Source organism: Antennarius striatus, chromosome 21 (genome assembly GCF_040054535.1).
Source record: "Antennarius striatus isolate MH-2024 chromosome 21, ASM4005453v1, whole genome shotgun sequence".
NCBI classification, from domain to species: Eukaryota; Metazoa; Chordata; class Actinopteri; order Lophiiformes; family Antennariidae; genus Antennarius; species Antennarius striatus.
The window spans coordinates 10,061,615-10,205,793 of NC_090796.1; the positions used below are offsets into that span (position 1 = coordinate 10,061,615).

The window sequence follows — 144,179 nt, forward strand, 5'->3', positions numbered from 1 at the left end:
CTATTTAGCAGAATCTAATACCTAAGAGTTATTTTTCCACGATTCAAATTTAAATTTAACATTAACAAATAAGCAACTTACCAAAACAGGCTGCAACAAGCCACAGGACAAAGAGGAGCTTGAAGTATAGAGCCATTTGATAAGACTTTACTGACAAACCTTCACGAGAAAGCACATCAAACAGGAGTATTTGTGTATGAGGCTTTAGTGCGCTGAATACCTAGATAATGAAGGCTCAGGTGTCATCAACTGACTATTTTCATAAGCCACTCCTCCAAAGCCTGCAGTGTCATCACGCAGCCTACATTTCCCACTCAGTAAAGTCAACTCCAGGGCCCATTTTCCATGTTTTCATGTGATCTGTTAATAACCCATATATTTGTTTTGTAGCTTGTTTTTTTGTTGATGTCCAGAAATCTGTGAGAACGGATCAGTCCCAGCAATTTCAGAGACGACTGTAATGGGAAACGAGCTCACCAGTCACATAGTGAATAATCAAACTGCTCTGAAATTGTCATAACATTGTACTGCTTTGGAAAACCTTACATGCAGGACGCTTTTTTATTTTTTTTTACCTTACTATTATTTCTAATACCAGTGTCTGAAGTCAAACTTAACAGGTTTCATGGTCATTGTCAGCCCCTAACAGAAACACAACATGCTACTTAATGAACACAGTAGAATGTCGCTTTTGTCACATTCAATACAATAGGTGAAATTTAACAGTCAAAGCAAGAGTCACGTTACATTCCTCCAATACCAACACTGAAAGATCATTTTAAAAATCACAAATACCTGCAATTTAAAATTACCAGTATATTTCGTTGACATATGGATAAATAAATAAAGCACATTTAAACTTTCTGGTAATAGAATAGAGAACATACAGTAGTCTAAGGTGACAAATTATTTGCTTTCCATTTATGCATTTGGAGTTAACTGAACCTATTATCCTGAAATTGTTTATATCTGTTTCCACACTAAAATCACACTGAGGAGAATTGCAAAATTGGAGCTTGTCAGGAGTTAATTATTACCAATAAATGATTAGATGTCTTATATTAAACATTAGTAATGTACCTTGGTGATACCATATGCACAGCAAACAACATGGCAACATATATTCTATTATATTTACATAGGCGGATGTAATAAATCAGAGGGGTGTACTGACTGATATTATTATCAGGATGCAAAATGAGATAAACAACTCCGGTAAGTGACGTCAGGTTTTTTATAATGCCATACTGTAGCTGTAAAAATATAAAACAGAACTGCCTAGGTATCATTTTCAGAGGCCAACTTAAACTATGACTAAAGTTTCGTCGAGGATGTCATTGCTTTACACAGCAATTCAGAGTGCTTACATCAATGTTAATGGTCCTGTGGCAAATAGAACTGGGTGGGACAGGATAATCGTATGACCTTTGGTTTAAAGACATCATAAAATAGGAGATAAAAATAGAAAAAGAAAAACAAGGAAAAAAAGAGAAGTGGCTGAAAAGACCTGACAAGACGGTGTGCTATAAACTCTGAGCCATCATGCCACCACCACCTGTAGAGTACATCTTATCTCAGTTGAATATAAATCAATGAAAAATTGTTTTTTTGCCAGCAAAGCATCAACATGGGTATCTGTTGAAATGGCCTGAAGATAAAAACTGGTACTAATTTTGAAGTTGCTCAAGTGTGCTTTTGACATTTGATATAACCTTTTTCATGTGACGTTCTCATCTAAATTTGCTTCAGAGTATAAAACGTTGTTTTTAAAAAAAACATTTTTACAAGTAGGATTTATGGATGCATTGCCTCTAGGAGTGCCAACGTGGACCGTCAGTCCTTTGTTGACCGTCAGTCCAAAGTCACACAGTTATGGCCATCCTCAACCCTACCCAGCTGTCTCAATATAGAAAGTTCATGAGGGTGATGAGGAAGAAATGACAGCTAATAAAACAAATGTCTGTGCAAGTCATTCACCTGACTTCTCCAAAGCTTTATGTAGAAGGGGAACAAACCAAACAGGGTTGGAAACAAAGGAACTAAATTTGCTTGGTTCTTGCATCTAAAAGTACCAAAAAACTAGTAATAATTAAAACAAAACATGAACTGAATAGGATTTGTTTTGTCCTTTACTCAGTAGTTGTACTGCAGAGTGGCTGATTTCAGAATCAATATTACATCTTTATCAACTTTTTATATTTACTATTGGTGAATCTGAGGCTAAATTCAAGTACGGTACAATAAGAATCACAACAACTGAATAATTAATTCATTTTTTAAATTCTTTATGTGCTCCCTTTTATGTGCGATTCTATTGTATAATCCCTCTTGGCATACATCAGGATGGAATTCTTTTAATTTTCCTGAACAGGAAGAAACAGGATATTTTTCATCATTTCAATCTTAAACCACTCATGGATTTTGATTTAAACTCAGAGGGATAGTGGAAGAATTTACTTTAATCTAACGTATATTCATATTGCATATTTATTCCATACAAAGAATGAAGATTGAGTTCAACTTCAACAGCACAGCACCAACAGTTAGTGTAACAACTCCACCCTCTGGCAGCAGGGTCTCATTTTATCTTTGGTGTCTGCAGCACACGCTGTAAGGTGATGACTGACCGAGCTCCTGCCACCCCAGTGCATCCAGTTGTAGTGAAATATCAGTCAGGAAAATCCAACACCGTCTGTCTCTTGGGATGAAAATAGTATTTATTTTGTCATACTGTGTAACAGGATGACCCAATCAGTCATATGTCAGCTTAATATCAGAGTATATAAAATTTACTCTGCTAACTTTTGAGGTAATTCACTTGAGCATTTCTATTTAATGGTACTACATAATTCCTCTTGAATACATTTCAGACGTAAATGTAGGATTCACTATTTCAGTTGCATCTGTTAATTAGTTTGTAGTTGGCAGATTTTTATTGAATATTTTAATGCAGTGGTCTGCGGTGCACTGGCGTCATGCCCAGAGTGTACCCTGCCTCACGGCCCCAGTCGGCTGGGATGGGCTCCAGGGACCCCGCGCCATTGGGAGAGGCAGGTATAAAAAATGAATAAATGACGGAATAATACAGAGGTTACCGAATAGGTTATAAAGCTATTTAAGAACGTTATTATGCTTCGTCTGGCCTGTAGCCTATTTCAAAAGAAATATTTATATGTACTTTAACTCTCAACAAACAAATGTCATGACAAAAATGTGATCTTCTTAAATTCATAAATGCTGCAACTAAATAAGATGGTAGATTGAAACATCATGTTGATGTTTCTAGAGATCCAGTTGAAGTGCTGCGATGATTCTATAAACACAAAGAAATATGCTTGCATAAGGCTAATTTTTGTGAGTCCTTTTCCCACAATGAGTCAAACCCAGCCTTTATACCAGTTTGGGCTTAAATAAGATCCAGATGGGCAATTTGTCCTCACGCATTGTGGCATGTATCAGGGAGGGTGATGGGGGGGGGGGGTACAGGGCATTGGTGGCTGACTCCGTGGAGTGGTGCCAGAAGAACCAGCTCCAGCTCAACATCTCCAAGACCAAGGAGATGGTGCTGGATTTCCGGCGGGCACCTCCCTCTCCGCAACCAGTGAACATCGAGGGCAGTGAGGTGGAGGTGGTAGGAAACTATAAGTACCTGGGACTGCAGCTAGACAGCAGACTGGACTGGTCACTCAACTTGGACTGTGTGTACAAGAAGGGGCAGAGCAGGATGTACTTCCTGATGAGGCTGGCCTCCTTCAACATCTGTCCTAAGCTCCTTCTCATGTTCTATCAGTCCGTAGTCTCCAGTGTGCTGTCATACGCCATTGTGTGTTGGGGTGGTGGGGCCAGGAAAAGAGATATGGACCGTCTGAACAGACTCATTCGCAGAGTGGGCTCAGTGGTCGGGCTGAGCCTGGACTCTGTGGAGACAGTTCTGGAGAGCAGGACCATGTCTAAATTCAGGGCCATCATGAACAACACCAGGCACCCCCTGCACACCACCTTCTCCCAGCAGAGGAGCACCTTCAGCGACAGACTGCTGTCACACAGCGCCTCCACAGAGAGGCTGAGGCCCTCCTTTGTGCCCCGTGCCATCAGGGGGTACAATGACTCTCTCAGGAGGAGCGGGGGGGTGGGGGGTGGCGAGGTCAGCAAACGGTTAAATGGATTTAATTTAATTTTATACTGTTTATATATATATATATTTTTAGTATATGTACTGTTAATGCTACATGTGTCTGTTAGTGTAGCGTATGTCTTGTAGTATGTTCTGTTTTGTTTTTTCCTGATGTTTGGCTGAGCAGTGGATATGTGCAATGTCCTCCGGGATTATTAAAGTATCTATCTATCTACGCAGTTTCATGTGCACCAACAGCCCTCAAAAGATTCAATAGTTAATAAAACTGCTTATTTAAATAGAGCCGCTCACCCAACAATACATGAGCCACAATCCATGAGCCATAAGCAATGTACACTTAGCACTTACTGTAATATGAAGAATATCCGTTGTACTGTAGCTCAGCAAATTAGTCTGAATGGATTTTATTGTACTGCAACAGAGATAGATTTTTTAATGTCAATCTCTGCAGGGTTTGTTGCTCCTGTCAGAGACAGTGAGAGAGACAATTAAGAGAGGTGACTTACCTGGCATTATATTTACATTTGATATCAGATAATCTGATTTTAACTTCTGTTATTGAGATAAAAATCCCATACGACGCACGTTTTTTGTAACAAAAATGTTTTATTGGCTTCTCTAATCCATTCATCATCTCAATAACAGGTACAGCCTGGGAAATCATATCACAAGGAGTCTAGAACGAATAAGACAAAGGAAATGGGTAGGCTTTTGCTACAAAATTTGGTATTGAGGTGACCATCAAGGAAAAAAAGCCATACAAAAATGTCTTTAACATGCATACTGGAGAAAAAAAATTGACACATTTTTAGTGTTTTTGTACATTTTTGTAAACAATATCCTTCTAGAGATCATATCAAACACATTATGGCAAGTAACAAAAATAAGGGATATAACATGAGAAACATGAATGTTCTGAGGCATCTAGAATGCAACACTGCTTGATGTGGATGTTTTTACAGAAAACAAAAAATACAATACATTTGCATTTTGACGAGTCACTTGTTCTATAATTGTAAACACAGGCAGTGTCAAATGATTATACAATGTCAAACCTATACTACAAATATTTCCACTACATACATGAAACGCATGTCCCTGCTTTCTTATGCTTTAGTGATATGAGGTATATTTAGGTCAATCTTAATGTCTTTTATTCTTTCTCTCCGTCTCTCGTCTACTTTTCGACTTAAAAGCATAGTGTGTGTTTGGAGTGAGGTGGCTGGTCAGTCTTTTTTCCCTGTGATCTGAGCAGCATCAAAGTCTCTTAGCTGTGGCACTCACAGACATAGGAAAAGGAAAAGGGGAAAAAGGGGGGGGGGGGTACGGCTCACAGGAAATCAACTAAATTAAATATCAACCCTGGCTGCCGGGATAGAAGACAAAGAAGGCCATTGTTTGTTCTTGTGAGTGCACGGCTGCATTTTGGGGAGAGGTTGTAAGTTTAACTTTTCACTTTCTAAACAGTATTATGGAAGCATTTTCTTGCAAATACTAATAACAGTAAGATTTAAAACACCTTAAAATAGTGGTAGAGGTGTGAATTATGGATCTGGTAATCACTAGCAGAAAACTGTGTTACTGACTTGCGTTGCAGTTAGTGGAGAATAAATAAAAGGATTTGGGTATGCATCCAAAAAAGCCTGGGGTCTAAATATATAAGGGTTCCAGCATGTCAGCCCATCTCTTGAAACACTTAAATACAAAGAGGTACTCTAAAATATTGTTTAACAAAATTATGGCAAATCGTCTTTTTACATCACCCGACGAAACGTAAGAAAGAACTCCCCACCTCCCCCTCTAACCCCCCCCCATCAAAAAACCCCCAAACAAACACATTTAGATGCCCATGGTCATGCCAAACAAATCCCATTTAATAATCCAGCCTTTCACTTCGTTCCTCTCTAACCCTAACCCCAAACCCTCCCCCCATCCACCCACCAAATCCCCATTCACAGTTTTCTCCTCTTAAAATATGAATAACCATTAGCATAATAACCACTTATCACATATGTAAAATTGAATGGGTTGTTGTCATTTCCAATGATGATTTGTTTTGTTTTTTTAAAAAAGTGCTTGTTTGATTCCACTAACACAACAGGACAGCAAGGAGTGGCACATATAAAAGTGGTGACTTCTTTAAAAAGACATCATTCCGTCAACAGTTGATGAAGCATGCAGAATGATGTCATTTTGATACAGCATTGTCCGAATTGTGTTTTTTCGACTGGCGAAAGTGTGAGGGGCTAGACCAGCTTCATCGACCGACAACTTTGAGAGGACAAACAGGTCTGTTCGAACATCTCCTTCATTTCAGAACAAGTTGTCTGTGCGCTGCGGCCTGAGCTCCACTATAATGTATACTACCTTGTGTACACATGGCTGTCAAAATAATGTGGATGTCTTCACATTGACATAACAGTACCATAATCTCAACAAAGCTACACACAGTAGAAACCAAACATGATCATGTATTGTAATTTGTTGATCTGACAAGTTAAAAACACAACACGAAAACAAAATCAAAGCTCTGTAGTCTCAAAGTACACCTGTAAAAACTGCGCTAATTGCATCTCATAATACAAAGTCTTATCACACAATTTTGCCTATTTTCCTGAGTTAATAAGTTTCTTGTAACAGACAATATATATTTTTTGCCATTTGAATTCTGGGCCTTTCCCTGCCACAAATGTTATTATTGAAATTATTAACATTATACATTATTACTTTACAATGGTATGATGATTGGTAACACACAGAGTCCAGAAAAAAGAGCAAAAAAAAAAAAAAAATCAAGCAAGTTTATAGCTACCCTCTAAATGTTTTAAATTACATTTAAATCTACGGTACGTTCATATCAAAATCACTACTCATGAAATAAAAAAAAAGAGCGACTATATAATAAAAATGAAAATATTTTTAAAAAATTGCATTTCAGGCCATGTAAGACCCTCCCTGGTCATTTTGTGTCAATATTTAATGGCAGTGTTAAAAAAATGCTACAAGAACAAAATCAGGATGGTATAGGGACCATATGGACAGCAACACAACAACCGCTTCCAGAATTCACCTCGTTTGACCCTTATCTGAAACTTTGGCTTGTTGGGGTTTTTGATCCTGTGCTCACTGGCTCACTGACGTCAGCTAACAAACTGGTATACCCTGAGAATTCTGACACTGGAGTCCGTATTCGGTGGTCAACCTCTGATCCAGGATCGTTGCCGTAGCTCAGAGGGGTCCGCCGCCCTGACTTGAACTGGGAGCCAAAGGCCTGAGCGAAGTTCTCGATCTGATAGGTGGTTTCTTTCGGGGGATTCAGTGGGGACAGGTCTGGGTAGCTTGAGCCGTTGGTGGGGGCGGTGTTCCCTCCCACCTTGGGCTGCGGCCCTTTGGAGCCCTCTGTGGAGGCAGTCAGCTCCTGGGGAGGTAGGTTGAAGGCGCCGGGGGAGTGCTGTTTCTCTAACTGCTCTGTCAGCTCCTGAGATGGAGTCAGCTGCTGGTGGGTTGTAGATTCTAAGCTGAGGTGGTAGCCTGCCTGGGAGGGGGAGCCGACGAGCATACCGTAGTGAGACTTAGAGGAGGATGAGGAGGAGGTTGATGAAGGAGCGACGATGGAAAGCGGGGAGGAAACCGTAGGGGGGTAGCCGCAGTCCAGTGGGGATGAAGAATACACGTGCTTGTCGGAGAACATGGGACCCGTAGGACTGGAACTGCTGGACAGAAGTGGGAATGGACCTGTGGGGCCAAGGCTGGGAAAGGGTCCACTATGGCTCGTGCGCTCCAGCGCCTGCAGCAGGAACTTTGAGTACTCGCTCATCACTGCTGTCTTGTCACCGCCATTGGGTGAGTCATCCTCAAGCTCCGGCGTAACGGGGGCTGCCGGCTGTAGGTCTACGTGATGCGGATGGTCTGACAGGTCAAAAGTCACATCATGGTGATGTGTCCCCTCTGGCTTATGGCTATAATGGTCCAGCAGGCTTTGTAATACCTCATCTGGAATGCCCGACTTGTCGTGCTTTAGCTCCAGAGGTGAGGTGTCCAGCATGGCCAGAGTGGGTTCTGGCCCGAGGGAGCCCTGGATTACACTCCCGCCCTGGGATGCCATGTGCAGTGAGCCGGCTCCGTAGTCGTTGTTAACTGCATGGAGGTAGCGCCGCTTTTTCACAAACTGCATTGCATCGTCGTAGTTGCTGGTGGTCGGCCCCTGCTTGTTGTTTCCGGTATTCTGGAGTAGACCCATGCTATCAAGACCAGAACTCTCCACATGATCCATGGAGTCAGGTTTCTGGCCCAAACCTTTTTGTCCATTCACACTATCCTCCAGAGAGAGTAGGCCCTTGTCCTGGCCCTTACGACCAGCTTTTTTAAAGACCAATTTGGGAGTACGCCCCTGCATGGTGGGGTCAGAACCTGTGGGGTGCTCCATGCTGTAGTCCTGGAGGCCCAGATCACGGACCATTTCTCCAGAGGATGAGGCTGTGGCCAGTGTTGCAGAAGCATTTTTCTTTCTCTTGCGTTCGCCACCCTCATTATTTTTGGACTTGGCCCTCTTGCGTCCAGAGGTGGTGGAGTTTCCCTGAGTGAGTGAATAGCTGCCATGGCCTAGCTCTGCTTCACTGAGCTCCAGCATGCTTGGGTCCAGGCCTTTCTTTATGGCTTCTCCACAAGTCCGTTTGTGCTTCAGTAACCGGTCTGTTCTTGAGAAAAACTGGACAGATGGAAGACAAAAAGGATTTAAAGGCTAAGTTTCCAAAGTACAGAGGAAGTAGCAAGGAAGGAAGTTAAGAAATAGTTAACTTGCCTGGTGAGAGATTTATGGCCACCACTGTAAAAACCTGTTTGCACTAACTTGAATAGACCACATACCTAATCTAAAAATCACTCAAGTTTAAATGGGCATGAAAATGTCAAGACAAGAAACCGAAGAACCCAATTATGAGATCCATGTTCTTTGGGGGCCCTACTAAGAATATGGGAAAATGTATTAAATTGTGTCCAGTGACTTGGAGAGACTATTTCATGTTATATACTGACAGATAATGGAACCCTTAATAGTCCCATAACTAAAGGCAGTAAAAAAAAAATGTAAAAAGGTGGCAAGGTACTAAAACAAAATACACGTGGCCTACTTGTTGGCAGGTATCGCAGCGATATGGCTTCTCGCCACTGTGTGTCCTTTTGTGTCGCTCCATATGGTACTTCTGGATAAAACGCATGTTACATTGGTCACAACTGAAAGGCTTCTCTCCTATGAAAGACAGACGCATCCATGTTAGAACTTGAGGCTTGATTTCCAAAAACCTACAGAATATGATCAATACAACTGTAGGAACTCACCACTGTGGATCTTCTCGTGCCGCTGGAGCAGGTACTTCTGTATGAAGCTCATGTTACACTGACTGCAGCGGAAAGGCCTCTCCCCTGTGCAATCAAGAGTACAACCATCCACCAACACCCCACATTAATTAACGCCCAGCCTGTCATATGGCTGTGTTTACTATGAAGCAGTAATAACAATAAGACCATGTTTTGTAGAACATAGGATGCATAGTCACATCAAAATAACACAAAACCATTCACATGTTAAAACAATTAAACAAGTTAAACTACATATGTTGAAGAGAGTGTGTTTGTGTACAAAAGTAAACACAAAGGTCCCTATCACACACAAATTCTAGTTTCATGTCTAGAACATTACTAGCCTGTAGAAGCCTAATCCCATAAAACAATTGAATTTTCTTTTAACCTCTCATGAATTCACCTTTCAGGAACGACACATTGAATTCCCAGCAAAGAGAATGACTCAGATGTCTGGAAATATGTGAGTAATAATTGAGTCATCCCTGGTTCTGGCTGTCGACTGGCAAAAAAAAAAGGCCCAAGGAAGCAGTCGCAGGGACATGGGTTAGTAAGATGGAGACTTTGTGTTTTTGTTGTTGTGTCAAATCTTAGTGCCAATCAAAAGCTTTACATTTTATCAAAAGGCTGTTATTTGAGTGATCCTTACAATTAACATTTTTTTTATTATAATCAAACAAATGTATCTTATGCAGACGCAATGAGGGTTTTGCTTTCAACATATAAGTTTTGTGTATACTTCATTAATGAACAGTGTAGGGAATCTATTCCTCAACAGTAGTGTATTTTGTGAGGGTATAGGTATAGCTGGTTGAAGCTCATTTCAAGCTTGATGCATTTTGAAAGGATTTTCTTTTAGCTACAGCTTACAATTTAATTTTTAAAAAAAAGCAAATCACTGAGAAGCAGCGAAAGTCTCTTACCTGTGTGGATGAGCACATGTCTGCGCAAGTGGTAGGAGCTGCGAAAGGCAGCGTTACAGTGCTCACAGATATGTGGTTTGGAGCTGGGGGACAGACAAGCTCCATCTGCATCCAACATCATCGCCTACAATGAGAAGACCAGGAGTGACAGTCACACAGGAGTGCAAATGAACTCATGTAGCTCAGGCTTAAGATGTTTATTTTCACTTGTGAATATTTTTCCACACGAAGACAAAGTTTTTCTCACTTATTGGAAAAGATGAAGAAAACAGATAAGGGATTAACCTTTGCATCACTGCGTTTCCTTCGTGCTTTGCCTCCCTGCCCATCGCCATTGCTTCTTCGCCCTCGTCTACCTGAGGGATCTTTTGTCTCTTTACCTGGTCTTCCAGGGATCTACAGACGAACAGTAAGGTAGTAAGTAAACAGTAACACTGCAGGTTAAGCAAATATCTATAAATAAAAGCCTATACACTGCAAAACATGCTTAAGCAGTACAGGGGGAAAATCAATACATTCAACTACATCTTAACAACCTTTCAACAAAAACAACATTTATAACCAAACCCTGCTCTTACCGGTTCTCCAAGGGAACGAACGTTGCTGAGGCTGAGGTCATGCAGAAGCATACTCTGGTGATTCTGTTGATGATTGCCGTAAGACATGTCCGGCATGTCAGTGCCACTCTTCCCCGCGCCCCCTCCAGCACAGCTCACCCCTACTCCTACTCCTCCACCGTAGAGGGGCATACGGTAATCTAATTCGTTGAGCCGCTCCTGCTTAATGCCCATGCTATGGAGGAAGCCCCCCGTGTTGGCAGCAGCGGCACCCTGGTGTTCTGGTGGTGAGTCACGCTCTTTCTTCAGGATCATCTCCTGAGGAATTTCACCCATAACAGACTGGGAGGCCAGCCTTGTAAAGCTGGTAACAGGTGGCAGGTGGCTGAACATAAGCATACCTGGGGCAAAATTGGGGTCCATGCCACCGTTGCGCAAAAACTCATTGCCTAATTTGTCTTGAATAATACTCATGTTGGTTATTTTGCCTTGTGTAGGGAGGGAGGAGCCAGCCAATCTAAAGACTGATGAAGGAGAATATCCTGAAAGACAAAAAACACATGCAGATAAATAGGGAGACAAACCAATTTTGCATCAAAAATATCTCACTTGGTCTAACTATTGTACATACAATACTGTTAATGTTTTGACTTGTGAAGAAGAGATAATAACAAAACACTCATTGTAATCCACATTACAATCAGGACAAAACCGGACATTTCAGTTCTTCAGCAGCATCACTTTCAGCACATCTTTCTAAAATAGCATGTCACAACTTACATTCTTTCACAATCAGTATGTCATATACACTTGAAAAAGATGCCAATGGCTGGAGTGACTGGTCACTTATTTAGCTGCTCCACAATGCTGTCTTTGTAGATCAGGTGGAAAATTCAACCCAGAAGGCCTGTCCAGCACTGTGAAAAATGGAGGAAGCGGAATTATGATTTGACGTGTGTTGTTTTTTTTTAAAGATCTGGTGTTTTGACAAACTGCAGTGATGCTAGAAGTCCATCAGTGCAAAGAAGGCCGAAATATAGTATAAAATAGGTTGCTTCTGCACCTGAACAAGTTCAGATTCAGACAATGACTAAAGCAACATAGCCATCATTAGAACAGTATTCTGTTGATGATGACTTGAACTTGCTATTCATTGAGAAGATGAGGGCAAAAGCAGAGGCAGTCAAAGATAAATGAAGCATCCTCGGTGTAGCACACTGGGAAAGGCTTTAAGGTTGTAAAGGACTACTTGAAAAAAGTATTCATTCATTCATTGTCATGTACCGCCGCTGTATCTGCCATAGCGGGTCACAGGGAGCTGGAGCCTATCCCAGCTGACATAGGGCGTGAGGCGGGGGACACTCCGGGCACGACGCCAGTGCACCGCGGAGCCACATACAAAGACATACAAACACGCACACACACACACTCACTCCTACGGGCAATTTGGGACCGGCCAATCAACCTGAAACGCATGCTTTTGGGGATGGGAGGAAGCCGGAGAACCCGGAGAGAACCCAGGCGGACACGGGGAGAGCATGTGAACTCCGCACAGAGCGGGACTCAAACCCGGACCCGCTGTCGGATTGAAATATTAAATTTTTCCCTGCTCACAGACAAAGCTTCCAACAGTGTGTAACAATGTCACACTGTGTTAAAATTAAAGCCTATTTCTCATACAAATACAAGATACGCTTACCACTTTTTGCAGCCAAGACTGTATAAAAAAATCTGGATTAATCTGCTTCAGTAATGACCAAAACAATGTTTAGAGCCAACAAATCATGGATCTGATTTAATCCAACACAATTTTAAATGTACTAGTATCTGTATCTTTATATTTTATTGGTACAATCCAGGATCCATGCACAAGGATGCATTTCTTTTATAAATGCAATGATGTATGCTACATCTTATTAAACTAAAACTTGTGGATGATAAAAAAATTCAGTCAATGTGTGCCAATGTGTGCCATTTAAAAAAAAAAAAATCAAGTTTAAAGCTCCACAGACATACCAAAAAAAACACCTTATCTTGACCGAGTATTGTCTTACCACTGAAATTTGGCACCGCATGTGACTTGGATTGAAGCCAAAATAAAATCCGTCGCTACATAGCTGTTATACCAACATCCATATTGTTCTCTTACGTTGGTACAACACAACTTGCCATCTTTGTCTCATAACGAAACATAAACGCAAATACGGATTCGCTGAATTGGCTAGAATATCGGAAAATTGGAGTAGCCCAATATCCTTCTCAAAATTAAATAACATTCGGGTAAAATTAGACATTTCAGTCACTTTTGTCAGGCAAAATCGGGCAACTGCACGCATCGCCACGAACATAGGAAAGTGAATGCAGTGAGAATTTATTGTTTGGTCTAGCCCTGCCGACCATTTGGCTATGCAACACTGAACTCCACAGAAAGCCGAAGAGCTTTTGTGATGCATAATAGTTAGCCAGTCCGTTAGCACAGTTAGCAAACCGGTTAGGCACAATGAGACAATGCATCTATTCGTCAAAACACTCGACCAAAACCTGATAGAAACCCTCACTAGTCTTTAAAATAAAGTCACAGCAACCCTCGAAGTCATGGAAATCCAAAATAACACGTATTTAATTCAAAATTTAAGCCAGTTATCTAACATATGCTCGGAAATGCTCAAAAGGAATCCACGATTAGATGCTATTGACGCATATATTGACCACCGAACGGCATTTATATGGGAGGGGGCACGCTATCAAATCAAATACCACGAATACACCATAAATTGATCATGATACACGACAAATAATACCATCCGACGTGGTTAAATCAAACTGCAAGATTTCGTCTAATTTGAGCGAGCAGCACAAATGACTCGTTCACCAATTCCCGACCTTTGATGACGCTCGTGAAATCAAATCTGTCTGGCTGCGAGCAACGCTGGCGCTCTAATTATTGTTAGCTAACTTTAGCTGCATTTGCGACCAGTTCGTGCTTATCGGCGCTTTTAGCTAGTAAATCGTTCCTTGGCGAATACAGAACAAGAGGACTTCAGATCGAATGACTGATCTCTATACAGCCATACGCTTTAAGGCAGCTGTGCTTGTAACAATAAAGGTGCCATGAGCTAGCTAGTTAGCTGCTAGCTGCCCCGTCTGAAAACCCGCATTACGGCCCATGCAAGAGAAACAATGATGCTGGGTCTCGGTGCATCTCCCGTTTGAGTCGAGCCACAGTCCGGACGCCTCATTCTCGACAGAAACAAACCTCTAGCTCCAATTAAAGTCATAATTAGTCACACACTCACCAACACATGGCCACAGTTGGTTTCAAATGTGTCTATATTCTTTACGTATTCACCGCTTTAAGGGTTTTATTGCCAAAACATTGTTCTCCGTCGGTCGCTACTTTCTTCCATCTTGTCTTGGCGCGGGGAATTATGGGTGCAGCGGACGGGTCGTGAGAGGAGACAGGCGAAAGCTGCGGAGTCGATCAGGCCGCTCTCGTGAGATTTCAGGGTTCCTCATTGGACGTAGAGGCCATCCCGTCCTGCGGTACTGTAAACAAACCGGACGCATGGACACCAACAGACACTGTAATGAAAAGACGCATGACGTCATGCATCGCTTTTGTCCTTGATTCAAACAAGGACAGATAGGTTTGATTATCTCGTTGTTACTGACATACAATGCCGTTTTAATGTTAGGATGATTCATTTTTTTGTAGTTTATTTTTTATAAATGTAATTTTTCCTTTTTTGTTTTGCACATAATGAGTTCACTGGAATTGGAGTAATAATGACAAGCATGATAATTTAGGCAGCACCTGTGTTTTATAAGCTTTATTACATATAAAACAAAATCACTGCCTAAATTGTCATGCTATCATTACATATTACTGTACATAAAATACTGTACATATTTAATTTCCATCTATTTTGTCTCTTTATGCACGCACTGCTCCAATCCGACAGCTGCCTCAAGTATATTAACTTGTGGTATTTGTTGCCATTTTGATACCAGTGATCCTATCCTCACAATTTAAAAAGTCTATTATAATGGTTAAGTGGTTACGTTTTTTAGACCCTAGACATGGATGTGCAATAAGACCTTATAAAAACAGATTTGAAATACATTACAATAATAAATATATATCAATAGTTAGCAGTACACCACTAGTAATTCTAATGAGAAGATTGATAGTTAGAAGACTTTAGAAACGGATGTACTGTATATTGGCATTTTTGGTGTTATGATAACTTGGATGATATAAGAGAGATTTGATAGATCTTTATTCGTCACACAGTGGGGAAACTTCCAGGGAAAGTACCTGATGTGTATTGGTCACATCTGACAGCTGCGTGAAGAACTTTGACCAGGGTCTGCCCTTACATTATTTCTGTTGAAAAGATACATAAACAAAGATACAGCTGGATACCCAGGCCTATAGGGGACCTAAAAAGTCCTTTACTAACTTTATTAAAAATGCAGCACACACACACACACACACCCACACACACCCACCCACACACACACACACACACACACGCACACACACACTTTTTATTTGACATGCAGATCAGTGGTATTGTATTTGTGGCCTGTTAAAATGGATACTTTCACTGTACTAATGGTTTTCCTTGAAGCCTGTATCAGTAACTTTATTAGCTAAAATTACAACACTAGTCAAGAGCAGCTATATTATGTGGATATTATAATGAACTGAATAGATGTGGTTTTTGATATTAACTTGTACTTTTTGGTTATCACCTGAATTCCTTATATGAGTTCATATGAGTTAAAATATTGCCTCTGAGGAGACAAACCAATAAAGACCAAATTTGTTCAATAAAAGCAGCTCAACATCATTGTGACATGTTTATTTTACATAAGAAATTACAGACATTAGTGACTGCACCTCCATAGGCTTCCTATAATTCGTGAAAAAGGTTGCTCAATTTACAAACAAAATAACAATAACACCTAAAGAAATTGTTACCAACAGTAGTATTTTGTAGCCCTGTAGTTCACTTACAGTTATGTAGATAAATTAATTCAAGTTAAATTACTTTTAAATTAGAATTTTGTTTGTATGACATATCGATACTTTATGTAATTCAAGGTTAGGAAATTTAAGATTTTCTTTTTTCATTACTCTTTGTCATTACCTTTATGATGAAATTCTCACTTTGTATATTTTTTATCTTGTGTCTCATTATTTATTGTGAGGCTCCTTACTGGTTGATGTCTGTAGCCCCACTTGGAGTTTCTGTAAGGTAGGGCTAAAATGCTGCCATTATTCACTCTTAAATAGTGGGATTTTTTAAAAATACAGTACTGTTTTCATTAACTAACTAACTAACTAACTAACTAACTAACTAACTAACTAACTAACTAACTAATCATTCATTCATTCATTCATGTTTGCTTATGAATCTTTGAACACTTTGAAATGAACTCAGCTAACTTTTTTGTGTCCCATGTATTGTATATTTTCCTGTTACAGGCTACATTGTCATTTATACTGTAATTGCATTCTCTTTTGTAATTTACCTTATAACACATTTTTACACATTTTTTTTCAACCAGAGTAAATCTCTTTCCAATGAGGAAAGATTTGTAGCTTGCAAAGGCAGAATTCTGATCTTACTTCTCCAGCGCTGTCCTTTACTGTGCACAGGTTAGCAGCTGAGGATGAGTTCAACAGAAATTTTGTGGCAACTATTCAGTTGTCTGTTTTGAGACCATTTGTTTATATAAAATCAATATCATTATGTTGAAATAAAGAAAAGTTTAACATAATGATATTTAGTCACTTTTCATTGTGTTATTTACACCTCATCTCACTGTGTCAAACACATTTCTCCCTTTCTGTTTTTATCAATCTCTTTTGTCTATTTTGTGGTTGATTAACACGGCAAGAAAAGTGGGATGTTTTCAAATGAGAGATGATTATGTCCAATAAAGCAGCTACAGAGCAAATCAGTCAGTCAGTCAGTCAGTCAGTCAGTCAGTCAGTCAGTCAGTCAGTCAGTCAGTCAGTCATCTTCAGATTACCACCACTATATCTGCCGCAGCGGGTCACAGGGAGCCGGAGCCTATCACGGCGGCATAGGGCGTGGGGCGGGGGACACTCCAGGCACGACACCAGCGCACCCCGGAGCCACCAGAGCAAATCAATATTTTGTAAAACTTTCTGTGTTTTCCAACTTTTTATTCCTCTGGGAATAATTTAACCTATTTCTCACAGGTATCATAAGAAGCAAACAAATGGTCAACATAAAAAAAATAACACTGAATACAGGAACACAGAAGGATCTTAACTAAATAAACAACTTAACTAATCAATTATATCTTATTATCAGCATCTGTGTGAGCCTCAAATTGACTATTGAGTATTATACTCTCTAATGCGATTTAGATTGTATCTGCAGCCTTTGTCTTTATCACAGTTTTACTTCCACTATAGTAACACTAGAGGGAACCAAACAACCATCCACCCTCTCAAATCGGTTTCTATTTAAATGATCAGTTTTATAGTACATTGTTCCCCAGAAGATACAGATAAACAAACGAGAAAAAAAAAAGCGAACAGATCAGATCCGGAGGACAAAAAAAATTTTACAATCAAAGGCTACTCGCAGTTTATTGCACTGTTTGTACCTGAAGGAAAAAAAAATCCTGTGTAATCCCAACAACAGCTTTCTCACCCCTGTCGAAGGGGGAATTTGTCACCCCTGCTGCAGCTCATCTACACTGTAATAGTCTAAAGTCCCTCCTATCGAAGTGTTCCCTCTGGCAGAAGTGCGCACTGTAGCCTGTTATTCACATTTACAACTTTCCCTGAACATCATCACTGCAGTGGATTTATCAAGGACACGGCCTTCCAGCTATTTCAAAACAAGCTTTTGTTTCCAATCTAATCTGGAATGTCTTGTTATTTGTCCCTTCACGAATTACAGCGAAACAAAAAGTTAGCGCTTCCAGTGGACTCCTTTGCGTAAAAGACTTGAATCATGTATTGCGCAGAATCTGTGCTCGTTTAAGATTAATTTACAGGAGGCGCATCTCCATCTCGCAGGAACGCGAGTCGCGTGGTGAATGTTATTCCACGGATTTGGAACAAGAGGTACCAAACTTGCAGAAAGAGCCTGATTCTCCACAAGTATTGATCGCTTGTCGCAAAGTAAGTAATTGACACGATGTCGGCCATACGGAGAAAATTTGGGGAGGACTACCAGGTGGTCAACACCAATCGGACCATTACTTTTTCCGCACCGGTGAAAAGAAAGCGGCAGCGGTTCGTGGAGAAGAACGGCCGCTGCAACGTCCAGCACGGTAACCTTGGAGGGGAGACAAGCCGATACATCTCCGATCTCTTTACCACACTGGTGGATCTTAAGTGGCGCTGGAACCTACTCATCTTCATCCTCACTTACACAGTTGCATGGCTGGTCATGGCTTCTATGTGGTGGGTGATCGCTTACATCCGCGGCGACCTGACGAACGGCGGCCGGGACTCATCCTACACCCCGTGCGTCGCCAACGTGTACAACTTTCCCTCCGCGTTCCTGTTTTTTATCGAGACGGAGGCGACCATCGGGTACGGCCATCGCTACATCACCGAGAAGTGTCCGGAGGGTATCATCCTCTTCCTCTTCCAGTCGCTGCTGGGGTCCATCGTGGACGCCTTTTTGATCGGCTGCATGTTCATCAAGATGTCGCAGCCGAAGAAGCGCGCAGAGACGCTGATGTTCAGCCAGGACGCTGTCATTTCGCAACGGGACGGGAAGTTGTGCCTCATGTTTCGAGTGGGGAACCTGCGGAATAGCCATATGGTGTCTGCGCAGATCAGGTGCAAACTCATCAAGGTATGTGACAGGTTCTCAAGAAAGGTGCGCAGGGTATCCAAAAATCACCATACATGTAGGGACACTTTAGCGCACTGGCATCCGCCTATTGTCTCATCTAACATCATGAAAGAATGAGAGGAACTGACAGACATTTTAATTTGTTTTGAGATTTTTCTTGCCCCTTTCAAGGCGTATATTGAATTTCCATTAATCTCCAAAATTGACTGCATCTCCTGAAGACTTCTCAAAGGCTCAACCTCGAGGCTCCATCACATGAAGCATTTTAATGAGTGACCGTTTAGTTTGCCTCTGCTGCAACTTCATACCTAGATTTGTCTTTGTCGATGGGCTGCATATCATCATCATGAACCTCTGCTTTAAGTAGCTGCAGATAAGATGGATGTCTGGCCAGGGGACAGAAGGGCTGTATAAACTACTGTACCACAGTGACTAAAAGATCAATTGAACCAATGCCTATGATGACTAAATAGGAAACCCTCTTATGTGAGACACAGAGATACAGGTTTGTACGAAGTGTGTGATGAGTTAGGTCAAAAATCCTGTGGATGAAAGGAGCAGAGACTGAAAAAAGAGGAGTGAAAAACATTAAGTGTGGTACTACTTGTAGCTGAAAAACTACAATATTGTGTCAAGTCTCCAGAGTTTCTAAATCACACCAGCTTCGTTTTCTCCAAGGAAACCCAGCATCTTCAAGACTTCATGACCAGCAGCAAAACACCAGCTTGTTTTGTCCTGTCTAAGTCTTTTGCTAAAAAACAAACTCAGCTTAAAAAACACCCTTTCATCACATTTTCCTCAGTTGTTTTATTTTAAAATATATGACAGTTGCATGTTTTATTATAGTCCCATTTCCCCCCCCATTCCTACCAGGCATGTTTTATAAATGAAATCTACTGCTCACTCGTCTAAATATTAGCAGATATCGAAAGGAGAATGGTGCGGTGTTGTGACAGCTGTGACAGAAATAATTATCTGTGCTTTTGTCATCTCTGTGAAGTAGCGTGATAATCTTGAGTGACAGTTTATGTTCTGAAGCTTGAGGGAGAGTTACCAGTAGCTCCCAGTATGTTATTATCAGCCCATCCCAGTCATGCGCTGTTGTGTTTAAAAACATACAGTTAATCCACTTTTCATACATTCATACATTTATTTGTGAAACCGATTTGTTTGGTGCCAATTGTTAGACGATTTGGTCAATCTGTCCCAGGACAGCTTTGATTACAGATGTAGTCTACCACCACTGGTGTGACTGTCGTGATAAACTTTAAGTGAAAAGCTTAAAAAAGTGTAAAAAATAAGCCAATCCATTATTATTAGTGTGCCAGAACTACTACGAGGAGTACTTAATGCTTTGCGTTGCACAAAGACATACATTATAATTTTAGATGTTTTCTGTCAAATCTCGGTCATATTTTCCTTTGAGTAAGAGCAAGTTAAAAATACACACACATTAAAGGCTCTGACTAAATAAGTTATTATCGCTAATGCTTCATTTTCTCTGTGGAATGAGCTGTACTTAATGTTACTGCATTTACTCTATAATTAATACCCTTGAAAGGCAGATAAAATGTGGTGTGCTGCTTGCAGTTAATCGAACCACTGCCATTGAGCCATCTATACTATATCTATGACGTTTTCAATGTGCTTTTTTTTTCTTTTTTCAAACAGAATTATAGCACTAGGATATTCAGACGTGGGGCAGAATGTCATGGTTGACCTTGGTGAGATTGGTCTGCATATTGTGTGAGTGGGCCAATTTTATGAACATTGGAAGAATCACCTCTTTTTATGGCTCTACATGAAAACTTGATGAGATAAAATTAGATTATGGTCTTTATTTGATACATTAAGGCCCACTGGAGGAGTGTAACACCAGTACTTTAATGGACTCTGATTCATAACAAGAAGATCAGACTACAACTGTTGCTGTATTGTTGAAAGCAGATTTTTTGTGGAGAATTGCAATTCTGACTACCCTTGGTTCTATACAATGATCATTTAAATAAATAAATCTGCCTAAGTATAATTACTGCAAACAAGGAGCCATTATTGCTGTAAGTGTTCCATTTATCTGTTATGTTGCTCTTTGGGAAACAGCTTTCTGTTTGAAATTAACTCAGTAGTCTGATGTTTTTGATTTGATTTATGCCAGAAAATGATGATCTTTTTAAATGATTGTAGTTTGTTATGCTGCGAGCATTCATGTGGTGGTGGAAGGTCAGAAATATTGGGCCGTCCTAATTGTCTGCTGAAAAGCATGACATTTATGCCATCAGTCAGACTAAAAATGTGTACAAATAAAATTGCGCTTTGAGTTTAGAGAATTTTCTTAGGCTTTATGAATGTGTTTTCACAGATGACTAATATCTACAGGTATGATTTGTTATTTACATTATAGTCAGCCAAAACCTCTAATATTTGCATTATAGATTAAATGTTTTTCCAAGGATACCCTGCGGGACTCTTAGCGATTACTTACCATATTTTAATGTGTCTTTTAATGCACTGCAACAGACATAGTGTTTAGCTATTGCTCATAAAATGTGAGCCAATGTGGTGAGACTCAACAGTGGGGTAGAGTAAAACTAGAGCAGAAGTACTTTGAATTTGAATAGCACTACACTCTAGTAGCTTGTGTTCAGGTAACACATGGCTCAAGGTCGGCATGATGTGGGAGTGACCAAAGCAGAGTGGAGAGGCAGTAAATCCTGCTGATGTAGTTTTGTAAATGCACCATCACATGGAAACTGCAGTCAATTGTCAGGGATTGACATAGGCTGTAAATTGTTATGGGACCTGGATACTCTGCAAATTGCCGCATTTATTTTACAGGTTGTCATCCATAGCTTTCGCATGTTCAGCAAAACAGTAAATTGGACATATTTTGGAGCTGTATTAATTGGAACACATGTTGTTGTTCTTAATTTGATCTATTCTACACATCCACTCCAGGAAACACGAATCTCAGACTACTACTATTGTCATCAAAAAAAAAAAAATCAACTTACATTACATGTAATGCATTACAGGGTAGGTACTCCAATTTGGCGCGGAGAATATGAGATGTGATCCTACGAGGACTGACTGCTCATGTAAAAATGGAGGGATTATGGCAGGCTGTACGAACAAGCTTATTTTATCATTTTATCATTTTATGAGATTGCTATACCCTGCTGACATTTCTTACATTACTGAGATCTTTAATGCAGTCAGGTAAAGGTAGAATAAAAATGATCCTAGGATCCACCTCAATTACCATGAATCTGGATAAAAAGTGGAATCTCTAATGTAAATAAGAAGGACAAATCTCAGATATGGGCCCTCCTACTCCTCACCCAGGTGACTGTAAAGGTATTTGTAAGAGCAGACCTGATACTTTGGATAATCATGTTTGATCACTTGTGCATGATTCACTTTAGACCCATTGTGCAGCAAAATCACCACTGCTTAAGAGGCTGAAGGACTTGTCTTATCACAGTTGGCTCAGGATAGCAATGCCATTTGAAATACTGCTTGCTGCACCCATTTGTGTGTGATGATGTGAAAATAACTGCTTGTCATAATAACCTGCCTGATCCTGACATGCTGGATTCTTTTATATCCCCATTGCACAATTTTCTTTGAACAATAGCTACACTTCTTTGGAATATGAAAATACAGGAATGCACCTGGTGATGTAGCAAAGACAAGGGTTCATGGACAAAAGATTAAATTATTTATGGGTTTTTTCTGTAATAAATGTTTTGTCAGCAGTTGTGCATGGTGGACAGTTCTTAATACTATAATTTCCATGAGCATCTGGCTACTTCATGTCAGAGATTTTTCTCAGCATGACACACTACTGATGACACACAATTCAGAATTCTATGCCAAGCACACACTCACTTTGCAATACTGTGAGGTGGATTACTTTGCTTCTTCACAGTTGTAGACTACTATCCCACAAATCAGTGAGAAAATTGCTGCAGATGTTGCCATGCTCAAAACAACAGGAACAAGCTGATATTTTAAGTGTTAGTAATATTTTGTCATTGATGCTATTTTTACAGCAGTTAGACACTTCAAGACGAAACATTTGTCCTTGAACTATCATGAATAATAAACCGGTCATTAATAAATCAATATAATGTAAGGCTGTGTTGACCCCTACAGCACTGGCAAAAATTAAATTGATATTTAAAATAATTAAACTAGCTTGCATTTGGTTCCCCAGATGAAGAACACGTCCTAACTGGAGAAAAAAGTGCTCAAACAAGAGCGTAATAAATAGCAAACAACAATAAGGAAGGAAAAACAAAAAGACAGAGAGGCTGACTGACGTCTGGGTTGTACTTATCAATGTCAGCAGAGGCTTGTCTTAGTAGGCTGGTCCACAGTAGGAGATGAGTGATAAGGACCAGCAGTAGAAGACAAGCAAGAATGCAACTGTTTAGAAGGCAGGATGACATGTCAGTACGGTTCCCAAATGTCTGCTGTTGTCTAAGTCTGGAGGAAAAGCTGACAGAGATGGATAAGGAGAGAAAAGGAGACAGAAAAATGACAATTGCATTGCTTTTAGTGATTCTGTCTGGAGATTTGGAATGGCAGCTCAAATGTGACGTCTGTGTGAGCATTATGTTTGATGTCTGTGCCAAAAGCTCCTGGGATCCAGCTCAGCTGGGCATATGTCCTCATACAAAACACAGACACACACACGCGCACACAAGCTCATAATGTCACTGAGGTGGAAGTGTGTCTCGGGGAATGGGGCCAGCTTTCACTCAACCTGGATCTCAGGTGGATAAGTAAATGAAGCACTCCATGTATATCAGGTCCTCGACCAACAGCCATTAATTTCCCCTTGACACTGGCAATTTAGTCGCTGCGTAAGAACACACAATGCTCTCATCTTGTTAAAACCATTAAGTGTCACCATGATTGCTCCTTCCTTGGCAAAGGTTTGTCAGAGGAGCAATGAACAGCATTGAAACAAATAACACTGACACATTCATAACAAACATAACAACTGATGGTAATCCATCAAGCAGTTTATCAATTTGATTAGCATGATTTCCAACATGGACTCCTGTGCATGTTTTGGGAAAGCCCATTACTTTACAGTTTGATGGGCGACACTCTCTCACCAAGACCAGACAGGGATCTGTGAGCCCAAATGTCTTCCTGTGAAACGTCACACCCGTCTGTCCTCAGCATCACAGTGAATACAAATGACAGGCTGCTTGCCATCTGTGGACCAATTGGTTCCTCACTTGAGGGCCAGGAAGATTAGTTTGCATGTAATATAACACAAGATGACAGAAAGAACTATTTTAATCATACCGAAGCAGATTATATGTCACTTTTATTCACTCTGGTTGACAATTATATGGGATTCTGTTGGTTTGTTTTGTTATTCCTGAGAAACAACTAATTTTCCTTGTAAATCATTCACTGTTGACAGAAAAACAAGAGTAACAGGAATACATTTGACAGTAGCAGAGGGTTTATATGCTCATAAAGTGACATCTTCCTGACCCCATAAGATGAGCTGCAAGGAAGGTGCAATAGTCCTACCTTGAGCAGGGTGTTTAAAAAGGGTAAATAAACATTAAAGCAACAGGTTATACAGTATGCTACTCAACTGAGGACGATTGAAGCTATCCTTAACAACTTGGTTGCCTGTAATTGCTTGTTTTGGCACTCCAGAAACAAATCAGTCACTTTGATGCCCACTCTTATCTGCCTAATCCATTTGGTTCAATGTTACATCATAGGGGGGAAAAAAAATCAAAGCTGGGGCAGGAGATTTAAAAGCTAAGAAAATGGTGCTAATCTTGTCACCTAACTGTAATTCAGGAAGTAATGAAGTGTATTTCCAGTAAATGTCAATCTATTCATTTAACTATAGTGCATTTATGGGCATGTGTTGGCATATTAGTTTGTTATTTAGTAATTATTTAGTAATGAATTTATTTCAACAGTTCCACAGATACCTCAACACAATTCCATTCTGTTTGAGCTCACTTTAATCATTGTTGCTGTCTACCACAAAAGTAAAGATGCATTGATCTAACTATTCTAATCACAGAGTATAATTTATAAACACTCCGGTGCACTGGCGTCGTGCCCGGAGTGTCCCCCGCCTCATGCCCTATGCCACCTGAGATAGGCTCCGGCTCCCCGTGACCCGCTACGGTGGATGATGCGGCAGAAGACGAATGAAAACGAATGAATAATTTAAAAAGACATTATTTTAACTTAAATATTTCAATGCTACAAATTAATTGGTATAAAGAATCATTTCTGGTTAGATGTCACAATTACACCAGGTGTTTCATTTCTCTGAGGATTCAAATTATCATAACTTTTTGGATTGTCTTTGCCACTGAGGAAGAAGTGTCATTACCACTGAATAAATGAAAACGTAATAAGTTGGAATTGTTTGTGTTTCCAGTCCCGGCAGACCCCGGAGGGTGAGTTCCTGCCCCTGGACCAGTGTGAGCTGGATGTGGGTTTTGGGACAGGGGCGGACCAGCTCTTCTTGGTGTCACCTCTGACCATCTGCCATGAGATCAACACCAAGAGCCCGTTTTTCGATCTGTCACAGCGCTCACTCACGAATGAGCAGTTTGAGATTGTTGTCATCCTGGAAGGCATCGTTGAGACCACCGGTTAGAGCATATTTATGTATTCTGATTTCAATAATAAATTTAACATAACCTTCCTTTTCCTAAATGACTGTTCATAAACAGAAAAAATGTAATTTTAGTGTGTGAGTTCATGGTCTTTAATTATGCAGCAGCACAAGCGCCTCTGAATTTGTGCTGTTCCCCCATTTCCCTCTATTTTCCCTGAAGCAATTCTACACTCATTCTTTTCCCCATGTGGCTGACTGTTCTTTATATTTAAGAACTCATACAGTCTTTTCTTTAATATTGTAGACTATGAAGTCAACTACTGATTTTGTCTTTTTTTGGTCTGCATTTTAGATATTTAAGACTGTCTCTTGACTCTGCAGGTATGACGTGCCAGGCGAGGACATCTTATACTGAAGATGAAGTTTTGTGGGGCCATCGATTCCTCCCTGTCATGTCACTGGAGGAGGGTTTCTTCAGAGTTGACTACTCTCAATTCCACAACACTTTTGAGGTCCCTACACCTCCGCACAGCATGAAAGAACAAGAGGATTCAATGTTGACGTCACCCAACGGTCTGCCTATAGCACCCACCCAGTCCTCTCCTCTGCTGGGAGAAGGTGGCCGTGGAGGCCGCAGGGAAAGGCTCCTCTCAGCCGACAGTGCAGACCACATGGAAGACCAAGCCTCTAGGCTGCCTAGTAAACTTCAGCGCATGAGTTCCACCAAGGATGAGCTCCTGTGGAGGGGGCTGAAGACGGTACCAGTCTTGCCTGGGGGGAAGGCTTCCAGCACAGGAGACCTCCCACTTAGTATTCAGAGGCTGAGATCTGGTTCAATCCCGGTAACCAGGCAAGGACAGCTGGAGGAGCAAATCCAGCTGTTGTCCTTGGAAGGAGATGCAGAGGAGGTCGAGATGGAGAAATACAGTCTGCCGGCATCCATTAGCACCATACCTGCTCCAACCCCAACAGTCCACGTCCCTTTGTTGGGGAGTCGGCCAGAGGACAACCTGCCTCCTAAGTTGCGCAGAATGAATGCTGACCGTTGACTACTGTAGACTTTCAGACTGAAATATTTTGACAATTGAATCAGGCTAGAATTCACTGTAAATAAAGACTACTGTGATACAATTTTTTATTTTTTTCCGCAAATTTTGTCCAGTATTTAAATTTCTTTATGGGCTATCTCCAAGGTTGTCCATTACTACAAACAGAAGGACAACATCAATAAGCCATCCATCCGCTCATACTGTGAATCATTTTTGATAGATCACCATCTGTGCCACCCACTGACTTTTAACGCATCTGCCCTTGTACTTTTTCCTTGTAGGTCTGTTGGTAGAGTTCTGCTCTGGCAGGTTTTGTATGTAAGAATGATACCTGGCATTTAAAGACTTTGGATGGTGACATCTCTCTTTTAGTGGTCCTCAAACTAAATTCACAGGAGCAAAAGTAAAGGGAATGGATTAAACTTTTTAAGTATTTTATAAAGTAAGCTTTAAATATTTGCATGTCTGACTAACAATAGCACTACCCATAGTAGGCCTTCTTCTTTAATCATGAGAGTCTGTTTCTAAAGCTACAAGTGTTAACATTCACGATGGCTCATCAAACAAACAGGGTTACGAGGACAAATTAACAGTGTGATCTCACGTTTTTTCCAACAACTCTTCAGGCGCTGTGACTACGTAATTTTATAATGCAAGGAAAAAACAATGCTGTTTCTTAATGTCCATGCATTCTGCAACTGGGAAGAATGATGAATTAATTAGCTTTATCACCCAGCTAAAATATAGCGAAATCCATGGCCATCAGCTTAGTCTACCTCTGTATGAAATCACCCGTCTGGTGGTAAATTTGCTTTTATTAATGTTCATAAGTGCTATGCTACATTATAAGCTTGTTAGCAGTGTCGGGTTAGCAAAAGGTCAATCAATTCGTATTGGGGGAAAAACATCATAGGTTAGGTTGACACCATTTTTACTTACTGTTGGTATTATGTATTTATTTATTTTAATTGACATATTATGTCTGTTTGCTAAATTAATTTAAAATGTTAACTATTTTTACCTTTAATGTTTGCATTAGCCTGTTTAATACATGGGTGATTGTGGATTTGCATTCATCATGAACAAACATTGGATGCTGACATCAGGGTACACATGTTATTGCAAATAATATAAAGGTAATATGGATCTTAATATTGCAACCGCTAAATAATAAACGATTTGAAATCAGAAATGTATCTGTGAGAACATTATTGGTCAATCTAAAAATGCTTTATCACATTTTAGAGGGACTCCATTCATGTCAAGAGTTTGGACTAAAGGAAACTGCAGACCGGACCCCATGGTTGCATGAAAACCTTGGTTGCGAGTTAACATATTTTACTTCTTCCTCTAACCTTTTGAAATCCGACTCATCTGGCTGCAGCTTCAGCTAATTACTTTAGTCATGCCGAAGATGACAGAAGTCATGCATTTTAACAGCTTGGTTAGTAATGCTTAATTTATTTCTTGTGGAGTGTGGATATTATAAATGGAGTGCGCCAGAGTAGGGTTGTTTACCAGACATTACACAGCCAATAATTAGTTATACTGAAGAAAAAATGGCATTAAACAGAAATCTGATTATGTAACTTGTTGACTGCAAAATAACCTCTGTCCAGCTTAAGATAAAATTAACTTTGGTAAATGAAGGGGGATGAATATATCACAGACTATTCCTGACACAGACACAATACTGTATCATGATGGATTCATCTGGAAAGGAAAATCTGTTTTGCTCATCTCCCTGTCATTAAATTTTGTTTGGGAAACGGATTGGTATAATTTTCACTTTATTTGCACTTCCTTGGTTAATTACAGGTCATTAGTTCCATGTAACAGAGTAAAACATGCTGCCTTCGCAGAGCTGGACTGAAATGTCTGAACAAAGGCTATACCATCTCTTTATTTGTCATGCACCTTGAGGAAGCTGTATTTGTAAAAGCTAACCATGTTAAAATCATGATCCATTGATGAGAATGATGATGATGATGATGGTTATTGTTATTGTATAAACATTTACTACTAGTAACAGAACTCTGTCACACCATCAAACCACTAACAAATGTGGAGTGGAAATTCCCCTCTCTCAATTGACTCTAAATGCAAAGCACTGTGTTCACATCAGCAAACATTCAAAGAGAAAAAGAATTTTCACAAGGAAAAATCACAAAACATACTCCCCCCCAAAGAAAATAATTAGATTATCTAAAAATGTTCAAATGCGCATCAATGTGCAGTGTGCTAGATTTTTTAAAGTTTCCATTTGATTCTCATGAAATACATGGCGTGGGCATCATTTACTTTTGGTGTCAGCTGTGCTGGCCCCACAGTCTCACTCTGGGCAGCCTGGTAAATAATGTTCAATTTGTACTGCTAACTTCTAATTGCTTTCCTTACTTTTTTTTTTCTATGAGTCACCATACATCAATGTGAGAGCTCTTTATTTCTGTGGTGCTCTTTAAGCTGAAATATCCGCGTGTAGTTTTGGGTCATTTCAAAAAAGGACTTATAAAAAATCTCACTTTATGAGATTGTCAACAATTTCATAGTTTACAAAATCAACAAAATAAAATCTTTCCCATGCAATTTTTGAGATAAAATGCACAACACAAGATACAATACTCTCATTTCCTCAAATAAAATTAATTTACCACAGTTTCATTATATTTAGCTACAGCTTCACTTAAAACCTTAATCCTGTTCAGTCATCCTCATGAAGATAATTGATTTTTGCTCATTAAACCAAAAACTCTACAGCTAAATACATTTTTTTCCACAGAAGAGGTTGTAAATCTGTTTAATAAATAATTTCATTGAATGATCCTTCAGTATACAGTATTAAAACGCTGAAAAATGTGGTTCAATGTTAATGATAATACATGATTTATACATACATGATATATTTAAAAAGATCAGATTATTATTGACAACAGGCTCATTTTACAGTGTTTACTGCAACAGATGTTAACCAGTGCTGGTAATGTCTGAATGCATCTGTAATTCATGAAGAATTGTGTTTATGCAGAAACCAGCAGCTAACGCCTCATCAGTATTTTTAGATAACAACAGACCACATGCTTACTGGTACCTGTACGTACGGAAGCCACAAACTGAACTTCATGGTGTGATCTCAGACCCCAGAAGGTCAAAGTGTACGCACTGCAATTGATCGGATAAAAATGACATAAAATTACTCAGATGAATAATCTCCCTGATGCCTTATAAAATACTTACAGATAAAGAGAGGGACATTCAACAGACTGCCAGAAACACGAATCTGAATAAATGCTAATGTTTCTTGATATTTGCAGGTTGTCTAAACAGGAACTATACCGAATTAATCACTATTATTCTAACAGTTATAAAATCTGAGTCACTCATTTGAGCATAATCATCTATTTCTCCTGTCGGGTTACTGGTGTGACCATTTTAACTTTAAGGCCCTGAGGTAAAGCACAGCCTTGGTGTTGTATCATATTTTTGCGTGGCGGGTCATGCTTCTCATGATGAATCTGATTGAAATCTGATCAGTGAGAGCTTAATGTGTGCCAGTCTTATTACCAGCCCCACCACTGCATTGCAGAACGACAGAATCTTATTACATGCCCCATCTTGGCCTTAATTGGGTTTCCCACCAAGCTCTTTTAAAACTCTTTGATTTACAATCACACCGCTGTGAATACAAAAATCACTCAAGGCACATTAGCAAATATGCACCTCGGGAGCGGCTACTGCTGCTTTGAATGAGTAATTGTCTTCACAGGGCTTCCTTTGTTTAAATGGAAAAATGGAAAATCCTTTCCAGAGTGAAGAGTTAGTGAAGCAAACAGAATCATTAGTTTCCTCATTCAAACTGCAACATGACTGAAAATTTATGTGTTCATGTCTCTCGAGAGGAGTGTGCATGTGTAATAAATATTTGATCGATCTTTTAATAAGTGAAAAGCACTGCTTGGGGAAGACAGTCCTGCTCTGTGACTTTAACCCTCAACAAAGAATACTCCACAAATAAAAAGCAAACTAAATATTTGCCGTTAATTGCTCTGCCCGACACCCAGAACCATATTAATGTGGGTTGGTGGTGCAAGGATTCAAGAATTACTGTTAATGGTTTTTGATTACTTTTCAGTGACAAACATCAATAGAGAAAAACATTTACCATCTCCTTTTGATTCTTTGGAACGTTGTAAACTATGATTTATACAAAGGACCATATTAATCATTCATTCACCTCGCCCATACACCAACTCTGCTTCAGTTCAAGTCCTTGATTGAGTGACCAAGCTGTGATTTTCCTTTCTTTGAAACGTAGAAAAATGTAGCTCCAGTGCTCGACAACCTCGGCCAGCCAAAAATAACCCATTGAATCGTCCTTTCTTTTCTTTGCAGTTCTCATTATTCTCTCTCTGGATTACCTTAGTAACACATCCAGAAAATACAACATGGGATAATTTAGTAATCTTCAAAGAGAGTCTTGAAAATGAAGACTCCATGTTAGAAGAAATTTGCATTTTTGTAAAAAAAGATTTACGTATTTTCTGGGACACAAACTAGGAATTACTCAACAATTAATAACATAACCCTGGATATGATTGTGGATGTTGCTAACTGTCTTTTTGCATAACTGCTAATGCCCAGATTTTTCTGACTTGCTTGCTTACTACTTCCACTAGGAATGGCAGAAGTGGGTGGCCGCACTGAAAGTGTGGTGTTGGGGTTCGGTTAGTACTGTCTTCAGTAGCAGCATAGAGAATGTAGGGGTGGTTCAGGGATGACGTTCAGCGAGGCAGAAATGTAACTATGACAGATGTTTTTTGTGGAGCTGATTGCTCTTTCTGTGTTACAGAAGCAAGAACGGTTGAGTCATTTCTTAAGACTGTAGATGTGAGTCACATTTTAAACAGTTAGAAAGCTTGGGGTTTGTGTTTTTCAATTGATTGTAAAATAGAGATATGTATTACCCGTTGTCATCATCTGTGCTTCACTTAGAGAACCCACAGGAGCAGAGTGTACTGTTAAAAAAAAAAAAGTCAATAAATGTCAGGTAAATTTTTTATGTGTTCAAGTGGGAATTCAATTCTGTGACTCCACTGCCTGGCTGCAAATGAAGGAGTTAGGACTCAGTCATAAAGACTGCCGCATGCCCTCTAAATCACAAAATGTTTCTAAGCTATAGCGTCTATACCCATAGATAGTCTACTACATTATCTTTAGCCCATCACCTCTAAGGTATCAAATATTAGTGTTCTCTCTTTGCTGTCAAGATCCCCACTAGCACTAGTTCACCTCAGCAGTGTATGCCCGGTCATCTGATAAGGTTTCGAGAGGTAGCACCACAATTCCTCACAGTTACCACCGTTATGGCTGTGGATATCGTCTTCAGCCTCCCTGCACTGCCTCCCTTTTTGGTGTATTTCCTGGTGGGTTCTAAGCAGCAAAATCCCCTTTTCAAACAGAGTTGTTCAAGCAGCAAAGAAGCTTCTCTTCACTGCTTTTATTTACAAGCAACTATTTCTATCATTTTTTTCTTACCTTCTTTGTTTTAAAGTTTTACTTTTCACAGTTAAATTAGCTGTGAAAACCTAAACTCAGAGAACTCGGATAACCCCCCCCCCACACACACACACACAAATGCCCTATTTCGGAATCACTACTGTAGGTAGTAGTTCATATCTGCTGGCATACAAAATACTGATAAAAAAGTGATTTAGGACGACTGATATTTCATGTTCTCAATACATGTAACAACTACAAGCAACTGCCAAACTTCAAAATTGGAACAGATTTAGTATCACTGCAGCAGAATAATGACCAGTAAAACGTTGTCTCACACATTTTTCATGTTTCAGTAAAAAAAAAAAAAAAAAAAAGCAGCTGAGCAAACAAGGCCTCCAATCTGGCAAACACAAATGAGCACACATGTCACACACTGGCCACAGTGCCAGTTTGTCCAGCAGGGAACTCATGTAGTGGCAGCCAAAATGTAATGTACAGAAGCTTCATCTGTGCCCTGAGTGGTTTTTTTCCCCTTATTACTATTCCGACACATGCTAGGATGCTTTATTTTGTATATTTTCTCAGCCTTATTTGGCGAGACAGAATATTTTTTTAATGGGTAATAGATGGTAGTACAACAGTGACATAGAAAAAACAGTTTAGTTTGGCATTTTTCAAGTGAAAACTTAATTTGCTTATTTAGCTAGTTATTTTGGAGACTAGTTTTCAAGTTTTGGAATGTTAGGCAAATGTGTGTTACTCCTTTAAATGGACAATGAAGAACATGCATGTTTTGCTATTGAGTATTTACCTCAGTCAATGTTGTGTGGCTGACTCAACATTGACCAATTTCTCTGGTTCATTACACTGGATCCATTTTCCCAATCAATTGGAAGTTCTAATCATTTAGCTCTGAATTACTAGGTAGCCAGTCCCTATGGGTTCACTCAGAAAAAAAGTAATTAAAACTAACACATAGAGCATTTCTGCAGGTACAATGTATTTCCTTCTGTCCACCTTATACCTACAGTCAAGTTCAAATCACATTTAATACTTAAATTAGGAAACTAAATATAACTCCAACGAACATTAAAACCTCTCCTATGAAAGCTTTGGTGATCTTTTGAGACACTGTCTAATTTCCTGGTAGTAAAGTGGGTCAAATGATCTGCTTGCACCAGGATTAAGAAAAAATCATTTCCACTTCAGAGTCTTGTGTTACCGTTACTGCAGCAGTGCAAGATGGGAATGATCAAATAAGGAGAGTGACTTCCATTATGTGTTGAGATGCCCTTGAGAAAAACAATCTGCATGCACACTATGCTCACATAAGGTAGTAACAAAGCAATATGGAAGCTGATATGTTTTTAGGACAATGCAAAATGTTTTTCCAGAGAGTGGTTCATCACCATCTGGCTCTGTTGAGCTGCGAGGTAATTGTTTTGAAGAGGCAGGTTTGTGTAATTAGGGATAAGCAGAAAATTGTTTGTAGGACTTGAATTATGCAACTGTGACCAACTGCACCAACAGGAACAAATTATTAACAATTCTATAAATTGAATCAACTATCTTTCATAACCACCTTCATCATTTAAGAGCATGCAAGTCAATTTTTGTATGTTAGAAAGATTGTCTTCTAATGGACTAGAATGAGATCATCGTGTTTGCAGAATGATTTGCAGATGTTTCTAGCTCATCGATTTGCACATTTACAGCCCATTGTGAGGACACAAATGCGTAATGGAAATATGCACCATGGCTAGACTTCATAGACCTCATATTTTCATAGCAAAACTAATGCTAGGAAGGAAAGAAGACATAAATTATCTAATTATTTATTTAAGTCAGCATATGTACAGAAATAGATAAAATAACAAATAACAATATTTACTTGATGTTAAACTATGTGGAGAGATATTCTGGACATTGAACAGCCAGACTGAACAAATCATGATTCAACTGACATTCCTACATTGAGTGGTTTCACCATTATTAAATGAACTGCAGTTTTGACTGAACATGTTATACCCACTTCTCTCATTAGAATGCACAGTGTGTCTCATGTCCTCAATGCACTTGATAAGACTTACCACACACAAATTTACTGCAGAGGGAAATAGGCCGATGAAATCGCTCCTAAAAATATCATTCCCATGACAAATCCATATTCATTGTGACCTTTTGAACTATTGCCAACAAAATGTGGTGACTTTTTTGTCATTTGATTAAAGATAATAATATTATTAATGACAATATTGTGGCTCAATTGCACAGATGAAGTCAGATCTTTAATTCATCATTACTTAAATTAGTACCATCAAAAATATTTTCAATTTATTTTGGATTTGCTTTATTTCTTCTCCTCAGCTGTTCTAGTTTTTTGTGTAAGTCAATAATTTTTAGAGGAGGGATGGTTTGGACTCTGCAGCTGCTTTACTTCATTTGATGTAAAGAAGAAATATAGTATTTGTATTTGCTTAATTAACTTGCAGGCAGTGAGTGATAAAATGTACTGATGTGGTTGTCATCTAAAAAAGTGACAATTGCAACCTCCAGATATATTGAAAGATTTTTTGTTTTATCATTACTTGTTTGTTCCTGTTTCACATAAATAAATTAAATTACTTGTTGAGGAGATTGCAGAAGCTAGAAAAACACAGAAAGTACTGATGCTCCAATAATAAATAAAAGGTGCTGAAAACTGTAATGAGAATTAGAGTGTATTTTAAATTCCTCCATACAATGCTGTATGCACAAAAGTCCAATGTAAATATGCTCACTTTTTTTATATGTTATTAACTTACTAAGAAAAAGAATCAATGTAAACCCAACTCTAACAGGAAAAAAAATAAGAGTAAAACTACTTGACCGTGTTCCCATCATACATTTCAGGTCAAATCAGACCAATAAATACTTCCTGCCAACCTCAGCAGAAGGCCAATGATATCCTGTATGCTGACTGACTTCTTCAGGTTATTTGCAGGTGTTAATGTTAAATATGAAACAGTGACTCAGCCACACACTAGTCTGGTCTTGTTGGACCCCAGCAGATGTTTGACCACACTTTACATTTTGGGAAAGAGCTCATTATGGCCTTTGTCACATCAATGTGCTATCGCAGCTCTGCTGTCAGACACATGACATTTTATTTAAAGGTAAATGTTGGTCGAAGGTTTTATTATAGAGATAAAATGTCTCATATACCTCCAACAATAATTTACAAAAAAAGCATTCTCAGCAGTCACATACAGTAATCTTGCAGAAGACAGCTAGATATCGTTTATGTGCAAGCATCAGTGCATACAGTAGCTCAACAAAAGGAACACGGAATGGGGACATTTTCAAGCTGATTGCAAATGGGACTGAATTTATGGGATTGTTTTGTTTAGACTGAAGTAAAAGTGATTTGACTAACTGCAGTTTATTAGTCCTGCATCCTTTTCCCGACATGCTATTGAAGCATGGAGGCAGGTTACATTCATTTTCATTAACAGGAGACAAATCATGTTGGAGGGACTTAATCAGATTGGGTGTTCTGTGGTTTCTTAAACAACCTTGTGCTCCATCATTTGTTAGAATTTTGGATTTGATTACTTGATTGATTAGATTACATGCTAATTAAATCAGCAGATTAACTACACTATGGGTAGTTAATACATAAAAAAGTTAATATTCCAATGCGAACATGGACAAAAATAATTTGCTCTGCTGTGTACATAATTGCACATTTAAACATGTATTTGACCTCTTCTAAATTCATATGGATTTTTAAATTAGCACTTTTATGGACATAAAAAAAAGGTAAAGTAGTGATTTTTTTTAAATACAATTCTAAAAATTATTTTGATAAATGCCTTTGAAAATCAATCATCCATGAACACTGAAAAGCAGGGGCAGAGGCTGAGAGATGTTTTCATGAGGAGCATGATTGGACTGTAGTATATTCTTTTGTCCTCCGAGTATTCATGTTGAGTTTCTCATCAATGATTGTGAATGACATACACATTGACATCAAGGCCTTGTAGATGGTCTATATATATTAAACCTCATGTTTGAATGAAGACATTTTATGGTCATAAAGAGTATGGCTCACACAAGAAGCTTCTTTCAGATGTCAATTCTCCTCTATAATGAAACATCAGTGTGAGTGTGAGCTTATATTGGTTCATACAGTATAGCAATTTCAGATTTACAACAGTGCACTATATGTTATGAAAGAAGAAAACAAAGTGTGAGGAAACATTTATTTTATCAGACAGTCTCCAGAAATGAAGTAAGATGTCTTCAAGACAGATTGAATACAGCAGTTGAAATGTGCAAAAGTGGAAAAACACACAAAAAAGTTCTGCCCCAGTTTGATTAAAACACAAGCAGCATCAAAAACAATCATTCTGGTTTAAAGTCCAAGTTGAAAATCTGCCAATAACGAACAAGGTAAAAATATAACTAGCCTACAAATGCAGAGGCTATTAGTACATCCATAAATTTGAGTTGATGGCTCTAAATATTGACCTCCTAATGCAGGTCAATGGTACTTATCTAAGCATACTTCTGCACAAAAGTGGCAGGAATTAAAGTTAAAGAATGCTGCCACTCACTTAAACCAAAGATGTAATTTTCACTGTAAAGGAAAAAAAAATTTCTTTCACTGTATATATATATATATATATATATATATATATATATATATATATATATATATATATATATATATATATGATAGATTTTTTTTTTACCAAAAGAGCAGTAATTGATTACTAAGTTGTAAAATTAATCTAAAAACATAACACTACTCACTGCTGCTTGAAATGTGTTACTGTATAGGTCAGGGGTATTCAATTCAAAGTCAAGGAGGTCAAGTTAGAAAAATTTCCTCTTTGTAAAAGGTCTGAACCCAAGTCCAGTTTGTGTCTTATAGTTGGCCACTATATCCACATTATCATTTATTATCAATTTTCAATGCAGGATATGTTTAAGTGAGTGCACGTGTAGTTCTTTTACCTCACCATAAATAAAAGTAGACCCAGGCAAATACTTTTAAGCCTTTATGTTAGATTGAAGAACACACAAACCTCAACATTAAAAAATAAAGTGCAAAAAGAGCTGAATAATCCTTTTTCTCGTAAATTAAAGACATCCCAGCCTAAAGAACTGAAGGCCTACACTTCAAGTAAAAAAACAAACATTTTCAGAAAGCATTAATAAAAACTGACTTTCAGCGGGAAAATGCAAACAAAACTTTTCTTCATGAGAGAAAGGGGCATGTGGCCTGCCAGTAATTTACTTGTACACAAGGTGTGTCTGTGCACACCTTGTGGTGGTCTCTGTAATGTTGGTGAAAGAGACCACTGGACTTGATCAGCATCTTTTATTGCTGCATGTATGTCCTCTCCCCCTTGTGTGTGTTTCATAGTGGTGTTACACTTAGCAAAGAGCTCCTAATCTTTGTGAAGGAACCTGACACACACACAGAAGCTACAACTCATCAATGGCCACAGATATGCATGGTGCTCTCTGAATAGCTGCATCAAGATGTTATTATTTCTGATTTTCTGGTTGCTGTTGAAGCCGATGTTGGGAGTTTTTCACACATCTCATCTTTCTGTTTTCCCCCAAACAAAATGTCGACAACAGCTTTTAAGCAGTTCTTCACAACTGTCCTATCACTAAAAGATGTTTTAAGTTGCCCCAAACTCCATCATGCCTTTAGTGAACATCCGTTTGCAATTTTCTCAGTCATTTTGACCTCAGCTCGGACTTCAGGAGATAATTTTGCACAAATGTTCTGTGCTTTGTTTCGTAGTGGCGCTCCATGTTACCACTTTTAATTAATGCTATGTGTTCAGACCATATAAGGTAAAATGGTTTTGAACTGCCTGACGGAGGAATAAACATAAATTTCGTCCACTCATTGTTAACCAGCGGTTTTCCTCATTAACCTCCCTTCGATTGGAGCTATGCTGTCCTCTGTTCCTTGCTCTGTGCTGCTGTAGCGGACGGTAAACTCTCAGCAGCAGCGGGCTGTCTCACTTCCTGGTGTGCTGAGAGACAGGGTAAAGAAGCGATCTGATTGGCTGAACTGAGTGGTGCTACTACCGTATTAACTGGAGGAGCAGCGCCCACCGTCTGTAGCCATGACCGTCAGTAAAAATGCGCAAAGAAAATCTACTCTCGTGAATTTATCATGGATTGGTCACAGGTCCGGACGGAACCATCACGTGGTCCGGATCCGGACCGCGGTTCGCCATTTGGTGACCCCTGCTATATAAAATGTATATAACAAGCCTGCATTTACACATTCACACCCATTCATACATACAAACTACCCTGTGAGGCCCCATCTCCTTATCTTGAATGATAACTATTGACGCAATTATTTACACACCAATTTTTGCCAAATTCCTTCCTGCGTTAGAGGCTGGGATAGAAACCCAGACCATCTGATAAGTGGACGAGGCCCTCTTGAACACAATGAAGGCAAAATGAGAATAAATTTGCAATTTCCTCTGCTGAATTTATGCAGTGAGGTCAGACTCTAGGCCATTATGAAATAACAGTGACAGCAAATCTCCTGACACTTTGCTTCACACAGCATCATTTAAGCTCTGCTATTCAGTGAAAAGAGGATCAAAGAATGACACACGTGCTTTTAACCATTTTTTTTACTTTACTGACAAGTGTGGTGAAAGACATTGAAAGACATTAGGTGGAGTCAATTCTATTCTCATGGACAGTTTTACCCTGCTTACTAGAAATATTAGGTGGGCTTGTGCTGTTATTTTGAATAAATATAAATGTTCTCAGTCAGTAAACTGTGGTTTGATTAAATTATTTGACACATACATATTTAAAGAACCACAATGTGCTGATTGAAGACATTTGGATATTTGTGCCACAGATGACATTCTGAATGTGCTCACTTTGCATTTATATTTTTTTGTAAAATTCCCTGATGCAGCTAAACGATCGAAAGGTCATGATTCTTTCTCCGGAGGCATAAAGGCAGCTGTCCACTATTCATTTTGCTAGATTTATCACAGTACGCTGCAGAATGCTAATATATTTATATAATGGTGAGGACAAAAATCTTGTGACACTACTGATAAAAGTTACTTTGAAAGAAGGGTAGGATGAGAAAGTAAGAACAAGGTAACAAAAAGGATTTTTTTTGTCAAAGCCACCAATGTTTAAAACACCAATTAATAGATGAGTTGCACCAAAATCAAATTTGTGATTCAACTATCTTGTGCTTCAGCTTTTATTAAAGTCAAATTAAAACTTAGGGTCATAGAGTGGTTGCTGCTACAGTTTGAGGAGAAGTTAACTGAATAATGACGAACATTTTTTAAAATATATTTTGAATTTTCACACCGTCACCGTCGCTTATGCTTGCTCTGGAGGGCATTGTTGGCTTTCTGTCTGTAAAGCGCTTTGAAATGTCTTCTGATATGATTCAGCGCTATATAAATAAAAGTTGATTGATTGATTGAAATTTAAACATGGAAGATCAAAAACCTGTCCCATAATGCTCTGGCAACAGGTCTGGGTGTACCCCGCCATCCACCTGTGGCCTATAAGGCAGATAAACGGCTGAAGATGACATGATCTTAATCACCTTGGTTTAAGATGAATGAATAAACGAAGGCTCATAATTCAATTAGCAATTTATTTCAGCAGCATGACATTTCTGCTGCCTGTTGGAGTCAGCAGCTAGCAGCAGTACCTTGGTACAGTAATGTTATTGAGCTGAATGCCAATCAGACCAATAACATAATGTCATGTTAGGATATTAATTTTTAGTAGGTATAATGTTTGCTAATGTTAATGAGCACTAAACACAAAGTACATATGAAGCTGAATGAAAGGTTATTGTATTGTGGGTCCAAAAAACTGTAAAATGACTGAGTGGTGACGAATGAGGATTCACAATTCAAATTGATGACTTCAGTTGGGACTGACATTGACTAGGATTAGACCAGCAAATTAGATGTTGTCAGCAGCCAGTATAGAATCAGTCAGTCAGTCATCTTCAGATTACCACCGCTGTATCCGCCGCAGCGGGTCACAGGGAGCCGGAGCCTATCTCGGCGGCATAGGGCGTGAGGCAGGGGACATTCCGGGCACGACGCAAGTGCAGCCCACACACAAAGACATACAACCATGCACACACACACTCATTCCTACGGGCAATTTGGAACGGCCAATCAACCTGAAGCGCATGCTTTTGGAGGTGGGAGGAAGCCGGAGAACCCGGAGAGAACCCACGCAGACACGGGACTCAAACCCAGGTCCGCCGTGTTGTGAGGCGGCAGCGCTAACCACTGCGCCACTGTGCCGCCCAGTATAGAGTCAAAGTAATCAAATATAAGTACTCCTACGTTGCTAAAACAAGAAGTCTACCCAAGTAGACGTAAAGGCAAAATATTGCAGTAAAATGAGTTAGACTACAGAATTACTTTCTATTGCATGATATTTGAAGTAATTCTTCACACCAGTATGTCCCAGATCTCTGTAAATGATAGCTGCTACTACAATTTTAAACTTAGCTACAATAAACATCTGCATGATAGGTTATTGCATGTTTTTACCTCAAATGGAATGATAATGGCTGTGTTCACTGTGCCTCAGCCAGTCAAGAGTTGAAAAAAAAATGGCACTGAAGGTATCAAAAATGCAATGCTAGCAAGAGAAAAGGCCCTTTTGGTGTTAGAATAGGAAACACGAATGTTCCAATTGATTTTTAGCAGAAGTATGCAGTGCAGTGATGTCTGGTGATTTATTGATGATCCTGTACATTTAAACAGAGACAGGATGGAAGAAGAGAGACACAACTGAAAGAATTCAATTACACAACACAGAGTAGCATGTCTTCATGTAGTGTATGAATATTTAAATGTTCAAACACCCATACAAAATACATGGTGCATTTTGTATCACTGGAGATGTTTTCCTGCTCGACCTGAAAAGGGCCTGAAATCTGTCATGTAAACTGTAGGACAGAGAGGAATCTGTATGTGTGTGTGTGTGTGTGTGTGTGTGTGTGTGTGTGTGTGTGTGTGTGTGTGTGTGTGTGTGTGTGTGTGTATGTATGTATGTATATATATATATATAAAAACAAATACATTCTGAGAGGCTTGCACTTAGTACAAGAGCTATTGTTTAAAAATGCATAGGCTATTAAAGTGAAACATGTTCTTCTGTACCTCTAGCCTTGAAGAAGCAAACAAGTATTGCTCTGAGGTTAGCGCTGCACTGGCCCTGCAGGAGATAGGAGATGGTTGCTCAAGCGAATCAACGGCTGCAGCACAATTTCAGCTGACACTGGTTTTGTCTCATTCTATCAAGAAAATCTATTTGTAAGCCCATGGTTGAGTTTCTGCAAAGCAGTAAAGTGAAACACAGGGCAGATATGTCAGTGCAGTCACGCTCGGTCCAAGTGAGAGGGAACAAAGCTCGTGATTGATAATATGAGCAAGTGGAACTGACACCATGGATTGATTGATTGAAAACTGGAACTGATCCTTAAACGTGGCTGTTGGTGTTAGATATAAGACACAGCTAGTGAAGAGCTGGTGTTACCAATTCATGGTATCTGGGTATGCTGATAAAATGCCTATTATTTGCGCAGGGTTTGATATTTTTGTCTCTGAAATGTAGTTCTTCTGACTTGAATGCACTATTGAATTTCCATATTAACATAATTTTCATGAACAATTTCCCACAACAATCTTCAAAATGTTCTGTCACAGTTTGCAGAGGAACATTATGCTGTTACAGTGAAAATTGTTCACAATGAGTTCTGTGGATTAGTCAGAATAACTGGGACACTGTTAAAAGAAGACACGTTTCGCAGCATGCCCTGTGGAATATAGTGGTGTAAGGCCACATGTAATTGAAATATCATGTTTCATGCTGTTTGGGGAAGCATTGATACCTTTGTGACCTCCTCTGAGGTTGTGGCTGGTATTTTAAAAACAGAGTTTGAACAAAACAACACTCAGTGTTTAATGTTTTCACATTGCATATTTTATTTTCTGGTATTTCTTAAGGCTGTAGTCACCTCAGTTTTTTTAAATTTTTATTGAACACTATATATACTGTATATAATTTATATATATATATATATATGTGTGTGTGTGTGTGTGTGTGTGCGTGCGTGCGTGTGTGTGTGTGTGTATTTTTTAATTATACACACCGCTCAAAAAAATAAAGGGAACACTTAAACAACACAATGTAACTCCAAGTCAACCCCACTTCGGAGAAATTGAACTGTCCACTTTGGAAGCAACACTGATCAATTTCACATGTTGTTGTGCAAATGGAATAGACAACAGGTGGAAATTATAGGCAATTGGCAAGACACACCCAATAAAGATGTGGTTCTGCAGGTGGTGACCACAGACCACTGCTCAGTTCCGATGCGTTCTGGCTGATGTTTTGGTCACTTTTGAATGCTGGTGGTGCTTTCACTTTAGTGGTAGCATGAGACAGAGTCTACAACCCCTACAAGTGGCACAGGTAGTGCAGCTCATCCAGGATGGCACATCAATGCAAGCCGTGGCAAGAAGGTTTGTAGTGTCTGTCTGCATAGTGTCGATAGCATGGAGACGCTACCAGGAGACTGGCCAATACAGCAGGAGATGTGGAGGAGGCGATGGGAGGGCAGCAACCCAGCAGCAGGACCGCTATCTTATTCTTTGTGCAAGGAGGAACAGGAGGGGCACTGCCAGAGCCCTGCAAAATGAGCTCCAGCAGGCCACAAATGTGCATGTCTCTGCTCAAACACTCAGAAGCAGACTCCATGAGGGTATGAGAGCCTGACGTTCACAGGTGGGGGTTGTGCTTACAGCAGGTCCACACTGAGAACATGTGACAGACGTGACACCGTGGAGAACGTTCTGCTGCCTGCAACATTCTCCAGCATGACTGGTTTGGCAGTGGGTCAGTAATGGTGTGTGGTGGCATTTCTTTGGAGGGCCGCACAGCCCTCCATGTGCTCACCAGAGGTAGCCTGACTGCCATTAGGTACCGAGATGAGATACTCAGACACCTTGTGAAACCTGTGAAACCATATGCTGGTGCGGTTGGCCCTGGGTTCCTCCTACTGCAAGACAATGCTAGACCTCATGTGGCTGAAGTGTGTCAGCAGTTCCTGCAACATGAAGGCATTGATGTTATGGACTGGCCCGTTCTCCAGACCTGAATCCAATTGAGCATATATATATATATATATATATATATATATATAAAATGCGATTAAGCATCTGTGAAATTCCTTTTCAATATTCACTCATGGCAATGACAGGTAGGTGTGACCATCTGTCTCACAGCTAATGGATATTAAATCATTGCAAATGGTTGGACGAACAGAACCTGCATGACTCTACATTTCCTGTCAGAAGCTAAGCCGAAAAAAGAAGCTTTTTTTATTTTCATTTTTTTTATTAAATTCTTCTTCCTATAATAATAATAATAATAATAATAATAATAACAATAATAATAATAATAATAATAATAATAATAATAATAATAATAATAATAATAATAATAATAATAATAATAATAATAATAATTATTATTATTATTATTATAGTGTGTGTGTGTGCGTGTTTTTGTGTGCATGTACTCTGCTCAATGTGTGTTTTAATTGCCTTGCCAGAGATAAATAATGTTGTTTTGCTGTAATTCTTGAAGTCCCAACAAACAATCAACAATACTGAGAACCTGGATCCTGACTGGCAGCTGTTGCCTCTTTGTGCTGCATATCTGTCTCTCTCATTTCAAAAAGGCACATAAAACTACACAAATGACTTTAAAATTGCTCATTCACCTCCATTGTAGTCAGAGAAATGTCAGACAATCCTTTTTCAAAGCCTAAAAAAATCAAATGAAACTACTTTATGTGCACGACTATGTTTGCAAGTAAGAAAAATATGTTTTAGTGGATATGGATGAAGAATCCTTCAAGCTCAGTCACTTGTTTTATTGGACGTAATGAATTGGAATAATCATGACCATACTAGCAGAATGAGATAAAAAATGACAAGCGCCACCAAAGTAATGAAACTTTAGAAGCTCCATGTCTCCTAAGTTGACGTCATGCCTTTCCCCTTATCCCCAGTCAATAAAACACAGTTTTAAGTTTCATGTTTGTGTTTGATCTCCAAATCTTTTTATTTGCTACTTTAAAAATTTGCTGCAGAGCTCCTGATCTTGTGAGGGTGAATCGTACAGACAAAACCTATCAAGTGGTGTTAAATTCTCCACATTTGTCTGGCAGAAAAATTATATTTTTATATTAAATATGCAACTTGTGATAAATGGATGATATATTTTAATGTCCATGACAATACCGTATAAAATTGGTTATAATGCTTTCAGCCTGATGTTCCATTGAAACGAATACCCTCTCGACTTGCTGCTTCCCTCCTCAAGGGGCGGGGCAGTGGCGAAAATCACATGGTGTATAGAGGAAACCGCAGCAACACAGGCAGCTAATAAAGAATATCACGCAGTTTTGATGCATTTTACTCCAATTTAGGAGTTTTATTGGTTCCTCACCTGCTGGAAGCAGACCTAAAAGCAGACCTAAAATATTTAGTACAATTGTCAGTGTAAAGAGATTCATGTTGGCACCACATGCAAAACAAAGGAAAAGGATGATGTGAATAATCTGTCATTCCTTCACTTGATGTTAACTAGTATGAAGACTAAGGAGGTAAATTATTAAAGACTATAGTTCAATATTCTAAGAGGGGGAGAGTTTGTTTTTAAAACCACACAAACACCCTTCACTACAGCTAAAATATGATTCAAGTTAACAGATGTGGAGTATTAACAGCTGAAGCAGTAGCTTAAAGATAGAGTATCACTTTGTTCAGAGGATCTTATGAAGAGCTGAGTCGGGATTTAGTCCCAGATGCATCTCACAGAGGTTAATTAAACAAAGAAAGCAAAGTGCATGTCTTCTGAGAGGGAAGGGTGTGTGTTTAGCGGCTGGCCGGTGCTTCCCACACACCACGAGTCTCAAGCCAACAAGCATTCGAGTTTCATTTGTACAGTCAAGGTAAACAAAGTGACTTATCTCTTTACATACTGTATGTGTGCCCTACCGTGCATCCCAACATACATGAATGTTCACTCATGCAATAAACATACATGCACATAAGCATTTCTCTTTTGGGGTTAGCGCTGCTCAGTCATGTATACATATGATACACAGTTCTCTCAGAGGCATATTGCACATGCATCAACTTCAACTCCAAGTACATATATACACACACCTGATCTCACACTCTCCTACTGTTGGCCTCGGGCCAGGGAAACAACTGAACACTACATTTATTTTTTTATTACCGCTAACAACCATCCACCCCTTCTCTTGTTCGTCCTTAATCAGAATGCTGAAATCCTTCTGGCTTAATTTGCATATGACTCTATCAGAAATGCTGGGTCTGACTGTGGCTGCCAAAAACAGAGGATTCAGGTTCACATATGAATTTCTCATTAATGAAGTTTGGATGAAAAGAGGAAGGAGATGAGGAAGAGAGAAATACCACAAGGGACATGTCTGAATCTCTTTCATCTTCATGTGCTACACGCTTGTCATGTATGCAAACACACTTGCTTGTTAATAATGCAGCAGGCGCACAGTGTGAAATACATACTAAAGACGGCAGACTTATACAGCTGTGGATAGACTCTAATACACATACACATTTATGGATTTTTATTTGACATAACACATTATCCTATTAGTGTGAATGTTGACCCACAGCAAACCTAGAGTCTCAGAACTATAACCTTATCCTTTAAGCAGCAGCTTCAGAAGAAATTAAATCCGTAACCGTCCAAAGTTAAAAATAAAATAAGAGAACCGTTTTAGAGAACACAGCAATATGCAGATCTGTCAGCCTGTGGTTCCTACATATTTGAGTTCTGAGCATGACACAACTTTTTGACATTATGGATAATAATTGTGTTCATTTAGGATTTTATAGTCAATAGTTCAGTCCACAGATTTGCTGTATTTAAGTCCAAGACTTTAAGAGAAATAATGCTCCTGATAAAATGTGTATTATCTTTTTCATACATCTTCTTCTTATTCCCCTTGGGTCTATTGGAGCCTATCTCTGCTGACTGTGCGTGAGAGGCAGGGTACACCCTAGATGACACACCAGCTCATCACAGGGCCACATGAAAGATAACCATTTACATTCACAAACACCTATGGATAATTTAGTCTGACCAGTTAACCTAAACTTCATATTTTTGGAGGTGGGAGCAAACCGGAGAACCCAGAAAGAACCCACACAGAGTTTTTGATATGTTTGGTACAGCCATTAAATTCCCTTGATATGAAACAAGAAATGTTACTGATACTACCCTGACTGTGAAGTTTGAGTTGGAACAGGGGGTGATCGTGTTATTATTTGACAATTAAGAGCAAAGTAATGCTTTTTCAGCTCTGTGTAAATCTTGAGCCTGTGCTGATCTTCTACCAGTGGAGGTGCTGCATCAAATCCCCACAGAAATTACCATCATCTTCTTTTCGAGTCACTCACCAACTCTTGTGAGAGGAGAGAGGGAGCACATACACATGAAAATACAGTATGAAAATGTACCCAAAAAAGCATGCAGGACGGAAATTAAATAGCCGCGGTGTGAAATTACTGCAACTACATCAGTATAGTCTAATTACTTCCTTAAAGCTGATGACAAGCTCACATACTGACAGTGAAAACTGCTAAAGCCATATGCATGTGGACGATATGATATGGATTTCATATTGTGGGATTACAATAGCATGGGATTAATGACCACACACACATACAGCATATGCACACATTTGCACACAGTTAATTTTCTCTCATCCCCCTACTTGTCGACATGCAATTAGATAAGCGAATGTTCGAGAAAGCACTTGGCGCCCACGCATTTCCATTTCAGAGCTGCTTTCATAACTACAGAGCTCAACTCTACCAGTACACTTTGAGCAAACTCCATCAAATGGAGCCCCTTATTCCTCTTGAACACATGGAAACACAACCCACTCAAAATTACCCCTTCCCTCCATCCTCAACCAATGACCAGCCTCTAATGGACATCACCCTCTTCCTCTGTCCCAGTGTATTTCTAAATATGATTTGCTCACACTCAAATAAACAATACTGTTATGGAGCAGCAGAAAATTTATCATGAATCATCAATAAAAAGTAAACTATTTAATAATAAAATTGCTTTTGTTCTGTAGTTTGGTGATTTGGAATACACTCTCTCCCCCTCCTGAATGATTGACTAGTCAACTGATTAGGGAAAGGATTGCGATTAAATTTCAAAATGTACATCAAAATCTGCCCATTTTAACATTTACTCATGAAAAGATATATGATTGAAATACAAATGTGAAAATGATCATATTCACTGACTCTTTCCTGTCTTGAATGCCAGGTTTTAATAAAATTTATATTTTTATCAGGAAAGGAAAAATAAGTGTTCTTTTCCACCTACCATAATTACTTTTAGGAATTGGTTTGAGATATACCCATCCGTCCATCCCTCCATCCATCCCTCTCATTTCCAAACTGATTTGATCAATGGATCACTTTCATCTTTCAGGGTATAAATCCAGCATGATTGTGTGTAACTGTGCCTTAATCTGCTCAGACATCTATGTGTTTCTCAGATTATTCTTTTTCCAGAAGTGACCAACTTCTTATCTTCCTTTGTTCATTGAAGACAAATTCTACATTTTATGATGTGCCAACAAGGTGGAAAAAAGTAACAGTAAATTACAGTTGTAGTAATTTCATAAAGCTACTGTGCTGTAGTTGTACTGTAGCTACTGACCACTCAGTGTTCTCAGTTTGGATAAATCAGCATAAATTTAAGGCTTAACAGATTTGATCCCCTCTGTGGCCAAATGTGTGAAAGATGGATGTTCACTCCAGCGAGACACAATGAAAAGTGTTAACTGGGCTCCTGAGAGGCTCCAGCTGCATAATCATTCATTAACTTTGTAGTTTTGATGTTTGCAGTAGCGTTTTATTATGTGGAAGGGCACCTTGAGGGTCGATGGAGGACTGCTGCCCTTCCAGAGGATGACAGAGTCATTTGTCAAACGGGAAACCCCGTGAATTTGCTGCAGCAGCTAAGCTATCCGCATGTTTAACCCCATGTGTTCTTGACACACACACACAAGCACGCACGCACACACACACACACACACACACACACACACACACACACACACACACACACACACACACACACACACACACACACACACACACATACACACACCACCTGTCCCTGTAATGTACTCTAAGGGATCTCGATCAGATGGAATTAGAATGAGGTGGAATGAGGGAAGGGGTAGACAGAGACAAGGAGAGGAGCTTTATTTAATTATTGGGGAGACAGGAAAAGGACTGAGTGACATCATTTCAATGTCGCCTCTCACTCCCTCCTCCACTGGTACTGTACACTGTCAAGAACTCCATCTGCTTAATGCATGACTTACACATGCATTCATGTCCATTCACACAGACACTCACAAACACACACACACACACACACACACACACACACACACACACACACACACACACACACACACACACACACACACACACACACACACACACACACACACACACACACACACACACACACACACACACACACACACACACACACACACCGTCATTCAGTGGGTGCATGAACACACAGACCAACACAGACACTGCATGCTCTCTCTCTCTCTGACTCAGTCCTTCAGGCCAGATTAAAAAAAAAAAATTGAAGTTACATTACATTTCACACATCCAAGCTATTAATCAGCTCCATCAGTGCCACCATATGGCTCTGACATTCTGCCCGTGTCACTGTTCATGCAGGCATCCATTAAACCAACACTATCACACAGATACAGCGTCACATGAAGCCACTCCATTTTTCATAATCCACCGTCTTCTTTGGCAAAGAGAATAATCTTGGTTTGGCTTCTGACATGAAATCCAGGATTATGCAGGTTGTGTTCATCCAACCATTTGTAATGAGTTAATATCCATTAGCTGTGAGGCAGGACCGACACACCCACCTGTCATTGCCATGAATATTGAAAAGAAATTTCACTGATGCTGGGTGTTTCTGTCATCATTGTAAAGTTAAAGAAAAGCTCCCAACTCTAGGTCCGTTCACCTTTGTCAAGTGTTTCATCTGTTGGTCATGTGAAGTTTCAATATCTATAAAATATATGATTTTATTTATTATGTGTCTACAGTAGATTGTTTTTCCTTAGAAACAGCTCCATGTGATATAAAAGGATTGGAACAAATCTAGAAGCAAATGCTTGAGAGTGGAGGAGCAAGAAGTTAAAAATTATACCAAGAAACACCATTTTGTTCTGCTTAGCAGATCAACTCTGGCTGAACGGAACAGACTAGTCTGTCAGCTGTGCTCGTACAAGCTTCGTCGGTCTCCATATGGAGTCCTGTGAAAATAAGAGTCCTGATGGTTGGGACAAACACATTTCAACGTGGTAACAGAATTCAACACAACACTGAATCCTATTGGGCCGTCTTCTTTTCACCCTCTTTTCGTCCTCTGTTAACTGAGTTGTTTTAATTCGACAGAAGAACTTTATACAGGGTACCTGGGGACTGTACCTGAAAAAAACATCCAGTGGTTTTCCCTGGTTGGGCAATGGCAGATGTGCTTCCTTTGAGCCATAAATGAAGGGAAGAAATCCTGCTTTAGGCAAGGCTTGAAGGGAACCTGTACAAGTTTACTGTTCCCTCTTCACTCCCTTGTGTTTTGAAGTCCGTTAAAATTTTTATTCAGTTTGACTCTCGGTGATGATGCAGAGCTCACTTAATCCAGTGCACCACAGCTAAACACTTTTTCTGTGTCTAAAACTTAAACCTGTGGAGTTTTCAGAGAACGTGACGTCTAAAGGCAGAGCAAAAACTTTTATATCAACACAAGTGTGTGTTGAGTAAAGCCTTTCTTAGGACAGCAGATATTTGTTATATGTATAATTGTGTTTGTTAAATGTAGTTGTGAATGTTGAATTGAAAGTATTTACTATTCATCCCTGGACTTCCACATGGAGAGAATAGAAGGTGCCTCAGTAGAGAACAACACAGGGGGTGAAGTGTTCATTGAAGTGAGATGTGTATTTTTTTTAAGTGTGTGTGTGTGTGTGTGTGTGTGTGTGTGTGTGTGTGTGTGTGTGTGTGTGTGAGCGTGCGCGCAGTGGAAGGTTTCAGCCTCCAGTTCCTGGGTCAGTGCCTAACCCCAGGAGACGAGGTGTTCATGAGAGCTCCCTATGAATCCAACAGGACCACATTTCATGCATGAGCAGCTGAACTTTAACAGATCAGCTCTGTTTTCACACGGATGGAAAACAACACACATTTTATAAAAACAGATACTGTTGTTATGAGATATCAAAAATTACTGCATCCCTTTAAGTCATGTTTGATTTGGTGTTTACGGAGACTTCAGAATTTTATATACTGTATACATATATATGTATATACAGTATATTTAAACAGATGGTTTGGTGTTTATTACTTATGGAACTGGACTACAGTATGGTGTAAGTAAAAAAAAAAGTATATCAGAGAGTGATTGAGGTGTGAATCATTCTTCTAACCATCATAAGGAGGTCAATAAGTAAGAGCAAAGAATGTTTTCTGCATTGCAATTATTGAAGGGCTTGAAGGACATTTTCAGGAAATGTTCCTGTGCACTATGAGGCGGACCCCAGCTGGACCCCTGGGACAGTGACACCCACTACACTACTATACTGCCTCAACAATAATTTTACCTATTTCACGATAAAACATTGCAAAAATGTGTATTTTCTAATGGGATTATGTGGAACAAAAACAACATCGTTTTCTGAAATCTTTTCATCACCACAGACAAGATCTACCCTAATTATTAAAGAGTTAGCAGCATAACACTTTAATAAAAATGAGTTCAGCAGGCTGGATTACAAAGCCTAAGGGGCTGTAGTTTTCCCATCACTGGTATAGATAGACAAATAAATGGATTATAATATAGTTGTTTATTGAATCAGATGATTTGTTGTTATTTAGTCTCTCAGAAGTACTTAGAATATCCTGGAAAATTGTGATTGAAGGGCAGCAGCAAAGTAAATCCTCCACTGGAGACCAGTGGTGGTGGTGGCTGATGACTCTACTGTAACTGATGAGGATGATGAAATGATGACTTTGTAAGTATCAATAAGATATTTACAAAGCCATCATTTACAATGAGATATTTACAATCACCTCTCATGCATTCTCATGAAACCGCTCTCATGCATTCTCATATTTCATGAGAATGCATGAGAGGGGTGAATGACAGAATTTTTTGTATGAAAATCAGATTCTTCATTTAAATCTTTGACGGAAGACTAAAACACTGAAGTAAACCACAGAAACAAAGAAAGTAAAAACGTACCTGACAGAGAATATATGAGAATTAATGTTATTTGTAGGTTGCAAGGAATAAGTGAACTTCCACTTGGATGATTATATACGTGTGAACATGTAGGCAAGTGATAATGATAAATTGATCAAGTGTGGTTTTATCACCTTCCAGGAATGACATTTTATTTCATCCCATCAATCAAGATAACCTAAACTGCTCAAAACAAATATACAGGTAGGGCTTCTTCAATTTTTTTCCTGGTTGGATGAAAATGCTGCATGAATGAGACAGACCGGGGACACACCACACCTGCATCCATCCAGCCGAAACAGGAATCATCAGGGGGGGCTGCAAAACAGCAGAGACAAAACAGAGAAATGCTTTTGTTCCTAACCTCTTGTCGAGGCAGGTTGTAGTACAGATTATTTTACAAACATGTCAAAGCGGGTTAGCGTTCTTAAAGGTACGCTCAAGGGGGGGGGGGGGGGTCATGATGACTCTTAGGAACTTGATAAACTCCCTTGTTAGTGAATACTTGCAGTCGAAAGCACTACTGCAGCACCACAGTGAATCCCATCTGCCGCTCAAAATGTGTGTGTGTGTGTGTGTGTGGGGGGGTAATCGAGAAGTCCTGATATTGTGTCCCATTAATTGCACCGCTCCCACATACAAAACAGTCAGAGGAGTTTGCCAAAGTGAATCTCTTTGATCATTTATTGATATTATGGAAAATCCAAATTATGGGAAATTACAACCATCTTCTACCCTTGCATTTTCACAACAACAACGACAACGACGACAACGACAACAACAATAACAACAACAACAACCAACACAAATCTGCATTAGAAAATAAAACATGAGCATCAATCATAAAAGACAAGGCATCATGCTGCTCATAGACAATTACACTTTGAAGGACTGTGCAGGAAATAAACAGATGGTTTGGGATTCAGAGGAAGAGGAGGAAGCGCTTTGAAGTTGTGAAATTAGAGTTTGTGCTGTCTGTGGACTAGAAAATGTTTGATTGTCTGTGCACTCTGCAGAAATGTGAAGACGACTGGTGATGAATTTGACTTTACAGTGTCAGTCTTTGCAGTCTCTTACTGACTGCACAGGAAAGTTTCCAGTCTATAAATCCTGTTCCTCGTGCGTGTTCCTGTATGTGTGTGCAATGGCATGACTGCTCGAGTTCATTATTTTCTCAAGGCTTGGTTCAGCTGGCCAGATAGCTCAAAAGCTTGTGTTTCCATCAGTTTCACACGCCGACACACGACATTTATCACAATTACACCTTCGCCTTCATTTTTAAGAGAGCTGTAATCCTGTCATCTGGACTGCAATAAAACACTGCAATTAAATTGTACTTCAGATGAAAAAAACAACAACAAAGAAACAAAACATTTGAAGGGAATCATTTGAGACCATTACCAAGCAGGTTATAACTCTAAACGAATCATACATGGCAACAATAAATGACACAGGCACTGAATGAATAAAGTCCAGCATCTCAAGAGATGGCAGAGATTGTAGCTCTTCTCTCAAGCAGATAAAACCAAATCCCCAGTCGATGGGAAAATCCATGGAGGCCATAGGAGCCACATGACTCTTCCCTCCATCTGCCGTTTGAGGAACACACAACAGCACCAAGCCACAGATGCTAGTGTCAGCATGGAGGAAAAGAGGAATTCCACTTCTTCTGGCTTTTTAAGATATAATAGAGATAGAAAAGGGTGCAGGATTGCTGGGAGATGATTAAAAGGACGGAGTATTGATGGAGAATGACTACAGGTGGAATGTGGAGATAAAAAATAAAAACACAGTTTATATATATATATATATATATATATATATATATATATATATATATATATATATATATATATATATATATTCAGATTATTCTGAGTTTATGTGAGGAAATTCTTGAGCAGCGGGTGGAAAAAAAATAACTTTGAAAAATGGAAGTATTAATGGCTGAAGAATACCCCCCCACACACACACACACACATACACAATACACACTTAGCAGTGACACAATCATATGAATTGATTGAACAGCATTATCACACACCACCATGTTATTTTCGTATGAGTGTGTCATGGATAACATGACCTTACAGTGTTCTTGATGAGGTAACAGTGCGAATCTCTCCTGAAGCCCTCAGCTGCTGATTAGTTTTCAGAGAGGGTCAGAAGAATTGTATTTGCTTTTTTTATGCAAATCTATGAAAAATGTGGAATCACAGCTGAGGCAAATGTATTCCCAATTTAATTCCACATTGTTATTGCAATTCAACGTACATCTGCAAAATCTATTGATTCATGCAAACCAGGATTTGATAATAATTACCCGTCTTCGGGACTCATAAAGGATGATTCTTTTTCTTCTTCTTTACTTTGTAGACTTTGTTTAGTTTTAGAGACACATAGAACACTTATTTCAATTAAAAAATCTGTTACTTAGAGATAAAGATGTTTGAAAAGAGGAAAGTGAAATTAAGAATGCAAGCGCTGTTAAAAAAAATAAAATTCTATCATTGTCTCACCCTGAGATATTTAATGCTTTATACATGAACTGCTCAAACTCCTCAGGAGTGGTTGGCAATCATAATGGTATAGGAGTCATTTTAAAGCAAATCTATTCAAATAAATGGCAGCAGAGAAGGCATTACATGAAGACTGGAGGCAAAGGACACAATGACATGACAGGGACAGCGCCCTTGAAATAATCCAGTTTCCTCCTACACAGAAAAGATCACTTCATATCAAACAGCGGGCAGTGCCTTTTAACTGGGCTGAAGAACCCGATGGGCTTAGAGGATCAGACGACAAGTACAAAAAAGTCTTGGCTGCAATAACTACAGACGGACCAGAGTGGGTCTCATCATCATCGTCCTGAAATTATGGACCATTATCAAACTTTCTCTTCATGCTGAAATTCCTCTTCGAGCCGCAGCAACTAACAGGTTTTTTGGTCTGTTTTCAATGAGCAGATGAGCAAAATTAAAACCACTAAGATTAAATATTATATCTGCTGATTGGACAGGATCAAACCACAACATATATTTGTGCCATAATCACTTGAATACAGTTCAAAAGGACTTGCAAATCTTCATCCACATTCCACCTAACAGCTATAAAGAAATGGTGACATGAACGATATCATATTTCGACATTAAATCTTGATGGTCTCCAAGATTCTCCCATTCTCACCCAAACAAATCTAGGTAGGCATCAGATTAGCAAGTACTGTATTTGTATAACCAGTCTATACCACCATCAGGAGAAGGAGGAGGATGGAGAGGCCTGCTGCCTGGTTATTAGATAAACAAGGTCGCTTTGTGCTAATTGGAGCCAAAGAAATGACAATCCTCCTGCTTTCTGTGTAAGTCCGTTTGCCAAAGCCTCAGCTGTTTTGTCTCAAATCCCTCTGGGTGACTTGATGATCTTTCCAGTGGATGAATTGGGCAGCTAAGAGATGATAAGTAGGCTGCATTGATGGATAACAGAGACAGGATGATCTTTCAATCAATCTGCCATCCGTAGTTCCTCTTTCCTCCACAGGAAACAGATCTAATGTCATCACCGATACACGCGCCTTTTTGTCACTGTGTGTTTGGCGTGTTGTACATTTATGCATGAACCTGTTTCGCTGTGGTGTGGTGTGAGAATGAATATGGTATGAATGGTTCTGTTTTTTGTGAAGACAGATGTGTGATTATGAATAAATGTGTGTTTAACTTTTAGCATGTGCTTTCAGGATACCAGCTGACAACACAAACGCACACTGCAGCAGCTCAGTAACAGCAGCTCCTAATCCAAAGCATGTGTTAAATGTGTTGCCATGCTTGATCTTGTGTCTTTAGTCATTTAAGACATTTGGACATGTCTCAGGAAAAGCAGATAAAATAAATCATGACTGAATTTCATTTTGGTTTTTCAGTTTCATTGTGTTGGTATTGTGCGTCTGTGTCATGCTGTCATTTTCTACGGGGACATTGATGCTATAAAGGACACCTGTGACCAATCAGGGGTTTTCACATGTATGTACTTGAGGATTTATGTATAGGACACTTTTTTTTTAGATTCCTTACCTTTCACACTCACACCTATGGTCAATTTGGCAGCGGCCAATTAACTTGAAGCGCATGTTTTTGGAGGTGGGAGGAAGCCGGAGAACCCAAAATGACTCTGTGAAAACCATTTAACAAGTTAACAAGAAACTTGGTAGATAACTGGGGATATATGCCAAAGAAAATTAAAAAATGTAATTAAAATTTTTTAAGAAAATTAAAGGGGAACTGTTGGGCTGGGCCCAGGAATGTGTAGTCACCATCTTAAATATACTGAAATGTTCAAAGAAATGCCAGATAGCAGTGGTGCGGGTCACAGCATGTATATGTTCTGGATATTTTTCGAAATTAATCATTACATTTCTTGAGATCCACAGTTAGCCTCACATTTTCAGACAGAACCTTCATGTTCATTCAAGATAAAGATGCTACAAAATTCAAGGAGGGATTTTACATGTGGACCCCATTCAGCTTGCCAGACCGAGCGTTCCTTTCAGATATAAACGTATATTCACTTATCATAAACTTTCAGAGGTTAATCCTTAATGTCCCTCATGTGAATTCTACCCAACAGATCCTTACCCATGGTTAAGTGCAGGTTTAATCCTAAGTGTTTTATCTCAGCAGCAAGAATCCAGAGGTTGATCTTGGGAGGAAAGGCAGCAGAGACCATCATTGATTAGTAGCAGCATTATCTGCTTTATATATTCCAACACAATCTTATCACATGGCCTCACAAAGCATATGCATACATCCAAGGTTACTGAGGCCTGGTTTTGATTCAAGACTGGATGCTGCATTTCTCAAGGACATGAGTTTCCAACATAAAGGCGAGAGTTTAGCTTTTTTTTTTTTTTTTTGCTGGTGAGTCAGGCACAATTTCTTTGTGAGTTATGAAACTCTTTTCTCCTCCTCAAAATAGGATTCATCTGTGTTTCTCCAGCGAACAACCATGCAGTCTTACAAAAATGGATGGCTCTGTCTGAGACAATTGATTCTTTTCACATTTAATTCAGTTTGGTGTTTATTTATTTATTTTTTGGTTTTGTTAGCCTGCAGTTTCCATCATGTTTCTTTCAACCGTACAATTATGAGTTCACCACGTTTTTGGGCACAAAAGGCAAGGACACAAAAAGAACACATTTTCTATGGTTTAGAAATTAGTACAAATAAAACTTGCAGAAGAAGAGGCTGGCAATGACAGCTCTGGCAAGTTTGAAGAATTGCTGGGATAAAATTTAAGGAAAAAAATGGAGCACTGCTGAAGTATAAACCCAGCCTGGGTTTAGAACGTCTCCAAGCTCTTCGTCATGATAAAAATCACTGGTCTGATCGAATCTCTGGACTATTTCCACCCCTGAGCTGCACATTCGCCTCCATCGACTCATATTCAGTATGTTATTACTCAAGATAATCTTGTATTAGCATCTTCATTGTTTGCCTTCTTGTCAGCCTCATTGTGGGCTGCTGTGTCACCTGGGCCACGAGGCAAAGTGATGCAGGTGATTAATGCTTGCTGAACAGAGCTGATCATAAATAAACAAACAAAACGCCCATTTGCTGTCTGTGGAAACAGCAGTTGTCTCCAGCCATCTGCTGTGGAAATAATGCTGCTGCTTCATGTGTATTGGCATCAGTGTGACATGAGGACATGTAGGGGAGAGACATTGTCAAACTAGTTAGTTTTAATAAATGTGCCTTTACTTATTGCACACCTGTTCAGCATGTCAGTGAAATGGGTGTGAACACCAGATTTTGTTTTATGACACAAGCAGAAAAAATAAACCATTACTGTTTTTTGATCCAAATTTTTTTTAATCACCTGACAACACACATTTTTTTATTTCGAGTTATATTTTGGACTGACAGCACCCCCTAGTGGTTAAATATGAACATTGCTGTCAGTATTTGACACGCTGTACTGTAGTTTGCAAAGCAGCATTAACATGAATTGGAGTCAGGAAGTAGTCAAAAAAATTGGAAATAAGCTTTTTCTGCTGTCACTGCACAACAGTGCGTTCAAAACTCTGAGCACACTGAATCATGCTCCATAGGAAGTTTAAGCGTTTAAGCATATATGGGGGGGGGGTTATTATAAAAGACACATGATGTATTGTAACTTTACTCTCATTCTCTCCAACCACAGCTTCTAAAGACGCAAAAGCCCCCCCCCCCCATTCTCCTCTCCTGTGACTATCTATTCTGTACTCAACCAACCAAAGCCAAGATCATTACATCCGACCTGCAAATCTTCCAACGGGGTCCACAGAGTCCTGAGAAAGAGCACGCCAACCTCTGGCAGCCATCCATCCACTGAGGTCCAATTTCATAGAATCTCACTCTCCAGAATGAGATCACTCCTCTCCTCCATCCTCTCTCCTCTGTGGAGGATGGTTACAGTTGATGAGGGTACACTAATTACCGATTTTGTGTAAAACGTTGCAAACTCAACTCCACGACACTCAGTCTGTTTTAGGTCTTCATTAAATTAAGATAATAATTCAAAGTTAATCAGGAACAAAGCATTAGTGACACATTTCTGTTGTTGAAAGCTGCAGCCTTTTAAATCCCTTGGGTTTTTATGATATGATCTCACTGACCAGAAGGTTTCTGAGCTCTATTGCAAATCAATAACAGCGTAATAATAAACCTTTTCATCTTTTCAGATGCGGCTCCTGGCAGGGACACAATTTAATAAAACGGGTTTCTATCGGAAGAATCAATGTTTCACACAAACAGAATGATCCCCATCCTCACGGTGACCCTCCAGACCTGTCAAACACAGATGTTACTATTAACATGAGTCCTGGCTGTGATCAGTGGAGATGGAGCAGTTCCCAGGCTCTGTTATTGTGCCTTCTGGCACATCCGCAGAGTGTTCCAAGAACACTAAATGAAATGGAGCCATTGTAAAGTAATGAGTTCCACCTGTACTTTACTTGCCAATGTTTAAATGCTTGCCATCAATTAGTGGCTCTAATGTCATTTATAACTGATCTTCTACAGAACTGGATTTGGTAACACCATACCGCTAACCATCTCCAAATTTCCTACGGATACTTGAATGCCATCACAACCAGTTCCTGCATGTTGACATGGAGTATCAAGTTGAAATTAGAGTAGATTTTTTTAATAAGTGGACTACAACAACTACTAGCTGATAGTAAATAATCTTTTTTTTTCAGCGACTTGTGAAGAAAACACGAGATTCCTCTTGATCTGTGTCAAAGTCAACAGCCCTGTGCATCTCCATGAGATATATCGAAGCGTTCAAGCTATTTAAATAAACTTAACAAAAGATTTTTAAAAAAATCTTTAATAGGGAGTCTTGAGTATTAGTATCTCATATTCCCCAACACCTTACTTTTGTGTTTTTCATATCTTTTGTATCACAAAGAAAAACACATATTGTTTTTAATACATGGTTTGTAAAGGAAAGGTTTTTTGTTTCCAAGAATTTTCCCGAAACATGCCGACGTTTTGCAGTATTCATTTGTGATGACAGCTACAGATATATAGAGGCAGTTTATATGGTTCATACTTTCTTTCTGTCAGTCTCACATACACACATACTTAATACTTTTGAAATTGCACATTAACATTCTCGCACAAAGACACAAAAACCATACATTGCAAGAGAAGTTATAGTCCCACATAGCCAGCAGATCAGAGGCATCTAGACATTAGAACCAGGAAATAATTCGTACCAAAAAAAAGAGACCATTTTAATGATAATCACAAAAATGAATGAAAGTGTTTTTGGTTTTTTGGGCTTTGAAAATTTACCAAGTGATAAATGGTTATGCAATGTAGGCATAAATTTGGTCCCATCTACATCTGTACCAGCTGCTGTCATTTAAAAATCTTGATTTTGCTGTTAAAGTCGGGGTGTGAAACGAGTCAGATATCTGGAATAGAATCTCTTTCAACCGACCACAGATGACTGGACTGTTCTCTGGACTGGGATTTCATTTACTTCTTTTATTTGCCTTTCTTAATTGGAGTCAATTTTGCGGAACAATGTAGTTCCATTACACAAAGCTGGCTTTTCCCATAAAAAACATAATTTGATCAGTAACTCTCCTAATAGTACATTTGTATACAAATGCATTCTCAAAATCAACGCTGATTGAATAAAACAGTATATTTATAGTAGTATATTACAAATTTATTCTGGAGGCTAACTAATTTTTTTCATAAAAGGAAAACATTTTGACATAAAAAAAGGTCATGAAGTGCATATTTGGTTAAAACATTTCAGTGACATATTAACAGTGGCATTTTTCCTTTCCCAATTTTTTTTTGGAAGGGGTTTAGGGGTAGGTTTAATAAAACAAAAACAATAAAACGCTGCTCAGGCAGCAGACTTGTGTACAAACATGTGTTTTAAAAAAGACCCTTGTTTTTCTTCAGGTTCTTTTGCTTCCAGTTTGGCAGGGCGTTGAACTCAACTCGACTCATCTCAAGAAGTGTCTGTAAAAAATATTGAAGAGGAGAATAACTGTCATATCGAGCCTTAATTTCAATTAAATGGAAACATTAGGCACACCTGCTATTTCAATAATTGTTTTTCAGTTTTTCTTCTCATTGATGATTAAATCACTTAAAATATTTTAATTGTTTTCATACTGACAAGAGCCCCACCTTAAAATCCTCTTCAGACAGGTAATCCTCCAGGCGTAGAGGGTCCACTCCTTCCGGTGGAGGTTTCTTTGTCAGCTCCTCTATGGTATATTGTTGCTTGCTGAGCTTTGACAGTACCTCTTTCACTAGCATCACTCTGTTCTTGGAGCTCTCAGCCTGTTTACACACCAGTTAAGTTGGTTAACAACTACAAACCCAGAATGCTGTAGTTTACACAAATATGTCTAAATGATATTTTTGGATGAGATTTTGTGGCTATTTCTACAACTTGTCCTCAGAATCCTTCCTTTGCTGAAGGCTAAATATGACATGTCTGTCAAGGTTCTCAGTTATCCAGGTCATGGTTATCCAAAGCTGGTTAAATTAATCCACTGGACTTTTATAGGTCCAATTCATGTCATTCAGCTGCCAGATGTTCAACTATACTGTATCTGAAATGTCTTGCCCCATAATGATCCGTGATCCTCAATATCTTTGATTGAATATTGATAAATTCTCCTCTGCTCCATAACACTGTTTTAATGGGGTGTAGAGGAGAACAACCCAGTGGGGACGGAAGATAAGTAGAGCAAGCATAATGGTATAGTGATCCCATATAGGTCTGGTTAAGGAGCCAGATGGGTTTCAACTAGTCGTTGAAATGTGAATAGCACTGAACACACCCCGCATGGTTAATAAGCTGGGACAAGACCAGTCACCTTCAGAACTGACTAAGCCTCTTGGATGAGTGGCGAAGCATTTTCAAGAAACTTTTGTTAAAGTCCAGTGGATTGATTTAAACAGCCTTGGATAAGGCTAAATTTGATTCTGCTTGCTGGAGGTAAAAAGACAGGGAGCTGTCACCTTATCTGACAGATCTGGTTGAGTGAGATAATTTGGATTCTTTCTGCCAACTAATCTTGTCTGAACTGGAGCTTTCCTAATTTCAAACACGGTCTTACAACATAGAAACACAGACGTGACAATAACGAAACAAATTATCCTACCTTTGAAGTGACACTAGGGTCCTTCTCCCAGTATGGGAAAATGTTGGTAAAAGTGAGAGGTTCATAGCCTGCTAGGACCAAATAGGCCAGAGGGGGGCGCCGAGGGTTCTTTTCTGGAAGAATTGCAAAATGTACTTTTGAGTCCAAAACCAAATCATTACCTATATTTCTGGACTGCTTCAGCTATTCTTAGATAGTTGTTGATCAATAAGGGTATCAGTGTTTCATTTAAGTTTTCTATATTTTCTGTTAATATGAACAAATGGTTCTTTTTCTGAAAGACAGTAAATGAGATTGTCAATCAGTTCTTGAATCAGTATTTATCCATGTGAACTCTGACCTTTGCAATACTGCAGCACCGTCTCCATGGCACACTTCCTCTCATTGTTCCAGCGTATCTTTGCAGAGCCGGTGCACTGGGTGTCTTCTGGGCTCCAGCCCTGCCACAGGTACACCTCCATCCGGTTATCCAGCAAGAACAGGGCTGGAGAAAGCACAGGAGGAGCATTAGCTATCAGGCTACAGTAGTTATGGTATGTTTATCCTGGTTCACCGAATATTAATTGTGTTATCTTCTGCAGACACTAATCATGTGATACATAATTGAAACAATCATAATCATTATAATGTGCTCAATTTAAAATGTATAATTGCTGCTTTTCTGTCGGACCTGGCTGCTGTGCAGAGTAGAGGTTCTCCTGCAGGAACGGCATTGCCATGATTCCCTCAGTCACTCTGGCAGGAGACAGCTTCTCCTCCCATTCAAACACTCCAGAGCTGGCTGTCAACCGGAAAAGTCGTGGGGTGTAGTTGTACTTCCCTGGATCTGGAAATAACACATACACACACATGCACACATGTACACACACACACACACACACACACACACACACACACACACACACACACACACACACACACACACACACACACACACACACACACATACATACACACACAAGCTCAGTTGTTAATCTTTCTTTCTCCTCCTTGCTGATAAGTCTTGTGTGTATGTGATTACTTACCTTGAAGCATACAGTCATAGGCCTTCTTGTCCTGTGGACCCAAAGCCTTCAGGAACACTGTGGGCTCAGATCCCTCCTCCACTTCCTCCACCTTTATATTGCTGGTGCTGCTCAGACCTAACTCTGAAGGACACCTTAAAAACACACAGAAAACTGTAAACTGTAAATCCACACACCCACTCGTCATCTATTTATCCCTTGGTGCCCGAGGGATTTACCTTTGGGTTACTTTGTCTGCTGCTCTTTTGGCAACCTGTTTGGCTCCTGTGTGTGTTTTACAGCCATACCACAAGAACAGATGACATTTCTGAGCATTGAGGAGCACCAGACAGGCTCGAGAGCGCAGACTGGCACTCTGACAAACTACCTCCACCAGCGAGGCCTCCCTCTCTACTTCCCCACGGACACAGAACAACCTCCAGCCACCTGGAGAAAGGAGCAAATAGTTAGAAATGGTTGGCATTAAGGTGGAGGCCAGAGTTCAGAAGCTGCTATTGTGTTACCTGCTTTTAAAAATAGTAAGTATTTTATATCATGAATAAGTTTTACCTGTGTTACTGTTTTCTCTACTTCCCTTGTGGATGACCAAACCTCCCTGGAAGAGCTGTAGGAAGCACGGAGGCTCTTTCCCCTCACTCACCAACACCTGGACAGCCAATCAGAATGAAACACAATGATGGATACACAAACGCGTGAAAAAAAAGCATGTGCTAAACAGAGATTTCTACATTAAGAATTATAGTATACTAATTGCATGAGGCTGTGATGACTTTTCTCACTTGCGATCCCCTGTGGCTGCCCAGCTCCACTGTCATCAGAGCTGAGGTTCCTTTCTCACTGATGCTTGACTGGCTGCCTTGCCAGAAAAAACATGCAGTCCTCTCTCTTCCTGGAGCGCCGGCACTTAGCTCACCAGGTCTCTGCCGCTTTCCCACTGACAAAAACAGAACCACGGTTAAGTAAACCTGGTAAATTTATTCACAGCTTCTGAAAAACTGCAGAACTCTGAAACGTTAATCACCTCAGGTCTTGGCATCTCAACCTCCCACTCCAATTGTTAGGTTTCAAAGCCCCCACAATGCCAATAAATGACTTACCAAGTGTGGTGATTGAGTACGTCCAGCGGATGATGTAGGCATCGCCATTATGTAGTTGGCCCAGACTCTCTTCAGGTAGTTTCTCTTCACCGTGTTCTTTAATGTGCCAGGCATCTACAGCTACTGTCGTCAGCTCTGCCTGTCTTCCATCATCTGCCCTCACCACGCCGTGGCCCCGTTGGACATCCACGCCCTCCAGAAGAGTCTTCATTGGGTCTGGCTCATTATCCAGCAGGACCCTGGCATCACATGGCTGCAGGTCCAAGTCAAATGGGGATTGCTCCATGGAGTTGACTGGGCTCTGCAGTGATTTATTGTACTTCAGTAATCAAACTGCTAGAGTAGAACATTGTTTCTTTATAGATCCCTCCAGATATATATGCCTCAAGCAAACTATCACAATCAAGAAGTACCAAAACCCAAGGAAAACAGATTTATGAACATGCAGCCGCAGCTATTTTTGTATCAGTCTAATCTACTCTACCTTGACTTCCTCAGCTTGACCTGTTTCCTCCTTTTTCTTCTCGGCCCAGTCCAGGAACTTCTCTTTGAACAGGGCCGTCTCATTGTGCTCGGACAGCCGGCCAAACAGAGTCCAGCTTGGACGATGCTCTCCCTTCCTAGAAATCACACACAAGGGAATCATTTAAAAAAAACATCTCCTCCCTGCAGCTGCACTGGCAAGAAGAAACCACTAGAGTTTACAATAACCCAACTCAGACATTAACACACCGGCCAATCCTGTCCACTGTATATCACTTAAAACAACTTATCTTTGGCAGTTTTGTTCGACACTATAAAAGGTGCTAAAGTTAATGAGAATACCAGTACTCACTGAGGCACATCCTTATTGGTACAGGAGGCATCTAAAGGGTTAACCCTGCAGTTGCTGTAGTCAAAGCTGCCACTGTACAGCTGCTTTCCCAGTTTCACAGCAACTTTTCTTTCAGCCAAGGGCACGTCTTTCCCATGCCAGACGTACACTTCACCACCAAAGTCAAACACTAAAACCTGCAGTAAAGTATTGTCAAAAGGGGGAAAGAGTAGAGGATAGACAAACTTGAACTTTTATATTATTATTCATCAGGTTTTTTTAAGCAATTCTTAAGTTGTAAAAATGCAATTTATTTCTCCTCAAATCTCAGTGTGAGACCATTATTAGAGTGGCGGTATTACCTCTTTGGAATTGAGCAAACAGACACTTGGGATGGCGGCCCAGGCATCGTCATGAGGCACCAGTTTGTCTCCCTGGAGTCTGTACACACCAATAGAATCTAAAATGCCACTCTCGTACAGTTCATCCTCCTCCGGCTCCCCAGCTCCTATCACACACACAGCAGAACAAAAGTACAAGATGTCACAGGGTCACAAACTATCGCAAATGAATAGATTCAATTAATCATGCACATATATATACACATATATATACACATATATACACACACACACATATATATATATACACACACACACACACACACACACACACACACACACACACACACACACACATATATAACGTATATAAATAACAACAGTATATAAGTGAGTATGAACCTCTGTATTGGGTCTTTCCACCCAAAAGGCTCCAGAACTCTTTAGCCCATCTGCTGTCAGCATTGATACCCTCCTCCAGCACCGTCACCTGGGAGGCCTTACAACCAAGGTCCCTCTTGGCCTGAACATAGGACGCCATCTCTGACGCCTGATTGACAGGAAACATACTGTATGTGTCACAACTGTATCAGTACATGTCTAAAAATTTGGACTAAAGAAGATTCTCAAGCCTTCTTGAAACTTCTCAGTGTGTGTGGCAACCTTTGCTTTCTCAATGACGTTAGCAAACTCTCCACTCCACATGAAGCAGTGCTTTGGTGTTATAAGAAGGAAGCAGTCCCCGCTGTTTAGAGAGTGGGTTGTGGGCTCCATCAGGCGCACCTGGACATGCCTTCGACCTACAGACAAACAGTTTATAATTTTAATCTGACAGATTTTGCTTTGTTCACCTAAGGGATGGATGCACTAGAATCTAGCTCCAGATTTTCCACTGCTTTCTGGCTTTGGAGAGCGGCAGTAGTAGAACAAAAGCACATACACAAAATCTGACACAGAGAAACAACAACACAACAGTATTGAATGACTAAAAACATTAAAATGTAGAGATACCTGCATTCAACAGCTACGAACAGTATAAAAAAGGTTAATATAGATACCCTTATATTTCTGACCTTTGATACGAATAAGCATGAGCTTGTTGTAAGGTAGCGTGCTGTTGTTGGTCACAACATCTGTGGATTTGACACTGCGCAGGTTGATCTTGCGGAAGTTTTCCTTGCTTGCAAGACCTGCCAAGGCCACATCAGCCAAGTTTGTTCTGGAGTGCTTCGCCACTTTGAGGAGAAAAAAAAAGGTTAGAGACTGTGTATTTACTTATGATTAATCTCAGCTAATAAACATGACCAGATTTAAATTACAGATTCTCAAAGACATTGTCTTCCTTCATGTGAGCTAGACTACAGGAAACACACACAAAGCAGATTAAAACAGAAAATACATTAAATGACTGAATAGACATTCAATAGCTATGTGCAACTTTTACTTTCCTGCACACGTTTATTTTGTAAAGACTGTCAGCTTTCTGTATTCATTAATCATCATGAAACACGAAGAACCTGAAAACAATGTTGATTTCTGCTGTAAATTAGCTTCTTTGTTAACATAAACACATCACAAGATTTATAAGGCTTCAGTCTTACTCCTCTCAACTTGGATCCTCTTGGTCTCCACGGAGGCCACGTTAAGCCGTTGCTCGGTATAGACCTGGCGGATGTCGTTACGGGCAGCCAGAGCCCGCAGAGGATTCCTGGATCCCTGATTCCTTCTGGCTGGTCGCACAGCTCGCTTGTGTTCTGCTACCGATGAAGTGAGCCTGAACACCAAAACACACAAAATAAAGCAGAGATGATTTTTGATGCAAAAAAGGACATCAAATAATAGTTATTACAGTATTGTCATCATGTGATCTTAGTTTCTGATGTCGTTCAATTGTATAATAGAGAATAGTAACTTGTTTTTAAACTTATGCTTTACAAAAACTTGACAAACTTATTAGTGGCAAAACAGTACACTTGCATTGATCTGGTACAAAAGCATTTGTTGAAAGGTGGTCAAAAAATGTCTTTCTTATCATTCTTATTATTCTAAACTGACTTTGGTGTATCTGCTTGGATCTGGCTGAGGTCCTCCTCTGTAAGAATCACACTGGAATCCTGGAGCGTAACAGGAGAGATTGGTTTGTAGAAGTTCCCAAACGTCTCCTCGTCATCCAGGGTCATCACCTCCTTCTCCGTCTCTGCCGTCACCTCGATGGTGGACGTCTTGCTTTTGCTCACTCCTGAACAAGCCACCATAGCAAGAAACAAAAAGGGAAGGAACAGAATGTGTTAGATATAAACCTTTTGTGGGACAATACTGTTATACACAGACAAAAATCACTATTAGGTGATTGAAATGTTTCCAAATGCATGTAGAGTAGGTGCTTACTAACACAATAAACAGGGGGAATTTACCTTTATTGTGGAGCTTGTCAAGGAAAGACTCAAGCTTATCGAGCCTATTATCTCCTTCCACCTTGACATCAGATTTTGTCGAGATATCTGTTAAGCAACACCAAACAAAGGCCTGAATACTTGGAGCTTAACACACTTACTTCTTCTAACAATTAATTAATAATTCATCATAGTAAAAACTAGAAAATTTGTGGTACATTTGCCACACTTCTTAAGTCACTGGCTGACAAGACGTCTATAGAACTCAATTAGGTTTTACAACAGGGAGGGGCTGGGGGACAGTCTGGCAGAGCTTGTCAGTAAAAATCAGGCTTCTATTCATGGAATTTAGAGTAATGACAACTGATCCAGTTACAGAACAGAGGATGGGAAGCAGAGGAAGTTGTGACAGCTTGCAATGCAACAAAGTTTGCATATGTCAGAGCGCACCCGTGAGCGAACACGGTGTCGCTCTGAGCAAAGAACAAACAGAAAACACTGATAAATGTCTGGATCGTTGGAGAAAGTCTTCCGGAGATCAATTGCTACAAAGCACTGGCAGCGAATAAGTTAAGTGCCACACGTTCATGAATCAATACACATGAGATATGCATGACATCAAGGCCATTAATGTAAACATTTCACTGATCCAGTGGAATGACTCAAACACTATCATACAAGCATTGACCAAGTTGAAAAGGAATGTAAACTACCTTCGTGTGGTTTCACAGGCGTGGCATCAGACCTCTTGAGAGGGGACTCCTTTGCGGCATGTGACACAAGACCTGGAGGAACACGTAAAGGAAATGGTGGCTGCAAGTAGTAATCACTACTGATCAATGTGTTCTGTATTTATTGAAATTATTCTCTCGCAAACAAATACAAATGTTTTCTTCATACCCTTTTTGGCCATGCGTCCTGCCACAGTGAACTGGACGGAGTCATTCGCTGCTCCACTGCCTTTGTTCTTCCACTGCTCCTCCTTGTCTTTAAGGATCTTCATCCTTTCTGCCAGCGACATTTTGGCCCCCACCTCTACACTGGACTTCTAAACATTACAGAAACATAGGCACACATATCACTCTGTAAAGACACAGTGTAGTGATTAGGAATCAAGCAATAAAGGTTGATGATGAAGGAACATTAAGATGCTACCTCATTTTAAGAAATTAATCAATCAAAGGTTGATTTTTTTTCTACATATATGGCTCGAACTTTTTCACAAAAGCAAGTATTTCCAGATGTTATCACTGTACTGCTCAAACATTATGTTTGCTACAAAAATGTAACTAATGTTTTGGCATGATGATAAAAACACCAAAATCCATGTTTAAACATTGAGGCCATCCATCACCTACTACACAGGATGCATTTCTCCTTCCATGATTTATTCCTGCTGCCACTTTTTCACCTGAACTCCGCCATTATAAATTAATTAACAGAGGTTTACTAGGACCCTTGGTCCCACTGGACCCTAAAAGCTGTTACAGTAATTAATGACATGCCACTCTTAAAAAATTTGAAGCGCTTTATGGCCTTGCTTTGGTTTTTCCTGGCTGCCTCCCCTTATTCCTTTGCTCACAATGAGCAATTCACTGTGTGCAATGCACTATGAGTGGTGACTTCCTTTTTATAGTTAAAGGCAGACATATCTTCCTATAGGGTAAACCCACACAAATCTGGAATAAGAAACCATTTAAACTGAAGTCCAGTTTGTACAGCTAGAGAATTAAGAACAAAAACAACTTGAAAACATTGTGTTCTGTGGTTTGAGGAGGATCTGCTGACTGTCACTCTGTAACTCACAGTATTATCTTTTAAGGAAGCCTTGAGAAGACAACTTAAGCATACTCAGATGTCAGCAGCCTTAAAATAAAAAAGATCTGACATATGATGTGATCTTCAGCCAGACTGATGTCAACACGACATTACATTTGAATGAGAGGAGCATCCTTCCAAAATCAGTACTCCATCCGTTATTGCTACGTAATGTTGATGATGATACGAATAGACCAAATGATTTGTGATTCAAGTTCTATTTTATACAACCTGACCTGCCCTGTGATGTGTTGAAAAAAATGTCTGCAGTGTATCCTGCATCTTGCTCATGGCCAGCTGGTATAGATTTCAGCAACATCTGTACCCGAAAGGCCAAGAAGTGGCTGAAAATGAGACAATTGCGGTTGTCTCATCTTCAGGAAAATGGATGGATGGACAGGCTCATAATTCAGTAATGAGCAATGCAACAGCAGGAGCAATCAGATGACACATACACTGTACGTTCTCCCTGTGTCTGTGTGAGTTATGTACAGGTTCTCTGGCTTCCTCCCATCCCCAAAAACATGCACTTTGGGGGAACTGATCATTCTAAATTGTGTGAGTGTGAGCGTGAACAGATGTCTGTCTATGTGTGGCCCTGCAATGCCCTGGTGACATGTCTTAGGTGTACCAATCCATATGATTTTGATTATCTTATGGATGGACGGATGGATGAAAAACATGCCACATCAGTATGACTCTGTTACTAGCTGGTGAAAGTTCCTTTGCGTATTATGCTTGGCTTCATTAAAGGCTAAGAATACGACACATCTTGTGATATGCAAGGATGTTTCAGCACAATCTCTGAATACCTGAAGGTAGCATTACTGAGACACGTATTAAACTATGAGAGGAAATCTTGCTGAACTGTTAAACTATTAATACTCACACATACAACCCTTAACTGCTTGTATTTTACTTGACATCTTTGCACAGTGATGCATGCTCATGCTTGCAAACTACAGCACAGCAAAAGCAAACATTTAAAAAAAAGATAAAGCCAATGATCAATTTTCCCTCTAATTTTTCATAATTTTTCATGTGTCTGGGCAAACACACAAGCTTCCTGAGTGCACTGAGGACTACTGTGAACAACAGCAGATGTGCGCGCGCTGTAGCCACACACCAGTATCACACTTCAAAACTTGGATCATAGAAAGATACATGGCTTATTAAGATAATCAAACTACAGGAGTAATTTTCATTAGTTCACTTTTAATATAAGTGATTTGACCCACTTGAAATGAAAAAGACAAAGATCTTGTTCCTCATGACATGTGTAGTATGTTATATGTGAGGGTCCTGCAACAATCCAGAACTCCTCTCATCTCCTGCTCAGTACTCACTTTTTACACGACCCTACCCCCACTCCAAGTGTAGCAAACTCATGTACAACTCACACACGCGCAGAACAACTCAAGGCAGCAACACGCAACAGTAACAACACACGGGAAATCACAATACGTTTGTATCAAATTTTGTTTTATGCGCAGCATGGAATTTCTTGTGCGCTGAGACTGTGCAAGCAGTGCGTAATTGCGCAGACGCGCAGCTTAGAGGGAACACTGAATGCAACCCTTCCAGCTGGACGCCCATCTCTGGATTCAATCAGAAAAGGGAAATACCTTGGCCTAACTGAACCCCTGAGAGAGGACAGGAAAAGAAGGCATATAGTCCCAAGATCCCACAGGAAACTGTTTTTCTCAGCGCTGCCTTACTGTATGGCACAGGCAGTGCCTCAGCCAAACCACTGACACTTATATCGACCAACTGAGGACCAGAAAATCTTAATTATGTAGCAACAACATGTGCTGACATATTTGATTTCTCTACAGTAAGACGGAGAAAGGGGGTGCAAGAAGGTCTTCATGGCGCAGATAGAGAAATAATAACACAGTTATTTAGGGATCATGCAAAGAGGCCCACAAAGAACATACCTTTGCACACACACTCACCTGAAGCAACAAAGTTGAAAGAGGAAAAGGGTTGAGTCTTCAGGTAAGGACAGAGGAAGCTGGAGGGGGGAAAGGAGGAGAAAGGAAAAAGAGGATTGGAAATTATCAGAGGGGATTGTAGGAGAGGGAGCACTGAGGTCTTCATCACTAAATCATCTGGAGATGCATCTAATGAACGTACTAAAGAGGATGTCTTTTTAGGGGGAGAGAGCGAGAAAGGGAAAGGACAAAAGACTGTGCAGATAGAGAGGGCAAACACTATAACCTGAAAGCAATGCATGCAAAAAGATGGACGGCTTTCAATGTATTAACATTCTATGAATTCTGCTATGAAATTATTAAATCATCCTTTGCTCTGATACATTTTTGGGAACAAAGCACACTGAGTAACATTATAGACATTCAGTTCAATAAACTGGATCATCCTGGTTTTCAATAACCGTCGCAGGAAGACAAAATCTAATATCTCAGCATCACTGCACCATAAACATGATTACTTTTTTATGTAGATACCATTTATCATCCCCTAATGATCTGCAGCAAAGAGGCAGACAGACCTCTTAAAGTTGATTTTACAACAAGGCCTCATATTACAATACAATCGCAGTGTAAAGCACAGCTTAGTAAGCTTAACAGGAAACATCTGGAGCTAGCTGAGGTTGACCACGGCCTCTACAATGCATGTTACATTCCCTAGTCTCCCACATATCAACCAGCAACATCTGCTCTGGCTTGGTGGTGTAGGACATGACACGGCACACCTCAAACATGTGAAACCATTGGCTTCTCCTCAAGGGAGACGTGGAAATGTAACAAAAATAATCGCATGCAAGTAAATGCCCCGTAGCTAATAGCTTCATGTCATCAAAGGTAATAATTTAGTTAAAGCATGCATTATGTCTGATGTCTGTGTCTCATCGGTGAACAGCAGAAGCTGCAGTGCCCAGAGCAATCCATTAACGCCAGACTCACAGACAGTTTGGATACCAGTAAGGAAATATTTCAGTTTCTAACAGCTTTTCATTCAATTAATTGTAATTAAGGCACACCACACAAATCTAAAATGGCCTACGTTTTCAGAATTTGACTGACTGGTGATTTCACTTGTTTTGGATGTTATTACTTACTTATAAAGTGGCTTTTTCCAGACTTAGAATGGATTTATTCTATGGTTATGTTATGCTTGAATGCAGGCTCAAACCAGAAATCCCAAATGAGGATGATTTATCTCGACAATCAAGCTGAGAGACAGTCTGTGAATAAACATGACATCACTTCAATCTTCGAGTGCAGCTGATTGTTTGGAAGATATTTCTTGCGGCACACATGAGGGTTTTCCACTACTACAGCACCATTTCTGACTCGAGGTGATTATAACAGTGTGTGGTGTTGTTTTTGCCCTTCAAAAAGCAGTAGGGGTGGTCTTGTTTGTTTAGAAGAGCAGCATGTTGAAACTTGTCTGCATTTCTTCAAAATATGTCAGTGATTTTAATGTTCATCTATTAAACACTAAAAACTGTATGACCTCAATGCTCCTGCTTTTAATGCCCCTCAAATATACTGCACATTTGAGAGCCATTAAAATCTTACTCAAGGAGTGGCTTTTTAAACTTTGAGAGTAAAGAGAAAGGAAGCAGGCTGTAGCAGGCTTGGAGGTGTTTGGTCAGGTTGTGTGTGTCATTGGGAGGCGAGCTAAGCCCTAGATCTGGAGCTTAAGCATCACCATTCAAAAATCCGCTGCACCCCCAAGCCCTACAAACCTTACACCCTCTTGGCAGCAAACCCAATAAGATGATTCAGTAAAGGGGGGGGGGGTGTCCCCACAAAAAAATAAAATAAAATACATCAATAAAATTAAACCCTGAAGAAAAGAAGAAAGAAAAGCTGAGGAGACACCTCAAGATATGGTCACATATGCTTATTACTGCCCGTTTATAAGCCGACTCCAACACGAATTATAGTTTTGTTGATATATTAGTCATACTGCCTAACCACTGACTCAGCAACAATTCTTACCTTTTTCTTCCAGGAGTTTTCAGCATCTTGGAGTTGACTGAAGCGATCAGCCAATGACGTGTTGATGTGCTCAGATGGCCTGGCCTTCTTTGGTCTGATCTTATGATCACATTCATTTGTAAACTCGGACAACCTGAGAAGGAAAACAACATCATTTAAACAATTAAATGAGTTAGTGTTTTTTTATATTTAAAAATCTGTGATGATAAAAAGTAGTGTAATGGTAAAAAGTGTGTTTCTGAGTTTTCCAAACTTCATCAAACTGTTTCATTGACCACTTAGTAAAATCTGAATTAATCCAGTAACAGTGACCAATCTGAATATCACCTCCTCTCCTCTCAGGTCATTCTCTCTGCCTTTTAGGAAGTGAGAAACATGAATTAGCAGCTAGCCATAGACATAGCTTGGCGAGGCAAAGCGAGGTTATCAATAAAAAGCACATAACATTAATCATACTCGCTACCATCCTCCTGTCGAAACCACCCAAACTGTTTAGACGCAGTGGTTATATTTATCAAACAAATATATCCACAACATTTAAACAGTGCAAAAAATGGATTTTATTGTCCAGTGCTGTTTCTGTTCTTGTCTCACTGTCAGGTTTGTCCATTAACAAACACTATTATAACAATATCTGATAGACTGAATCAGTTATTACTTCAGTATCACAGTGTGTGTACAGGTCTAAATAAAATCATTAAAAAAACCATTTTCTTCACTTTTCATTGCTTTGAAAAAAGACATGACACTTAAAACCTCATCACAATACATAGTGCATCATATTGAGTACACCTATTGACCTCTGTTTGACTGAGGAGCCTTGGCTTCCATCCAGGCTGCTCTCCAGTTCTTCAGTATCTTCTGACACTGTGGACGTCTGTTCCAGGCTGTCATCAGGCAATGGACTCTGCATTTCTTCAAAACTGCCTCTGCTGCTACTGCTGCTCTCCTCTTCCCGCTGTCTGTCAATACTAAAGTTCCCTCCATCTATGAGGTCATCGGTAAATGACTCATCCTCCATGTTATTTTCTTCACTGGTCTCTTCATCAGTCTGCTCCTCCAGCTCCTCCTCGCTCTCATGGTGGCTTAGTGTAATGCTGCTTTGTCTAACCAAAGGACACTCTGACGTGGAGCTCTCGCTGTGGTCAGACTCCACGCTGGTGGAGCGGCCTTTCTTTAGGATTCCCTTAATGCCTCGAGGCCCAGAGTCTTGGCGCTGTAGTGACGCAGGCTGAGAGGGAGGAGATGGAGGGGGGGACTCATCTCTCCTCTTGCTAATAGGGATAGCTTTGTCAGCCTGGTGTAGAGAAGGAGAAAGAGAAACTTAATTTAACCACAGCTATAATGTAAATGGTATCTGGAAAAGATCATTCCCTTTTCAATCCCATTTGAGGGGTATTTTATAGGCTTTCATTCGAGCATTTAACTGTAACCAGACTAAGATTTCTCTCTGCAGTTTCCACATCAACAGTGAAAATCCTATTGTAAGCTTGTTTTAGGATTTTAAATAAATGAAAGCATATATTCATATTCTTCAGTCCAAATTATGTTTCTAGTGACTAACCGCTGTTACCAAGACACTTTGGATTACTGGGTGTCAATTGAACAGCCTGACGGGGTTATAATGTATAAATAAATACAAATTATCCCTTTCATTAAAAAGGAGAAAGAAAAGTGAATGGGTGCAGAAAAAAAAGGAATAAATAAACAAATGTCATCAAAGACTAAGCGGGATTGACTGTAGTTATTTCACCAAGATCTGTTTGAACCATATATGTTTGCTGTGGCTTCCCAGAACAAAGAAGTTAATAGATAGCATATGTGACATTGACTAATACTGTAAACGTATGACACAACACTTTTTAGGATATGAGTTTTAAAGAGCAAAACCTGGCTCAAAATACAATTATTTTGAAAAACTTTAAGCAATTACCAGATGAAACATGCCGTTTTTCATGGTTTTCACAATCTTATTGCCTAGATAATATAACGGCAGATGGACGACCTATTGACCATTCAAAAGCCAGTTCAGACTGAAAAGGACATGAAGGGAGATCTGAGGCCAGATGAGAGTAGGAGCAGAATGCTTACCAGGTGGTTCCCATGTAGAATGTCTGATGTACATAGTCTGTATACATTCTTCCATTGAGGACTGATTGCTGCTTAAAAAAATGGCAATACCTGTACCGGTAATCTATAAGTAATACTGATATAAAAATTTAAAAAAACTAAGGCAGAAGCACAGTTCTTAACATGTCAAATCAAATCAAAAAACGTTTGACGATCGACTGAAGGAAAAAACAAGAAAATAGTTTATTTGTAGATTTGAGAGAAAAAAGAAAAAAGTGCATTGCTATCCTGATACCACCTGATGAGGAGGTCAGTAGGTATCTAATACCAACACCCCCCCTCTACTTTCAGTACTTGGGTGAGGTAAGAAAACGTTGTGCTAAAGTGTGTGTGTGTGTGTGTGTGTGTGTGTGTGTGTGTGTGTGTGTGTGTGTGTGTGTGTGTGTGTGTGTGTTCAGTGTAAATGTATATGAGTGACATGAACTAAAATCTACATGTCAAGTTAAAAAAAACCCAAAAGCCTAAGCTAAACCAGACACGGCGGCAAGAGGAGCCAAAGTCAAAGTCAGAGTCCTGGAATTGTATTGCACGCTGTGGAAAATTTTTCAGAATTGCAATAGCAGTGATAAAAAATGTGATCTCTTTTTTATACACAAGTTGTATATTTGAGGGCTTGAGTTTTTAAGATGGTTAATAGGTCAATATTTCGTCTTTATAAAACATTAACTTTTGTATAAAATAACAAAGAGTAATGACCTTCTTGTCCTCCAAAGTGGTAGTGTATGCATCTGTGGTCTCTTCATCCCTTAACTTTCTTATATCACTTTTATGGACTCTGAAATATGAGAGAAAAGGATTGATGAAGGATAAAGATGGTGGAAACAAACAGAAAGGAACTTAACTTTAAACTGCTTGAAAGAGCAGTGACACAAAAACACAACAATAGCAACAAGAAATAGCATGTGTTTGCATCGCCTCTACATTATCAACAATAAACTGATGATTCACTCCTTTCCAGGAAGGTTCATCTCTCCTATGTCCATCATTTGGTTATTCACGAACAAACTGTCCCCTAACTGGGCTTGCGCTAGCCATTTGCCACTTCGCCATGGGCAAAGTAAATTCCATATGGCTACAAGGTTTTTAGCCTGTGTATTTTTCGGAAAAAAAGGCTAAAACTTGAATCTCACATTTGCTGTATACCTGCATAAAGTAGGATAGAAATAAAGATAGTTAAGCTTGAACTGTTGACTTTAGTGTATTTTTGTAAGTAAACTGAACAGAAGATTTTGCCCTCAGAATGCAGGAAAACAACCCCATTTTCTAAAAAAAAATTCCCGGGGGGGGGGTATCCCCCCACGACGAGCGTGGTTTTACACCCCCCAACAATTGAAAACTTGCATTCACTACGTGAAGATACAGTCATTCAATATATATTACTCAATGTTTACTTGTAAGTTTTACTTCGACTACAAGGCATTTTAACTTTGACTTAGACACTTTGATTTTAATAAATTTGATTCTTGGTATTATTCAATGTTTACTTGTAAGTTTTATTTGCTATTATAGCAAGCCGCTGTCTTGGACACAGAATGTGGCTTTTTGTGGCTTACTCAATTATTTTACACTGAGCCACAGTGGCTTAATCATACTAGCTCCTAGTGCAAGCCCATCCTAATCATGCCAAAACTACATAACCAATCCCCATAAAAGTAGTAAAACGCATGACCATACATCATACAAGTGAGATTGATGGTCCTCGATGAAGGCAACTTTCGTGAACCTGCCTACCTGGTGGAGGATTCCTCTTCCTCTCCATCACTGTTCTTTAGCTGACACTTCAGCTTGTCATGTGTTCTTTTGCTGCTGCTTCCTTCATCCGAGTCCTCTGGCTCCTATAGATATTATAAGAGGTTAGATTATCTACACAAATAATAATTGGATTTCATTTGTTGTTTTTCAAAAAAGTACATCAATAAAAATTTTTGATAGAAACAGATTTCTTTCCAAAACACAAACTGAACTGTGCGACTGTGTGGAAACTTTTGCCAGTATTGTGGCCCGGAGGTTAAGACATGTAGTGAGCCTAGAAACAGAAATCAATGCCGTTTTCTCACAAAATAAAAGAAAGCCTATAAAATTAGAAGCCTCTTAAATATTAAAAGACACTCTCTTAATATAAATATGAAACTTTTATGAAACATTGATAACATGTTTTTAATACCAAGGAAATTAAGCCATCGAATCAATCATTAAAAAGTCTTAATGTAGACATTTTATTGACTCAATCTGTTCCAGAGAGCAGACATTCTCTAACCCTTCTCCTATTCTCCTGCAGGAGTCACCAACTCATTGACTTTCAGCTGGGTTGGAGAACTGATCGATTAGAGAAAAGTGATGACAGCAAAAAGGCATCCATCATTGCTCTTGACTTTCAAGACAAACATCTTAAAATAATAAGAACTCTGGATCAGATCAAAGGAAGGAGAGGTAAAACCTGAAGTACAAAGCTAAAAACCTGCTTGCTTTTCCAGCAGGTTTTTGGTCAGAAAAATCTGCTGCCATCTGGGTTCACTTGGCCGACCTTGGCACTTCTCATGATCTTTAGAGGCCAAGTTAGAGCAATTTACATCTAATATTATGAAACCTAGTCACTTCTGAAACTCAAGCAGTATGGGAAAGTGTCATAATCCCTGTATTTTAAGTAAACATCTGTGCATAAGAATATACTACATTTCCAATAAGATAAGGGACATTATCAGCTTTTCAGTCCTAAATAAAGTTGATTTCATTTGATTTCATTTAAGCGGATCTTTTACCTCTATAGACCTCTCTTCCCACCTCATTCTTAAGACCTCTAGTGAAAAGTGCGTTTTTATCTTTGGCAAGGTTTCGATACAGGTGCAGGACAGCTCAGTGCTGTATGCAACAACTAAATCTGTTATTAATGGAGCAAACTTTCAGGCAGAGTTGAAGCGTACAACAGCTGCAAGGGAAAGGACTGGAAGTAAATCACCAAGGGACATAAAAAAATATCTGGAGTTTAGAAAAATGCACCTGTGACATCATTATGAATTGATGTTTTGAAGCTTGGGTTTGATTTAATGTGTGCTGCCCTTTGGAGCACTGACAATTTTATTTGACTCGTGGGGGGAAACAGCGAGCAAACCCGACAACCTGATGTGTTGGGACCAGCGCTGGGTAAATTTACAGTCATAACAGATAATTGTTATCGCTTAAAAAAACATTTAAAGTTATTCAATTCTATTTTCAAATAAACAAAGAAAATGCACTTATGATATATCACACACAAGGTAACTAATTAAAATAAATAATGGAAAAACATTTAAATAAAAGGAATTAGAAGCCAAAATTAAGTGGTCATACCTTAAAAAGTGACATCTTGGAGGCCCTCTTGGCAGAATCCTCAGGTTTTTCATCAACTGAAAACAAGATGCGCGCGCACACACGCACACGCACACGCACACACACAAACATGAATACAGCAGTAAAGAGATGTTTACTTGCTTCCAGTGAAATATGTTAATATGAATATTTAAAACACTAAATACAACCCCTCTGACCAGATGATATGCCTTTGAAAGACACTTGCTGAAAAGGAACTGGAATGTTAAACAACATCAGACAACAATGTGCATCAGATGGTAGGTGAACAGCACTGAGAAAAAAGATGGAGACAGAGCTGGAGGTAGCAGAGATGAAGATGCTGACAGTCTCTTTGGGAGTGACCAGGATGGATAGTGTCCTCTCCTTCACTATGGATGTAGTGAAAGAGGACATGAAGGTAGTTGGTGTGAGAGTAGAGGATTCACAAGACAGAGTTAGATGGAGGAAACATGTGGACTCGAAACCTGACTAATGAGATCTTATTGATTTCCTTTCCTGACTCTGAATTAGAAAAGGCAATTCGAGTAAAGATAAACCCTTAAATTCAGGATGGGTCAAAAAAAGTCTCGGGGTTACACTGGACTTTCCACTTTATGGTAAGAAAATGGAAAAAGAAATAATGACTATAGTTCAGCATATTGTATGTGTTAGAGGAATTTCTCGTGGGAATTGTTTCGTCTATTTCTTAGCTGTCTCATCAAAAACAGCTGTAAGACTATGATCTCTTAATCCAAGCAAAAGAAAGCCATTAAATCTTCCAAAATAACACAAATTTCTTAAGTCAGCCCACTCAAAACCTGCTCTCCCACTCTGTCATTTTTTATAACACCCCCCAATCCAAGAAAGAATGGGAGCATGCAAAATTCTGTCAAACTCCCATTTTCCAACTGAAATAAAAATGTTCTGCTGAGGTCATAATATTAATCTGATTTATGTTTCCAAGCTCCCCTGCTGTCCAGACCTTGGCGTGATTTAGTTCAGGTGATGCAACGTTCTGCACCGCAGACCAGTGACTCCAATCTGACTACACTCTCCCTCTCTTGTTTTTTTTTACTTATGACTCCAGTCCAATACTTGTTACATCATCCATCCAACATTCAAGTCAGCACTAGAGAGAGAAAAATTAAAACTCAAGAGATGGAAAAAACCTCCACTTAAGATTACTGAGGTTTCCACAAGTGTTGCCATCCATCTACCAGTTACAGCCACTGAGAGATTACTGAATTAGAATTTGGAATTTCAAGGCCAGCAGTGTTTTCATTTTTGATTAGTACCAAAGGATTTTAGTGTGATTGTGCTGTGATCTGAGTCAATTAATTTTACACAATGCTTTAGCATCTGTATTGCTGCACTGTGCAACAGCCACTGGAGTTAAGGAAACTCCTTAACTCCAGAGAGAGATTTTGGCTTGGAGCAGTAAATCCTATGCCAGCTTTGACAGGAAGCATCATCAGCCATGTCAACACATTGCCGATGCTCACACGCACTCTTGTCTTCAAATACATACACACTCATATCTCAATTGAAGACAAACACTGATCTTTGTTCCTCTTTCTGCTTGGGTTTCATTACAATTTTAACTTGTCTGTCATCCAGTCAGAGAAGTGAAGTCTTTTTTTCAGCTTATCAGCTAATCTCTAACAGGTAATCAATTAAAACCCAGTAAGTGATGACATTTATGGAACACTTATCTGTAGGGCTTTGCAAGGTCTAGCCACAAAGTCCGGGTGTGCTAGACTTAACATCAAAAATGTTGAGGTTCAGTGTCTTTCAGAAGGACACTTTGACATTGTAAAAGGATATGGGGATTAAACTGACAAGACTGTGAATAGAGGAAAAACTGCATGCTCCTGTGGGCCTGAGCCACAACACAGAAATGGAATTCAGCATTGTTTGTTGTGACTGACAGAAACATATATGCTGCTAGAGTACATCTATGAAGGCTGAGATAGAGTTTGAACAACAGCTGATTTGCTAACATGAACAGTTAGATTGGATGTAATTCAAGAGCCCTCATTTCAGACCGTGATTGTCATTACAAGTTGCAGCACTGTAAAAAAATAAACTTGAGTTGTTGTATTGATTTACATAAACTGATTTGTTTGACAGAACAGGTTTGACCAGGTGTCTCTTTGGTTATCTTTGCATTTCTATACTTGTAATGAAACCTGCATGTTGAGGTAGTCCTCAACCTACAAACTGCCATTATAGAGATTGTCGAGCGCATAGAGCGCCGCTGCTCGGCTTAGGTTGTGTCAGGTTGTTTGTATCTACAGATGTTCGTAAGTCTGATGTTGCTATCTTGAGGACTACCTATACTAACATTTAGCACTGTTTAATGTAATCTCAAGCAGTACTCGGTAGTACTGATACCATTTGGTTAGTAGAGTTCTGTGCCTGACAGTTGCATAATCAATCAATTTGACATTTTCCACTACACTGATTTCACAATTCTGAAATAACCCTGCAAGTTTAGACCAGAAACCTCCCTATCATCTCTCTATGTCATTGTCATTTTTTCTTTTGAACAGCAGGTTGCATAAACACACTTACAATACCCAAATCAAAAATCAAATGCAGACAGGCAAGCCAGCCATGAGCTAAGAAGCTGGAGGCCAATAATACAGAGACTCATTCTGTGGGCACAGCCAGCTGCCTATGTACAAAAGCAGCCATTTCCTTCTCTTTATAGCAGCAGGCTCCAAATTTAGTTTGTAATGTGAGTCGGCTGAAAGAAATATCCATTCTAATCGCATATGATCAAACATTTGCTAAGGAACACACACAGATGAAAGTACGCACCCACGAGATCACGATCTCTCAACTTCTCCAAATATTATGACCCTCGTTTTTACTTTTTGGACAAAGATTACAACAGCCTGAAGTGAAACGTTCACTTTAAAGTACAAAATGAAAAAACAGAGGCACAGACATGTACACTGCCTGGCCAAAAAAAAAGTCGCCATCACAAAAAGTCACACCCTCTCATATTTTGTTGGACTGCATTTAGCTTTGATTACAGCATGCATTAACCCATGCCTTTGGAGAAGAAATAATCCATTGATGGAATAACCTGGTCATTCAGTATATTCAGGTAATCAGCTGATCTCATTCTTATAACACACACTGTTGCTGAACCTAGACCTGACCCGAACGGGCATGTTCCAAGATGTCAGGATTCATTGGGCTAAAATTGTGAGGGAGGGGCTCAGGGAGCATGAGACGTCATTTTCATACATGGATTGGCCACCACAGAGTCCAGACCTTAAACTCGTTGAGATTCTTTGAAAAACGAATCTCAAGGAATGCTGGAGATGGCTTTACATAGTCGTCAGACCCCATCATCATAAATGCAACATCTTGATGAAAAATATGGAAAAATATTGCATCTCTGGATGGAAATAACTCTTGTGATATTGCATTAACTCATCAAAACAATATCCCAGTTAATGCATGCTGTAATCAAAGCTAAATGCAGTCCAACAACATATGAGAGGGTGTGACTTTTCTGGATGGCGACTTTTTTTTTGGCCAGGCAGTGTATAAACAAGGTCAGAAGTATAAGATTTACAGTCATCCCAGTACTCCCTGAATACCAGGCAATAGAAAAAGCTTGAATGAGTTCAGTGATGGGGCGGCACGGTGGTGCAGTGGGTAGCACTGTCGCCGCACAACAAGGCGAGTCCGGGTATGAGTCCCGATCTGTGTGGAGTTTGCATGTTCTCCCTGTATTCTCTCTTGGTCCTCCGGCTTCCTCCCACCTCCAAAAACCTGCGCTTCAGGTTAATTGTCCATTTAAATTGCCCATAGTGTGTGAGTGTGAGTGGTTGTGTGTCTTTGTGTGGCTCCGCGGCGCACTGGCATCACGCCCCGAGTTTGCCCACACGCCCTAAGACAGCTGGGATAGGCTTCAGCTTCCTGTGACCCGCTACGGTGGTTAAAGCAGTTCGGAAAAAGAATGAATTGAGTTCAGCGATGAAGCAGTCAATAGAACAAAAGATGATCTGAGTGCAGTGAAAGTGGAGAGTTCGTCTTACCCTTTGGCTCCTCTGTGTCATCACTTTCCATCAGCCTAGGAGAGAGAGAAAGAGAAATGAGATCACTCTACAGCATACTGAAGTGGCGACAGAAACTGTTTGTCATTTCCAGTTGATATTTGAGAACGAAAATTAGAATTGTACTTGCACAATCATAATTTTAAAAAAGGTATACAGAAGCCACATTTAGATAGGTACAATAAAACCATAACAGATGCTGCAGAACGGTTATGTTGCATTTATTAAAGCAGACGTTCCAGTCTCATGTTGGCAGTAATGAACAGCAATGTCCATGCAACTTCTGAAAATGACTATTGATCTCTGCGCAATGGCATTAAATATGGATGGGGACAGCAGCTGTCTGTGGGACAGCAGCGATGGTGTAACAGGAGGAAGAGAGACAACCTCTTCCATAACAATAGACAACCACATGGGACATCAGGGTGGGGGTCAGAGGTCACCAGAAAAAGGGAATTGGACCCAAGCTGACGCTCAGACTTGGAACACAATCAAGTAAACGGTCACAATTTGCCAAATGAAGTCAGACCCATTTAGCAATTCACAGAACTATGCTTCATTAAGCCTGCATCAAGAGTTGTGAACAAAGGTGCTGTGGAGTGCTTAAGATCACAGGAGTAGTTTTAGTTCACCATCTGACAGTGAGTGATGCACACGTCATAGTCATGGTCAACTTTATTGTCAAACGTAGCATTTATACACAACATACATATTTTTCACCATTAACACTGACATTGACTTAGCACACATGTTGTCATTGTGAGAAAAATCAACACATTAACAATGATTCTGACGCTAACAACATCTTGCATTGTGCTAAAAATGTGTTGACATTGTGACAACAAACCAGCAAGGTGCAACTTGTATTGTGAGCTTCTAGTGGCACAATAGCTCCAAAATGGCAACGGCAGAATCAGAATCTGGTGAATGTTTGAACACAAGAGAAGTCTTCATAGGTTGGTGGATTTGACTATGGCACTTGTCAAGACAAAAGTGTCACTGACTCATTCTCACTTGGTTTTAAACATGCAGGAAAGGTATCTACACATCATTCATATTATCTAATGATTTTATACTGACAACACTGAAAAAGAATTAGTCTGTATAACAATGGAAGGCAAAATGTCTGAGGGTAAAGTGAAACTCTAGTCATCACAATGTAGTGGGAGACACAATTTAGTTTATGTAGTGCACATAATCAGAGAAGTTGGAACACCAGTACATTTACGTTGCTGCCTTCACACACGTGACCAATCACATTAAAAGTAGGAGTGAATGTGTGACGGATGGTTTCAAAATTATAGCCACTGTCAGATAAACACCCCTACTTCTGATGTCAGTAAGTTCTTTCTAAAATTATATATAACTATCTGACAGGCACTTGTGATGGAGTACTTTAGTATACAACTAAATGCTAGTCATATACGAAAGCACTTCAGTTCTATAGACTTTACTTGGGATTGTTGACATATCGGTGTCCCAAACATTGCTTAAAAATAATTGTAGAAACCGTATATAATTATGAGTTGTGGGGTTTTGGTTTGGCTGGCACGTAAACTTTTTAATAGTTTTGGGCTGGCAAGAGATTTGTGATTTAACGGGGAGAGTAAAAATGGCATGCCAAAACATTCAGAGCCTGTAGATCACAAAAGGATGTAGGCGCATCAACAACTTAGGTAAAGCAACAGAAGGAAACCAGTGTATTAAACATCAGAACTTAACATCCCCCTCTGCAGTAGTATTCAGTGACACATCAACCCCACCCACTATTTGCTGCCAGCTGATTGGGAGGGGCTGCATGCGTCAGCTGTACCCTGCCATAAAAGATCAGCACACTTGAAGAGTAGAGTGCAGTCCAACGTGTGGACGAGGAACAGCAATGCAGCAGATTAATGAGGGGAAGCTGAGGGGAGAAAAGTTAAACCCACATTCTAAACAAGGCTGGAGAGTCATTAATCATGCACAGAAAACCTGTATTTACTCCATTAAATTGTCAAGCATGCAAAGCATTAAGTCAGGCAGTGAGACAAGGAAATAGGATAAAGTATATAAAAAAGGGGGGATATAATGCTAACTCTGGCATCACTAAATTATTTTTTTTTAATGTCTCCAATTTATGTACTCGACTGCTGGGAAACTCATGTGACATGTAAAACAAGTCTGAAATGCTGCAGCTATGTGGACATACCCCATCCAACCATGTTAGCAACCAATTCTAAAAATAAACCCCATGCTCAAGATGCTTCGTTATGTTATTCAAATTCAAATGCAAGAAATTACTTGGATTTAGTTAACAATTCTTTGCCAGAGAAGTATGTTAGAGCGGTGGAGGACATGTATGACGACTGTAAGATAGTGGTGAGGTGTGCTGTAGGTGTGACAGAGGAGTTCAAGGTGGAGGTGGGACTGCATTCGGGATCAGCTCTGAGCCCCTTCTTGTTCGCTTTGGTGATGGACAGGCTGACAGACGAGGTTAGACAGGAATCTCCATGGACTATGATGTTTGCAGATGACATTGTGATCTGCAGTGAGAGCAGGGAACAGGTGGAGGAGAAGCTAGAGAGGTGGAGACAGAGTACATGTGTGTGAATGAGAGGGACCCAAGTGGAAGAGTGAGGTTACAGGGAGAAGAGATCAAGAAGGTGGAGGATTTTAAGTACTTAGGGTCAACAGTCCAGAGCAATGGAGAGTGTGGAAAAGAGGTGAAGAAGCCTGTACAGATAGGATGGTACGGGTGGAGAAAAGTGTCAGGTGTGATGTGTGATAGAAGAGTTTCAGCTAAAATGAAAGGAAAGGTGTACAAATCTGTGGTGAGACCAGCAATGTTGTTTGGTCTAGAGTCAGTGTCACTGCGGAAAAGACATGGGATAGAGCTGGAGGTAGCAGAGATGAAGATGCTGAGGTTCTCTTTGGGAGTGACCAGGAAGGATAGGATCAGGTATGAGTACACCAGAGGAACAGCACGTTAGAGGTTTTTTGGAGATAATGTCAGAGAGGCCAAACTGAGATGGTTTGGACATGTCCAGAGGAGAGATATAGTGAATATATTGGTAGAAGGATGCTGGGTTTTGAACTGCCAGGCAGGAGGCCTAGAGGAAGACCAAAGAGGAGGTTTATGGATGTAATGAAAGAGGACATGAAGGTTGTTGGTGTGAGAGAAGAGGATGCAGAAGACAGGGTTAGATGGAGGCAACTGATTAGCTGTGGCGACCCCTGAAGGGAAAAGCCCGAAAGGAAAAGATTTTTTTTGATTTTTGCAAAAAACTTCAATCACATTCAGAACATTTTACAATTTTTCATTAGATGAAAGAACTTAAGTGCTTCAAAAACACTAAAAACCATTAAATGAAAGGAAATACAATTTAAAAATTAGTGTATTATATCAGGAAGTTTGCAAAAGTGAGTTGATCATCAACTAAAGTGCATAGGACATTTTTGTGACACCAGATGTTCCTAAAGTTATTTAGGTCTTTTGTCATTTTATAGAAACCAAATTCTAGTTTTAAGCAACATCTGATGTTACAGCAAAAAACAGTAGCTGCTTCTTTCACAGTATTGTTTTCAATTCTCCTCTTCCTGGTCACAGAGCTAGTTTTGCCTCTCCAGAGATAAAATTTAAAAGCTGTTACTTTCTTTGATTCGATTTTTTGTACCCAGATGTAGATGATGAAGATGAAATTCCTAATACTAAAAATACTAAAATTGATACTAAAATTTTCACTGAACAGATTAAAAACATTCGTTAGAAGAGTGAGGAGCACTGCAAGTCTCCCACACTCACTAAAAGCATGAAAGACTGTCTCACGAAGGGAAGAAGAAGAACAAGTTAACAATTCATTGTATTTTCTTCTGCTCTATGTATAACCTGCATTGAAGTACAGACAGTGTAATGGCACAGTAGTTTGTGTGTGCAGTGTTAATTTTAAGTCTTTTCATATTTATGTTCTCCATTTCATAGTACGACAAAGGCACTAAAGAAACACTGTATGTGCAATGTACGCATGTGTAGTTTTGTTTTTCTGTTTGTGTATATTCACATCTGTGTAAGCAGTGTTGTGACATCTTTACTGTGGTTCAATTATCACAAATCATGGAACATGATAATACTGTGTTTTCTTTTGAATTAACTTAAGGCATTCAGAGAGCTGCGGTAATGGGACAGTGCAATCTGCATTTTTTCAAAGTTACAAAGAATGAAAACTGAACCAATGTAGTAGTTTTTTTGGAATGTCACCCATCAACTGCATGTTTAGCAGGGAAAGAATCTTGTCTAGGGCAGATAAACATGTTGATGGTCTCCACTATCATTGGACCAGTTGAGTCCCGGCTTCCTTTATGCTATTTCTAGAACAGAGTCAGCCGTTTTGCTGTCAAAAGTAAATATGGCATATGTGAGGCTCTGATTATTAATTACCTGCCAGTCAGCATGACATCTGACAATGTACAGTTCAGAGTGATCTGTATCATTGTAAAAAACTATTTAAGAATTGGACTTTTGATTTGATAAAGCATATTAAGTATAGTCTCCAAATAAATCTCTGATTAGATGGCTGTTTTAGGTCAATGCCCATTTTCAAAGCAGTACGCTTTGAAAATTTGCATGAAAGTTTGCGCAGCAAATGTCATAACAAAACCTACTAAATTAAAAGGAACCATGACAGGCATGTAAGACCAACACGTAAACAAGTCAACCCACTTTCATGCTCTCTGTAATTAAAGATGTGCTCATAACTCCTTGCTAAACAGATGAAAGTTGCCAAATGTGAAAAAATAAATAAATCCATATCGGCAGTGAACTCCAAAACTGGTTCTTCTAAAAAAATTCAAGTTCAATAATTCACTTTGGCATCATTTCATTTAAAAAAAGCTTCAAGTGAACACTTAATGGGCAAGAATCACAGAAATATGCAGAATTTAATATCTAAGTCTATTACAGGATAAGACTTGTCTTTCCCTGTTGGATAAAATAATTGATCCACACTCAACCCATGAGTCACCATCTTGCTTCACTTGGTGAAGGGCATGAAAAGTCAAACACAACTCTTATCCAACCCTAATAATCACCAATCTCTGGCAGTATCTCAACACTCTGTCCAACTCAGTGCTTCTCTTTTTTGTCATTCCCTCAGGATATTTTTCAAGAGCAGACACGTCTGCCTATGTGTACAAAGTAAAATACTCAAGCTTGATTACAGCTGAAAAATCCCCAAACTCATGACCCCTACACGCATCTCAGAGGAACATTCTTGGCAACTAATAAAAAAAAACCCTCAATGTCAATCTGAGAATATCTGTTATTTTCAAGTGTTCAACGTGTGACTTTCTGCATATCACCGTATCACCATCAAGTGAACCAAAACAAGCAGTGCATGTTTGCAAAATAAATGACGCAGTCCGTTGCTTTGCATACATGTCCAATTTTGGAAATGTTGGCTGTCATGTTTACTTTCAACAGAAGATAGCATTAATGTTTTACAAATCTGCCACTTGTCAACTCCTCTTTACTCATTAGGAGTCAGCAATGCCTTCTAAGGTAATCTAATAACAAGATTTATTATCCAAGCTGCCTCTCTATAAATCAGAGCTGCATTTACAGAGAAATGACTGTACATAGTTCTTGTGCATTTACCGGATTTAACCAGATCTATTGTCAGCAGTCTATCTCAACAATAAATTATGGTTACATTTGAAAATGTAAGTTAGCTTGGAGTGAGCCCGCCCTCCAACCTCACTTTAACTGGTTTGAGAACGATGATCGTTCTCACATGAACGGCATGCAACAGACAATTTATGCCTTGAATTTGTGACAGTGCTGGAACACTCACCTGAAATGAGTGGACATCTTCGTGGAGGATACCGCATCTGTTTTGAGGTCAGTGGTAACCTCTTTATCGAGGGTGCGCTCATCAGCTTGCTCCACATGTTCCGCTGCTTTATTCCTGAGGCCTCTCCTGGTATAGAAGTGCTCTGATCCATTATCCTCATGTGTTTTTTTCTCCCTGGTTTCTGAAGATGCAGCGTCAGATGTGTCGCCGGTTTTCCTGTCCCTGCGGACATATTTGGAGGTGAAATCATCTGAAGTTCCATAGCGTTCAGCAAGCTCCCTCCTCCTTTCCGCCTTGTAGCGAGCAATCCGCTCAGCTTTGGTCTCTGGAGCCGAGCTCTGCAAGGTGCCAATTGAGTCCATTGCGCTGCTCAATGATGTTTAGGGTTTAAATGAGAGTGCCACTTCAGTTGTCGTAGTTGCCACTTCAAATGTCGTAGCCCAGATATTAACTTTCCTGTGGGTTCCTCTTGTCAGCAATGTCTCACTCCATCAACTTTGTTCCAGTGCTGCAAAGAAGAAATGAAGACATTATTAGGAAGACAGGATTGTAGAGTAAAATTTAAGTTGATAGGAAGTACGCAGTCTCTAAGCTTTCATTAGACACTGGAAACCAAGGCCCACTGAGAGACTTCTGTCAGCCAGCTGATCACCGCAACGAGACACTGGACTCACTTGAAATAATATCAACTAACATCTTCTCATTTTCTTACTTGGGTAATTGAAGCTGTCAATCCAAGATAATCACCTCTTGGAATATTTGATGCAGATTGTGTGTCTAGAAGTGTTATCGCTGTTATGAATCTTAATCTCATCCACTCATCCTATCTCATGCACAAACAAAGAGTCTCAAGCAATGCATGCATAGAGGGATTCTGTATACAAAAGAGGGTAACTTTTAATACCTTTTGACTCTAGGTAAAAGAATTAGGAGGGTAGGTTGAGCTCAAATTGTTCCATTAAGTATTCCCAGAGCAGCTAAACCACAAATGGCCTGAATGCAGAGTTCTGATAATTGTGCTCACTTAAATGCATCCCAAGATGACAACAGCAATAAAAATTATATGTGTGCGGTTTCTGATTTCTCCACTCCAAACACAAGACTTTTACCTCAGACATATGTCAAAGCACAAATATACTTTACAATGCTTCAGGGCCTATATCCGAGGACAGCCAAAAAGAGGGGAAAAAGGTGAAAAGAAGGAAGTACATTTTGTTTAAGACGAGCAAGGGAATAAAGTAGCCCCCTGGCATCCTTCAAATCACAGGATATAATGTAATTCAACAAATTGGCCTTCACACTGTGGTAAGGAACATGGGTATGAGGGAAATATGAGTGGAAGTAATGTCTGGACAGTTTTTGTAATCAGAACATCAGCACTACAGAAGACAAGTGATCAATGGGCCATAGCAGGAAGGAAAAGAGAGGTGAGTCTGGTCATGAATCATGACAAATAGTATTGCACCCCTTTGACCCCGGGCAACTTGCTTGGCTATAAAACTTTCAAAGATTCAGGACTCTTTTTCTAACTTAAAAAAACAAAAGAAAACATGGCTTCTGTTCCACATCAAATCATATCACTGAATACAAGTTGGTGTGTGTCAGCCTTCACCTTGACCTATCCAGTCTCCTCTCTCAGTGGAAAGGGTACTGCTTGGCTAAACATAGCCCCAACTGAGTAGAGTTGATTATGATGATATCTGATGATTACATGTTCTCTCCTGTGTAGTGTAAGAATTACATAGACTCAGAAATACCATCGACATACCATAGACTCAAGCATGAATGATGGATAATCCACCTACAAGGTTGGAGGCTTCAGCTCCACAGTTCAATAATCACTTTCGATGAGCTCTAGCGTGAAAAGTGTAATACTTGAAGATTAATTGTGTTTTGTTAGTTAAATCCATAGATCTAATGTTACAAATACCATAACATGCCTAAAAATGGTGCACTAGTAGAATTTGAAGCTCTCTTGGCCTTAATGGACAAAACAGCCATTTTGCTCAACAAAAACACAAGTTGACTTTAGAGTTGGAACTGAAAGCCACTCCAAAGTCTGTATCACACTAAGAGGGCAAAAAGATCCAAGTTTGAAAGTTGATTTCAGGACTATGCACTCACATAATTCACCTCGGTCATTACCTATAAAAGGAGCGCTACATGGTGCACTAAAGCTTGTCCATGGAGCCTGAGCACATTGAGGCTGCTTTGTTTGGGAGGTGCCGGTGTTATTTTAAGCAACAAGGGGGATTGAACACTGTAGTGAGTCATACACGAAAAATCAGCAACTATCAGTAAATTTGAATTCATCCAAGAACACTGGTTTTCCAAAACAATCCAGCGTGTCTTAAGCTATTTATGGATATTTCATTTGAAATAAAGGAGTGAACAGATACAGTAATTGGTAAACAGAATGCTACCAGATTGGCTCCTGATCATGACGATAAAGGTAGATTTAAAGGAAGGCATCACCCTTTACATTTGTTTTGACATCAACAAGGATTAGAAACCATGCTCTGTCTGTCCTAAAGGTACAAATATTACATGTTTGACTAAGAAAAGTGCATTCGTCTTGTGTGTGCAGCTACAACAGTTCTAAATGTTTCCTCATAATATTTCTGCTCCTCTAGGGCATACAAAGAAATAGAGTAGTTTGTTCCTGATCTCTGAGAGTTCATAGACCTGTTGTTGACCAAATGTTAGAGTTGTTAATAACCTTGAGAGGAAGATCTTTTGTAATAAAGCCAAATGAGTCACTTCCTTGACCATGGTTCATCCTCCTTCGTAAATACTTAATTAATCAGAAGATGTTACTCATGAGCCTGGCGAATGTCCAAAACTCTCTTGAGAGCTGTCCTCTCTGGGTAAGGAAAACTTAAAATGGGCTCAACAGTTAAACATGCCCTTTTCTTTGTCAGATTAAGTGCAAATGTTTCCTCTTATAAGTATGGTCCGGTTTTTCAATAGTTAGTTCTCTAAAGACCTTGACAGATTGCTTTACATTAGATTACATAATAATTGTTCTTGACCTACTAATATGTGCAATACAACACACATGTAGAAGTTGCAGAACCAAGAAAACTTCAGAGTATTTCAAATGTGTGAGAAGACTTTATATCCTTATATTCATGCAGGCAAAGCTCAAAGTGAGGCTTTATTCAGCATTAATGAAAACATGGCATGACATAATCTTCACATACACCTCTGACAAGAGCTTGCCAACAACATAAAATGAAGCTTTCGGTGATATCTAAGCTGGTTAAAAAACAAACAAACACACAAAACAAAACAGTACACGTTATTGTGTCTGTAGACTGTGGTTGAGTTTGAGTGTCCGTTTGACTGCTTATCCTAATTAGGGTCACTGTAATTGTGGGTATGGTGCGGGGGGTAGGGGGGTGGAGCTTAACTTAGCTAACATTGAGGTGTGGCAGGGTATGGCCTGGACAGTTTATCGCAGAGTCACATGAAAGACAAACAACAAATGACATTCACATTAATTTAGAGTCACAAATTCATTCATAATGCACGTTTTGGGTGGTGGGCGGATGTTGGAGATGCTGGAGAGAACCCTTGCAGTCACAGGGAGAACATGCAAATTCCACACAGAAACCTCGGGCAGATTTGAACCCAGAACTTTGACAACGATCTGGCACCATAAAAAGAAACGGGGTATGGCATCTGCAAACATGCTACAGCTGGGGCAACATGGCTGGGATGATGTTCTGGAATGACTGGCAATGAGCCCTGCTCTAAACCCCACTGAAATCCTACAGGGTTTGATGACTAAGCAAGTGTGACAGCATGGACATCTCCACAGACTCAGTAGTCACTCTGGGCAACTCTGAGTGAAGAGTGGGACACCATCCTACAGGATGACATCCGGAGGTTGTGCCAACCCATGAGGCGAAGGACTACTGATGGAGGACACACTAAATATTGGCGTAAAGTCTCAACTTACAAACTCACTTCGCTTGTGTTTTTGGTCCTGCTTACATTTCGACGATATAATATAACATAGAGTATAACATTAACTCAATGAGTCATTTCAAGACAGGGGGCAGGCAGAGGGTTTCCTCAGAGGTAAGAGCTGACCTATAGCCCACTAGTATATTTGTTCAGAATTCACATGTCCTCACAGGAGGACATCAAAGGAATGCAGGCTACACCCTCCTCATAAACAGTAGATTTACATGGGGAAACCAACAGATCTTGACTACATGAAAATGCACAGGCTGTTTCTTTAAGCGAGTAATGCCCATGGCAAAGCTATAACAGGCAAAGTGATAAACTGGGCACTTTATTGGTCAGTGGTATGTGCATATGTTCTCTCTTTGGCAAATATTTAAAGTCCTGTTACAAACACTGTGCCTTTAAGTTTTAGCAGAGAACACACACCCTTCAGGAACCATCAATTAAATGACAGACATCACAGCGCAGATGGAACACATAGAGTTAGCAATCAAAGACGCACATACAATGCCTTGTGAAAGTATTGGCCCCCCACCAAGTGGAACCAAATTTATTCAACATCTTATAATGTGTTTATAAATAAAAAACTGAAAAGTAGGATGTACAGAAGTATTGGCCCCCTGTTCTCTTAGCTCAGCTAAACAACTCCAGAAGTTCTCTGATGACTTCTGAATGATCCAATGTTGACCTAAATGACAACAATGACAAATAGAGTGCACCTGTGTGCCATTTGGTCTCACATTTGCACATCCTACTTTTCAGTTTTTTATTTGGAAACACAAATAAATTTAGTTCCACTTCACGATTGTGTCTCACACATTGTTGATTCTTGAAAAATATTTTCAGTTGGTTATCTTTAAGTTTGAAGCCTGAAATGTGGCAAAATGTCAAAAAGTTTTTTGGGGGCCAATACTTTCGCAAGGCACTGTAATACTGCACAAATGTCTACAATTTTCAACACTGATTCATTTCAACTTCAGTGGAATTATTGATGATTACATTCCCCCTGATCATTCCAAATATTTGACACAAGAGAAACTTACACCAGAAACTTCCTGTATTTTGACTCTTCAAAGATTTAAAATCTCTCAAACTTTACAGATCACAGATGAGGCTTTCATTCAGCGCCAACACTTATACTGTGACATGGAAACCACTGCACATGTTTTAGTAACACATCTCAGAGACTTTAAGGCATAAACTTTCCTTTACTGCACAAAAAGAGAGGAGGCCATAACTCGCTCTTCCTGATGGAAGAGGGTAGAGAATGGAAACTTTTCTCTACAGAGAAAACCAAGTGGCAGAGCATGGACTGTACCAAGTACTCCGGCTGGTGCAACACTAGGGACTTTTCAAGCGAGTTCAAAGGCCATGATGGAAGAAAACAAAAGACGGATGTTTCTTCAAAGCAGGGGCTACTGGTAATTTTACTGGCCAGGAAGGATAGATGACTCATAAATATATTGTTTACCTTTTTTTCTTTTATTTCCCTGGTATGAGTATTTACTGATCAAGTATGAACAGAAAGTTCTCAAAAAGAGGTGACAGCAAGAACAGGACAAATTTACACACTGGAAAAAATTTTTTTCAAATAACCTAAAAGTATTTCCCTTCAAACCATCTAAATCAATACCTTGTCTTCCACATATTGTACTTTGAGCCTTGCTCCTAACCATTCAATTCAACCAAATTGGCATCAAAAACATCTGGGGTTGGTCCAGGAGGTGTCAGTTTTGTAAACCCCCCACATACTACAGTTAATCATAGTTTGGCTAATGTTTTTCTCATTAAAAAGTCCTTTTTTCACATTTAATGCTGTATAAGTTCAGGGCCTCAAACAGCTGGCTAAAGATGTTCTACAATTGTAGAGGCTCGCAACACTTCATGCTGTTAAAATGGGCCCCTACTAACACAGAACTTCAAGGTGTTGAGTTCACAAACACCCTTCATTCTTGTGATGGATGAAAAAAGGGAAAGAGGGAGAAAGGGGATGAAGCAGAAGGGAAATGCAAAGGAAGGAGGAAGGAAAGGACAAGGACAAAAAAAGGGAATGGACTTCAAAGGAGGAGAGGGAGAGTGGAAGGAACAGGAAAATTCAGAGAACTGCAGAGGTCAAGAGAGCAGGGGGAAAGAGGAAAGATGATGGAAAGGACTGTAGACAGAACAGGCGTTTGTGGGGGTGGATGCGATGGCTTTGTGGGGCATGTGTCTCCAGGGTGCCAAGGGGCCCCTGTCTAGTGGTACGGGGTGGAGGGAGGGTAGGATCAGCCACTGCTGTTATAGAGGAGGAGAGTAGGGCAAAAAGAGGCTCTGAGTCTCTAATCCATCCCTACCTGCCCCTCCCTCTCTCTCACAGACACAAACTCCCTTAAATCCCTCTTACCAGAAGTCTGACTGCAGCCAGTCACCCGAAAGGCAGTTGACATAACAACCCCAGGGCACGTGCTTTGGTAAAGTAACTGACACTGTAAAAATTGTACTAACCCACTTGAGGCAGCACTTCCATTATCTACAGGAAAAGCAATGCATTCCCAACTTGAAAACATTATCAGAAGGGACAACACAACCATAAGGCATTCAAACTCAATAAGGCAATGAGAGTTAACAGATGATCATTTGTGTGTGTGTGTGTGTGTGTGTGTGTGTGTGTGTGTGTGTGTTTTGTTTACATCCTTTTTTTTTTTTACAGGCTAGGCTTTTGTCCCAGCCTTCTGGCTTCCTATTTGTTGCATTCAATAGAGCCATTAAAATGTGACGTCGGGGAAAGCAAACAAGCAAATTCACACACACACACGCACACGCACACGCACACACACATACACACAGTAGAGCACAAAGACATGTAGCTAAAGAATCACAAAACACAGGCCAACATAAATACACACTGGCTCCAAAAAGGCTGCAAGCATAGAAGCTTGATTGCGGTTGGGTGTATGTATGCAAACTCACACATATACAACACACAATGTGGGCCTGAATAAAACACCCGCACTGGTTTTATGAGCCAGATGTACAGCAGTACCTACAGTAGAAGCACATATAGCCCTGCTCCAACTTCTAGCCTATTGCAGACTGACATATGACAAGCATTACCCAACTACAGCAACACCTTAACAGCATTAAAAATGCCAGCATTTTAAGGTGAAAAATAACAAAATGTACACATTTACAGGGGCATTCATGAATACAAGCTGTGGCAGCTATTTGAAAGCTACGGTACAGGTTATTCTGAGCAGAACTGATGTTTTCTTTGACTAATTTTTCATCTTTCATGTTAATACTAGATTGTAAGGCCACTTTCTACCACATATGTACAATAAAACTAAATATAAGAAGTGCCACAGAGGAAGAAATTTTAAAAAAATTACAAGTTACTAAAAAAACAACAACTTATTTTTCACTCAGTTACAGGTGGATGACAATTATACCCTTCGTAAAAAGAACAGTTAATTTTATCCCTCTGTCAGTAATCATCCTAACGCATTTGAAGTAATGTTCATAAGGAATGATGATAATATAAGTAAAATATACATCAGATATTATTATGTATGAATTTAATAAGACGAGTAGTTGTGTTATAGATTAAAATCTAAAAAATATACATCAAAGGTCACATTTCCAGTTTTATTAATTAATTTATTATCAAGTACTCTATAAACTCTCTACTATAGTATGTAACAAAGTTGTCAATACAATGTCATTCTTCTATTTTTAACAGTCTTTGAGCAAAGAAGTGATGCACGCACCTACCCACACAAGGCCAGATAGGTACCTATAGTTCCCACCCCAGTGGGGTGAGATTTAATATACAGTAACTATAAATATAATGTATTTTGGATGTTGAACTGCTTTGACTTTAATGTATGATAATAATGTAGCATGTATAATGTAGCAGTATGCAGTTCCACAAATCTCTTCATGTTAAACACGCCAAAGTTTTTGCTCATTGTTCACTATAGCAAACGATGAGCAAATAATGTGATTTTTCTACTTGCTGACACCTTATCAACATGGACATTATCACCAGAATAGTCGCCTGTAAGCTACAGAACAGACTGAACACAGACAGAGATGTGAGCAGAACGGGTGGGGGTGAGTTTGGGGGGGCAGTGGGGTGGAAGAATCCTGCTCATTGGGTTTCTCTCTCAGCACTGTGGTGTCCACTGTGCTGAGAAGACAGCATCTGGCCAGCTGGAATGCTGCTGAGCAGGGGGTGGAGTGGTTAAGGGTGTCTCCTCTGCTGATGGGGGATGGGTTTTGACAGAGAAGGAGTATTACCAGTAGTGGCATTAACCATTTAATGCCAACTTAAGTCTTTAATGTGGAAAAAATATAGGCCGTCAGGGCCATTAGTCTTTCTCAGACCAATAAATATGGATTTCTATGAAATACGTAAAATGCTGTGAAATTGCAATGTTGCTGATTGGGGCAGAAAGAAACTGATTCAAAGCCTGTAACTTCATGTAAGGGTCAAAATCCTTTACAAAACAATTACAGATGCATTCTGTGCATGGAAGCTTTGTGTAATCCATGTAACAACATAGTTTCACAAGGATGACCATTAGTGAAGTACGCTTTAGAGAAAGAGTAAAAATCGTACTGTCTTACCAAAAAAGTGACATCTGTAGTTCCACTAAACTAAGCACTACAAGTAGGAGATAAGACAACAATATTAACCTTAGCATAAAACATACAAGTAAACCCATATAAGCTAGTGAATCATGACTGCATTTGATGTCTGGCCACATTAAGTCCAGTCTACTCAAGTCCAGTCAAGTCAAGGATTGTGTCAAATCAAACCAAAAGCTATATCAAGGCAAACAGTTTTATAGTTTAATAAAGGTGACAATGTATGGTAATGCTCGGAATATTGTCACATTTTAATTTTACACTGCTTTTTTAGATTTTGTAAATGATGTGGTGTTGTAACACAATGCTTTAATTATATCCTTGCATATGGTTTAAATCTTTTTTATTTATCAACGCTTCATTGCATAATCAGTTATTTCACATGGGCTGAAAAGCAACAATCCCTCGCTGACATTCACAGAAGAGGTTGTCCATTGACTCAATTGTTCTGATTCTAAAACACTCTGTTTGACATTCTAAAGCTTTATTTTTATTTATAAAATGGTGACAGATGAAATTACCTAACATTGAACAGAAACAAAAAAGTAGGACTGAGAGAAGTCTTGGTCTTTCTTCTATTAGAAAATTATCTGCAAAAAAATCAAATTACAGTTCTTATAGATTTTCACATGTTAAAGTGCAAACATTACACATACTAAAGACATACTAAAGCTTACTAAAGTGGGCTTGGCAGTGCAACTGTTGAACAATAGAAGTGATGAAGCCAGAAACAGGCCACTCTAACTGTTATCTAGGTTTATAAATATGTCTTAGTGGAGATTACCCTGAGGGTAACCCCGAGCACTCTTCCCTGTGGAGTTCCTATTGCTCATTTTGTCACATCTCTTCTGCTTTCTGTAAATATTAGTGCTGCAGAACATCTTGGCTGTGCAGCTGACATCAAAACTATTTAAGGGGGGGCGGGGGGGGCAGACCTAACCGAGGGAAATCTGGTGAATGACTTTTTCCAGCCAAGTCTTACAGTTAATCTGTGGCATATTAATTCACACATCTATGCAAACACTTAATGGTGAAAATGAGAAAGCTACTGTAATAAATTGTTTCCCTTAAGATGTGTAAAACATGTTTGTAACTTATTACAGCTCATGAATCAGATCATAGGACCTCTGACTGCTTGGCACTGAGTATAATTACTGAATAACCATAGGCCCATCAATATCAATGTAAAAATATTAAGATGAATTAAAAGCAAGTGTCAAATAGTGACTCTTCAACAAAACAGATATAAAAGCAATTGCAAATTTTGAACTGAACTGAAGCAACTCAGTGCAATTGTGTACTTATTTTGGGTTGTTCTCTCTCGGAGGCTTCTTAAAAGCCTTAATGATATATTTAAATCCAATTTACAATCTAAGTTTAACAAGATTTCTTCATCCCTCATTTGAACAACACTGGGAAATACATTTACAAAACCCGAATACCATATGTATTCCTTCTTCATAAAACACTGATAAAACAGCAGTATAGCACATGAGCTATAAGCTTAGTGAGATACCATGAAATAATCAAAAGTTTTAAAAGGAGTGAGAACCTCTACAGAAGCCAAAAAAACAACAGTCCTTTAGGAGTGTTAACATCACAATACTCTATTGCTACTGCACATTTTTTATTACCTTAATATAGTTTGAGGCTGTTTTTCATATCCCAATTCAAACTCTTGTAAAAACTATTAATAATTAAAAATGAATTAAAACTATGTCATTATTTACATTATTGTCATAAACTTTGCATAAAGATACAGAAATATCATTCATCATAAATATTTATTTGGACAAACAATCACTCAAGAAAAGATGGTTAGTCATGCAGGAACTGAAACTGTATCCAGACATTCACTAAAACTCGCTCTGAAGAGCCACCAGGCGCCCTTAATGTCCATGCGTCAGAAAGCCCTTTGGCAGTGTTGATTAACTACACTCCTGCAGAAACAATGCAACACCAGATTGATACAAAGCGTTCAGGTGACTTAAAGCCACCACAGAGGACAAACATCTGCTCCGACAACAATGGAGCGTCTCTGTCTCTTTGTTTGGGCTCTTAACATGGTCTAAAGGTAAGACAGGTAAAGGGTAAGTGGGAGGGGGAAAAAAAGCCTGACTGGAGCCCCTCCTTGCTTGGACACGTTCTCCCTGGCTGCTCTGAGCAGGTTGGATATCACTTAGTGGTGACGGTACTTTATACCTCAGGCATCTGTTTTTTCCCAGCAGTCACAGTAATAAAAGGCCGCATCCTGTGTGAAGGAGAAACACAAGCAAGTGCTGTCCTGCTCTATGGATGGCACTCATGCACTGAGAATTTCTTATCATGACATGCATCAGATTTCTTTCTCTGTGTTGCCCAACACCACCTGGCTGAGAAAGGCCTTGGAAAACCTGTTGTGACACAGATCGCTGGGATGTCATACAGCGAGGAAAATTACAGTCTGTCAATCCTCAAATACAATAGCCCTTGGATATTTAGCTTCAATAGGTTTCATTGTTTTGTGACAACTGTTATATAAATGATTTATATCCATTTTGAAGAAATCACCACTAGGATGACAGTAAATGCAATCTTTGGGGGACCATTTTTGCACAAATTCTTAATATATAGCATCATAAACATATAATTATCCTCCCCAAAACTAAATTATTGTTGAGAGCCAAACTCACAGTCATGGGACAAGTCATAAATCCAGCTGAAATCATAAAAAAAGAAAAAGATGAAAGAAATACATACTGAATAAACACACTACAAGTGTCGTCCATATTTCAAGAGAATAAAGCTGCTGCCCATCTCAATGTACCCATTGCCTAAGCCGTTTTCAACTATTTGTATAGCCCAAAGTCATATTTGTACAGGTAAACATGACTTTGATTCCAGTCGGTTTTTTTGATAACTTAAATGACCTGCGCTGTACTGACTGTACTGAATAGAGAAATTCCTAATCTGTGGTAAGCCTGTCGATTCACAACTGAAAGTAAGACATGGTATACCATGGGTAAATATGTATTATTTTGAAGTTCCAAACTCTGAGAAGATATTTTAAATCAGCTTCAGCAGAAAACATATCACAGCTGTGCTGTCTTTCTCCAAAAGTAAAAGTAAAAATAAAAAAAATCACACACACAGACTGACAAAAACATACTTTTTTGGCTCTGTGGCTTAGAATGTGTCGATGTTAATCAGGCTCAGCAGTTTGACACAATGAGCACCACATTACTCTAGACTTCCTCTTCTTTTCTCTTTAACAGATCAACAATCAACTTTAAAAGTAAACTGCATACCACTGGTAAATCTAACCATTCATCATTCGTCTATCTTATTTTTGTAAAACCTGTGCAGGATTGTCGGGGTTGAGAAGTGGGGCACACCCTGGACAGGTGGCCAGTTACAATACTTACACATAGTAAGACAAAAACAACCTTTCACACTCACATTTACTCCAATTAAAGGTCGGTTCTCCTATGCAGTACTCCTTATTTTTGGATGTGGGATGAAAGCTGGAAAACCCACGCATATGTGGGAAAAAAATGCATGTACCCCACCCACAAAAACCCAGGTAAGGACATAAAACCAAATATTTTTCCTGTGTATGTGTGTGTGTGTGTGTGTGTGTGTGTTGGGGGGGGGGACACTGCAAAACACAGCAACAGTATGAAATACTGTGGAAATAGCACAAAATAGCTGTAAAGATAAGTTGCACAAAATTAAAACACACACGCACGCCCGTGCGCACACGCACACACACACTGTACCTCTGCTATGGTGCAGCGTCTGCTGTCACTGTGAAAACTGGGCTAATGGTTCAGGAAGAACAACAACTAATGCAATGACAGTACTTTTTGACCCAATTATAAGTTTTCGACACTTCCTTACTATGACGCATTTCATGGTAAAGCGTCAACAGAGCGCCATGGAAACGTAACCTGAGGTAGTGTCAAATGTGAGTAATTATTACAAAGTTACAACATGAACTGTGTAGTTACACTGTCTTCCTACCTGTAGTCCTTTAAGGAGGGCGGCAAACATCCACGGAGATATGTCTTAAGTTGATTTCTTCAGCTGTGCAAACAGAATAAGGCACCCTGAGGTCCTGTGAGCACGTATAGCAAACCAATGTTTTGAAGCTCCTAACAACTCCGAAGTTAACCGCAGCACGTCATTCGGCATAAGCGACAAGGGCGAGTCCTCGAGGAAATGAACGGAAACAAACAATAAATGGACACTTGTCAAACGCTATTCAAGAATGGCTATCTTTACTCATCCTCCATTGAGAATGAAGGCAGACGCAGCTCCGTTGTACCGTCCTTCCCGTTCACGGTGCAGAAGCGGCGGTGGAACCAGTCCGCAGGTCCAGCAACTTCAAACGCTTTCTCGTCTCTGATTGGCCCACACTCGGCGTGGTGGTGCATTCACGAGTAACTGGTAAACGCCCATTCTCACATCCAGGAATCCAAATTGTGATATAGATCTTTGAGGAACGCAACGGAAATTAAGAGAAAAAATTGCACGCTTTGCAGAAAATTCAAACATTTACGAAGAGTTTCTTTTTCTTTCTTTTTTTTTGCGTGTGTTCAGCTTCATACACATTCCAACACTTGAGACGGAAACGCAAGCAAAGCTTTAAAAACCCCACACGCGGAGAAGTATTCACACGATTAAACGTTGGCACCGCTTCCATAACGTCACTGACTGCGACGTGACCTGTATCGACTGTATAAGAACAATAGTCTAGCTGCATTCTCTTAACATATGGGGTTGTTGGAGGCAACATGTGGCAAATCAGGTGAAGTCTGAAGCTGCAGTACTGCACTTCAGTAGTGTACTGTATTTTAAAGGTCACAGCTCCCCCTACTGCTAAGATGCTGCTGCTTTGGATAGGAACCATTGTGCATATTACCTCGGTATTTATCTTAGCCTGCTCTGTTAGGAATATACTGTACAAGGAAATGACTCAAGCTCAATGCCAATTTTTTTTTATTCCATATATTTTTGGTCTGCATGAGAGAATACTGGTTTTAAATTTATTAAAACAGTAGACCCGTTTGGCAATGCTTTGTTTATTATTCTGTTTCAGGTTAAACATTTAGAAACAAGTTTTGTCTCTATTTTACAGGCACATTGTTTGTAGGCGTTTGTGTTCTCACAAGTGTGTAGGAATGATTAATGATCTTCCACAGTTGAATACTTGAATCACACACTTGCTAAAATTCTGAATTCAGACATTTACAAATGGACATTATGTGATCACTGTACTATATATACAAATGGAATTTCATCTTTATTACTTTAATTAATTTTCGCTTCCGTTTTCACAGGTGTATATCTTGGTGTGTGTGTGTGTGTGTGTGTGTGTGTGTGTGTGTGTGTGTGTGTGTGTGTGTGTGTGTGTGTGTGTGTGTTCCAATTTAGGTATCACACCCATTTCCTTTGTTGATGTCCGATCGGTGACTGTTGTTCTTTGTCATCACTCAATCCACCTTCAGATTAGTTAGGTAACACCAAACCCACCTGTAAAACATATGCTTATTCTTATTACCTAATAATTAATGACAGGTATAAAAAGTATGCTCACTGAGTGTAGAGAGTGTGTTAAGATGTGTTAATAAGAACACAAACAGCTTTTTTCACTTGTACATTTCTCTAGAAATCACTTGCAGTTCTGTGAGTGTTTGTTTAAGAACATTTAATTATCATTAATTGAGCTTTAAAGGGAGTTTTTTTCTCATTATTAGATCTAAATGAGTCTTGCAAAGCTGACATTACAAGTAGAGTTTATGAGATCACTGTCAGTGAGAGGAATGGTGCGAAGACCTTTGAATGCAGAAAATCACAATACTTTGTCCTGAAAGATGGAGATATTACAGGAATCCGAACCTTGTCTTGGGTCATAGTAGGACACATCCAGTTGTACAGGTAGTAATTAAGGCTTGTGTCACTGATGCTGAACTTGAGCCTTTCCAGGAAGAGCTTGTTATCCATTACATCAAGAGCCAAGAAGACATCAAAGCGTTTCTGTCAGTGAGGTAAAAAACAATTCATTTTCATATCCATTAATAAAATCTGTTTGCATTAAAATACATCAATGCTAAATTTAAAACTTGAAACTGTTGGTGCTTTTAAATCCCAGGGAGTTGAAAAAAAAATTGTACACACTCACAGCTTTTGCCAGGACCAGCATGTCCTCCATGAGATCAACCACATCAGTGTCAGTAGTAGCAATGCAAAAAAGATAAGCTGCTCTCAACTCAGCGTGGACAAGGTGATTCAGCACTCTATTGGAGACACTGTAGAAGCTAATCACATCTGTCAGTGCGCCATCCTCTCCCTGTGTGTGTGAAGCGGAGAGTTGAATCAATTCCTGACTACTGCAGCATTATATGAAAGTATTTCAGCAAAAATGGTGATAAAAATGGTTTCTATCTTTAAACAAATGGAATAAAGAAGATTATTGACCTCCACAACATAGGTGTCAATCACATTCTCCCTTGGCAAGAGCCAGTGGTCTATGTCCTCCAAAGACCACACGGGGCTGAGGTGAAACCTGCTGAGGTTGGCCTGGAGTAGAATATGAATCCCAGCAATGTCTTTTTTTGTCATAGGGCGCAGACCTTTTGTTTTTGTCACCTTTGAGAGTCAGAGATAGCAAGAAAAATACACACTGCAAAATGGAATGCTGTTATTAATAATGATCTGAATCAAGGTATTTTTTTCTGGACACATTTTCAAAAAGTCAGTTGCAGTTTAAGTGATGTGTTCTGAAAATATCCTACTTTGTGTTTTTTAACCTCATGGTGGCAGTACAGACTAACCTCAGGCAGCCGGTTCACTTTGACAGCTCTCTGCAGATTCATGCTCTGACTCAGACCTGGGTAGCTCACCTCGGCAAGTTTTCGTGAATTCAGAGGACGATTCCAGTATCTAAGAGAATTAGTTTGTTTGACTGAAAAGGAGAAGATTTTTCTAACTTTCATTTTAACATTTAAATAATAATAATAATAATAATAATAATAATAATAATAATAATAATAATAATAATACTAATAGTAATATTAATAATAAACTATGACATGTCTGCTACTCAGGGGAATAGAAGCCACACAAGTTGATAGAGAAATGTCAATCTTAAGGTATTTCTGTAACAAATAAATTAGATTAATCAACTAATAGTTTTGAATTAAAACTATCAATTTTAATTCAAAACAATTAATTGAATAAATAGTTTTGAATTAAAAACTATTAATTTTCAATGTTAAATTGCTTAATAATTGGAATAATTATTAAGCAATTTAGCACTGAAAAGCTTCATCAGTGTGCTTCTTAAGGACTGTTATGTTTTCATCAAATTCATCTCAATCAATGTTTTGATTATTTTTTTAAATAGATTTCTATGGTCCTCATAATTTAATGAAATTGCATTGCTCTAAACATTCTCTGCAGAAAGTAAATAATGCAAAGAATCTTATTTTCAGTGGCATTAAATGCATTAACTGTGGCTTAATTTTAGCTTTAAGTTAAGTGCTAATTAAATCTCTGTAGCTGTTATAACCTGCAGGAGCTCAGTGGCGTTGGAAGCACAACAGCAGTTGCGTAGACGGCCTGGTGGATACCCTGTTGGTTGACCCGTCTGGTGAGCTCTCGGATCAGAACTGGAGTCATTCGCTTGAGGCGTAGCTTCTTATGAACGCACAAGAATTTGACCTGGACCATTCTCTTCTTCCTGCAAAACATGTTTTCAGTATTTGCCTTGAGACAGTTGCAGGAAAATTGCCACAGTTTAGTTGCAAAGTGCTGTGAATACCAATATTTCTTTTTAGATTTCACATAAAAGCGTATCTTTGCATATTTATGAACTACTCACATCTCATATATGAGAGCATCCGTGGGAACCGCAGCAATGAAGCCAACCAGCTTGTTATTGGCGTCTACTCGAACGCCACAGTGCCATTGGGGCAACCAGTTTGGAGGCTTTAAAGCCCTTAAGAGGAAAAGAATGACATGGTTGCTTAATAACTGTGAACATAGAAGTCGATAAAGTAAACTCCAAGTCCCAATAAAAATGAGCATGAGATGACTGTTCTAAATGAATATGACAGCTTTCATTAACCTCAAGGCAAAGAACCATGTCATTTCCCGAAATGCTAATGGAAAGAGTTCCTTTCAAAGTAAATGCTATTATGTTTGATGCAAGAGTTCCCTGAAGGTGGAGATGCCATTTATGCAGATCATGGAGAAAAAAGGGTTTTGTACTCCATTAAGACTAATGCTCGCAACTGGTTAGTTTAGCTTATCATAAGGAGACAGCGAGTGAGCTGGCATATCTCTGACCAATAGTAACTTAATCAATTTATTGTTTACCTCCAGTCATTGAGAGACAAATAAACAATATATAACAACTAGCTTCAAGCTCGCTGTATCCAAGCATTTTTAGTTGCTGTACTAGTTTGCTTTGTTAAGAAAGCTGCCTAGATGATGTATTTAGATTTATAATTACATCAGGTCTATTCATCTGTCTGACAGAGAGCAAATAAACATATTTCTCAAAAGTTTGATCTATTGTCTCTCTGTCAAAACACAATCAGCTCTCTGTCTCAAATGGATGAAGTACAAAAAAAAAAAATTGTTCCTTCCATTCATCACAAGTGATTACATGCATCTGCTTTAAGCTTACCATTGCAGATACTCTGGAGAGAAGTCAAATCTGATAGTGTTGTCATCCTCTGCTGTGTAGTTCTCATTTAGTAGAGTGCATAGCTCCCCCAGCTGCAATAACAGATGGGAAAGCATTGACTTTGCCTGGATTGAGTCAATTTCTCGTACTTGACACTTTTCCAAAACACTGAACACTTCCTTCTTTTTAAAAGAGTAGCGTATGACAGGGATGTGTGATGCAGTTGCTAATGATGAATGTACAGCGGCTTGCAGGAAGTAACTTACCACCGTTGGGTTGCTCAGGTCCAAAGTGTCCCAAGAGAAACCTTGAGGCAGTGAGTAGGGCTCCTTACGGACCCTGGCTTCACCGTCTATTATTGGGCCACATGTCACAATGCCATCACCTCCACCATCTGCATAATGAATGGTACATATTAAATTGATTCACAAAACCTTTAATATTTTTAAATAGGTCTATACATTCATTAACTGGCAAAGTCGGATGAGACGATTGCCACACATGAAAGAGTTAAAGAAGGTATGAATGTCACAAATTAATTAATTCTTTTAGCCCCCAGCAGCTAGAACAAGAATTGCTTCCTACCCAGTTTGGGGACAGGTTGAGTTTCCCAGAAGCGATATTGGTGTCTTTTGGCCTGCTGCAGTGTTTTAGGAAGACTTGGGCCCAAGGTAAAGAGGTGGAGGGCTTTTTGAAACTCCTGCTGCTTCTTCTCCGGTAGAGAGTCCAGCTAAAACAGGACAAGACAGAAAAGAATAACTTGCTTTATGGTATTTGTCGAGAAGATGAACGTTTGACTTTCACACAGCAGCATTAGTCCGATAAATCTAGACGCTCAAAACCTTAAGACGCATGTAACTGTTCAGTGTGTGACATGGTATTCATTTATTTCTGATTCTGATAAAGAGATTGAAACTTAATTCAGGAATATGTCTCTCATAATTTACTGAATAAAGTTTTAATGGAGCTTGAAAACATCCAGTAGTTTGATTTTTTGAGCTGACTCAGCATAAATCAAAATACCCACCATATGTGCTAAGTTATGGCTTCCCAGAAATAGATGTACATTTAGATAATTATTCAGTGTGTGCTAACTTTAGGTTAAAGCATGCCAATTATCAATTAGTTGAGGTGTCGGCTGCTGAGTTCTCATCCTCAAACAAACTAGGCTTAATAATGTCCTTATGGCTGTCCTGCATGGCACAGCATAAAACCACAATTAAATACTTCATTGCCGTTCTATATCGAAATACACATACTAGACAGGTAACAAAGGTCAAACATTTTTTTCATAGATTAACTTGGTAAACTAAAAAACTGTAGGACTGCATTTATTGGTTCATTCCAAGCATGAGCTCATTAAACACATCCATAAACTTCTTTTATAACAGCCAGTATGGCTTATCAATTGCAAAATCCATTGTTGAGAATAATGAATATATATTTGATTTATTCATTCTGACCAGAAGCAGAGATAATACACATTCCCATCAGGCATAAAAAATTAATGACCAGAGGTTTAGATACCAAAAGAAGAATTCACACAGACCGCCCCCCCCCCCCCCCTCCAGCAATTTGCACAGTGCATCCACAGACAAGTTTATGAGCGGTCACATTGTCACAGCATAGCTTCATCACTACATGTATGCACTCACATTAAATTAAACAGACACATACCATGGCAAAGGGGTCCTTGGGTCCCACTGCTCTCCAGGCATCCTTCTTCTGCTTCTTTTTTGTGCTTTTTAGACTCCCACTCTCATCCCCTGTCATCTTCTTATCCCTAAAAGACATCATTATGCACCAAAGTTGACGGATACTGTAAGGCTCAACATTATACAAGAAAAATTAGAGATTAAAATCCTATCACACTCACGAGGTTGAATCAGTCATTTTGGACAAATGAAAGTTCTTGACGCTGAGGGTGAATTGAGCTGTTTTTTGGACACACTTGTGGCTTTTCAGCTCTTATCTTATCTTGCAGCAAGGGGAGAATAGTGGACGCCTCAGTAACCCAACCCAACGCCCACCCAGCCGTTAGATGACTCTAGGCAATGCTGGCAACTAAATATGTCTTTCCACATGTAAGACAGCAGCTGACAAAAGCAGATGTCAGCTTAGAGCAGCTTGATCCAGGGTACAGAATTAATTGGTTCAAGTTTCCTAATCACAGAGTTCACATATACCGCAGTCTGTTTTAAACTTATTTTCCACACTTAGAAATCCCTTGTGGACTTGATGAACACTGTAATAATAATTGATAATTGTTCAGCACATTTTCAAGTAGTTCCACACAAAAACAAGCAGTAGCCTTTGGATCTATAGGGTTGCTATTATTAATCAAAAAGTACAGTCATGTCATTAAAAAAAAATCATTTCAGACTGGGATTGCATAATCCTGAATAATAGCAAAGCAGCTCAGAAATTTAAATTATATTATTAAAAACTGGTCAAGCTGAGATTTATAGTAGGAAAATGTAAAGAAAAGTTTTCGTTTTTTGACTTTTAATGCTGTTTTGTAGGCCTCTAAGATAATGGATATATAAGTCACAATGTGATTGTCTGTTATAGAAGTATTTCCTTGAAATACTGAGAATGTATTAGTAGTTTTCCTCATTCTAATTCAAAGGGAGGACAATTCCTTTCATTAAAAAAATGTGATTCAGCCTTTCTCATCCCCACTCAATATTTCAATATTTTTATGTGTAATCAGTGCAATCAGACTTTGTACAGTCAGAGTGGGGGAATTACTGTAAAAAGGGCACAATTTGTCACTGTTCCTGACTTTAATTAACTCATCAGCTGATAATTGGCTTATTGTGCCATCATGTACTTGTCACTTCATTTAAATAGCTCGATATAACCAATCACAAGTTTGCTGTAGTGGTTTTAAAACCTGCAAATACTGTACAACACCCTCGAGAGCCCGATCCTGCTTTCGCATCTTTAAAACTTTTTTTTTATGGTCTAATTTTCATCGCAATTCTTTAAAGATTTCTTTATATTTTTGATATGCATGTAAAATAGATGCAGTCCGCACCTGTGAAGTGCCTGGAACTGTTTCAGTCTCTTTTTTCATTATAATGGTAGCCTCAATGCTGAATATCAATAGGAGAATGATGCTGCTAACACCTGTCAACTCTCCAGGTAAAGAAGTGGAAATTGTGCAGTCCCATAAGTAGTTAGCAAATCTCATAAACAACAGAGGAAGCGCCATGTGTTGGGATACAGGAAGGATGACTGGTGATGCAGGTGTCTCAGCTGGATGCCCCAGAGGCACCAGTGAGGCAAGCAATGAACATGAACGTTAATTTTATTTATTGTATTGTTTACTGAGATTCATTCCTGTTTTGGCCATATGGAAAAAGACACAATTCCATCTGAAAGGCAAATAAAACATATGAGGGAGTCAAGTCTTCATTTCTCACAATGTGGAAAAATAATAGACCCATTTTGTCAAGAAGGCAAGTGATTTGGTTTCAATGTATTAATGATTTCATACCATTCTGAATGATTAATGTCATCTCCTTACGTTAACAACAAATTTAATATCACTGCAGAGAAAATGATTAAATTAATCGCTAGTCTGAATCACAGCATACTCATGAGCATGATATTAACACTCTCCAGTAGAGTTTGGTCTATTTTTGACTCAATTCATTTTCACTGGCCCCATCAGCAACATCATGGACTTTATAAATTTGAAATTATCTAATTCATAATATCATTAATCTATATTATATAATGCACTGGCAAACAGTTTGGATTGAGTCCTATGTCATGAGTCATATGATAAAAAAATCAACATATATTAAAATACCAGTGCTGTGGAAGACTAAAGCTATGGATATGAAGCAAATAAGAACTGGTAATACAAAACACATTTGAACCAATGCATTTCAGTATGTGATGATTATGTTATTATTTATATCATGGTGAAACATTTGCTTGTTCCCAAAAGAAGGTGACATTAAGAACAAACTGACTGGACGCTGAGCTCTCATGAGACAGATTCATTTTTGACTGATCTGTTTCCTGTGATTCTTGATGGTTTTCTACAGCATTCAATATCCATCTCACAAAGCACAAGCCATTCAAATGTCTCCACTGCTTTCTCTTCTTTTTCAGAAGACATTTAGCAGCAGAGTCAGTTGCTTCACATTGTTTAAACCCTCTAAATAAAACTGCACTCCGGATGTAATCACTCCAGACCCTGTATTAATTGCACTTGCTCTTTACATTAGTGTGGTTGAGGCATAGACGTCAGTATATCCCCCTGTACCATATATAAACATACAAAAAAGCTGAGCCACAATGTGGTGCTTCCTGCCAGGGGCAAACAAGGTTAACCAGGCGAAGGTGTATTTACTGAGTATTGTGTGTACGTGGAGGGTGTTGTTGTTTAATGTATGTGTGTATGCTTGCATGAAAAACAACAGCACGCACAGACACGCACACACACACACACACACACACACACACACACACACACACACACACACACACACACACACACACACACACACACACACACACACACACACACACAGTCAGATCCATTACTAATCTGTAAATAGATCTGTACTGTTGTGATCTCTCCGTTGAACAAGATCTTCCTCACTTTGGTTCCCTTTCTTTTCTTCTTCCCTCATCTCTCTCATCTATCTCTCTGTCTGCAACCCTGTTGTTTGCCCTATCGGATGAATGAGAGCCAATCTTTGCATCTCTGTTTCCCTCTGCTGAGTCTCGTCTTTAAATCCTCTGACTCAGTGTGTCAGATTTCTTTTTCAGCCTGTTTTTCTCTGTCGTTGTCTCACTCCATTTCACTTATGCTTTTAACTGAATTCTTCATGGCAGCCTTGATTTTCAAACAAATGTATAATAAATATTCATAATTACTGCATAGGAATGATGAGATAATAAAATAGCTGTTCTCCTTATTTCTAAATAATGAGCGGATTCAATCATGCTTGAATGCCTTTTTTTGTCTTTTTGCCTGTTTCTTTTTTCCTCTTCTTGTTTCTTTTAATTTTACAACAGAATGAATGGAAAAAGTGTAAGCAATGATAGAGAAAGTAAAAACACATCCTAGGCCCTGTCCACATGATGACGGACTTTTTTTGAAAACACAACTTTTTAAAAACGCATCGAAAACAATTCGCGTCCACACGACATCGTTTTCAAAAAAATCTCCGTCCACACGTAAACGCAGCAGTGTGTTTTTCGAAGACAGCTATAAGCATGCCAAACCATGTGGTGGCAGTATTGAGTCAAATTTTATCCAATAGGAAACCTCCGTGTTTTGTTGTCACAACACACAGGCCCATAAATATGACGTCACCGAGGTTTTCGTCGCAGGCAAGAAGTCAGCGTTTTTAAAAAGTTGCGTTTTTGTTCCGGATATCTGCGTTGTCGTATGGACGGAAGGCTTAAATGCAACAAAAAAGTTGTGTTTTCAAAAAATCTGTCATCGTGCGGATGAGGCCTTATAGTCCACCGACTGACTCAGTAATATTATACAGCAATATCTACGAATTGCAAATGTAGCCACACTAACAATCACCACCTGATGGAGTGAATGTATTAAGTCACTTCTGAATACAGATTTCCGTTTGTATGAATTATTTTAAAAGACACACATCGAGTAAAGACACACATCTAGTAAGATCAAGCCGTAGCTAGTTCAAATAAAGTATCTACATACGTCTGGTTCTTCAAATCATTGAGCTCAGGCTGAGCTGCAAATTTTCAAAAATGTCATCACTTAAAGCATTTTAGAGGCTTCCAGTGTCAGTGTAAAAATAGTCTTTTTTTATTGCAAAAAGTTTACCATCCATCCCACACATCTCCCACATAGCTGTCACTCATCCTGATGGGCTGTCTACCTTGACAAAGGTGCTGAACCTGATACTAAATTAACCTGCTCCCTCCAGAGGTGAAGGCAACTCAGACAAAGTCGGGGCTTTCACATACTCACAGACTTAAATCAATAAATAATAAATCCCTAGTGTTTTATTTTTTTGTTTGTTTTACTTTTTTTGACATTGAACATTATAAAAAGATATCCAGTGGGAAGAACTGTGGGATTTTTTTTTAATTAGTTGCAAATCCAGCGCTCCAACTCTATGGTGTATTTGGAAAAAGCAGCAGCAATCTCTTTCCTCTCTATGGAATTAGTGGAGAACTAAGTCCCTGATCAAAAATCACCATCTTTTCATTTAATCAGCAATTGCAAAGCCTTGTTGATGTTATTTGGCCATGTTGCCAGACCTGATGAGGGAATGGTACAACAGTATCTGCATCCATTAGCTCAGAACTAAATACTTTATCTACATGACTGATGTGTAGATGCTCATCTAGTGCTCACTGTTGAAGATGGCCTAAATAAACAATTCATCACTTTTCACTTTCAGTACTTGCAAAAAAGTCTGGGTTGTTTTTTTTTTGCATCTGTATGCTTGCACATTTGCTGAACTTTTTGACCTTGTAATTTTATTTAAAGAAAAGCAAGAAGAACATAAGTCAGTTCAATGACTCAAGATCTTAACTGCTTCAACAAATCAACCTAAAAGCTGCTTTTGTCTCTTTATTGCAAATTCACTCTTGAGGTACATTTGCTATGATTGATTCATGACAGCAATGTCTTACGTTTTTAAGTGAAAAGGGAAACCTTACATGTGCCTGCTCAATATGAAGCTACGACTAGTAACAGGAAAGAAGTAAAAGCAAATCTGGGCAACAAAATCCACCTACAATTACCTCGAAAATTCACAAATTCTTATTTTATAACATGTAACATCTGTTTGCTATGCTGTGGTAAGTGGCAGCTTAATATTGTCTAACAACACACAGTGAGGAGAATTAAATTTTGTGTCACTTTCATGAAGATAAAATGTAAAAAGTAAACACAAAAATGTCAGGAGTCCTGTAACTTAAGGAAATGAAAAACATGGTATAGCAGGTTAAGCTACTCAAATTATTGTAAAGATAACAAACTCAAATTAAAGTCTCTGCATGATGTTTTCAACATTAAGCAACTGCAGAAACTTTCAGGTATGTTTCATAAATGCAACTAGACCCCAACCCAATTATATTCGGTGCAGGAAAAGTCTTTTGGGAGTAGTCCATGGCGCCTTCCAAATTGAATCAATCACGTCTATTATTCTAGCAGCCAAACTAATTCTGTGCTTTAAGTGAACCTCCATATACTGGTTTGGATGCCTGCCAAGTGGCTGGTAGAAGAAGACAAAGCTTATCAACCACATTCAAAATTTACAAGCATCTATTGCCTGTTGGCTCATATTACTTTCCCCCAAAGATTGTGTGCAGCATGCCTTTACTCCACGCAAAATCACTATACATACTAAATTCTGCCAACAATATCCTGTCATTTCTTTTTTGCGATTGTTCTGTTCTATTTCCTGTCCTGCCTGTCTTGTTTTGTTGCACAATCCCACCTTTGAAGAACTTTGCAACAAGCCTGTTTATGGAAATGATTTTAAAAATACATTTACCTGACACGAATATCTCAACAGTAATTATCTCACTGAAATTAGCCACAGATATAGCTGGCTCCACAAGTCAGGACTGAGCTCATGTTTATGGTTAGGAAACAGTTTGGTTTCATATAGACCCAAATTTCACTACAAACCATCATGATAGAACACATAACCTCTTGTTACCTTTTAATACTCTATTATCTGCTTTAACAAATGGCCATAGTTACTCAAACACAAGTTAATTTAATCCTATCAACATGTTACTTGAGATATAAAATCATTCATCAAACATCCCATTTTGGTTTTAACCCTGATAAACTCTTCAAAAACTTTTGGTTCAGATAAACAAGTTTCTTTAAGAAGAGACTTTACTTTTCATGTAGTTTAAGAGGATTCTTTCCTCTTTCTGAGTTTCAACACAAATCAATGTGACAGAGGGTTGAATAGAGATATGAACTGACTAAATGAGAAGGGGAGTGGATATAAAGAGAGGACTAATCAATAAAAGAGGAGCTGTGTGTGGAATTTCTTAGCTTGGGGTACCTTGTTTGGAAAATGATGACACAATTGATCCAGTTGTGTTTGTCATGTATAGATGCTTGTACATGCAGATTGCATGCTTGTGTTCATCAATGTGTCTGCATGCACTTCATGTCTTAAGTTCAATTCAGAAATCGTGTTTCCGTGTGAGAATGATGGAATAAGGATGCTTCCGACAGATGGACAGACACCTCAAAGATGAAGCCCTTAACTGTGTACCCGGTTTCATCATCACACTCCACATTCAGAGCACACAGATGTCTCCGCTCTGTTTCTCTCCTTGAATATCAGCAAGAGGGAGAGAAGAAGAGATAGGTGGAAAAAGCAGGAGAAGCACAGGCACATGAGCAGTTTTTGATATCTACAAAGACAAAAAGATGCCTTTCAACCTCTATTGACAAAGACAAAGAGAGGAAGAAATAGAGGGGTTGGAGTACAACTCAACTCAATATCACCAAAAAACAGAAAACAGCATGCATCGTTCAATTTTCAAAGTACACAACAGTGAAAGCTTGACATACCACAATTTTCTTTCACAATTTGTTTTCTCTTTTAATTTGTACAAGTAGTGCAACAAGTCAGTCACAAACGCTCAAAGATTCTTAGTGTTATATACTGTATTTGTTGTAATAAACTAGTAAATTCCAGTTAGCAATAGGTAAGGTCGGTAGCTAACAAAAAACTTAAAATTGTTTAATGCAAAAGATATATTTGGTCTTTTCCAACTTTGATAATTTCAGTGATTTTCAAAACATTTCGCCATGACTGAGACTAGATTCTGAGAAGCCATAACTAGATTTTTGTCAGTATATGGGAAATGTATGTGTTGTTATTGCTGATAACATATAACATATAAATGTTGAGTGATTGGGTATTAAAAACTGACCACTATATTAAAATATGTGTCAAAAAATGTTTTTGCCAATATAAGTAATGAGTCTCTGTCCTTGACTGACACAAAAAGAACAGAAATGTACACGTATATCTCTGCTGCATCAGACTGACTGACGTAGTGACAAAAATATTGAACACTAAAAAAAAAAAAACAACCCAAAAAATGACAAAAAAGAATAAAACCACAAAAGAGGCAGACATGAAAATTAGTTGTTCATTTTATGTCTAAAGCAATAAAGTTCCAGCAAATAATCTACAGGCTCTTATATTCTCTGTTGTCTGGTACCTTGACAAATCATTGAACATTGGTGTTGCATTTTCCACTTCTTGTCCTGTCAGTTCTTATTATCATATAATCATAAATATTCATCAGTTGTATTTTACTTCTGACAAAGACACGTATTTGATGCTTTTTATTTGTGGCTGGCCAAGACACTGAAAATGTTTTCTGATTGGACAACAAATTAAATGGGCAGGCCCAGTCTAGACAACTATACATACTTTTTCCAGATATCTATAAGATTTAACATCTTTGTTGGAAATAATTTTAGAAAAAAGTTAAATGCTTTTATTCTGACTAAAAACTTAGCTTACAAGAAGTAATAAACATATGCAGACAGAGTGATGAAGATGGTCTTTGTGTGGGCACACCACATTATACTTGAAGAAAATGACTTGATAAAAGACAAAAGCCAATCACAGACATCTTGCCTGAAAAACAAGATGCCTCTGCTCAGCCATCTGCTAGTGAAACTGCAGCTAGAGTAGAAGCCATGACCTGAGGCACTTAAGCACGATTGCTGTCTTTTCCCCGCCAAATATAAGATGGAAAATGGGATCGATCATCAGCCAAAACCAACAAGAGAATTGAATCTGGGTACAAGTGACCAAACCACTGCCGATCAAATCTGCCAGAAAGTCTACCTGTCAGCTGATAATAATAAAACTGAATTGTTTGGATTTGTCCTGGCAAGCTGCAACCTGGTAAATGCCAGACATTAGCTTTGTGTGGTGGTGCTCTGCCTTTTTGCCAATTTGATAAACTTCACTCAAGGTTCATGAGGAAGCAAATAACTTGAGCTGACTTGAGCATGTGTCAAAAACTTAAGAAAGGTGGCAGGAAGGTGACTCTTTATGATATATTGTTGTACTGGCTGTGACCACAGGAGCAGAATGTCAGAGGAAATGTTGATTGTTCTTGTTTCCAACACTGACGTCCAATGCACTGAGATTAATGTTGACAACCAGCTGGATTTGAACACCTGAGTCAGTCTGACATTGGTCATTTGTAGTTCTTGGGTGGAATCAGCATTTTCGGGAGGACTACTGAATGCTGACCTAGAAGCCTTTCCCAAAAGCAAGCAAGGCTTATAATGAGCTAATGTGCTAGATGACAAGCACTGTTAGGTGGACTTTGCTAGAGTGTGAGCACCTGTAGTGTCTCCAGCCTGGAGGAGGTTCTCAGTCTACTCTAATGGCATAGTTGTCCTCAAATAGAAATGGTGTTTCACAGGAAACGTGGAGATGTGTTTCAGACAGTTTATTTTTTGATGGCAAACTGAAAAATTATAAACTGAAAAAAATTAGTATATTTTGGATGCGTGACCTGCAAATTCAAGTACTTTTGATTGAGCCTCCCAGTTCCAGGAGTCAATACAATTTGCCATTCTTCAAAGTTTTCCAATTATTATCTCCGAAACAGAAATTACTATTATTATTCATTGTACCCTGAACATCTGTTTATGACATTTTTTCTGCGACAGTGTCATTATATCAGACATTTACAGATTGCTAGAGCCATGCAAACGTGAAAGAAAGGCTCCTCTCGATGTTCAATTTTTAATTTTCAACTGTGTAGACCAATATGCGTGGTTATTTTTAAAATATTGACATTTAATTAAGGAAGCCATCATGTTTTGCTGTAAGAGAAACTCAACACTGGCAGGAAGTTTCAGCTTTACAACTCATCTTTCTTTTTTGTTGTTTTGTAGCTTATTTTAGTTTTAAATTTGTCCAAGTTTTTTTGTTCCCCTAACTTTTTAAGTGTGGGCTGTTCTGAATTTATACATAACAATAACCAAACAAACTTCTAAATTTTTAGAAAGTAAAAAGAATGTGTTGGACACATGTTTTAAGAACATTAAGAAAGGATATGTTCTCCCAACAACCTTCCTGCAGGTATGGAGTTGTAAATGGGCTGATGACGTCTGGGTCAAACCACAACAACACACCTACAGCTGTATGAGGAATACAATTTATTTCTCCATAGCGACAAACATACATTATAGGGAACTGAGGAATTATTTTAAATGACATTTGTTCTTCTGGTTTTTTTTTTCTGTTTAATTTTTCAGAGTTTTTGGTATATTTACGTCTTCTTTGGAAAACTAGACAAAAAAAAAAAAAAAGAGAAGAGAAGGAAAAAAAAAGGAAAGAGGGTCAGTCTTATTAACGGAGGGCTGGGGGCTTCATTTCTGGGACTGCTCACAGTCTAGTATCACCACTGCTTGGACAATAGCAAAACAGGACAATAGCAAAACAGTATGAACATATTACATATTACATTCATGCCAACTTAGGTATAACCCGCAGATATGTACACATGATGCTCATAGTGAAGGGAAATAACACTGTAATCTTCAAATTCAACAGAAACACCAGAAGCATATACAAATTCATTTACACATATAGTTAATGGATTCAGATTTTAAACAGGTCAGAAAGAGACAGAAAAGGCAGGTGCAAGAGACATAGTGAGAGGAAGCATGCAAAAACACCACCATGTTTGAGAGAATCCTCTCGAGGGACAACAATACAGGGATTTCAAACCTCAGATTTCCTCAAACATTGTTACGCTCGAATATCCTCGCCATGAAATGACTAACTATTGTGAATCCAGGGTAAAGCTACGATCCCCAATTGACTTTACTCATTATATCCACTTCACTCTTCTAATTCAAGATGTAAATTGAGAAAAAGTGTGGCAGCATGCACTGTCAAAGGAAAGACTCAAACAAGGTACCAGTTTGCTCCAGGCAGCACGACCTGAGTCATGACACATGTGCTTGATTTCTATGCATTTGCTGAATGAAACGCTCAAAAACATAATCTTACTTTCATGCTGTATGATGGCTACACAACCATAATGTACAGTACATTGAGTTGACACAGTCAATACACATTGGTTGCACTTTGGACTTTGCACTTTGGTGTCACTTTGGATTTCGAACAGTGATACAGGTACATACTTATAGGATGTGTATTGAGAACAGCAAGGTGAATGAAAAATCAAGTGCATATCTGTTTTCCAAGTTACTGAAATGGAAAAATGAAGAAAAGGCAGAATATATGAATGGTGAGTGTTCAAATTGCATGGAGCGAAATTTGAGCTGTGTTTGAATAGTTACACTGTGTCACCGATTTATGCAAAAGGAAGATTGACAAAGGTCTTGAAATAAAAAGCTTGGTAAAAACTGATGTTTGAAGCAAGCACAAAAATAACGAAGCGGAGAATCTATCAAATAAGATATCAGGAGGTTATTAAAGGATGAACAAATCCCGTATGGACACGGGGGAGAAAACCGTGACTTGACTTACAATAATATTAAACACCTAAAAACTGAAAGATATATGTTATATCCAATATATTGTAATAAATTACAAAAACATAAATCCTTTGCCAAAAATATAATAATAGCACGTTGTCACCAAACTGGACATAACTGATTTTCTCGCCATGGGATAAAATAGATGTGGTAATTGTTTATAATAGCCTGTACTGCTATGGGGAAAGTATCAGTAAAACACTTTTCTAAAACTTTAGATCATTAATGCCATCCTCTTCCACAGTCAAGGTGTAGATGCGGAAAAGTGGTTCAGTCTTACTCCTTTTCTTTGTACTCTTTCTCTTGAGATCTTAATTACAAACATAATTAAGATCTCACATTACAAGCACACACACACACACACACACGCGCACGCACGCACGCACGCATGCACGCATGCACACACACACACACACACACACAAGTGCATTTTCAACCACCTTACTGTTGAATTTTGTGCAGGATTCACTGGTTACATCCACTCTCCCACTTAATCCCTCTGAGGTGACCCAAAGGACATAATTTATGCCAAGTATTGCTGGCAGGTGATTCTAAACCCATCACTTTTGCAGCACCTGTGCATCCAAGCACTTTTGTATGGATCTGTCAGCTTTGAAATTTAACCAACATCTAGACGCTCCAGGAAACAACCTAGGAGGGTGTAGGATAATGATGCATTTGCTGCTCCGCTTATGATATCCCATAACCATATGTGAGATGTAGAGATGGTAGGCATAAAGTGGTGTAATTAAATGCCAAGTAATAGCCCTACCCAAAAAAAAAATTAGGTTTCTTGAGATTTATAGGAAATTCCGGTCTCTGCTGCAAATATAGTTGGAAAATGTATATGTCTCTGGTTCCACTGAAGACTTGCAAAACGAGAAACATCAAAATGGTAAACAAATATTCAAACTGAATAATATAGTAACAAAAGGCCTGTTTGTCACAACGGATTTCAATTTTGTTTCCCCGACATTACAAAAACTGTTTCTTAGAATCAATCTTTGAGTTATTGCTAGATAATCCATTTTGCATGGTTGCCCTGTGAGCTCAATGCACTTCAGCCTCAGAAAACATGCAAATACAGAAAGCACAACCAAAGTCAAAAACACTCCAAGAAGTACAGATGTCAACAGAAACTGTTTTTGTCGAAAAAACAAGAGCACATCCGGGACGTGTTTGTAGCTGCAATGGCTTGTATTGTTTTTGTGTCTGTTGTGTGTTCTGTACTCAGCTGTGTTTTTCATGTATTTGGTTGTATTTTCTGTTTTCTCTCTTGTTTCTGTATTTTGTCACATTGGATTCGAAACTTCCACTGCAGAACACTTTAATGAACTACTGAAAGAAGTGGGAGTTTCACTTATTGAACTACTGAGCCTGGTGACAAGATGATTCATGTCCTGAAGTGTAAGCACTGAATATATAGAAGGCAAGTAATTGAAGCAGGTTTATTTGACATCCACATTTAAAAAACATAACTAATCATTTAGTGGAAGTTAGTAGGCTCTTTGAGCAGGTGACTCTTAGCCTGTGGAAGCAAGTGATGCGTGCATAGATTCATTAATCATTTAGTTTATTATCCATTTTATCATGAAACTTGGGAATGATTTTAGCCCAATCCCAAATCTCCTTAACCCCTCCACTTGCCTTTCCCATTCATCTTATGTGTTCCTGTGTAGGAAAGTGTTTGTTAACGTGTTTTTACACGGGGCATTCTCATGCAGTTTTGGACAATAAATGTGCAATTTTTGCCAATTCTTTGCTGTATCTGCCAAATGAGGTGAGATTTGTCACAAGCTGATAATGGTAATAACAGGTTTGTATAGAACTGTAATACTTTTATGTTTCCAAGGGATGCCGGACCAAACTGGGCATCTGATCATATTTTGATCAGAATAGAAATCTGCTACCAACTGCTGTGGGAGCGAATGACCTGATTAACAAATCCTGTTTGATTTTTTTTTTTCTTTGCCAATATATGATTGCCTGTGGTAGTTTTCTTAACCACAAAGTAACTTATCTGATGACTACATGATGTAATATTATCACTGAAAAATTACAGAAAGAATGAACTGCAAGACCTGACTGCACATAATTATCTGGCCTCAATACAGTACAGCTAATTAAGTGAGACGTGTCATGTCAAATGCAATGTAAGAACAGTGATGGTTTATTCTATACATACAGTAGCAGACACTGGTTAGAGAGAGTAGAGGCAGAAGAGATAGGCATTATCAATCATTTCCCACTGCAAAAACAGCTAAATGTGACCTGAGCTAAAGGTGCACAGACTTCAAATCTTCGTTGTCATGGTTGCTGCAACCTATCTGTAGGTGTCATCAATTTTTAGAACAGTGGACGTAGTAATGAAAAAAAGAAGAGCAACATCCTGGACGAACCACGGAGTGTAACAGAAAATCTGCCCTGGACTTGCATTGAATTTGTTACCGCCCTGTCCTTTTCCGACATCAGTGATCTCAATACTATTTCCCTAGGAGAATCATTCGTGCTCCGACATAAGCTTGCCAAAAGAGAGAATGCCATTATTGGCACACACAAAATTCTCTCAGGGGATATTAGGGTGTTCATTGCTATGTTAGAGTTCGGTGACATGGTGATCTCAGGAAATTGGGTTGCGGTGACCACAGTAAAATATGAAATTAGATAATAAGGTCACAAATTGCTTCAGCATTTCAAAACTAAGATAATCCAAACTTTTAGTCAAAAGAAATACATGTAGTAGGACAGAAAGCTTCATGGATCAGGCTTAGCCCCAATCTCTGTCCCTCTGTAAATTTCTACCATATTACTACAACTCTTTTTGAGATTTAAATATACACTTTTTTAGTCTTGTGCCAATAGAATGACATGCCCTGCAAGACATCTTAAAAAGTAAACAGGAAAGACAAACTTTGCAGAAAAATCAAACATGGAAAATAATTACTTTTTTCCTTAAGAAAGTGAAGAAAGATTCGTACATATAACTTGAATGTTTTTCTTTCTTTTGAAGGTTGTTCTTGAAAATCAGTGAAGAGTCTCTGTACTTCTAAATATAGAAATAGAGAAGGAGATTTTTTGCCACACATGACCGATTAACAACCCCCCATATCATACACCTTTGAATAGCAGCTTAGAGGAGGATTTTTAATTTGTGTTTTTTGATTTTTAAATCCTTTATAAACAGCAGAGGAATTCCTTTTAGCCATTTACTACAAATGTCACCACATCTGCTGGGTATGTGCACCTGTGTGTTCATACATGTGTGTATTATGGTACAGACGCCAGCAACACTGTTGCCTCACAGCAAGAAGATTTTGTGTTGAAATCAAGGACCTAGGACTTGTACCTGCGGGTACTCTGGCTTCTTCCAACAATAAAAACGTGTGATATAGAGGATGTAAACTGGTGACTTTAAATTGTCTGTAGATTGAAGGTGAGAGCACTGAACCTCCAACATCCTCGCCACTGAACCCCACATAGGACATACAAGAACAAAAAGGGATATTATCTTTTCATGTTTGAACATGCATATATACAGTAGGGAGCATAAGTATGTACATCCCCTGTGATTTGCAAGCTCTCCCAATTAGAAAATAGAGAAAGGCCTGAATTGATGATCATAGATGCATTTCCACTGTTAGAGACAATCTAAAAAAAATAAATAAAAAATTCGGAAATAGCATCGTATGATTTTTCAATGATTTATTTGTATGTTACTGGGGTTCATAAGTATTTGTACCCATGAGAAAATCAGTGCTAATATTAAGTGCAGAAGCCTTTGTTTGCAATTACAGAGGTCAAACATTTCCTGTAGTTATTCAGCAGGCTTGCACATACGGCAACAGGGATTTTGGCCCACTCCTTTACACAAATCTTCTCTATTTAAGTGGAGTCAGGTTTCGGGGCTGTCGCTGAGCAACACAAAGTTTCAGCTCCCTCCAAAGATTCTCTATTCGATTTAGGTCTGGAGACTGGCTAGGCGGACGCACCACTGGGTAAACAATGATGGGGGGGGGGGGTGCCTCTCTCAGGGGCACCTTGGCAGTGTGCTCAGGAGGTGAGCTGAAGCCTCCCACTGCCAGCTCACACTCAAAACATTTTGGGCCATCTGGGTCTCGAACCAGTGACTTCCGGTCCCCAGTCCAAGACCTAGACTGAGCTACTGCCGCCCATGAGCTGACTTTCCTTGCTGCTTCATGAAAGTGCATGTCAGCTTGAGAGAACCACGACAGTGTGAGTGTATCTATTGTGTGTTGGATTCATGTGTACTAAATTTTAAATTTGGTATCATGGAAGTATTTGTCCATATGATGTGTGTGTGTGTGTGTGTATGTGTGTGTGTGTGTGTGTGTGTGTGTGTGTGTGTGTGTGTTTGTGTGTGTGTGTGTGTGCATCCACCACCCATCCTGCAGGGAGTGTCAGGGAAGGTTCAGACAAGCGTATAATGATCACCATGAAGGAAAGAGACTACAGGAAGGAGGAGAGCAGTCTCAATGGGATGAGAGATAAGAAATAAGAAGGAATGGGATGGAGAGTCAAAGACACATATAGGGTTTGAAAAAATAGAAAAATGTATCAAATAAGTCAGACAAAAGAGGACCAGCAGGAGCGAGCAAGAGCAAAAAAGGAGGTATAGGTTTGCTGAGTGAGGAGATACAACTGTACAGTGTAATTTAATGTATATTCCAGAATTTTAAAATATGGCAAAAAAAGGAATGTGCTACTTTCACTTTGCTGTGGAATGAGATTTTCACAGTTCCTCCCTTCCCCTCTATTTGTCATATCATAAATCATTGCCAGCAGTCGATAAGCTCCTTGTCTAAAAGTCTCAAGTGGTAACCAAAAGTTGAGAACATCAGAGATTCGTCAGAGAAGTGCAGAAGTCCAGATGCAGACTATCAATTCTATGAGCTCACAAGTAACAGTAATCCAGTGTTTGACAAGCTGCAGCAGGGTCCCTGCTTTCATCAAATTAGTCAAGATATAAACTCAAACTGTGCTTTCCTGTTCATGGTGTTTATAACCCAAAATATTGTCTATTATTACCTATATGATAAACTATAAAAAATCTTTCCACAAATGTTGATAATTTACTTTATTATATGTTAATAAAGAGATTACATTAATTATATAAAAATCTGAAATGCAAAGGCTGATATTACAGAAGTATGTAAAGAATGCTAACTTGCCACATGGAGTTCACGATTTATTCGGAGAAGAGCTACTTTAGTACACACAAATTCACTTCATATGAATCTGGATTGTCTCTTACACCCTCTGCTTGATTACAGAAGGAATGCCCATATTCAACCACCATAATTTCTCTTTGTCTACACCCAGATATATTGTCAGATAGACACACACACGCACGCATGTCTGTGTGTCTAACGTTTGCTATCCATTGATGATTGAATGCCTGGCAGCAAGGTTAATGTGACATACCATACTGTCACCACAAAGAGGCTTGAGTAAAGAGAGGATACTTCATAAGAACAACTTGGCAGGAAAGAGGAAAATAAAATGGCAAATGGCATCAATAGAGGGGAGAAAGAGAGAAATGAAATAAAAGGCAGAACAAGAAGGGGGAGAGGGGGTTCATGCATGCGTGCACATTCACTTCTATGCTTTTGAGACAGATAGCACAGTTCAAGAAATCTATAAACTCATCTTCTTTTAACTTCAAGGCAAACTGACTCAATTCACATGTTTTACTTTGACTTTGTTGCCTCCAGACATTACCATGCCAACATGCAGAGACAGACACAAACTCACACACACACACGCACGCATGCACGCACGCACGCACGCACACACACACACACACACACACACCTACCTGAATGTCAGTCACAGTCTTGTGATAGGTCTGCATTTTATCTTTGATTCTCATGTCTGTCTGCACCTCCCTATTCAAAGGTATATCAAGTCATACTATCTAGATCTTCTTTTTTACCAGTCGACCTCCATTCATTTAGATGATATATGCCACCATATTTTATACCCCAGTCATGATGGTGAAAAACAAGGATGTGTTCAAACTGTGTGAATGTGCGATTGTGTATTTAAATGATAAATGTGACTGTTTATGGTAGAATAGGAAAATTTTCAATGGGAACGAAAGATGACATATCCAGAGACCTGGAAAGTGCAGCTGTGCGCTTATACCTGATACATACATACATACATACATACATACATACATACATACATACATACATACATACATACATACATACATACATACATACATACTGTACATACAGTTATTTTGACCTTTGAACTCCAAAATGCATCCAAAAACTGTTCTATCACATCCTCCCAATGCATATCAGTCACTGTTCACTATAATTGACTAGAATTCATTTAAATCCTGTAAATATGACTTTTCATGGAGTGTTGGATAAGTTCAAAAATACAGCTTTTTTGTTTGATCTTCATTTCTCTCCAAATTCTAAAATGTTTGTTTATATTAGTATCGTTTAAGATGCCCTTTAAATCTCCGTGACTTTGACTGTCTTTCCAGCTTTCCTCCTGCATCCCTTTATCCCCATTCACATTAATCTCTATTCACCCACTGAATTAAAGCCTGTTTTATCAAAGACAATCTGCAGTGTTATAAACAGCATTGGCTAATTTCCCTCAATACAAGCATTATAATTCAACAATCAATAAGAGTCTTTAATTATTAAGTGGGTCTATGTGTGCAGTCTGAATTGGCAATGCTTGGTACTCATTAAGAGTCAAACATTGTCTGTGTGTTTGTGTGTGAATGTGAATCTCCCTTTAAAAAAGAGACACAGAGATGCCGATATAGAGAACTGCTGCATAGTCTGTCAACTAAAAGTGATGTATGTGGTGTAGCCAATTGTAAACCCATTAATACTAAGAGTTAATGTGTGTCTGTACTTTCATAAAGTCTTCATCTGCATAGGTTGGTTTGTTGATGTGTCAATGTAGTGGCTTTTGTTATTGTTCAAGCTGTTGATCTTTATTAATTGATTCATCTTTATAATTGCAGAGTGGATGATGCAGTTGAGAAACTAAAGATCAATTAATGCTCATCAGCTTTTAGCTACACACAAACATTTCCATATTTCACACAATGAGGTAGAAGAATGCTAACATATTGTGATGTTTCCTGATGAACTATTGGAAACAAACTGGTTGCTTTTATAGGGATGAATTAAGAAAAAGTAAGTATAGTTGCCAGTTACTAATATGGCAAAGAAGCAAAAAATAATTTTACTAGCTTCGAAGACTCTTCTTCGCAGACGATCTGCTGCTTACTTTATTTTAACTAAAACATGCTAGAAATACACTGAATTTATTGATTTAGTTAGTTTTTAGTGAGTTTATTGCCACAATAACTCATTTCAAGGCTTTAACACAGCATGATGTCCATTTTGTGTGGTTCCATTTTTTATCGTTCATTTTAGAATAAAAATAATTTTATATGTATGCTTTTCAGCATCCCTAACTTGTGCTTAGAAAATCACAACAAAGGTGAGTGTCCTTGGCTTTTCAGTGAGATTCAGTGCTCTCCTTGTCAGCTCCTCCCTGTCATCCATCATTTCTGTCTCCACGAAATGAAGATGTCAACCCCAAGACAATAGTCCACAAGCTCAGGGATGATGTTACAGTGACAGTTTATATATTCATCATGCTTGCATGTAGAGAGCTATAAATACAGATTTTGCTTCTTCTAACGTGCTAGTTGCAAGAAAAGTCATGTTGTCTTTTACTTTCTTATACAAGGAATCGATTATATTAGTCTTTAGTGTGCATTCAAACAACATTTTACATCACTAAAAATATAAATTAACAAGGGGAAGTTGCACAAGTGGGTTGGTCCAGTCTTATTTGCCCCACTTACATGGTAATGATCATCCGTGAAATCAAAGTGTTAAAAGACCCTAAGAGAGTCATTGTTGTAGTAGAAAGGCAGAATAAAAGTACAATAAAGTATGGATTGAAAGTCTTTCTGTCTACGATGATTGGAATTGTGGCTTGGTGTGTAAGTACATGCGATTATAATCTTGGCAAGAGTGAGTGGCTGCAGCTGCTCTCATGCTTGAGAATGTCTATAGATATGACTGCTCATTCATGTGTGTTAAATTGGTCATTATAGCCCAGCGTGTGCAGTCAGCGTTTTCGTAGATTTTTATTGTAATAATCAATAGGTACATTAACCATACAGTTTATGTAGCAGCAATATGTGACTGGATATGAATATTTCACAGTTCTTGGTAGAGTGTATTGTAGACGGAATTGAATCAGCACACTTATCAAAGCAACGCTAAGTCATACTGCAATGAACATTTAACAGCATGACATGGAGGCTTCTCCCAATGCTAGGGTTTACAACACTGAAAGTTAAGTTTCAGTGCTTCAATATCTAACACAAGAATTAATAAAAGAATATGTAACCATAAAGCAAATGAGTGTCCAGGTGTTTAATGACATAATTCAGGCAGCAGTGGTGGTGCATGCCTAATGGCTGTCTCACTAACTCTTTTAATGTTGGGTGATGATACACATCACCTTTTACAGGCCTGACTCAAAAACAGATACCACTGTACTCACTGCGTGGCTCTCATTATACTGTACCACACAGCTTGTTTGATTTTAAATTTTGTTAAAATCAAAGAAGCTGTTATTGTTAAGATGCCAAACAGTGTGTCAAATATTAAGAGATTTTACAACGAGGGCTCATGTTATTCACTCCTGGGTGAATACTATTCAATGTACTTCCCCACTGAATAACACTTTGCCAAGACCGTATAGGAAAAATTGACCTAGTAATTCTGGGGCCCAATCATTGTGAAGGTATATCATGCAGGGAACATGTCCTCTGGGGCAAGTCTGCAAGATTTAGCTTTGATTTTTCTGTTTGAACTTATAAACCATTATAAATGTACTATAAATGTTTCAAAAACAGTGCCAATGAATGCAGGCCTACTTTGTTTGTCCATCAACAATTATGAGGACTTGTTTAAAGGCCAATCCGTTCGTATGGTGATTTTGCTTAATGGAATGACAAGACAGAGTGATCAATGACATAAGAAATCACACTAATCTTTATAAATATCCTGCAAAATTGTCACATTTACTATTTTTAGTCTGTTCCCAAATTCTGGAGAGTCAAAGCAACCATTTTCTGCAGGACAGATCCTATGTGACCCCTGCTCCAGTCTTCCAATAGATGAGAAAACATAGGGTTTGGATCATATCATGCTTTTGGTTCTATAGATAAGATAATTTTTGGAATCAAAAAACGCAAAAACAAATTAAAAATACATGATAGTTGTGGAAATAATTAAAAAAGGTACATCTTTAATGCTATCTATGATGCATTCTTATCACACATTACAGTTCAAACAGCTCATCTAGTATAAGCCTACTTACATTAACCTCTCTGTTTAACATTATTCCCAGGGCAGGTATATTTCATTGTTAATCAGTCTATGAATAAATAGTTATATTTCTAATTAATTATATAGCTCTACATTCATACAACTTATTTAATTCAAACCAACTATATTTAAAGAAATAAGAAATACAAAAGCCCAAAAGTTCATAGTTGAGTTCCTTGTTGAGCAAAACCTAAAGTAAATCAAGAGTAGCTTGTTTAACTGTGTAGTCAATTTGCATGATCGTGGTCTCTGTGAAGAGGAAAACCTCAGAGAATTCTGTTTTGGAGGCATCTATCCATCTTCTTGTAGATGATCACCATTGTCTCCTCTATAGCTACTCATCTACCTTGGGCGAGAGACGGAGGCAGGGTACATCCTAGACGAGGTGCCAGCTCTAAGACAGTTAGAATCCAAATTTTGTCGGGTTGCCTTACATGAACAGTCTGAATCCATTTCTGGCCTTGCTTGCCATCATACTGTATCCTCATCAATACTGATTTTCATGGCTGGAAGATAGGGTTGCAATCATCAATGGATGCAGAAGGGTTTGATTCAGAATAGTCCTTCTTTTTTCTGATTTTCTTCATCCTCTTTGATGTCACACAGATGAAGGGAAAATGGCCTCAAAACTGTCCCTGGTCATGCAGCCCTGAAGAAATGTGAAATCTTGGGCCCCTCTCTTGCACACACCTGCCCTTTTATGAATTTAGATCATCCCAGAAAAGATTATTATTGCCAAAAATATATGAAAGTCCTGAATTGAGAAGGGAGCCCACTTCTCCTCTCTGCTATGTCATTGGTATTCTTGACAATCACGTCAATCACACTGAGTTGAGGAAAAGCTTTAACCTGTTCAATCGTGACTGTTGCAGCCATGTCAATCCTCTGGATTACACCATCTCTTTTGTTCATCTCCACATCACATCGAGAGGTAGCCTGCCTTAGCAGTTTACGGGCAGGCCAACTTCACGTCAGACCCCTTTTGACTGTGTGACACCCTGGTATAGGGGAGGCAGAGGCTATGTATCTGTATCCCTGACTACAAGGTACCCAGCCTCAAACCTGTCTTACATGAGCTTAACTCCTTGTCCATTCTACCACTATCCCCTTTCTAAAATAAATGAGATTCTTATTGAGGCAGGTAATCATTTGGAAAGGAATGTATAATATTGATAACGTACCTTTAAACCTTGAGAATCATCTGAGAAAAGCTCTCATGATGTACACTCCAACATGTGAGAGGCCTTTTAACACATAATTCATTCCTACTCTCATCAAATTCTCTCTCTGTCTCTCTCACAAACACAAACACGCACACAAGCACACAAGCACGCACAAACACACACACGCACACAAACACACACACACACACACACACACACACACACACACACACACACACACACACACATGCACGCATGCACGCACGCACACACACACACACACACACACAGTGTACATGTAAGAGAGAACATGTGCAGGAGAGATAGCTTGACTGAAACAAAAGCTAGTTTGATTGAAATGGAAGGCAGTTTAAATTCTCAATCAGGAGCCAAAAATCCCCAAAAATGCAAACATAAGATAAAAAAAACAAACCTGAGATCACAAACAGTAACATAACAAAATTCAATTAACTAAGTAAGTAAGTAAGTAAGTAAGTAAGTAAGTAAGTAAGTAAGTAAGTAAGTAAGTAACTAACTAACTAACTAACTAACTAACTAACTAACTAACTAACTAACTAACTAACTAACAGAAGTTCAATAAGCTTCTCATTACTCCCCAATATATCCATGAACATATCAGCAGGGAGTGATGAGGTTAGACTCTAGACGTCAAACTGTTGTGTTGCGGTAATGATAAATAATCTCAAATCATCAGTTGTCTGAATAAATGTAATAGTATTTAACCATAACTATTTTTAAGTTGTAACATAATTTGTGTAAAGTACGCTGTCCAGTGCGAACAAAATAGAAGGAACCATGAGACAACACCATTATTTGTGACATTATTAAGCTATTTGATGCTCTATTTGTAGCTTTACAGTTGACAGGATGCTCTCAGGGATTTCAAAATGCTTTGTAAGCAGGCAAGGAGGGGATTAAAAGATTGGGGTCCCAGAAATAGTTTAGCTGCACAGTGGGGTGCAAATGCTCAGTCATTACCGAACCTGCCCTGTTTCTTCTGTTCCCATCTCTTTTATCCCTGTGACTGGCATCGTGGCATCTTCTTCCATCTTTATCTCATGCAGTTTTGTTATGTTATGTTTTGTTTGCTTCTCCATATATCAAAGCTCTGCCTATTATTAATTTTCCTAATGCCAGTTTAAGTATCCACCAGTAGATAACATCCTGTCCACATTTCAGGTTGTAGTGGCTCTCTCCTTCAGGGTTATTTTGCTAGTATTGAAATGGATGCTTTTGTGAAAATATTAAGTATGTATTTCAATCCTTTCCAGATTGTGAAAATACTAAGTATGTATTTCAGTCCTTTCCAAATTATCAGGTATAGAACAAATATGATATTATTTACATTACACTTTGTGTTCATAATGATACACACCTTCATTTTTCAGAATTTTTTTTCTGTTGACAGTTATTCAAAATGTAAGTCTATGTCTTCAAACTTCAAATGTGCCACAGATCAGAAACTTGATCAGCATTCAGGTCACACTAAAAGTTCAAAATTGAGTCTGTCTATAATTTGACAGTTAAGCCATGATGTGAGCTTAAAAAGAAAATTGCTGCAACACTTTATGATGATTTCAACCTGCATGAAGCATTTCAATCTACATAATATCCTTATCACATAGTGCCACAGGGGCAGCTTGTCTCTCTCTCGTTATTCTCATTTACTGTCCCTCTCTACCGTCTCCATTCTGCTCCATCACTACTATTTACACAGTTCTTTCTTCTTTTTCTGTCACAATATTTCTTTTATTCTTTCAAATTTTATGCCTATCCCCACCATAATGGTAACAGATGTAACAGGAAGATTATAGGAAAAGTTAATTTTATCATAATTAATGTAATCACACAACAGCAGAAAGAAATGTAGTACATAGATGATAAATTCCTTATAATATCATGACTTGACTTACAGGCAACTCTGATCACACAGCTCTCCAATCTTTGGAATTCTGTAGGTGTATCTTGACTTATTGATTTTTTTACTTTTATGCTAACTTCAAAAATTCAATGAAATCCAGGTTTATATAAAGTATATGTGTTCACGTACCACACGCACACACACACACGCACGCACACACACACACACACACACACACACACACACACACACACACACACACACACACACACACACACACACACACACACACACACACACACACACACACACACACACACACACACACCTGTTCCTTTTATGTAATTTCTTTGACTGTGGCCACAGGATTTAATTGAGTTCCTGCCAGAAATATCAATTGTTCAATTTCTCATCTGTCACAGGGTTGGTCAGAGAGAAGTGAGATGAGGGAAGATTTTCACTCCAATACAAATTGAATGGAAAATAGAGCAGTTTGTGTACCACAGAAGTTAGTTCCATCTCCTCTGATAACTTGTGAATGATTCTTATTTAATGTGAGGGCATACCTATACAAACTATCGATATGAAAGAAACTGTTTCTTTTTTCAAGTTTTAATTCTATGTTCTTTTTCACAACTTGTTGGCTTCTTCACTAATTAAAGTGTCGGTGCCCATTGTGAAAATTGTGGAGAATTTTAGTATTCTTACCAACTAAACACTTAAGAGTCCAGACCTTACTCCCTGACAGGCTGAGGTCTTTGCTGATAATTCTTCTTTGAGAAGCTACTTTGATGCCATTTCAATCCATTTCAGTTTCCAGAGGTCACAGTGTCTCACCGGAAGATTTTCACCTGTCATACATTTGTGTGAATGAGTTATGAGTTACAGAAGATGTTTTTGCAGGATTGTTCCAGCATCTCTAATCTTGAGCTTCTTGAAACGCAGAACCTGGATCTGATCAATGCTTTAGCATCCTTATCTTTTAAAATTATGACACACCAATTTTTTTTTTTTTAACTTCTGACACCTTCTATGTTATTTCTGATTCAAGATTCAGTAAAGAAGACTGTGATACAAGTAAAAAAGCCAAGAAACCCCATGGAGATTAGGACTGCCAGGATCATAAGTTGGTTACTTGTTATGTGTGTATTTACTGAAAGTAAATGCAAGTAAACTATGGTTTTACTATTATTCACACTTATTATACATTGTTATACACGCTGTTTCATTATCCTCTATTATTAGCCAAATTTAAATGTAGATGCCAAAGCTTCAAAAAGTTCAGCAGATAGCCACCGACATTGCTCATCTGTCATGAACACTTTTAAGGTAACATTCCGTGAATATTTAGAACTTTTTCAATAAAACATTTTTGATCATTTTGGTCAAAAACGATGATGACACAAGGAGGGAAATTAGTGGCTTTGGCTGGAAATGAAAGCAGTCAGTCATCTTCAGATTACCACCGCTATATCCGCCGCAGCGGGTCACGGGGAGCCGGAGCCTATCTCAGCGGCATAGGGCGTGAGGTGGGGGACACTCCGGGCACGACGCCAGTGCACTACAGAGCCACACACAAAGACATACAACCATGCACACACACACACTCATTCTCACGGGCAATTTGGAACGGGCATTCAACCTGAAGCGCATGCTTTTGGAGGTGGGAGGAAGCCGCAGAACCCGGAGAGAACCCACGCAGACACGGGGAGAGCATGCAAACTCTGCACAGAGTGGGACTCGAACCCGAGTCCGCCGTGTTGTGAGGCGGCAGCGCTAACCACTGCGCCACCGTGCCGCCTGAAAGACCTGAAAAACACTATAAGCTGCATATTTTGCAGGAATCTGCGGAATACTGGGATAATTTTCACTATAATTGAGAATTAACACTACTTTTACACACAAGTAGTCGATGTGGAAACTAGACCACTCTGAAGGAACACAAAGATCTTTTATATATGGCACTATTGGTGACAGACACATTGGAATGATCATAAATGCAAGTTCTTCAGTAGCCACACCATTGTTTGCCCTTTTTTTCTGTCGATGCTGCTACACCTCAGCTTCCTCCCTTTCATCTTTTTCCCTTTTCTTTGGCATAACTCTGTAAGTCACCCACTGTTTCTGTCAGAGAGGTATAACAAGGATCTTTGACTCATGGTCTTTGAAGCAATCACCCTATGCAGGACGGAAAGATGACCTTTTGATCCTGAGACTTCCATCAAGTTTAGAGCAATATAAAATCAACAGGACCTTCAACCATCACGAAGCTCCTATCTCTTCTTCTTTCGTGAGTTTTCACAATTCAATGCTGGCAGCCTTCTTGTAAAGGAGATTCCAAGGAGGTGGAAATTATTCTGAATTTCCTCACAGTATTTAGAAATGAAGGATAAAGTGATTGGTTTATTTATGTTAGTGGGATGTCACAAAAAATACTTGCTGACTCTACAACTCCACATTAGAGGAATCTTCAGAAAGTTAGTCTGTTTTTTTGTTGTTGTTGCTTTGGCTATAGTAGAATAAGGGTTGTTAGGGACCTTAATAAACACATACAGTATTTAGATGGGTTTTACCATCGTTGCCTTAAGGGGAGTAACACAACAAGCTTAGAATGGTATTTCTAAGCTTGTTGTCCTCGTGTTAACCAATAGCCAAAACACAATAAAGTGCGTTTGGTTTTTCGGTGAAATGATCATTGCATAAATGTGAACTTAACAGCAGTGTTGTTTAAGGGGCAAAGAAGAACCCGCTAAATTTTGGATGTTGATGAAGGAGAAAAAGAGGAACTCTTGCTGTCAGGTAGGACATTCTGACTTTTCCTCTTTGTTAGGCATTACCCGAAAAACTAAAATGAAGCAAAGCAGAACGTATGAAATGTTAGTTTCATTCAGAAGAATAAATTTACATGTGCAACATATGACTAGGATTGTAACTCTTGGAGAGGAAGGGCCCTTTGGAATGGTCAGGAATGCAAAGATTTCTGAAAGTTCTTGTGTTTGTTTGTTTTTTTAAAAAATGACAATTGCAAACGGTGTTTTATTTATAATTACTTCCAGATATATATCTGGAAGTAATTACAGGCTTTGGATTTTCTGTTTTGTACATCACATCTCAGCAAAGGATACTATATACAGTATATATATCATATTTCATAACTTTCTTATTAACCATTCATTGCTTCCAAATATGTACTGACCTGCTCCTTGAGCAGCTTCACTAACCCTCTTCCATGTTTCAATATATTTTATTGCCTATAAGAGATCCAGTGCAGTTATCCGAGCCAAAGTGGATTTCCTTTGAAGTCTCTGCCACAATGTGAGCTTAGTAATGATAAGCTACAGATGAAATTCTGCTTTCAATGTTTCTCTTTGATACAGTAGAACAGTACTGAGTGTGTCTAAAAGGCTTTAAGAAATATGATGGGAAAAGACGACACACTTAAGAATGGGTGGTCACAGTCCAGGATATGCTCGTTCCCTGGCAAAAATACACGTGGAAAATATACATATTTACATACATATATGTTACTTCACAATAGAGGAGTTATAGGGGAAAGCACATGCTGATCCCCACGCACACACACACACACACCACTGTGCAGCTCATCCCCCTCATAAATATTTGAAAGACACGGGTCTTCTTAGGATAAAGTATAGTGAATTTTTCAACTCAAAGGGTCAGCAATGGCGTTATTTTGAAAAAAACCCGGGGAGAGGCAATATTGAGGAGCCTGAGACATTAGCTCCCCCACACCTACTGTATCCGTGTACATTTGCACTTTGTATTTGAACTTCAATAAACTGATAAGTTATTCTCTTATATATACAATAACGGCAATACTGTCTGGCTCTAAATCTTATATCTTCCTCGCTTTATAACACAAGCTGACTCCTACAGACTTATGCATAGACTTTTTTTATGTCAGACTTTATCACTCTCATTTCACATGTACAGTCACAACTGACAGAAAATACCATAAACACTGTGCAACGTTGCACAAATTTGACTCTTTTTTTAATTCCCCTTGATGTCAATGGACATAACAAGAATAAAAATGTTCACTGTTGATGGGATTGCTTAATTAGGATTCTTTTGGTATGCCGTTTGCAGGCCACCCCATTGAAAAGTCCTGTACTGAAGGTCATTTTGTGTCTAAAGTTGTTTCAGGTTGTTGGAATGACCGATAACAGCAGTTCCACCCTCAATAACATTTAACTAACACTCAGACTACAAAATAGAGGGATAAATATTGGGGTTTACATAACATTGATTCCTTTAATCCACAGTACGGACACTTTTTTTAAATTAATTCAGTCCATATCATCTCCAAATACTCACACTGTTGTTCTTTTAATGTTTCCCTTAGAAATGCCCATCCTGAGTGAACTGCTTCATATTGCCAAACAGTCCATTTAGTAAGAATTTTAATATCCTCCAATAAGATAACACGTTAGCCATGCAAAGCCAAAACATTGCTCAGTTTTCTGTGAAACCTTTCCTGACTATCGGTTTATGAATATCAAGTTTGCTTGAATCACTTCTATGAAGATAGTAATTTTCAAGCCACACATGCAGGTGTCTTGGTCAGGGGATGAGTGGTACATTGTCACAGTGGGATGGTGTCTATCCAGACTGTTTTTAGAATGAATCTCTTCTCTGTTGCATAGTACATTTTCTTCTCCACAGCTCCCAGCAGGCCTAGGAAATGTCTGACAGGGAGTGGCTGTTCAATAATGAGTATTTGTGAGATTCCCTGTGTCTCGAGCAGTTGGATTAGGGTTGTGAGCACCTGCCATTATGTCTGTCTTCCAAGACCAGGCTGCTGATTGCAAACCAATTGGCAACTGTGTTTGTGACAGATATACTTACGCCTTAACTTGCTAGCAAAGATTAAGAAGGGGTTGATGAATGTCTACCAGTTTGGGTTTCCTTGACTGAGAGCTGTTGACCTGGACAGGAAGGTGGTCACAACTTGATTGCTTTAGCAAGACATGGAGTAATTTTCAAGAGTCAAAATCTGCTGAAACGACAGAAGAAGATACCACAGGGGCCAATTTATTTCTACTAGACACCCAGCTTTTTCCCAATATAAGCAGGTAGAAATTCAACACCAAAATGCCCCTCAACAGGGTTCACTTCTGACCTGAAATGTGGTTACATTAACATGAGCTTCTTGAGGTGCTGGCATTGCTGAAAATTTTTGTAATGCACACTGCAGAGGGAATCACTTCTTTTGTATCACAGAGCCTACATAGTTGTGCATAAGCATAAGGGAAACAAAATGCATGCAGTAGACAGTATGGATGTCACTAGAGTAACCCCATTTGTGAGGTCACATTTGAATGGAACACATCCCAATTGGATGGAGACAATGAACCTGATGAACATGGTAGATTCAGAGGATCACCTTTAGATCTCCCTTTTCTTCATGGCAGTCTTTTAGGAGTCTCTTTATCAATAGAATCCTGTGTCTGCACAAAAGCAAAGTACTCTTTTAATCTTTTAATCTTGTGATTTAATTTCAGATATCAGTGAGACCTCTTTGTGTCCCTCTCACACACACCACAATCTAATCTACACACAGTAATCTCAGAATGATAATCTGTTTTGATGGTATGATTGACATTTGTCAGTCCTTTTGTGTATCTGAGCCCACAATGTTACACTGAGGTTTCATCATTGTCTCCATTTCCTGTGTGTTGAGTTGTGTGTGTGTGTGTGTGTGTGTGTGTGTGTGTGTGTGTGTGTGTGTGTGTGTGTGTGTGTGTGTGTGTGTGTGTGTGTGTGTGTGTGTGTGTGTGTGTGTATGTGTGTGTGTGTCTTCCTATGCTGGGGAAAGTGGGTGGGTGGGGGGATTTCCAACAATATACTGTATCCCTGTGTGCAAGGGAAGGGTGAGTCTGTCTCCTCGGGAAGCCTGGGAATAATGATGTCATAATGATGACACAGGTTTCAAAAAAATCAAATAACAAAAATATACAGCCTCTTTGAACCCAACATGGACCATATCCTGAGTATTCTCTACAGCTGACATCAAGTCTTGGAACCCAAACCTTTTGAATACGGACACTTTTCTTTTGGTGTCTGTGTTTGGCTGATTGTTTACATGTATACATAAAGTTTAACAGAGACTTAATTTTTAAGTAAACAGAGGACCAAAACTCAGAAAGTTAATTATAGCAGACTGTGCGTCTGTTCCTTCTTGTTTTGCACAGCGTTAATGATATTTAATAGGTAAAAATCTTTTCGCAGGCATTTACATTATTTATTTATTTGCTGTTTATTTAATTTCATTTATTTATTTTGGGTATATGAAATTGTGTTTCACATTTATTTGACCAGGTAGATAATTTGAGTTCTTGAACTGGCTACAGTAGCTGTGCTACCATAAGCGATGGCAATTCAGCTCTCTTCCAAATTATTAAGTCACAGACAAGTATTAACAGTATAGCTTTGTCTGGTGTCAATCTTTGTTCACTGATGGCCTGCTTGTGCCCCATTGCTTATGGTGTCCAGATCCAGGGCGAAGATCTGACCACAATACACTAAGCTTAGTAGGACCACTAACTCCAAAACTCCAGAAACAAGCTCATGGGTATACTTTAAAAACACCCTCTTTGTGCTCAAATTCTACAATGATTTCACATGAAATCAACTTAGGAATACTTTTTACTTGAAGAGTGTTTCAGTTTGGTTTGAACGTGGCCACAAAACCAGACTCTGAGAAAAGCAGTAACGGCTTCTGGGTGTCAGGAACCAGATCTTGCCAGCTGGCACAGAGTTCCTGAACATGAGGGAATTCAAGTTAATGTTTGGCAAAACATGGGGTAAATAATCACTTGGTCACAAAAGGAACATCAGCATGTTAATACCTACCACAGAAGTTTATCGATATTCTGAGTGTTAGGCGAGCCAGTGTTCTAAAAATGCATGGCGATGAGGGGATGATGTGTGGTTGTTCAGATGGGGGTGAGCTGGGAAAGAGACAGGGAAATGACAAGATGATACATAGAGACACAAAGGATAGCAGTTATGACAAAGAAGCTGTTTAGGGTAAGACATTAATTTTACACATCCTACGTGACCTAGGAAAAATCACAAGTAGGAACCGGAGGAGGTGATCGTTACACCATCTATCGTCTCTCAGCATTGATTTCCTTTTTTTTCATACTAGTACATCTATTTGTTCGAAATATTAATCACACAGCCATAGATGTTCTCGTCTGCACTTTATTTTTTCTCTCAGTGCAATAGCCTTACAAATGATTCACCTGAGTTCTAGGTGTAAATTAAATACTGATGTCAATCAAATGAATTCTGAAAGATAATTTTCAAAGGAAGATTCATGCATGTGAAAACAATACTGTCTTATATAAAGTATGTGACTCACTATTCCCAAAATTACTTTTGCAGGAAGCAATTGCAGAAAAAGTGGAATATGTCCTTATTTTCTTTGTAATTTCAATTTCATGTTCACATCAACCCTCTGCTACTCCATCATTCTTCCTCACTCCTGTATTTTATTGATTGTATCCTGCAGTATCTCATCACAGTCAACACGGTTGGGTGGCAGCATGAGCTTACTATACAGAAAAATGTCAGGCAACTTTAGGGAGATGCGATTAGTGAGCTCAGAGCATCCCGTCTATCTTCACCACCCTTCCTCATCATTTGCTACTCACCCCTCTCTGTATTTCTCTTCCCCTCATTTTCCACTCATCCGTCTGCTTCTTCGCTCTGTTTCCCCTCTCATCTCTCTTCCTCTTTTCTCTCTTGTTATTACAGTTTTCCTTCGCTCTTTGCCTTTCTAATCCTCTCAAGTGCCCGTTCTCCTAAACCATATTAACATTGGGATCATATTTGTCTCCTTCAATTAAAATGAAACTGAAAAGATCTGCGTAGCTGCTGTCAAGTTAATACCTTGTATCATTGGAGGAATTAAGATCAACAGCTTTATTTTTTTGATTTTTTTTCCTTCGGGGGTTAAGTGGCCACTGGGTAATGACCTATGTTTGACACATGACAGAGTTGTAGCAAAGTGTGATTTCTGTTAAAACTTCACGGTTGAGGCACTCTGAGGTGGAAGTTGGGAAAAGTTCAAACTTCTTTTCCCCTTCTTCTATAATTAAACAATGAAGGATGTGGGTGTGCCTCTGTGGAGGATCTGTGGAGGATAAAGGGGATTTGGAGTTTGGCCTGAGGGACATTAGCTCTACTTTTATTGAAAAAGAAGAGACTGTTGCCTCAGTAGATAGACATACACTATATCTACAAGTTTTTTGATTGTCATAATTCAATAGTGTTATACATCCTTATTTATATAATGTCAACTTTAAATGTTTTACTTTGTGTCAAATTTTTGTAAGAGCAACAAGCTGCATAATATGGTCAAATTGTTAATCCTTTCCATTCTTCTTTGCTTTCATCTTATTTATCACCTCAACTAAGGAATTTATGTTAAGTTAACAAGTGCGTGTTTGTCTTTTGTTTCCTTGTTTGTTTGTGTTTCAGCAGGATCACTGAAAAACAATTATTTCTCTAATATATGTTTTGTTTTACAATTCTTTGCTGTTCAGGGTAAAGAGAAAGGTAGCACTACAAACTCTCCGTAGCACACTGTTGACTTTATTCTACGAATTCAACAGTGTTAGCCAGAGTGTGCTTCAGTGTTTGATGGTTGCAGGTAAACTTGGCAGCAGTGACATGCGGTGAGGTTCATGGCTGGTGAAGCATTGATTTCATCATAACTATATTTACAAAAATATGAACCTACAATTCTCACACACACACACGCACGCACACACACACACACACACACACACACACATGCAAATCATATCCGTTGTCTTCCTTAATATCTTTGCAGCAAAACAAAAAAGACCACTGCTAAAAACAAAAATTATTAAAATTATTCAGTTCTTGCCTTATTTCAAAGGCACCCATCAAAATAATCAAAATTATGAAACTGAATAAAGGTGTCACATTTTCCTAGCAGTGAACTGAACAAAAATAATAAAAGCTGGCTTCATACACCGTGAACAAGAAAGAAGTAAAAAATCAGCAGGGTCACAGTTTTATTTACAAATGAGGGAACAGGAAAAACAAAGATAGTTTGTTTCAGATCAGTGACAGTATCTTCAAAAGCACTGATATTAAAGTAATAAAGAGAAAATAGAACACATGGAGCAAGCGTCCCTATGCAAATTACATCCATTCACTTCTAGTCAATCCAAAGCTCTTTATCTCTGTAGAAGGTTATAAGTGTCCGTCACCATGAAAGTCCTGCATGAACATTGCGTAAAAACAAACTCAATATTTCTGTGCCTTTCCAAAGGACAACCAGTTTGTAATGATGGTAGTCACTGTGAAACATTTTTAGCACATAATGAACATTGTGTTCCAAAAGAAATGGGACCGCATTTCCTATAAAAACCTTCTTCTTATTATTCTAAATGTTTTTTCTCCTGCTATGTTGGGGATAGATTAAAATCATGGAAGGAAATTATTTTACTTTATCCTCACTCTCACTTTAAGCATGTGTCTTTTTGTGAAAAATTTGAAACCCTCTGCTCCATTTGCACCATGGGAACAGCACCTTCTGACGATTTGGTGTTACACATCAATCTCCTTTAGTGTTACTGTGGTCACAAACTGGCTAAAAATCAATAAGACAGAAGAGCCTATTGGCAACTGGCCATGGTGATGAATAGAGGACCAGCCACTTTAAGAACTTATTACCTTGAAAACAGGACTGCTCACACAGCAGAGCATCTTGAATGTCTTGATTTTTTTTTCACCCTGTGGCTTCCAATTTTTATTTTCTTCCTGCAGTTAGAGAAAACTAGAAAACTCTCCAAAAGACAAGATGTGTTTGACGTGTGTTTTCTGTCGTGTACAATAAAAAGATCTTTGACAGTCTCTAACTAGGATATCAGCACACAATTATACAAAGACTTTCCCAGAATGCATCTCTCATATTATTTACTGTTTTGAGTTAGGTCAGTTGTTGATGTGTTATACTTTATCTCCATACCCCCATCAATTAAACCTTCTCAACTATACTGCATCAATCATAAGAACATGGAAGGACAGACACAAACTAAGTCCAGTGAAATCACGGCCTTTTTCTATTGGATGCCCACCCCTCTGGAAGAAAAACTCCCCTGCTGACATTAGGTAATGTGTCTCAGTTTAAAGTCATTTATTTATCTTGATTTTTAATTCTATTATTTCACCCCTCACAACTGGTGCCATTACTTTTCTCAGTCAAGCCATCACAGTCCGTCAGTCAGCACCGCCTCTCCTGGCTGCCCCATACAGATGTTGGATATGAATCTGCACTTCCTTGGGGCGTCATTATGCATTATTGCTCTCTTGTGTGGAGCTGCAACCATCATGATTCTTTTTCAAATTTTTGCTGTGAGGCTTTATTGGCCTGTCCTCATACATCACTGGGGAGGAGTGGATCATGTGGGGCAGCTGCCACTGGAACCACCATCTATACTGTATGTCTCATGTTTTACTTGTATCAGAAATGTTGTTCTTGCTGTAACCTGAATATTCTGTGATTTCACTAGTGTAATCTGAGAGAGAGCGAGAGAGAGAGAGAGAGAGAGAGAGAGAGAGGTGGGGTGGGGGGATCTGCTAGCCTGATTATACTAATGGCTTACAATCAATCTACAATAATTTACTTGAGCCAAAATAACGTAGTCTGCATTGTTTTTATACCTTTCATGATAAACATCTCCAATTCCTGCTCAGAGTGAAACCTTTCAGCAGCACCACACTAAATCCACGGCTGACTGTGACCTCTCATTCCACTGGGTATGACACGCACGCGCACACACACACACACACACACACACACACACACACACACACACACACACACACACACACACACACACACACACACACACACACACACACACACACACACACACACACACACACACACACACAAGTAGCAGGAGCAGACATAAAGAACAGCTATAATGTGTGTGTGTGTGTGTGTGTGTGTGTGTGTGTGTGTGTGTGTGTGTGTGTGTGTGTTGCTGCAGCATATTTTCCTTTTTGCCTTGAGTCTCATAACCTGTTGAGAGGCATTTTTGTAATTGTGTGTGCGTTAACAGCCAAACACCTTACACCAAGCAAACACTCGGCCAGAGAAGGCAGATTAAGATGTGTAATCCCACACAGAGCATCATAAAATAACAGCAATAGAAACAGCAATGAAAATGCCAAACACAGAAAAACAAATCACAATCAACACATACAAATTGCAAACAATAGTCATTAGCCCCTCTGTTTTCTCCACATTGCTGGTGGAAGTTGTTTTTGCTACAGGCAAGAGGCAGAATAGTGCATAGTCCAAATTACTCACATAGAGGAAAACAAACAATTGTAAAAATGGTTACCGTACTTTAATTTTAATTGTGTCGCACTGTAAGACAGAAAATCAGATAATCAGGTGAACAACCCCAGCATCTTCTGGAAAGACCTCACATTAGTGTCTAACCAGATTCATCAACTGATAATCAGGCTGACAGACATATTGATGGTAGTAATTTTATATAACCCTCAAAATACATCTCAAAATACACTATATAAACTGTTTGCAGTAATTTGATCACACAAAATCAGTTGCAATAGTCCAATACAACAGATGAATGAGGGTTTTCCCCCACATACAACATAAAATGTTATGTTTACTGACTACATGGTAACACAGCCAGATGCCTGCTTTTGATAGCATTCCTGATGATTATCAGAGCCCTCAAGGGCAAAGGCCTCCAGTTCTGGAATATTCCTGGGTTTACATGCTGTAACCACTTCCATCAACCAGAAATTATCCCTTAACATTCAGCTGTGATATCTCAAAACTTGGTGGGTTTGAGGCATTCAGCTTCCTTACAATTGACAAGGTATTATCTTCCTTGAGTTCCTTGACCCTTGACTCTATCCTTGCCTCAACACACTGCAGGATTGCAGCAGGGGCGGCAGTACCTCAGTCTATTAGGTCTTGGACTGAGGACCAGAGGGTCTCCAATTCAAGACCTGTGTGGACCAAAGCCATCTGTAGTGTGAGCTGGCAGTGGGAGGTGTCAGTTCACCTCCTGAGCAGTGCCGAGGTACCCTTTAGCCACGCACCGCACCCAAGCTGCTCATTTGGGACGTACCATAAAAGGAGCTGTCCCTCACCCCGCGTGCTAACAGGCCCCAGGTGTGTGTGTGTGTGTGTGTGTGTGTGTGTGTATTTTTGTGTCATGTGGCTACATGCAAATGAGTTATACTAAGACAACTGCACAAAAACCTGCGGAAAGTTCTATGGCCAGGGCAAAATTTGTCCTTAAGAGTGGATAACAAATTAAAAAAAAAAAAATCAGAGGTTATCTGTGGGTAAAAGGATCTATTGCTGAAGTGTGTGTTTGCTTATTGATGTACGTACATACAGACAGCAAATGTTTAATTCATGTCATGGGGCATCCAAGGACAGGAAGGGGATTTTGGTTTTTGGAGGTGTGTGCATGCATGAGAGGCTGGGGTTATCCTGTGTTTGTGTGTGTGTTTCTGGTCTCTCAATGCCATCTGCTAAATAATGAGTCACCTGTGAAGCTTCTGGAAAAAAACCCCAAAAAAACATGCATGCATGCACATCTCAGTGGGACTTGTAATCATAATCGGTGTCAGGGATAATTAAGATTCAACTTGTGAACAACAGATACTCTCATATCCCTGAAACACATCTTTCTCATATCTGACAAATCCCAAAGAAATTAGCAAATAATACGCGGTGCTATGTTTATCTAAATGACACTATTTTCTCACCTCCTACACAATGACCCGCTTATCTCTCGATTTACATAACACCGATGGACTTATAATTCTTTCCCTTCTATTTTTGGTCTTTTTTGGTGCATTCTTATACATTTCTGCTCAAGCAGCCAGGATGAGGCTCTCCTTTATTTTATATTAAAATAATGTACTATAACTTACGACTGAGTGCAATAGTTAATTTGAAGAGAGACAATAAAAGTAAATAATATTTGCTGGGAAGTGGTTGTAACAGGGTACTTATCATTTTCATTTAGCAATTTAATTATTTTGCGAAACAAGGTACAAACAGTGCTCACTGTGGGATTTAATAGCTGAAAGACCGCGGCTATGCTTCACAAAAGTTTGGCCACTTTGTGAAGTAGAATAGCATCAAATGGTGGTTGATCTTATCCTCTCTTTGAAAGGTGAGAGGCTGTCAGACATGCTGTTCTTTTAGTTATGGGATAAGTGTTTCTAGCTGGGTTTTTTTTAAAAACTTGCATACATAAGTTATTAAGATGTCAAACCTTCATCCTGTTACACTGCAGTGCTAGGTCATATTTGTACAAGTAATGATTCAGCACTGTGAATACAGATCAACACTTTTTACTTTTATACAGAAATATTTGATAGAGATGCAACAGGTTCATCTTGAACAGAATGTGTAAAAAAGGTCTAATAATTGCGTGATCCCACAGTGTCAGGTTGCATTATGCTGGGGCAGACAGCGATATGCCCCGCAAAAGAGTGAATCTGTCCTTGGACTTGAACAAATTAATACTAACCTTCTACTTATATCCTCGATTGGCCTGTATCTGCTCAGAGTTGATTGACATTGCATTTTCATGCCAGCATGAAAATTATTTGAACCCTTTATAACTTATAATGCATAATTCATTTTCTTCTGTCAGATTGGTTTTTATTAATTCTACAGGTGATTTTGTAATTGAAATAAAATTTTAAATCAGAAAATTATGTTGCTGTCTGAATCAGCAGGGGAGGCGTATCATTTTCAAGCACTGCCCTCAACAAAGGGATGTATGTTAATCAAAATTTTGAATTGGTAACCTTTACTTCAATTATTGTGTTCAGTAAGCACGGTCACAGCAGAAGCCATGAAGAAA

General features: G+C 39.1%; 4 protein-coding genes across 5 annotated transcripts; 1 reads left to right on the forward strand and 3 right to left on the reverse strand.

Moving 5' to 3' along the window:
* Nucleotides 1–6,086: 6,086 nt before the first annotated feature.
* Nucleotides 6,087–14,391, reverse strand: znf281b (zinc finger protein 281b). Of its 2 annotated transcripts, XM_068305464.1 has the most exons (8): nt 14,270–14,389; nt 11,754–11,890; nt 10,995–11,515; nt 10,702–10,812; nt 10,417–10,540; nt 9,473–9,556; nt 9,265–9,383; nt 6,087–8,843 (listed from the first exon to the last, which is right to left on the reverse strand). In XM_068305464.1, the coding sequence occupies exons 3-8, from the start codon at nt 11,445–11,447 to the stop codon at nt 7,218–7,220; spliced, it is 2,517 nt and encodes an 838-aa protein (XP_068161565.1). In that variant the 5' UTR covers nt 11,448–11,515; nt 11,754–11,890; nt 14,270–14,389; the 3' UTR covers nt 6,087–7,217. The 2 variants fall into 2 exon arrangements, with proteins under 2 accessions (XP_068161565.1, XP_068161564.1); XM_068305463.1 differs by lacking the exon at nt 11,754–11,890 and having other exon boundaries at nt 14,270–14,391.
* Nucleotides 14,392–17,920: 3,529 nt separating this feature from the next.
* Nucleotides 17,921–27,653, forward strand: kcnj19b (potassium inwardly rectifying channel subfamily J member 19b). The gene is made up of 3 exons (XM_068305217.1): nt 17,921–18,832; nt 25,269–25,485; nt 25,833–27,653. Exons 1-3 carry the CDS (start codon nt 18,164–18,166, stop codon nt 26,498–26,500), a joined length of 1,554 nt encoding a protein of 517 aa, XP_068161318.1. The 5' UTR covers nt 17,921–18,163; the 3' UTR covers nt 26,501–27,653.
* Nucleotides 27,654–58,992: 31,339 nt separating this feature from the next.
* Nucleotides 58,993–100,952, reverse strand: svild (supervillin d). The gene is made up of 29 exons (XM_068305161.1): nt 100,572–100,952; nt 87,966–88,473; nt 82,123–82,157; nt 78,065–78,120; nt 76,469–76,572; nt 75,434–75,512; nt 73,408–73,904; nt 72,608–72,740; nt 67,719–67,866; nt 67,532–67,603; nt 66,840–66,926; nt 66,481–66,664; nt 66,027–66,199; nt 65,499–65,660; nt 65,089–65,225; nt 64,828–64,975; nt 64,447–64,592; nt 64,106–64,281; nt 63,755–63,890; nt 63,271–63,571; nt 62,953–63,107; nt 62,723–62,819; nt 62,392–62,599; nt 62,174–62,307; nt 61,819–61,974; nt 61,489–61,632; nt 61,149–61,261; nt 60,163–60,318; nt 58,993–59,991 (listed from the first exon to the last, which is right to left on the reverse strand). Exons 2-29 carry the CDS (start codon nt 88,325–88,327, stop codon nt 59,905–59,907), a joined length of 4,386 nt encoding a protein of 1,461 aa, XP_068161262.1. The 5' UTR covers nt 88,328–88,473; nt 100,572–100,952; the 3' UTR covers nt 58,993–59,904.
* Nucleotides 100,953–101,616: 664 nt separating this feature from the next.
* nmt1b (N-myristoyltransferase 1b) lies at nt 101,617–107,209 on the reverse strand. Its single transcript, XM_068305373.1, has 12 exons — nt 107,120–107,209; nt 106,921–107,026; nt 105,829–105,973; nt 105,510–105,637; nt 105,244–105,335; nt 104,434–104,550; nt 104,122–104,292; nt 103,385–103,493; nt 103,029–103,199; nt 102,733–102,900; nt 102,450–102,587; nt 101,617–102,083 (listed from the first exon to the last, which is right to left on the reverse strand). The coding sequence occupies exons 1-12, from the start codon at nt 107,134–107,136 to the stop codon at nt 102,060–102,062; spliced, it is 1,386 nt and encodes a 461-aa protein (XP_068161474.1). The 5' UTR covers nt 107,137–107,209; the 3' UTR covers nt 101,617–102,059.
* Between the last annotated feature and the right edge of the window lie 36,970 nt (nt 107,210–144,179).

What these genes read in the sequence shown, in the direction of transcription:
- znf281b (XM_068305463.1), bottom strand. Translation starts at nt 11,447, where the DNA reads ATGAGTATTATTCAAGACAAATTAGGCAATGAGTTTTTGCGCAACGGT. An exon ending in ACATGTGCTCATCCACACAG is followed by an intron (nt 9,557 to 10,416) that starts GTAAGAGACTTT and finishes TTGATTGCACAG; the next exon opens with GGGAGAGGCCTTTCCGCTGC. An exon ending in GCTGCGATACCTGCCAACAA is followed by an intron (nt 8,844 to 9,264) that starts GTAGGCCACGTG and finishes CCATCTGTCCAG; the next exon opens with TTTTTCTCAAGAACAGACCG.
- kcnj19b (XM_068305217.1), top strand. Translation starts at nt 18,164, where the DNA reads ATGTCGGCCATACGGAGAAAATTTGGGGAGGACTACCAGGTGGTCAAC. An exon ending in TCAGGTGCAAACTCATCAAG is followed by an intron (nt 18,833 to 25,268) that starts GTATGTGACAGG and finishes TTGTGTTTCCAG; the next exon opens with TCCCGGCAGACCCCGGAGGG. An exon ending in AGGCATCGTTGAGACCACCG is followed by an intron (nt 25,486 to 25,832) that starts GTTAGAGCATAT and finishes TTGACTCTGCAG; the next exon opens with GTATGACGTGCCAGGCGAGG.
- svild (XM_068305161.1), bottom strand. Translation starts at nt 88,327, where the DNA reads ATGGACTCAATTGGCACCTTGCAGAGCTCGGCTCCAGAGACCAAAGCT. An exon ending in GCCTGTGAAACCACACGAAG is followed by an intron (nt 66,927 to 67,531) that starts GTAGTTTACATT and finishes GTTGCTTAACAG; the next exon opens with ATATCTCGACAAAATCTGAT. An exon ending in GGTGCTGCAGTATTGCAAAG is followed by an intron (nt 61,262 to 61,488) that starts GTCAGAGTTCAC and finishes CAATTCTTCCAG; the next exon opens with AAAAGAACCCTCGGCGCCCC.
- nmt1b (XM_068305373.1), bottom strand. An exon ending in TCAACCTGTCCCCAAACTGG is followed by an intron (nt 105,638 to 105,828) that starts GTAGGAAGCAAT and finishes TTCATTATGCAG; the next exon opens with ATGGTGGAGGTGATGGCATT. An exon ending in TTGACACCTATGTTGTGGAG is followed by an intron (nt 102,901 to 103,028) that starts GTCAATAATCTT and finishes TCACACACACAG; the next exon opens with GGAGAGGATGGCGCACTGAC.